Below are 144,179 nucleotides of genomic sequence, written 5' to 3'. Positions count from 1 at the left end.
TGTGCTGCAATGCATTCTGCATTCTGGGTTTTTGGGATTTAATGGTTGTTATTGTGGTTCATGTTAGTTTAAAAATGTTGTTAGTGTTGTTGATTTATTGTGTTTTTGTAGTTCAATTAGTTTAGTGAGTTAAGTGTCACCATGTTGTCATCATAAGTGAAAAGTGTATCACGTTTGATGCCGCCCCTTCACCGTCTGTGTTGGAAAAATAACCGCGCCTCCTAGCGGCAGTGTGCCAGAAAGACAAAAGCACTCACTTGTCTTTCATTATTCCATGCAGTTCACCACAAAATGAATTGTTACACAGCATGAAGATGTTTGAACATATCTCATTCACATGCCGGTTATCTATGTATTAAAAGTGTGTGTGGCTGTGTGAGTTCATTAATAAGTTCAATGTAAGTACATAATATAAATGTAAATATGTTAAAATTACATGCATGACACAAGAAAGTGAGAACACTTATTTCCATTTAAAAATCAAATGACAAAATAGATGTAATAATAAAATAAAATAATATCAATAATACTGATAATCATAACAGAAATAATGATAATATAAATGTGTGAATATAATAACAACCTGAACAATTTGAAAATACATTAAGACAATAAATTAACATAAAATAATTACGTAGATCAAGCTGGTAGCGTGTTACTGACTCACTGTCGTCCTACATACGGAGAATGTCTCTCCGTATGTAGACAAGCTGGTGGAAAAGGCTTCTTAAAAGTCCTCCTCTTACCAGTTTGGCACCTTAGGAGCTCTCTTACGGCCGAAGGTGCTTTACGGACAACGTTCTTCTTACCAAGTGAAAATTCTAATAAAGTCTAAGAAGTTGAGGAATTCTAAATTTGTTCTTAGACTAAAGTCACTATAGGAGCTGTTTTTAGAGGCTGCTTTGTGGATACCGGCCCAGGACTCTAGAGACAGGACCTTCATTCTCTTGCAAAGGTATCGGCATCTGTGGTGTGTGTGTGTGTGTGTGTGTGTGTGTGTGTGTGTGTGTGTGTGTGTGTGTGTGTGTGTGTGTGTGTGTGTGTGTGTGTGTGTGTGTGTGTGTGTGTGTGTCCTCCATCGAGACCTTTTATTTACAAATGATATTTTACAGATTTTCCTGGGTGTGTCTCTTGTTTCGAGCATGTCAATCTGTTTTATTCTGTTTCTCAGTTTAGACGATGTGTATCATTGTACATTTTTGTGACTTAATTCCTTCTACTTAATTACTGTGCTTACTGTAAATCACTATAAGTTAAAAATATTTGTCTGAAAACTGCCTGATAATTGTTTTTATTGATACTGCTGTCATTACTATTGTCCTGTGAGGACATTTACCAAACGTGTTTAACGTCACTAGATGGCGATAGAGAACAATAAGTAGACTGCAGTACCGCCATGTGCTTTTTATGCACTAATTGTAGTCTTGCAGACATACAGGAGAACACGAGAACAGCCAAAATAATAACCCACATATAACTTTCACTCCCTTCCAAATACAAAACGTTTACGTTAAATTTAAACTATTGTTGTTGATTATTTTGTTGATAGTCAAATGTTGTTACTATTTGTGTTTATTGTTGATTGTCTGAATAAACTTTCATTCTAATTTATGAGAAAAGCCAGCAGAAATCTGTCTTCTATAGACACCTATTGGAAGAAATATTTTACAGCATGACACGAACCTGGAACTGATGTGTACCCAAAACCTGACTTTGGTCAGCTCTTAACAGGACTGAACATCAGCACAATCCTCAAGGTCATTTATGTGGAACAGGCCATGGTCATAAAACCTTATTTTCTTTTAAATTGCAAGAGAACTTGTAATTTTTTTTTTTTTTACTGACAAAATATACAAATGTGAATTTGGAACAGATGAAAATCAGGAGACTATTCAGCATATTTATATTTTATGTACAATACAGCTTGCAATCTTGACATTTTGCAAAAATCTTAGGCAGTCAGATCTGTGTGTCACAGAGTGACACTAGTCTCTTTCCAGCATGCTCACTCACTGTAAGAACTGCCTACTTGACACAGATGTGTACAGTAAAATACTATTTGTATGTATTTACTGAATGATGTAAATAAAGTCCAAGATATATTTGGTGACTTGAAAATGTTCATGTATCAATCCCCTGACGTGTCTCAAAAAACTGGCTGGAAAAGTGATCATTTCATCCTTGTAAAATATATTGCCCCTTCCCCAGCTTTTACCAGGGATATACTCGTATATTAACAAAAGAAATGAAGTTGACCACATAAAACATGAAATATCTTGGGTTCATACGGTGTGCAATGAAATAGAGGTAAATGTAAGGATCAGTAGGTAAGTGGATCTGAAAAATTTCCACTGTAAATACGAGAGCGCCGCGCTCATACAGCGCAAACCTCCGCCAACATTAGTTTCCAATTCCACACATTTTTACCATGGCAAAAAATTCAAGGTCAAAGTCCAGTTAGAAGTGGCTTTTCATAAGCTAAAATATAATACAAAATATAGATAAAGGGCTTTTCAATGTTAAAATCAAATATCCTCTAAATGCACAATACAGATCAGATGTGGATCAAAATTAGTCTATTCTATGAGGGTGCCAGTTTTCACCTCATTGTCACAAATGAGAGTGATTGAGACACTTTTGTTTGAGATATAATGCAAAATGTACACCAAACAGGCTTTTCAATATTAAATTCAAATGTCCACAAAATCCACAGTCCGGATCAGATCCAGATCAAAATTTGTCAGGTGATAGTGAGTGCCAGTCTGCACCTCACTTTCAAATGTGGGAGTGATTGGGGTAGGTATAATGTAAAATATACATTAAATGGGGTTTTCAGTGTTAAATTTAAATGGCTCCAAAATCTGTAATCTGGATCAGATCTGGGTCAAACTTTGTCAGTCGATAAAGCATATCATCCTGCATAAATGTGAAACAGATTTGAGCTTTTGATAGAATTCCGAATTTTTAAAATTTCATTTAGTGTTAAAGATAGGGAATTCTCCAGTTTTCCAAGATTTTTTCCTGACTTTGCTCCTTTGACCTATGACCTTGAAAATTGAATCAGTACTCAGTACTTGCCTATCAGGATATGAATCTTTAGCAAAAATTTTCTGTGAAAAACTGTGGGCTTCAGGCTGTTCATAAACAAACGTACAAATAAACAAAAACCAGGGGCGAAAACGCAACCTCCAACAAAATTCGTTGGCGGAGGTAATAAATAATTTTTTTAGAGTTGTTTTTTTTATTTGTTTTTTAAAACCTGCTGCTCCAGACTAGTAGGTGGCGGTAATACCCTTAGAAGCTGGTTTCCCAACAGACACTCAAGCCATAAGAAAACGAAGATGAGCGAAGAAGAAGGAAGAAAGGACGGCGTTTCGGAACCAGGCCACGACCTGTTTCAGATAGCAGTTAACGGATAACCTGGAAATTGAATACTGTGATTTCATCTCCTATCAAAGAGAGGTCCAACGAGACGAGTGTCGTCAACAGCACATTCTTCGTGATATTTTGACTTTGGCACTCATTCATCCTTTTTAAACGGTAACGTCATTGTTTGCTAACGAGCTTAACTCCCTGCCGCGGAAATGTTCGCTGGGCCACTTTGGCCTTCGGATAGCGCTATTTTTAGCAGCGCGGATATTATTTGAACAGCGAACGTAGTGTTCATTTTAAACCAAGTATAGGATATCAGTTCACCTTTGTTGGCGGAAGCTGCGGTGTCGTGTTTGTTAAATGTACCATGGAATGGTCAATAACGGGTTTTTGACAAGCTACTTAGCTAAGGCAGAAATGATGGGCGGGTTGGGCCTTATTTTGCAGTTAAGTCCTATTGGATGTATGAAGCGGTGCAGTTGGTAATATTGGACGAGTGATGTTTAAACACCCGTTTTATTCGGTTAGATACAACTCGAAGTTACGTCATTTTCTACCTCGGCGCGATCTATGTACAAAATGGCAACATGCTAGTTTAGCCTCATGGTTGGCTTTTTTTTTTTTTTCTCCCTGAGAGCAGCAAATTTTACTCATGCTTCCATGTTCTGTTGTTTTAGTTTTAGTTATATTTGTTTATCTTGGTGTTGTTTCATTTAGCATTTTGTGAGCGATAATTTGTCTTTATCGGCTGATGTCAATGTTATGTTTTTGGAGGACCACGTTGAAAATACGATGTTTTTGTGTTATCCTCAGATTGTGCCATGTTTGATTGTGAATTGTGTACTTTATACACTCTAAATACATGCCTGATAGCTGCAGTGATTAATCAACTGTTTTGATAATTAAGTAGTCATTTTGTTAAAATGGAAGTCTCTGGTTTTTTATTATTATTATTTTTTTCTCCTGTCTGGCTGTTGTGCAAAAATATCTGAAGGCATCATGTTGGGCTCAGAAAAACAATGATCAACTTTTTTTTTGGGGACCAAACATCAAAGGCCCTTTAAAAAAAAAATATCATCAATTTATCATCCTTGACATCACAAAAAGGCCATGGCTATTCGCACGGCGGCCGTGTCCATAACTCTGATTTCACTATTCGCACAGCAAGACTCTGGTAGCAAAACTTGGAACTACTTGTATAAACAAACATACTGCATTCAGGATGTCATAACTCCTTTAATATTTTTCGATTTTGCTGAATTTTTTTTTTCTGGCCTTGTCCATAACTCTCGTTTAACTATTCGCACGGCAAGACTCTGGTGGCAAAAGGCCGACCCTATTCGAACGGCGGCCGTTGTCCATAACTCTCATTTAATGCAGTATGTTTATACAAGTAGTTCCAAGTTTTGCCACCAGAGTCTTGTCGTGCGAATAGTGAAATGAGAGTTATGGACACGGCGGCCGTGCGAATAGCCACTTCCTCACAAAAAAGCAGTGAGGTGCATGCAGCCTTTTTTTTTTTTTCTTTCTTAGAAACAGGTACATCTGTCATTTCAAACCTGAAGAAAGACACACACAGCACCTGCATACCAAGTGAGGAGCTGAAAATATCTTTTTAAAATAAAACTTGTTTCCATGTTGAATACAGTCAGTGTGCTACACGCTAGTCGTGTGATAAACGTACTGTGTGTGAGGGACTCAGCGCAACTGACTGTGGTAGTCAGTGACCGTCTTTGGCTAAAGCACACTCGCCACCTAGCGGACGTGCTGGTTTTTGCATCAGGTGTGCTGCCTTTAATGAAATTCGCAAAAAAAAAATTATACGGGCCAATTTTGGGCAGGGATGGTAAACTGTTTTATAGGGCCTAATCGGCTAGTGGGTTGTTACTATGAAAATGATACTTTGTTGCAGCCCTAATGCTGGTGTTACCATCTGAACGGTCTCTCTGCCTTCACTGTGCTTGCATCATTTCATAGCGTTAACAGCGATTAGACGATTATCACCTTATTTCTGCTTAAAGCTGACTTGAGAATGATTTAAGAGGTTTTTCTTTGTCATCTGATAGATAATGACATTATTCCTCTTGATCGGTTTGGGTTTAGAGAGTCAGACTCAGACGCACCAGTGTAGCAGTCTGATCGGTCCCACCCTCTGATCAGTCCTTCTGCCTGATTAGTATCCCTGCCTTCACCATCAGATGACAAAGTAAAACCGCTTAAATTATTGTATAGTCAGGTTTAAGCAGAAAGGAGGCAGTAATCAGTTAATCGATGCTGATGCTACAAAGTGAGACTTGCGCAGTGAAGGCAGGGGGTGTCACGGTCCAATTGTCCCGGGTTCACTGCACATGTGCCATTTTGGAGTAGAATGATGAGTTGACACACACAAATTAAAGCAAAATAAAGAGTATATTTGTTACAGATTGGCATAAGCTACTGATCGATAGTCTTCCAAGACTTGGTGTATTTATATTAATACCCAGTCTAAACTGTCCCCCCTTGTGTATGATGATCATTTCATCCTTTTGTGCTGTTTTCATTTCATCTCCTTCATGGCATCCATGCTCACTATATGTCTAGAGTGAGATTGCAAGCGTCTTACTACTTTGGTGTCAAAACAAGAAGTGAACTGTGGGGGGACTGATTTTACCGGAAGTAAACTGCGTGTCACCATTGTTGTGCACCTGAACACTATGTGAGAGGGGACTGATCGGGGGGGGGAGGTTCTGATCAGACTGACACTGGACTTTTCAAAATATATTTTAAATCGTCAGGTCTTGTAATTTACCTCAAGTGATGAAACAGACAAGAGAAAAAGGTATGTTGCCTGTTCTGTTAGATTAGAATAACAAAGCCCACTTTTCATTTTGATGGCTATGCATCCCAGAAGTTGGTGGTTTAAAATGTGGAATTTTCTACGCCACAAATTCGCATCCGTCACCACCATCGTCCGGTGTGTCGCTCTGCTTTCGCTGTGAAAATTCGTCTCAGTGCGTCATCAAATAGGAGGCGCTTCCATTCCGCTCCCCGGCTCCGGTTGTCAGTAAAGTTAAGACGGACCTTGATCACACGGAGCGAGTTGCTGTGCTCTTAATTGTTGTGGAAAGCTGGCAAACGTCGCCAGCAGCACCGTCCCTGAGCTCAACATCCTCATGAGACATTCCCAATTCGGGGAGTATCATTATTTGCTGCAGGAGCTGCGTCTGGATGACGGACGCTTTCAGCGGTCCTTCGGCCTCTGCAGGACCCAGTTTGAGGACCTCCTGTCCCGTTCATGCGTGCACATGTAAACAATAAAAAAAATGTGGTGCTGCTGCTCGCTCTTCCCCCAAACTCTGTCATAATTGTTTATAAACCAGTCGCCATTTGTTTTATTATACATCTGTGTATCTAATAAAAAATAATCTGCACAGACGATTCGCTCACGCGCGCACGTGAAAAAAAATGTCTGCTGCTGCTCGCTCTTCTCCAAAAACTGTCATAATTGTGAAATAAAGGACAAAAGGGACATCAGTCCTGCTCACAGGCTGGCTACCAGAGACAGGACATGTTCACATCCAACTCAGTCAAACTCCAGACATCTCCACATCACTACATATACAGTCCCTGATTGGTCATCGCGGCGCGACAAGACGAAAAAGTTCAGATTTTTCAACTTGGGAAGGAGGGCAACACGACGTGATATCGCGCCAATCGCTCAAAATCGCTACACTCGCATCGCTTCATTTGCGTCCATCGCGTTGTGTGGCTTGGCGCCACAACGCTTCCTTCCATCGGGATTACATGGCAACCTGTTGCTCGCGTTGCGCCGGTGTGAACGTGGCTTTAAAGCCTTGAGTCTGTGAGGCTGTCCATGGTGAACCCAGATATTCAATCTTTTTGATAGTGGTACAGATGTAAGCCTTGGGGCAAAGAAGAGTTGGCAAGTTTTTGAACCAGATGCCAATACAGAATAATTTTGATAGTGTCACCTGTTGATTTGTCATTTGTAACTTGGTAAAACTATGCTATGGGGGGTCGTCTTCTTTTATGATCTTTGCATTCTCATCCTCAGCTGGCACTCTTTCTGCAGATAAGCCAGAGCAGATGCCACATTCTATTTTTTCTAGAGGTGCACCGATCGATCGGGCACCGATCATTATCGGCCGATCACGCCTTGATCGGTTTGATCGGTCATCGGCAAAATGAGCCAATCAAAAGGACCGATCACAACAGTGCAGGCAGTAGCGCAGGGAGCGCTTGGTCCTGTCATGACACGCTTTCCTCTGTGACGGACATGGACTACATTAGATGATGGCGACTGCTCTCCTTGTCCATCCAGCTCATATCAGAAGTCAAAATGAGTCAAATGGCTCTGAGAGATCTAAATAGACTGCTGTGTAATGAATGGAACCACACTGCCATCTAGTGGATATCCAGTGTGCGTGAGTGTGTATTTGTGAAACAGTAGGCATTTTGATTTTTTGTTTTTTCAGATGACTGTAGAGGTACAGAGAGTACAAAGAAGCTTTGTTCATTTGATTTGCTTATATTGTGAACTGCCATGATACTGTAATTGACAACTAAGTTCGAAATAAAAACGATTGAATTGATTTGTTTGTGGATCTGTGGATTTCGCGAAAAGAATGTCTCAAAATTACATCACAGAGGAAAGCAATGAATGCGTGTAATTGGTGATCCACAAATGCTGAAACTCAATTCACAAATACAATTTCCAGTTTTTCAAATGTAATTTTTTTTTTTTTAACAAATTAAGTTTTATATTTGCAAATACAACATTATTTGCAAAGACCAATTTACAAGTTACAAATATGAAATTTGCATTTGTGGATATCTGAACACATTTGCAAATCAATGATTATTTGTAGATCACCCTGTGTGCATTTACAAATATAAATGAGACAATTTTAACCCCATGGAATGAGGGCTGTATTTTACATTCTCAATGTATTCTCTGTAGGCTGTAACCTGAACAACATGAAACGGGGGAAAAAAAGCGTGCTGGTAGAACAAAGTCAGTGTAATAAAACAAAAGTTGGCAGTTTATTCTAGTGTCTTTATTTGAATGCATGTTTTTTTGTTTTCATCATTAAGTTTTAATGCAAAAATAATCCTATACATTAGACCTATATTCTTATTTTGGGCATGATCCAAATATGTACTTGATCGGCATCGGCCTTGATCGGTATCGGCAGATCAAAATTTCAGTGATCGGCCTAAAATAATCCTGATCGGTGTACCTCTAATTTTTTCTGTTGTATATGTTATAGGAAGTCCTATAACATCAATTGTATGCACTACATAATATGCTCCTTAATTGTTAGATATCTTAAACATTTATTCATTAAGCTTCATCCTCATTAATAATGTATATATGTATGTGTACTCTACACATTTAAAAAAAATATAACAATTACCTCAAGAGCTGCAGCCCCTGCAATCAGTTTGGCATGGACGTCTAGTTGCTCCTCTTTGGTGAGGAAAGGCAGAGCTTTGAACCTGGGATCCAATGTGGAGGCAGAAGAATGTTCTTAGTCTGCACACTTGTGTATCTCTTTGCAAGATCTTCATGGATAGTCAGTTTTATTTCCTGCACAAGTGGTGTGTCATCCTCAGCAAAGCCTGCTGCGGTGTCATGAAGCAACTGGGCATGTAACGGCGCGATCACTGACAGTGTGGGGGTGGACATGATGTTTGTTGCATCCCTTAACGGTTTCAGTGCTTTGGCCATTTCCTCAGCATTGGAGATGTCAGTTTCACTGAGTGTGCAGATGTCACCTGAACTTCCACCTTTTCTCACTTGCAGAGAGAGGAGAGCAGCACAGATTGCAGGCTGCTGCTCTAAAAATCTTTCAACCATCTCGTAAGCGCTTTTCCATCTTGTTGCTACATCGGTTTTCAGCCTGTGTGCTGGTAAATGGAGAAGTTTCTGTTTCTCCTGCAGTTCATGGCTTGCGATGAGGCTTCGGTGGAAAAAGCCAGTGATTCGCCTTATCCTCCCAAGAAGTCGTGACACAGGGTTAAGCTTCAGTGCTCGCTGAGCAGCCAGGTTTAACGTGTGTGCAAAACACGTGATATGTGTTAAATTATCAAGCTGCACAGCAGCCAGCATATTTGCAGCGTTATCTGTAACTATAACCACATCTGTGATTTTTAGTTTCCATTCATCTGCCACACTGTGGAACATCAACTTCACGTTGGTGGCTGTGTGGCTTTCGTGCATCACTCGTGTTTGTAACACACGCGACTCAATCTGCCAGGTGTCGGTGATGTAATGAGCCATGAAAGTTACGAAGGAGTGCGTTGCTCTGGAAGTCCATGCATCGCAGGTAAGCGCTACTCTGTGGGCTTTGGCCAAGGCTTCCTCAACTTTAACTTTTGTCTCTTTGTAAAGTTGTGGTATGGCGTTCTCTGTGAAAAACTGACGTGACGGTATGACGTATTTAGGCTCAATCGTTTGCAGCATGAATCTAAAGCCTTCGTTCTCCACAACGCTGTAGGGGTGAAGATCTTTCGAAATGAAACATGCGATGGATTTACTTATCCGCTTTGCTCGTTCAGAGTTGGCTGGCAGTTTAGTGAAGTGATGGAGTGTGCGCTGGTCAGTCTGCTTCTTTTAGCTCCGGGTGATGGCGTAGTATATGGGCTCAAGGGTTTGAAATGTTCCCGAAGTACTTGACTTTCATTTTGCAGAGTTTGCACACTGCATAAGTCATGTCACGCTCCTTCTTGTGCGGCAAATAATAAAATCCGAAATGCACCCAAACATTTGCCTTCAGCGATGATGGTGCTGGCTGAATTAGCTTTTTGTCTGCCATGCTAATCTACAGCTCACGAATGTTTGAAACGCCGGACCCTCCCCTCGTGGGGATGCTGTAATACGGAGGCCGTTGCCTGACAAACGGTACACGCAGCGATTAAGCAAGAAAATGTTTAAAAAATGCTTTTTAAAAATCGATTCTTGGACATTTTGGATCGATTCAGAATCGTAATAAATAAAAATCGCAGTTCTGACGTGAATCAATTTTTTTTCCGGCACCCCTAGTCAGTATAGTTATTTTTTACTGTTTAAGCTGTACAATTGCCTAATTTCCGAATTCCTGTTCATTGTATAGTATTTTTCTTTGATCTTTGGAGTTTAGGGTGGGGTGGAGAGTAATGCAACACTCCCATGTTGATGGATGAGTGGAATCATGGTCTTCTGTAGGTATATGCAGTAGATGATGGCGATGCACAGGTTTTTTTGTTTTTTACACCTGTACCCACCCAACCTGTTGTGCAAGCCAACCTGACTTGCAAAAATATGAGCAGGGATGAGATTTTTCTGCGGATCTGCGGATTTGACAATCCCGGGGGTTGATTTTGTGAAACATCCAAATACGTTGAGAAAATTTGGGGGGGAGAATGCAAAAAAAAATTTTAATGCCAGGAGTACCTTTGTTTAATAAATTGTCGTCTGTTCAGAACACTGAGTGGTCTTTGTTTGTTGTTGCCGATGCAGCAACTTTGATCAGTCCGTCAGTCAGCCGAACACGGAAGTAACGCTGTGCTGATCAGTGCCCAGTATGAAGTAGGTGCACAATGAGCATGTAGTGTAAGGGAGGTAACTGTGTAGTCTTTCAACTTCCAATATTGGGTAGTTTTCCCTCCAACAAATCATAAAAACCGAGACGGTATCGAAGCGCAGTCGAAACCTGGCATTTATAGTAGCTTTTAATATCATTTTAGTGCAGTTTACATGTTTTAAAACAGCAAAAATGCTTTGGCTTCAGGGGGACTTTGTCCTGGCCAGGGCTCCCCGCCAGGGCCTGCGGCCCCTGGACCCTGGCTTATTTTCCTCTGAAAATAGAATTTGCCAATCCCATCCCTGTATGAGGAGTTTTACGACTCCAACCGAACTGCGGAAGGAGGGGAAAAAAACAAAAACGATGGGTCTAGACCAGGGGTGGGCATGCCAGAACCCATCTAAGGCCGGGTTCACACAGCAGGATAATTAGGCCGATATCGGACCCGATTTTCCCCTTCCGACAATCTTAATGACGCGCCGACAATCGTGATGACGCTAAAGATAATCTTATCAGATACTCCTCCTGTGTGTGGTTTGTTAAGAGCACTCTGATCTGCTCGGAAGGCCGTCAGGAGTGCTCCGATTGCAAATTGGGGATATTCAACATTTTGGATTTTTTTGGCCCAATATCACAGCGTGTGTTGTGTCCTCCGACCAAAACAAGCACAAAGCCTGCTGAATGTGACGTGCAGCCAATCAGAAAGCAAGGTGACGGATGCACGGAGCGGAAAATCAAATCAAAACAGCTGTTCTGCCTTACCAGAAAGTCCGGTGGTCGTGCTGTCTCCACTCCTTTAAAGAACACTTTCTTTTTGTAGCATTTTTTTTCCCTCTGTTTTAAATAGTCCACAAAGTACCTCCGTTTGTTTACTCTGAAGTCACGTTTAATCTCGAGAGATTTTGTGAGATTTCCTGTCTGAGCTGGGAAAGTTCGTGTGTGAAATCTGTTCGTATGTGGTGTTGTTGTCCTTACTGTGTGGCTGAACACCACACACTGTACGACCAAACCTGTTAGAGCTATGATTTTTTTTTTATCTTCACGTGTGTGGTCTCTCAGGTTTTGGAAACCTAAAGATAATTTTAAAATCCTGTCGTGTGAACCAGGCTTAACCCATACCAGAAATCTTACTTCTCCATCTTCCACTGTACTTGTGGGGCATATGTGCTGATGGCATTTGTCATCCTTTCAGTTTACATCTTCACATTCACAGTCTGCCAGACATTGTATTGACCGCTAACACACTCTTAAAATCCCCCTTTATACAGGGACGCGGTCTGTCCAGCTGTCCTTGTGCGGTCATGAAATCACGTTGAACGCCGCATGACGCCAAAGAGGCGCTCAGCTGCCGCCAGGACCTTATAAGGTCCTCTCTGTATCCTCTTACAAACCGGTATGATTGCAGTGGTTGCCATGAAGTATGAAGCTGCACCTGATTTCTGCAGGAGAGTCCCCAAGCCTGGAAGATGCATACATATACCACACAGGCCACGCAAAAACCCTTGATTCTCCTGGCCTTATTCCCCTTCTGTTTGGTATCTTTTACTCGCAGTGTGTCTTAATCCTTACCAGACAGCTTTCTCCCTTTACAAGTTAATGGCAGACCATTGTCTGGTCTCCTTGAGGTTTCTTCCTCAAAACCACCAGAGGAAGTTTTTCCTTACCAGTGTCACTGTGTGCTTGGGGGTTGATAAGGTTAGACCCTACCTGTGTGAAGTGCCTTGAGGCAGCTCTGTTGTGATTTTGCTCTTTATAAATAAATTGAATTGCCGTAATCATTCAGTTTTGAGTCTCGCCTCCACACCTTCTCTTAAGATGGGCCTCCAACAATCCTTTTTGTTTTTTGTAAATCAAAATAACATTAAGGTGCCACTTGGATTTAAAGTTTTGTTTTGTATTTTAAGCATTGCAGATTTCTTCAGTTGTTAAGCATATACATGGTGTTGGCTTTATAGTCTGCTTGTAGTGTGTAAGTGTAATATCAAGAAAATTTCAAGTATCTGATTAGAATTCAGTTTTGCTCGATAATCTATATGAAATGGCTAATCGGGGCAAAACGAAAACTTGATCAGGGCCTCCGTTATTAACTACAATTACTTTACAATAATCAAGTCAGGAAAAGTTATCAAGATGACAGCTTTACGTGGGGCGATTAAGCGGTTTTGAGCCTGACCCAGAAAAGGTTGGGTGTGGTTCTCCATCTTTTGCATTCTGAGAAAGCAACGTTTCTCAGCATTGAACCCACTGAGTCCAAGTTATACATAATCTTGAGAAATGTTGATGTTTCAGAATGCAAAAGATGGAGACTGAGAGCCATCTTTGTCTAGGTCAGGCTCAAAACCTCTGTTACCCCTCATGATAAGAGAGGGGAGAAAACTGACTGCTGTCCAGCTACAGATCAACTATAGAGTTCATGCAAGAAATGCGGTTTGAAGTGCTTTACAACAAGAAGTCATCTTATAAATGCAGGTGTTTGACTAGTATATCATACTGCATTTAAAATGTTGAAAAGTGTAATCGTTGAAATTGAATTTTTTTTCCCTTCAATTTGTCTAGAGACTAGCTTTTAGTGTACATGTTATTTTAGTAAATTATGTTTCTTTTCATAGGACCATGGCTGATGATTTTGATGTCGAGGCTATGCTGGAGGCTCCGTACAGAAAGGTGGGTCGCAGATACGAGTCATGTTTGATTGTTACGATTTTAGTTTTGAGTCCTTACTTGTATTTACTGCTGTTGCAAACTTAAATGTTGTGTGGTGTGATTGAGTTTTTAAAACACAGTACAGAATTATAAATAAATCCACATCTATCTCTCTTTATAGACTTCCCTAATGATATCTCACCTCTACTCCCATGAATTCATCTTTGATTCCACTGTGAACTGTGAAAAAAAGGAAGGTAGTTATTGCGCAAATATGCTGATGTATTGTGGTTCACCTTAGGACTAAAAGAGATTCAACCTAGAACATCAAGTCCCTATTCGGTTGCAACAAGGTGAATATCAGTGGTTCATAAGCCCATCTCACCTGACAGCAAAGGAGGCAGTATTCAGATTTACAACTTGCATGCAGTCACTGTTTGTAAATGTGCAGTTTTTTTTAATCAGATTTGAACACCTGAAATGGGGGTTGGGGAGGTGGGATGTCCTGCAGTGAGTGGCTGGAAGACCAGGTAAAACTGTCTGTTTTGGAATTTCATCTTTGACCAAGCTGCCATTTAATACTTAATGTGCTGTTTACAAATACAATTATCCAAATTAATGAGGATTTTAATTTGTTTGCTGTATTAAATTTATCTTTTCAGTTGGCTATATTATCAGACTGTAAATAAAGATGGATGCTGCTCTGAAGTTCTCACTTAATGTGCAAAATTGAAGCCAAACTTGAAGCCAGTACAAATGTTTATGTGGTGCATAGTGTAATTGCTGTGAGAGTTTGTGCAGAACAGATGCATCAAAAAAAGAATATTGTGGAAAATTTCAATATTTAACAACAACAACAAAAAAACCACGTTAAAATATTACAATATTCCGTTTCAAGGTTGAGAAGCTCACTTTTTATGCAGTATAAATACCATGAACCTGTCTGGTTCAGTACACAACCACAATCATGGAGAGGACTGCAGACTTGACAGTTGTCCAAATGGCACTCATTGACATTCTCCACCTTGTGCCACAGAAGGCCATTGCTGTCCAGTGTTTTATCAAAGCATGTTCATGGAAAGTTGACTGGAAAGGAGAACATTGGCAGGAAAAGATGTACAAACAGGGATGACTGCAGACTTGAAGATTGTCAAGCAAAGCAATTCGGCTACTTGGAGCGAAAACAAGACTGGAGTTATTGCATCAAGAGCCACCATGCACAGACGTGTCCAGGAAATGGGCTACAAGTGTCTCATTCCTTGAGTCAACCTTGAACTAGAGACAATGTCAGAAGTATCTTAATGGGTTTTAGAGTGATGTCTGCACACATGATGTGAAAGGCCCTGCTCAGTGGTCCAAAGTCCTTTTCAAATGAAATACAATTTGCTTTTCATTTGGAAATCAAGGTCCCAGATCCTGGAGGCATAGTGAAGAGGCTTGAAGTCCAGTGTGAAGTTTCTCCAGTCGGTGATGATTTGGGATGCCCTATCATCTGCTGGTGTTGATCCACTGTGATTTATTAAGTCCAGAGTCAACACAGCCATTTATCAGGATTTTTAGAGCACTTTATGCTTCCATCTGCTGACAAGCTTTCTGGAGATGCTTGTTCCTTTTCCAACAAGTCTTGGTACCAGCCCACAGTGCCAAAACTATTAATAACTGGTTTGCACACCATAGTATTACTGTACCTGATTGGCCAGCCATCTCACCTGACTCAAACTCCCATAGAAATTATATTGCAACCGACTGTACAGTGGCTCAAAGGGGTGCAGTAAAAAGATCTGCAAGGGTTTTGTTTGTGTTCGGCATTATTGTTGAAAGTTTTGAGTTCCCAGACTCCTCACAGAACATGACATCCTCATTTTTATGCACATTTTCTAATGGACCTGATGTAAATGGCTCAGTTGTCATTCTTTTGAGCCACTTTATTTTTGACACACATGATGGAACAAGGAAGTGATTGTTTTACCTGTAAAGGTAAAATTAAGAAACAGTGAGATTCTATTTTATTCACTTGTTTCAACTCCAAATCAATTGGAACATTTCAGAGTATTTGCTTCAAATCATTTTGTTGTTTTTAATATGGACTCCAGAATAATACTCCAGACAGCTTTGTAAATACTCAGGAACATTGTGTTGATTTAGCGTCACTAGTTTGCAGAGCTGATGAAAAGTTTTGGTACTATACTCAACCACGTGTTCTAGCCATTGTTTAATTTTCGGGGCTGTGAAAACTCCGCGGATCTGAGGAATTCCACGGATTTCATCATGCAGAGGAGTGGGGGGTGTTAGTGTTGTACTCTGTAATTGTGATTGTCCACTGAGTTTTTAAAATGCCTATTGCAAAGCTTTTCCTTTTTTTACATCGTGCAAGTTTTAGAAGTCCACGGACACTGATCTGTGTGTTACAGATACAAATCTGTGTCCTCGGATCCGCTGAACTTCGTGTAGGAAAAATGCCACTCAAAGCGTAACTGTTGAGACAGTTGTCGTAAGTGGGACTGTGGTGCTGCGGCGACGCTGTGTGTCTCCTGCAAGACACTTAAGCTAAACGTAGCATGTGGACATTGCAAACTTTTAGAGATATCAAGTTTTTAAAAGAAGAATTTTGCAGCATGGCTGTGTCATGGAGCAACATCAGACAGAGTAGAGTGAAGATGACATAATTATTGTATGGCCTTGCCTTACAATATAAAGCGCCTTGGGGCAACTGTTTGTTGTGATTTGGCGCTATATAAATTGATTGACTAATTGATTGACTATGACGAGAAAGACGGTTTGAAAAAGTTTGACAAGGACAAGAATCCGTGGAATTGTCGCTGGCTTCATGAACACACCTGAAAGATAAACGGGAGCAGCACAGTTAAGTATTTCTCTCTCCCTGAAAAATAAACATTGTGCTGTTCAAACAGGATTGTAAATAGGATTTTGACTTTTTTTTTTTTTATTATTAATCTAGACTTTCTTTCATTGGAAAAAGACATTGTGGCTTTGAATGAATTTACATGAATTTACACAAGAATGCAATGAGTTTTTATTAATGTAGACTTTTTCATGGGAAAAAGACACTGGATTTACAGGAATTTACACACAATGTGACTTTTTTACTATACGATATGATTGATATTTTACCTTGATTTTCAAAATATTCTACAAGCTTTAGCTGTGGTTTTTGAAAGCTGTAACAGTCTTTTCAGTCCATGAATTTCATGTAGTTTAACTGTTCTGAGTTGATGCATAATTTGGTTGCAATTAAAGGAACATCATTCCATAATTTGGTTTACATTAAAAGGAACATCATTCCAGGTCCTACTTCCACGTCATATTCTCTTATTTCAACATTATCATTGGACAGTTCACATGAAAGGTTGATTCTAGGATCATTTAAATATGCACTTCTTTTGGAGATTTTTTTTTTCTTCCAGGAGATACTGAAAATGTATCATTAGATAGAAAATTAAATTGGTTTCTAGACCCCAGCTCGACCCCCTGCAAATTTTCCTCGGATTTCACAATTTTCATGTTCATAGCCCTGAATATTGGTTGTAGTTTCCTGTTGTACATTTCATGTAAAATTTCTCCCTGCATAGTGGGAATCATGCATGCACAGCTGTCTTTGGCAACTTAGTCAGCATTTGCTAATTGTCCATAAGAACAGACGTTACTGAAGGTAGTTGCTTATACTATCCATTAAACAGGTACCGTTGTATCTGCAGGTGATTGGGATTGGCAAGACAAGTGTGCTCTTTCAGTCTGTTGCATCGCAGTTCAGAGACTGCAGTAGTGTTTAATTATGTTCTTTTAAATTGGTGAGTTTCAAGTTAATATCATCTATTGTCTTGTAGTTACTGTCTGTACACCCTGGCACAAAAGCAAATATGAAAGTGGACTCGCGATTGTCAAAACTGAGGAAAAATGTTAAGGTGTTCTAAGTGGGAGTTAAAGTTCTGCTGACAGTTACAGCATGATAGTGCGTGCGTGTGTGTGTGTGTGTAAATCCTGCAGGCTCCATTGTGTGAATGAAGATTGTAGAAACTAAGCTGCATTGAAGACACAGCCAAGCAATTAACAAGGGGAAATGCAAACTTCCCACCCTGCCCTTCACAATAAAAACTGCACACATGCACTGCTAAAACATTTGTATTGCACTTGGATTCTCATATACGTGTTTCCTTAGTCTAGTAATGCACAAGGAGAACACACTCCTTAGGTTCATGCTGCCATTTCGCAATAAAAACTCAGCATACACTCACAGAGCCCAATATGAGAACTGGAGTCTACTAAACGCGAATGTCTCTTCATGGACCAGGCATAATATTGATGAAGTGCCTGGATATTAAATGTTTCATGTGTATTTTCACTATGGATATGCACGAGTGAACACACAAGGGGAAAAAAAAGGCTTGCACAATACGTGTTAAAATACTGTTCTGACCTGGATATCGAGCCATTAAAATTTATTTACATTAAATTATGTAAGGAAAGTATTAAACTTACCCTGACACCCACACATCTCAAATATTAGTGTTGAAACTTACACGGATCTGATCTATTCCAGTTGCGATATATCAGCTGAGCTGAGATGTCCTGCAGCTGCTGTGTTCACCACAGCACGACTCATCACTCCATTTCTCTCTCTTTCTCTCTCTCTCTCTCTCTCCTCTCTTTTATTTATATTTATATATACATATATATATATATTATATATATATGTATGTAAAAAAAAAAAAATAGACTGCATTAATTGATTCCATTTTTTATAGTACTGAATAAATTCAGCTTTAAGTAAAATTTCATTCAATGTGGTTTCTAAATCCTCAGATTCAAGTCACGAAAAAGTAACAAGAACAGCCAAAACTGCTTAATTACGGAAGGAAATGTCTCCCTTCTTACTCCATTTGTGTTTCCCAGCATTTTGCACCTGGTTCTTTGAGCATCAGTGTGCACTGCCCACTGAGTTGCCCTGATCCAAAAATGGCGGCCATGCCCACTTGCTGGGTCACGTTCAGTGCGACTCCGGACTCCAGTTCTCATATTGGGCTCTCTGCATGCACTCTACTGCCGCAGCAATAATTCAGGGCTGTGAAAACTCTGCGGATCCGCAGGATTCTGCAGATTTTATCATGGGGAGGGGGGGTGGGGTGTTAGTGATGTACTCTTTAATCGTGAACATCACTGAGTTTTTAAAATGCTTATCGCAAAGCGTTCTTTTTTTTTATGACATCGTGTAAGTTTTATAAGTCTGCGGACACTGATCTGTGTGTTACAGATACAAATCAGTTTCCTCGGATCCGTGGAGTTTCGCGAAGAAAAACTGCCACTCAAAGTGTAGCTGTTACGACAGTTGTCGTAAAGCAGGACTGGTTGGTTGCTGCGGTGACGCTGTGTTGCTCCTGTGTGGCGCTTAAGCTAAACTTAGCATGTGAACATCCCAAACTTTTAGAGCTTTCAAGTTTTTAAAATAAGATTTGTGCAGCATGTCTGTGTCACGGACCGACGTTGCACAGAGAGAAGATGGCGAGAAAGACTGTTTGAAAAAGTCTTATAAGGACAAGAATCCGTGGAATCGTCGCTGGCTTCATCAACATACCTGAAAGATAAAAGAAACGGGAAAAGTGAACTGTGTTCTCTCAGGAAACACGGTAAGAATTTTTATCTCCCTGGAAAATAAACATTCTGCTGTTCAAACAGGATTTTAGACAAGATTATGTGACTTTTTTTCACTAATCTAGACTTTCTTTCATTGTAAAAAAAGACATTGTGGCTTTGAATGGATTTAGGCTACATGAATTTACCCAAGAATATAAGTGACTTTTTACTTTAGGTATGTTATTGATATTTTACCAAGATTTTCCAAATATTCTACAAGCTTTTTTTATTCTTTTCAGTCTTCATGAATTTTATGTAGTTTAATTGTTCTGAGTTAATGCATAATTTGGTTTACAATTAAAAGGAAAATCATATCCAGGTCCTACTTCCACGTCATGTTCTGTTATTTCAACATCATCATTGACAGGTCCAAATAAAAGGTTGAATGTAGGATCATTTAAAATATCCACTAATTTTGAGATTTGTTCTTCCAGGAGATGCTGAAAAAGTATCATTAGATAAAAAATTATTTCTGGGGGCTCCACAGGGCCCTACACCCCAGCTCCTGGGGAGCTGTAACCCCCCCCCCCCCCCCCCCCCCCCCCCCGCAAATTTTCGTCGGATTTCACAATTTTCCTTTCACAGCCCCTGATAATTGTATTGTGTGTGCACTGTTTTAACTGTGCATATGAGGTGCTTTCAAAATTAAAATACAGCAAAAGTCAAAAGCTAATGGTTTTTAAAAGCTAAAATGTTCCTGCAGTTTAAACATATGGTCACAATTGCGAATTTTTGTATATTTCTGAAATAGTTATAGTTTAATCTCCACTTTTAACAAACATAAATTTCAGGTTTTTGTTCAGTTAACGATTCCCACACACAGATTTTGGCTTCACTTTTGGTGTGGCCGTTGTGCTGTCAATCTGTATTTACAGTCTGAATTATTCTTCATTAGCAATGACTTAAAACTGATTATAGTTGCAGAGCTTCATTGTGCAGGAGCCCTGTCAAGAGTTTATGGTAAGGTACAGTTGAATGTGTTTTTCTCTTGCTGCTAAATATGAATACTGCCTCTTTGCCCTAGTCCACTGTAAAGTGAATCAGCATCTTGATTTTTGCATGCTACACAGTAATATTGATTTTTACAAGGATGACTGTAAAACAGCTTTGTGTATGTAACCTCATTGATGGTGTCATATTATGAATTGAATTACTCAGCAGTTTAAAAATCCCTTAACTCGAATACTGAAAACATTAATTTATTGAAACAGCAGGCATGGGTAGTGTAACACGTGGCTGAATTATAGATTTATTATTATTTTATTTTCTTGGGCGTCAATATTACTAAGAAGTGTGAATCCCTGTTTGCTTCAGGGCAAGATGTGTGACAGAGGTGGCATCGAGCTCTTACAGTCCCAAGAACGAAAATGGGTGAAGATCTCTGGACTGACACCAACCACACAGGATCTCTTTAGTGGCTGTGGGCCATGCGTGGTCTCATGATTAGGCTCAAATAGTGGCATTGGTACGACTTATTAGAAGGGGAAGGGGTGGAGATGACCTCACTATGTCAAAGCTTCCTGAACTCAGCTAATTTGTTGGACAGTCCCTTAATTTTGCTTCATAGCTTGATACTGAGCAGTTTTGGATTGGGATGGTAAGCTATTGGGTTTGTGGAAGGACATTGTCCAGACATGGCAGTAGAAGATTGTAGTATTTTTAATTAATTAAATATATTTTGCATTTTCTCTTGTCCCATCCCCGTTCCCTTTACCTCGACTTGAAATGTTTCATCTACGTCCTCATGATGTTCTTCTATCAACCTGTGCTTAGGATGAGAACAAGTCCTCTCATGCAAACGGACATGAAGAACAGAGCAAGAAGTAGTTTTAATCTATGCCTACTGGACATTGGCTGCAGAAGTGGTTTTATGTAATGTTTGCTTTGTGCTACGATAGCAGTGTTGTAACTTTTTCCAGGAAACGAAAAGAGCAGGAGTCGGGAGGCCGAAGCCCAGGCTCTCGAAGAGAAGGAGCAGAAGCAAAGACCGAAAGAAGAGCAGGAAGAGGAGCAAAAGTAGAGAAAGAAAGCGAGCCGTAGCAAAGAGCGCCATCGCAGCCGCTCCCGAAGCAAAGAACGCACCGGGCGGTACAAAGCACGCAGGAGCCCCTTGTATGTTCAGTTCATCTATAGTTACCAAATATCGGTGTTTGCTTTATTTGCCAAGATCGAATGTTGTTTGCCTAGCTCTGTAATTGTAACTCTGTAGTTGGTCCAAGCTGTTCCAAATGACCTTAAGGTAACTTAATGGTTATAAAATCAATGTGTGCTCTTCCCTGATTTTATAATACATGATAATAAGGAGCTAAATGGAGCTTCAGTCAAGGAGAATTGTTCTCATTATTTGATTGGCATTAGTCAGCGTTTATGATGCGGTCCAGAATTCTCCTTAGTCACTTGTTGGACCAATGAAAGAGCTTCATATACTGTTATTATTAGCCTATAGCATTAGGCATTGATTTTATAACCAATATGTGCACTTAAACTTCAGTGTTGACTTCTTTCTTTTTCTAGCCGGAAGCGTTCCAAAAGTCGAAGCCCTTTTAAAAAAGAGAAAAGTCCCATCAGGTGAGATATGTTGATGCTGCCTTTGTGTTGAAATGCTCTTAGCTTTTACTGTGGAGCCCCTAAATTCCAGGAGTACAGGTCGCATTGACATAAACAGATTCTGGGAGGAACATTTGGAGTATGAGGATGTTTGTTTAAAGGGCTCTGTGCATTTCTGTGTCACATTAACAAGTCATATGAACACTGCTTCGTGTGAAGGGTTTCACAGATGCTTATGTTGTCATTTTCACTCTTTAAGGCAACCGATTGACAATCTGACACCAGAGGAGAGGGACGCACGCACAGTCTTCTGCATGCAGCTGGCTGCTAGAATCCGAGCTCGAGACCTGGAGGATTTCTTTTCAGCTGTTGGAAAAGTCTGTCAAGTCCTATTTTTAATCAGTTTGTTCAATGCCTCCACGTGGAAATGTGATCTTGATGTGTTTTTGTTTATCTTCGTAGGTAAGAGATGTGAGAATGATCTCTGACAGAAATTCCAGGAGGTCGAAGGGCATTGCATACATTGAGTTGTGGAGGCTGCTTCTGTACCGCTGGCGATCGGGCTGACTGGCCAGAGGCTTCTGGGGGTGCCCATCATTGTCCAGGCTTCTCAGGTGGGTGTCCGAAGTTAGTGTTTCCTGCAGGTGACAGTTTCTCCTCATCTGGAGTTGGGAAAAGAGAACTGCTGATCCTCAGCTGAAAACTGCACAGAAGGTTTTGTAGTAACATTTAAAAAAAAAAAAAAAAACTCCAATTTGAAAGTAGCGACGTTAGCTTGTGAGCCGTGTGTTCTTCATTATGGCTGAATCATTTGTGTTTCTACAGGCAGAGAAAAACAGAGCTGCTGCAGCTGCCAATAATCTGCAGAAGGGCAGTTCAGGCCCAATGCGACTCTACGTGGGCTCGCTGCACTTCAACATTACAGAAGAATGCTCAGAGGAATCTTTGAGCCTTTTGGAAAGGGTGAGCATCACAAACACCTTGGACAAGTGGAAGAGGACTGCTGTGTGGTTGTGCAGATTTGTATTAACAATCATGATGTCTGGTGTGTTTTACCACAGATCGAGGGCATCCAGCTGATGATGGACAGTGAAACCGGGCGCTCCAAAGGTTATGGCTTCATATCGGTAATTATCTCTTTAGTGTTTTGTGTGTGTGTGTCATGTGTTAAAGTTCTCCATCACCACGATGGATTTCCGTCATTTGGAAAATTTAACCACACATACGCACGTGGTGTCATGCGTGTTTTGGGGCCGAAATATGATACTCTCACTGTCAAAGCAACATCCCATTCTGCGCTAATCAAAGTTGCAGCAATGTCCACGTGGATGGCGCCGCACCACGGAGGAAGGGACTGTGTGAATTTTCACTCCTCTCCGCTCAGTTTACTGCTTGCCATGAGCCACGGTCCTTCTCCTCCCTGTCTTCATGGGAACATTGGCAGACCTTCCCCAAGTAGAGCAGGTGACCCTTTTACTGTTTGTGTTTTGGCGATGGTGAATCTGATTAAAACTAATCCACTAAGTCAGCGCGTTGTCTAGGGGTGCCGGGGAAAAAAAAGATTCACGTCCGAATTGCAATTCTTATTTATTAAGATTCTGAATCGATCCAAAATGTCCAAGAATCGATTTTTTTTAAAAAGCAATTTTTTTTTTTAACATTTTCATGCTTACTTGCTGCGTGTACTGTTTGTCAGGGAATGCCTCCGTACTACAGCGTCCCCACGAGGAGAGGGTCCGGCATGCTTCAAACATTTGTGAGCTGCAGCTTAACATGGTGGACGAAGAGCTAATTCAGCCAGCACTGTCTTTGCTGAAGCAAATGTTTGGGCGCATATTGGGTTTTATTATTTGCTGCGTAAGAAGGAGCGTGACATGACTTATGCAGTGTGCAAAATCTGCAAAATGAAAGTCACGTACTTCGGAAACACTTCAAATCTGCAAGCCCACATGCAATGCCATCACCCGGAGCTAAAGTAAAACTACTGACCAGTGCACACTCTATCACTTCGCTAAACTGCCAGCCAGCTCTGAACAAGCAAAGCAGATAAGTAAATTTACATCTTTAGAATCACTTGACTAACCTTGTAAAGCTGCATTTTCTTAAACATAACATTTTTTAAGTAATATAACTATTTCTGAGCTCTTTCAATCGAAAATCGAGTCTGAATCGAATCATCACCCCAAGAATTGGAATCGAATTGAATTGTGAGTTGTAAAATTCACATCCCTAGTGTTGTCATTGTTTTATAATTGCCATGGCATGGACATTCGGAACCGAGCAGAAAGAGCAGTGGGAGCAAGTCCAGTGGAGGGGGGGTGGTGTTTTTCAATCGGACCTGCGGCCCGGAGGACGAATGTCCAGATGGTGGCAGCAGCAGAGTCACTTGGAAAAAAGCGCTTAATCGTTGAAGTTCCACAAAAGCCACACATGAAGGATATATTTTTTTTCTTTCCTCTTTTACACGAGGGGTCGTAACATCAGCTTGTCGGTGAGCCCACGTGACACCGGTAACACCGCACATTTGAAGGAACGAGTCAGGTATCGCATAACGGAGGACATTATTTTTAATTTCAGTTGATGAACTGGCGAAGTGGCAGATATTATGATCCAGTCCTGGTCTGAGAGTTCGCTAACCTCAGAAAAGCCACGTTAATGAGGAGCGAATAAAACTCCGGTGGGACATGGCGGGCAAGCCCCGTTTCTTGATTGCACCAAATGTCCTGGTTAGAGACTTTAATCCACAAAAAAGTGAGTCATGATTGATATCTTTAAATGGCTTTGAAGTTTAACTTGGGGTACGCTACATTTGTTGGACGAGTGAGAGCATTACCAATTAAATGTGAATAAGCCAGTTTCGAGTTTCTCAGTGCACATGCAAAATTTGACTTGCTCTTTTAAAGAGCACCCCCCAGACCCAATACTGTTTTTACTTCACAGTTTGAAGTGACTTTTGTTTCAGAGGGCTTCATACCCATTAAAATTCACCAGAATACGAGGTCTGTCCATAAAGTATCGTACCTTTTTATTTTTTTTTCAAAAACTATATGGATTTCATTCATATGTTTTTACGTCAGACATGCTTGAACCCTCATGCGCATGCGTGAGTTTTCCACGCCTGTCGGTGACGTCATTCGCCTGTGAGCACACCTTGTGGAAGGAGTGGTCCCGCCCCGTCGTCGGATTTCATTGTCTGGAAATGGCGGAATGAAAAGGACTTTTTTTCCATCAGAATTTTTTCAGAAGCTGTTAGAGACTGGCACCTGGAAACCATTCGAAAAATTTATCTGGCTTTCAGTGAAAATGTTACGGGCTTCACAGAGAATAAGGACTTTAACTACAGGTTTTAAGGACCCCTTTAAGGACGGTCGAGCGCCGCGCTGCGAGCTGCGACGATGCGGCACAAACCACTGGATCATTTCTAAGCTGATGGCTCTGGGGATACGAGACCGTCGTGTGCTCTTTCTCTGGTTATCACAAGAGCTGGACATCAGCCATTTTCCGGCAGATTTCACTTTTAACAAGAGATTTTGTCATGGAAAGCCGAGCGGAGGCTTTGCGCGTAAAGACCGATTCGCTGATGGAGCAAGACAAAGGAACACCTCCGTTTCGGAGTGTTAGAGGACAAGTTGGGACATGTCTATCTCGGCTTTCAGTGCTTACCAGTCGAGTGAGTATAAAATAACTTGTGGAGAGCTGGACATGTCCCAACTTGTCCTCTAACACTCCGAAACGGAGGTGTTCCTTTGTCTCGCTTCATCAGCGAATCGGTCATGACGCGCGAAGCCTCTGCGCGGCTTTCCATGACAAAATCTCGTGTTAAAAGTGAAATCTGCCGGAAAATGGCTGATGTCCAGCTCTTGTGATAACCAGAGAAAGAGCACACGACGGTCTCGTATCCACAGAGCCATCAGCTTAGAAATGATCCAGTGGTTTGTGCCACATCGTTGCAGCACGGCGCACCGACCGTCCTTAAAGGGGTCCTTAAACCTAGTTAAAGTCCTTATTCTCTGTGAAGCCCGTAAAATTTTCACTGAAAGCCAGATAAATTTTTCGAATGGTTTCCTGGTGCCAGTCTCTAACAGCTTCTGAAAAAATTCTGATGGAAAAAAAGTCCTTTTCATTCCGCCATTTCCAGACAATGAAAATCCGACGAGGGGGCGGGACCACTCCTACCACAAGGCGTGCTCACAGGCGAATGACGTCACCGACAGGCGTGGAAAAACTCACGCATGCGCCACGAGGGTTCAAGCATGTCTGACGTAAAAACATGAATGAAATCCATATAGTTTTGAAAAAAAATAAAAAGGTACGATACTTGACGGACAGACCTCGTATATAAAATTTGATTTGCTCTTTTAAAAATTTTCTGAGGGAGCACCCACAGAAAAAAAATCAAGACTATACCTCACTACTTAACACTCAGTAGCATGATGGCGCTTTATTTATGTTATTAAATGTTTTTATGCATATTTTATTTAATTGTTTTTGTAATGGTTTACTGCTGGATATTTGTTTTTATCATGTTTTGTTTTTAAATTTGTTGTAAAGCACTTTGGTCACTTTGAGTGTTGTAAAGGGCTCTAGAAATAACTTGATTGATTGATACCCCGCCACCATTTTATTTACCTTTATGTTCAGGTTTTACAGTCTTTTTATGCTTTCGCTCTGTCCTTGGAGGCTATTAGAATAGATTTGTATACTGTATTTATTGAAGAAAAGAGTGTATGCCCCCACTACTCCATATTTTAGAGGATTGTTGGCATTGATTTTTGCCAGGAAAAAATTTCAGTCAGATGAAAACTTATTGCTTTAACCCATGTTTTGTGCAGTTTTATTTAGTGATATATACATATTTTTTTTAAGTTTGCAGATGCAGAGTGTGCAAAGAAGGCCCTGGAACAGCTCAACGGCTTTGAGCTTGCTGGACGTCCGATGAAGGTGGGGCACGTCACTGAGCGGTCAGACTCGTCCACAGCCAGCTCCTTCCTGGACAACGATGAGCTGGAGAGGACTGGCATTGACCTTGGCACCACAGGGCGCCTGCAGCTCATGGCAAGACTAGCGGAAGGTTTGTTTGGTTATCCTGTTTCGTTGAATGTTTGACGCATCTTTATGCTGTGCTCCTGTTGCCTTGGAAGTCAAGAGTGGGAGTGACATCACACCCAAGTTAACTATGGGGTGTGACAAGCCTTTCTTGTGCTGGCTCTTGGGAGTGTAGAACGATACAAAATGAATAATGTGCTCCACCATACTGTTAATTTTGTCACCTGTTTTTTAATTTAGTCTTTTGTCAAATCTCCTTTTTAATTTTAGTCATATTTGGTCATTCACATACCATTTGTTTTTTTTTATTTAGTCATGTTTTAGTCAACTAAAAGTCTCTTCATTTTAGTCAAGGGAACTGAATGTATTTTAGTCTAGTTTCAGTTGACATATTTTAGTCTTTTTGATTTATTAAACGCATTTAATTATTTCTGATTACCATTTCAGTCAGTGTAATGTTTCACACATCCCACATACTGAATATTATCATTACCTGACAAAATACACTTGTTGAATCTATGCCAGTGTGCTAGCCATGCGAAAGGAAAAATAAGTGTCTTAAGTCTGGACTTGAAAGTCTCTACAGAATCTGACTGTTGGCGCAGGGAGATCATTCCACAGAACAGGGGCACAATAAGTGAAAGCTCTGTGACCCACAGACTTTTTATTCACCCTAGGGACACTAAGTCCCTAGGGTGAATAAATTTTGTCCAAAGACACAAAATTGCCGCTTTAAATAAAATGACACCTCTTTCCAAACGCTGTAATACAGAAAATAAACTACAATCGACTAAAACTTTTTTTCCCTTCCTAAAATGACACATCCTGTGTTCTTTATGAATTAAACTGATGCTGACATACAGCACAGCCAGCTGTAAGAGCTCAGCTCAGATATATGGAAAGACACTCATGCCAAAATGTCTGAAAGGAAATGCTTTTGACAAAAACTACAGATTTTGTTTATTTCTATTTATGTCCAGAGATCAAGGATCCACCATGTAGAGTTTATGTCCAAAGTTTAAGGATCCAGTGCCAAATTTCATATATATTTACTTTAAGACTCAATAAAATGTTGTTCAATTCAATTTCAATTTAATCGGCTTATAAAGCGCCAAATCACAACAAAAGCCATCTCAAGGCACCTCACATAGAACAGTTCAACATAAAAATTAAAATAATAAAATTTAAATACATAATTAAAACAGAAGTAAAAGACTAAAACAGATAAAAATAAAAACTATTCATAAGAAAGAGAATAAAATAGGCTTTAAGGCTTGACTTAAAAATGTCCACAGACTTCGCCGTGAATATAGTCTTTTAATTTTCCAAGACTTTGGATTGCTGTCTTTTTTTTTTTTTCCATCCTAAGCATCCATGGGTTCCTCACTTTGTCAGTATGATGTATGACACACCCACACCTAGGCTAAGTGTTAGCTGGTAAAATTGATGCAGATATCTCACTGGACCAAGAACCATCATTTCAGTATTATCAGAGTTTAAAAGTAGGAAGTTACTAGACATCCAGCTTCTCACTGATGTAAGGCAATCTTCTAAGGATTTTATGTGGATGAGATTACCAATAGTTATCGGCATAAACAATTATCAGTATAGCAGTGAAAGGTAATCTCAAAATGTTGTATTATATGCCTGAGGAGTGGTATATAAGGGAGAAAAGCAGGGGGCCTAGACTGATGCCTGTGGAACCCCAAATTTCATGTCACTAAGGTTAGAGGTACTGTTATTATACAAACCTCAAGGAGAACGACTGGCCAGGTATGTTTGTTAACCACACAAGGGCACTTCCAGTAAACTCAAAATGATTGTCCAGCCTATCGAGTAGAATATGATGATCCACGGTATCAAACGCAGCACTGAGATCTAATAGCACCAGAACTGTAGCGGTGTCCGAATCCATTGCAAGCAGAAGGTCATTCACCACTTTAGTGAGAACAGTCTCTGTGGAATGATATGGTCTAAATGCAGACTGCAGTGGCTCAAAACGATTATTCTCAGTAAGGTGGTCCACGAGCTGCCGTGAAACCACTTTCCAGATTTTAGAGCAAAATGATAGATTTGCCTATCAGTGGTGCATTGCCTGGCAGGGGTTCTGATGGGGAAACAGATGTGCTTATCATGCTTAAAGCATGGAGACACAGTGGTACTATGGTATTCTATTGATTCTACTAGAGGCAGAGAATTTGTTATTCCTTATAAGCAGCAAGTTTACCAGATCAACATTAAGGAACAGGAATCAGTATGCATTCATTGTGCGTTGGCTAAAAGTGATGCAAGCACACAGCGACCGATCCATCGTGTTTTCTTCTGTCAATTGAATCGATGCACACCTGAAAGAATCGGTACATTCGCATTGCACACTTTTGTATCTCGATACCGATTCGTATCGATTAATCTCCATGTTGGGTATTTTCTCCTCCAAACATTCTTAAAACCTTGATAAGACAAACAGAGTCAAGAAACACCAGTGAGACAGAAAGTCAAATTTATCACGCGCGGAGTGCAGTCAGGCTGTACACCAAGGCTACACTAAAGTCTGGCTTGCTCTCCCGCTCTTTTATTAGAGAGGCCCTCATCACATAAAAAAACTTGTCCTAAGGGTGGGGGGGATGACGCAAGACAAGTTTCTTCCCGTAACATAAACACATACGTCAATAAGTGCAGCTGTAAGGAAAAACAGTTTCTTTCTTTTACTCTTATCGTCGAAGGTCAGCACATCTCATTCGTCTGTTGCAGTTATCAGCTGTTCTGCATCTGCCTGGAACACTAAGCATCACATCACAACAGTCAAAACAACCTTCAGTTCTTTTACTCCCAGTTCAGCCTGACCCCGTCATGCTTCACTCCCAGTCGTTAGCGGCTACAAAAACAAGTTGTATAATAATATAAGTACATCCAGCTCTCATTCCCAGTTCAGATTGACCCCAGCATGCTAAAACAAGGTTGAATAACACGTACATTCTCAGGGTTAGGTGCAAAACAGCACAACACCGTTCTCATGAGAAAGAAGACAAAGGTACAAATGTTTAACAGTGATAACATATATACAAAATCTTTAACATTCCCCTCCTGTTTATCGCCTGTTAAACATACAGTAGGCATCACCCAGCTTAGCACTTCTTTTTGAGATTTTCACTAAGAGGTTCATCATGGTATGTTCTATAGGCTTACACCCCAGAGGTGATGTCATCATTGTCACCATCATCGGTGTCTGGGTCATCATACTTCCATTGGTCTGGGTACAGGTCATGGGAGTCATCGTCCTCCTCGGTGTTGTCTTGCCCCAGGAGTGGATATGATGCTGGTCCCCCTCCTGGTCCTGGACTTATTGCTGCGGTTATCATTCTATTTACAAGGCCTCGGAGACATGGAATACAACAACATCCACACAATGTTAGAATTGCAGCAAATACTGCTATAGACACTAATAGTGAAGAAATCAAAGACCTCCATTTTCCATCCCTTCCAGCCACCAATCCCAGCCTTCGGTGTTTACTCCACTGTGCTCTTTCATCTTCCTGTTCAACGTCCTCAGCCCGTCAATGGCTTGAGTGAGACTGCCATCTGCAGCTGTGTTGTTGGGAATGAATGTGCAGCATTGTTCTCCGAACATGGCACAAACACCTCCTTTCTCCGCCAACAACATATCCAGAGCAATACAATTCTGGAAGGCCATAAGGGACGTGGCTTCTAACTGTGAATGGACAGCCTTAAGTCCTTCCTCAGTCCAATTTCCTAATTTCTGTACATTGTAGTGGATGTAGTTTATTCTGTCCACATTTTTATTAATTGAACACCACAACAGATGGAAGATCGAATCCAGCTGCTATTTGATCAACCAGTTTATACTCGTCAGGCACTCCTCTGGGGACTCCTATTGTGTCAATATATGTTGGATTTCCTACTCCTTTCCACTCTCTTTTTACTCTATGTCTGGCTATGCCTTTCTGCCAATCTTCAGGAATAAGAGAGGCTGCATATGTCGTAACGTCTTCAGGGGTCATGGGTATAGCTTTAACTGGTAACAATAAGATATTAATGCACAATAACCTGACACATTTCGTGGCAGTCTGTCAAAGATTCTGTTATCACCACACCACCACCATACGTCACTCCTACCGACAGGTTTGAATTGTGGGAGTACTATGGACCACATTCTTACACCAGGCAGTGTGGTTTAAGCTACCCAAAGTCTTACTTGTCCCTGTCAAGTGTACACATGTATGGTTAGCATGCCCAACTTTGCTTGAAAATAAAGGTTTGATCTTAGTCAATTTGGTCAATGGATAGATCTTGTCCCACTTAGAACAATTGTTGGTTTGCCCGCAATGTATGTCTGTGTCTAACAGTCAGCAGACAGTCTTGGGTAATGCTGCCGGTATTACCTGTAATATAGGTCTGGGTCCCATACATACAAAACACAGTCCTTCTTTGCTGCTAGTCCTGCTTGTTCTGCCCTTAAAAGCCAATTGTTATTTTGTCCACTAATTCCTGTAGTTACTAGGAACCAGTCATCTGCCCTTCATGTCTTTTGTGCCTTGTACGGACATCCCCTTTGCTTGTATGGACACCCCCCTTTGACGTACTTAATTCTGTCATATTGGTTGCTGTACTCTATCTGTTTCACAGAGGAAAAAATGGAAATACGGATCTTTTCCTGGTTTGTATACCCAAAGGAGGAACAACCAACAGGCTCCCTCTATATCAGGTGGGAATATGGTTCCTTTTTCTGTGGTATTCACCACTATAAACAGCTTATCTGTTTGATGCATTTTGAGAATTTGACTCTGGTACTTAGCCCACTCGGTTTTGTGCCCATCTTGGTGTCCATCTACTCCATTCATCGGCTACCAACGTTCCCATCTCTTATCTTGTTGATCATTAGTCATATACCATGAGAAACTATTTCCGTAATTAGTCCCTCTGTCACCATCCCTTATTCCATGGGTAAGAGCACTATATGGTACAGAGATACCACAGAAGCATTTCTAGGAATGCAGGCTTGTACACCAAATCGGTACGCATTGTTCCTATCACAGCTATGTACTGTGGCATTTATTATCGGACTGGGGTCTTCATTACTTCTTTTGGTCTCTGCAATCTGCGGAGGTGATCCTTATCATCATGTCCCGTGCTCATGGCTTTTAACAATAAGCCCAATCCGAAAAGGAAAAGTAGCATAACAAGGACTGTCCATGGGGTCCAGAAACCCTCGTTCTTTTGTTTTTTTCTTTCGCCATTTCTGCACACTACAGCACACCTATGTTCAGACAGTGCTTCTTATGTCTTCTGCTAGCTTTCCGTGTCTAACCTGGATCTTAACACCAAGCTCACAACACTATTACTAGTCTTGTCCTACTGTTTTTACTGTTTGTCTGTGTCTGCAGAAATGACTTTCTTACAGTGAGTTAAATGAATGCCATGTACTTCTTTCCCCAATTTTCAAGGCTGTGGGTGTTGTGAGTAGTACTTGATGGGCCCTTCCCATTTAGGTGCAATGCCAGTGTTTTCTCTTGATGCTTCTTATCAACACCCAGTCTCCAGGTACCACTTTAGGGTCCTCCTGTGGAGAAATGGGATCATCAGTGTTTGGAACTCTCCCTCGTTGTCCTTCTAACATTTTTCTCATGTAATCCGCCAAATTGGCTTCCTCAGGTACATCCCAATTTGCCCATAATATGGCAATCGATATTTTCTTGCCGAACAATGTTTCATACGGTGTCAACCCCATGGTACTAGTTATGTTTATTACATTTTACCAATCTACACAATGTGTCCATGGTCTGCCTGTTTCCTCCATTGTCTTTCTAAGTCTGTTTTTTACTGTTCCATTCATCCTTTCCACTATCCGGCACTTTGTGGATGATAAGCACAATGATTTTTGAGATTGACCTGTAGCCGTCTCCTACGTATTGCACTATTGTATTAACAAAATGCGCTCCATTATCTGAAATAAACTGTTTCTGGTATTCCAAATCGTGGAATGATGTCTTTGCACAATGCCTTAGCCACTGTAAGTGCATCTGCATGTTTTGTAGGGAACAATTCTACCCATTTTGAGAAAGGCATCAATTATGACTAAACAAAATTCCTTCCCTTCATGTTTACTCAGCTGTATATATCCATATGAATCACTTGAAAGGGATATTGTGGTGTTGGAAATCTTGCCTCTTTGGGGTCTCAAATTGCCTTGTGAGTTGTGTTTGCACATGTCATGCATGCTCTACAATGCTGTTTTGCATATGCATCGAACCCATAAAGACAAAAAATAGATTGCAATTGCGAATATCATACCCCTGATGAGACATGCGTCACGCCATGGCTCATAATAGCCGCCCATTTAAACATATTTCTTGGCAATATGGGTTTCTTCTGTGGTCACACGTACAAATCATTTGCATATGTAGCTCCTTTAGTTATCCACATTTGTTTTTCTCTTTCAGTTGCCTGCTGTTGCATGTCAGCAAGCAGTGTACGACCTAAATGCAAATCTGGAGTGGTTCCTGTACAACAAAAATAGAAGAAGCTGCTGCTGCCTCTTTTGCTGCTCTGTCAGCAAAAATCATTTCCTTTTGAAACACTGTCAGAGCCTTTGGTGTGAGCCGCACATTTGCATATAGCAGTATGTTGAGGCAATTTCACAGCTTGCAGTAGTGCAGTTAGGAGAGTGGCATGAGTCACCGGCCTTCCAGATGATGTCACCATTCCACGCTCTTCCCACAGTTTTGCAAACACATGCACTGTGCTGAAAGCGTACTGGGTGTCTGTATAATTGATACAGCCGTACCTTTAAACAGATAGCAAGCTGCAGTTAAAGCAACTATTCAGCTGCTTTGCTGAAAATGCGATGGCAATGAAGCAGAATCCAATACTTCTGAATTTGTGACAACAGCATATCCAGATTGTGGTTGTCCATAAGCATTTTTAGTGGAAGAACCATCACATACACAATTGTACTGTTTGGGATGAGTGTGTCCCGGAGGTCGGGCGTGCTTTCGTACAGACTGTAGCTACATCAAGACAATTGTGCGGCTCACCATCCTCAGGTAAAGGTATCAATGTGGACGGGTTCAATGTTGTACATCGCTCTAAAACCGTAAGGTGTGGTTGTGATAATAGCAAGGACATGCACGAAAGAGGTCTTGCTGGGGACAAAAGGCTCATGTTTGTCTGCAACCGAAGTGCAGAAACTGCATTGTGGAACTTTCAGTGTCAACTGATGGAATAGAACAACATTACTGCTCTTGAACAGCCATAGAGGCTGCAACAACAGCCTGTACGCATGGTGGTAAAGACTTGCTACTGCATCCAATTTAGATGAGTAGTAGGCAACTGGCCTCAATTTTGAGCCATACACTTGAACCAAAACACTAGTCATGAACTTATCTTACAATCAACTGTTTGAATGAATGGTTTACTATAATCTGGTAGTGCCAAAACTGTGGATGACACTAATGTTTGTTTTACTTTTACAAAAGCTTCCTCAGCATCTTTGTTCCATTCCAACACGGTTGACATTGAAATATCATCCTTGTACATCAAATCAGAAAGTGGACTAGTCAATTCTGCATAGCAGGGAATCCATGCCCTGCAGTAATTAGTCAGTCCAAGAAATTACATCATCTGCTTTTTGGTTTGTGGTTTTGGAGCGTGCAAAATTGCTTCCTTCCTGTCAGACAGGATCGTGCGCCCAGTGGCTGGTAATTCATGTCCTAAATATTTTACTTTATCCCTACACAACTGAACTTTGTTTTTACTCACTTTGTGGCCATTATCAAATAAGAAACATAATAATGCTACTGTGTCAGTTATGCAGTTTTCTCGTGTGTCAGAGGCAATCAAAATGTCATCAACATACACTAATAGTTGGCTATCTGCCGGTGGAACGAAATTGGCTAAACATGCTGACATGACTTGAGAATAAATAGTTGGACTTTCTGCGTAACCCTGCGGTAATCTGGTGAATGTATATCGTTGTCCTTTAAAGGTAAAAGCAAACCAGAATTGACTATCTGGGTGTACTGGCACAGAGAAAAATGCATTACTTATGTCAATTACTGAGAAACTATTAGAATTTGGTCTCAGCGAATTTAACAGGGTGTGGATCTGGAACGCATGGTGCTCTTTTAATCACAGCAGCATTTACTGCCTGCAGATCTTGAATCATTCTCCACCCCACTGAGGGCGGAGCCTTTTTCACAGGAAATATGGGTGTGTTACATGGTGAATCTGGACATGGCACTATTACTCCTGCTGCTAATAAATCCTCTATTACTGGCCTGATTCCTTCAATTGCATCAGGTTTCAATGGATACTGTCTTACACATGGTCTGTATTCTGTTTTTGGTCGTATAACTACAGGTTGTGCATTTTTTATCAGTCCTACGTCTGAAGGACCTGTTGTCCACAATCCTGATGGTACCGAAGAGAGAAAATCATCTTCAGGACTCAACTGAAACACTCAGGACTGTGAAGTGGACACATCAATGTGTGTTCCAGCTGTCAGCACCAATGAGACATTAACTGGCACTTTATACAATTTAGTTGATGGGCTGAACTCCGTTCGTGGTCCAACTTTGCTCCAATCAGTGGCTGACAAAGCTGTTATGACTGTCAGTCCCAATTCTTGCCATTCTGTCAAATATGGCTTACAAAGTGACACATGTAATGGCATACCTGTGAATCTCAATGTTAACACATCTTCAGTGGCACCTGTTACTGTTATGACAGCTGTTGAGTTGCCATCATGAATCAAATCGGTCATTGTCAGCTTCACAGGTGAAACGTTTTTCAATTTGTTTCATAGTCACCATCGGACCTGGAGGATCTTTATGCCACATTGTGACATGCAGGTCAGGTGGTGACATCTTTTGTTCAGGATTTTTAGTAGGGCTGTCGCTTGCAAGACGACATCTTTACCCCATCCTGCAGCATCTTCTTCTGAAATGTCAAATGTATAGTAATAGTGGAATGTGGGGTCATCGCTTTCTTCTCTTACCATGTTAACGCCTCCTGTGCGTTCAACAACTAATTTCCCTTGTTCCACAATTATGGACAAGCCCAATGCAGTCAATCCGTCTCGTCCTAAAAGGTTAACTGGACATTGTGGCATGTTCAACACTGACATAGTACATGTCAGGCCAAATGGATCTGTCAACGTTATGGGTTTAGTGATAGGGACGTCTGATGTTTGTCCATTTGCAGAGCGAACCCTAAAAATTTCGTTGCTTAATTGATGGACAGGTATGTTGTCATTACATGTGGTTCTACATGCTCCTGTATCACAAAGGAATGTCACTGGTCGTCTATTTACCAACAAAGTCACTTCTGGTTTTGGTACCGGATTTCCCAGTAAGGCACACAGATCCATATCACAATCAGACTGCCTATCTGATGTGGAATCATAGATTATGGATTCTAGTCATTGTGGATACTGTGGCTGCGGAGGATTATTCCGTTGTGGAATTCCTCCTGCTGCTCCATCAGTAGGTGGATTCGGACAATTTCTATACATATGTCCCTCTCTTCCACAGTTCCAACAAATCAGGGGACCACGCCCTCCTGTCTGTGCTGCTGTTGTGGTTGCCATGGTCCTTGACGTTGTGGCTGTCCACCTTGTCTATTTTGCCATGGCTTTTGGGGGCGTTTGCACTGCTTCTGCTGTCTTAAGTTACCCTGTTGGTAATATATTTCATCATCTCCGTGTGCTACATACACTCCTTTGTTGCTGTTTCCTGTCTTTTTCCTGCTTTAAGACTTCTTCTGCATGACAACAGTGGGTGTGTGTTTCTTCCAATGTGCCTATTGGCAGTCCAATCCAATGTTTCTGTATCCAAGCTTTTATCCTTGTTGGAATGTTGGATCAGAGCGTTTTTCAATTGTTGTTCATACACAGGTGTTCCTGGCAATATGCCACTGTGGACCCTAAATACACTCTCAAATCTGCATCTAAACTCTGTCCATGGTTCTCCTTCTTTCTGTGTTGTCCTGGTAATTTCAGTGTAATTTATTTTTGGTCCTAACACACCTTTTGCTCGTGTAATCATAGCTTTCACTCGTGTTTGCAAGACTGGATCATCATGTGGCAACGGTACGCCATCCTGGTCTGCAGGATTCCAGTCTCCGCGTATCTGACTCCATTTAGGGCCACATGCTTTCATCCACACCTGTTGGACTTCAGGTCCACTAAGGTGGTAAGAACTTGTAATGTTTTCTATATCCTGCATAAATCCCTCAATATCGACATGTGGCGATGGTATCATGTCGACTGCTGCTTTGATATCATCAGCATTCCATGTTCGATATACGAGCATGGTTGATCGATGTCCTGCTCCTGCACGAGGATTTGGTACTTCTATCATAGGATAGGCACCTCCCTGGTCACTGTGTTCCACCATGGGAGGGGCTGTAGGCACTTTCGCTTGACTGTGTGTTGTGGTTTTTCTGGTTTTTCACTTTTTACCTTTAGGTTTTACTGCTAAATCATACTGTGGGGCGGTACATCGTCATCCTCTGGTAGAGGAGATAAAGGTGTTGTTGTCACCGACGATCCAGCCGGCGGTGGTTGTTGAGGCTGTTCTGATTCTCTGTGCTGAATTATCACATCTTCTTCTGCCTTACCTACAGCTTTCTTTTTCCTTGCTTTCTCTAATCGTCGCTTCTCTGCTCCCCGTCTGTTCTCTTTCCTCCTCCCAAAATGCCATTAAATCTGCCCCTACTTCTGCATCTTTTTCTCATCACCTTTATGTTCCTGTTCTAACTCCTTCTTTAGCTTCTGTATACTGATCAGGTTCAGTCGTCCGTCAAAGTCATGTTTATTTATCCAGGTCTCCAATTTCTTTGTTGCTTTTGGATTTTTTGCTTCCATAAATTTCCAGTCGTCAGTTGATAAATTTCCTTATTTTTAGACGTCTTACCCCCCATTTTTATTATCCCTTGTTATAATTTGGACTTCAGACGGGGGCACACCTAGGGTGTTCTAAATCTGAAGTTTTCACACTTTCTTTGGACGTGACAATTTGCCGTCGTGTGGTTGATTCCTTTCACCTCCCTGTAGGAAGCGGAATCACTTGCCTCCGCATCCACACACGGTTGTCACTAACGTCCAAAGTATTACACTTTCACACAGTTATTCTATTTACACTTACACAAAACACTATTTACACATAAAAACACTTTTTAATAACCGTACGCGTATTCTTAGGCCAGGGGAGCTCGCCCTCCCGTGAAATTTAACTAATGTCCTGCATTAGGGGACTCCGCCATCCCTGCCAGATTTAACTGCCTTTTTACAGTGCACGTATTTCTACCCGGGATTTCCTTTACGTATTAAAACAGAGGAGTCCGTACCCTCCTTCGGAATTTAACTACATGCGTCCTCGCAACCGTAGAGGAGTCCGCCCTCCTCGCGGATTTTAACTGCTTTACATTAACAGACGATTCCACGCCATCGCTTATGGAGTTTAACTGTTCTATGTGATCTGATCACCACTCACTCAGTACTGTTACAAAGAAATTCTACTCACTGACTCGACCTCCTGTCTGTCTTCTTCGGGAAAATCTCGTCAACCAGACGATGCCAACGGTGGTCGACAATTGCAGACACGATCAATCGATCGGACCTTGGCCAAGGATTTACGTCTGGACTTGACGACCTCCGCCGGACACCTCCGGTATTGTTGAGATCCCGGACGTAGCCCCCAGTCAATGTTGGGTATTTTCTCCTCCAAACATTCTTAAAACCTTGATAAGACAGAGTCAAGAAACACCAGTGAGACAGAAAGTCAAATTTATCACACGCGGAGTGCAGTCAGGCTGTACACCAAGGCTACACTAAAGTCTGGCTTGCTCTCCCACTTTTTTAGAGAGGCCCTCATCACATAAAAAAACTTGTCCTAAGGGTGGGGGAAGGATGACGCAAGACAAGTTTTCCCGTAACCTAAACACATACGTCAATAAGTGCAGCTGTAAGGAAAAACAGTTTCTTTCTTTTACTCTTATCGTCGAAGGTCAGCACATCTCGTTCGTCTGTTGCAGTTATCAGCTGTTCTGCATCTGCCTGGAACACTAAGCATCACATCACAACAGTCAAAACAACCTTCAGTTCTTTTACTCCCAGTTCAGCCTGACCCCGTCATGCTTCACTCCCAGTCGTTAGCGGCTACAAAAACAAGTTGTATAATAATAATAAGTACATCCAGCTCTTCATTCCCAGTTCAGATTGACCCCAGCATGCTAAAACAAGGTTGAATAACACGTACATTCTCAGGGTTAGGTGCAAAACAGCACAACACCGTTCTCATGAGAAAGAAGACAAAGGTACAAATGTTTAACAGTGATAACATATATACAAAATCTTTAACACTCCACATCCCAAGTGCACTCTGCCATGCAGGAGAGTAAACTCGTCTCAAACTCGTACACTGTGCGCGGCTTCGTGCACGTGCGCGAAATGTTCAAAATCTCCATCACGCATTAATTACATGAACTTCAAGTGAATATTGTGCACACAGTTCAAAAACACAACATGCGAGTGATTATGTTAGCGCACCACAACAAAGCGCAGCTTGTCTGAATGATTATAACGAGATGTTAAATCTGTCATAAACATACTTCTACAGCTGCACACAAGAAGGAAAGAACATGCAACTGTTTTACCAAGCTATTAGATGGTTCCAAATGCCTTCTCCACCTCATTAAGCGCATGAGAGAGGGGGGGAAAAAAGTGGTAGCTGGAGCAGTCCTCCGTGATTCCGGAAGCAATTAGAGGCGCTTTCAACAGCCAACTCTGAGAGAAAATGATTAATCAGCTATAAAATAATTATTTTATACAACCCCTGGCAAAAATTATGGAATCACCGGCCTCGGAGGATGTTCATTCAGTTATTTAACTTTGTACAAAAAAAGCAGATCACAGACATGATACAAAACTAAAGTAATTTCAAATGGCAACTTTCTGGCTTTAAGAAACACTGTAAGAAATCAGGAAAAAAAATTGTGGCAGTCAGTAACGGTTACTTTTTAGACCAAGCAGAGGGAAAAAAATATGGAATCACTCAATTCTGAGGAAAAAATTATGGAATCATGAAAAACAACGCTCCAACACATCACTAGTATTTTGTTGCACCACCTCTGGCTTTTATAACAGCTTGGACATGGGCATGGACTTAATGAGTGACAAACAGTACTCTTCATCAATATGGCTCCAACTTTCTCTGATTGCTGTTGCCAGATCAGCTTTGCAGGTTGGAGCCTTGTCATGGACCATTTTCTTCAACTTCCACCAAGATTTTCAATATTAAGATCCAGACTATTTGCAGGCCATGACATTGACCCTATGTGTCTTTTTGCAAGGAATATTTTCACAGTTTTGCTCTATGGCAAGATGCATTATCATCTTGAGAAATGATTTCATCATCCCCAAACATCCTTTCAATTGATGGGATAAGAAAAGTGTCCAAAATATCAACGTAAACTTGTGCATTTATTGATGATGTAATGACAGCCATAGTGCCTTTACCTGACATGCAGCCCCATATCATCAATGACTGTGGAAATTTACATGTTTTTTCAGACAGTCATCTTTATAAATCTCATTGGAACGGCACCAAACAAAAGTTCCAGCATCATCACCTTGCCCAATGCAGATTCGAGATTCATCACTGAATATGACTTTCATCCAGTCATCCACAGTCCACGATTGCTTTTCCTTAGCCCATTGTAACCTTGTTTTTTTCTGTTTAGGTGTTAATGATGCCTTTCGTTTAGCTTTTCTGTATGTAAATCCCATTTCCTTTAGGCAGTTTCTTACAGTTTGGTCACAGATGTTGACTCCAGATTCCTCCCATTCGTTCCTCATTTGTTGTGCATTTTCGATTTTTGAGACATATTGCTTTAAGTTTTCTGTCTTGACGCTTTGATGTCTTCCTTGGTCTACCAGTATGTTTGCCTTTAACAACCTTCCCATGTTTGTATTTGGTCCAGAGTTTAGACACAACTGACTGTGAACAACCAACATCTTTTGCAACATTGCGTGATTTATCCTCTTTTAAGAGTTTGATCATCCTCTCCTTTGTTTCAATTGATATCTCTCGTGTTGGAGCCATGATTCATGTCAGTCCACTTGGTGCAACAGCTCTCCAAGGTGTGATCACTCCTTTTTAGATGCAGACTAATGAGCAGATCTGATTTGATGCAGGTGTTAGTTTTGGGGATGAAAATTTACAGGGTGATTCCATAATTTATTCCTCAGAATTGAGTGGGTCCATATTTTTTTCCCTCTGCTTGGTCTAAAGTAACGTTACTGACTGCCACAATTTTTTTTTTCCTGATTTCTTATAGTGTTTCTTAAAGCCAGATAGTTGCCATTTGAAATGACTTTAGTTTTGTGTCATGTCTGTGATTTTTTTCTACAAAATTAAACAACTGAATGAACATCCTCCGAGGCCGGTGATTCCATAATTTTTGCCAGGGGTTGTGTATATACAGCATCCAGCTGGTAACACAGCGGTGGGATTGTCACGATGAAGTGCGTGCAAGTACACGGAACAAAGTTGTGCAACTTAAATTACCTTTCTGGAGGCTGTCTGTGCCTTTACAGATCTATGCTCAAACACACGATAGGTTGACCCCTCGCCCCCTCCTACAGACAGAAGCAACAAAACGTTTTGAATGCTCAAGTTGAAAATGGAGAAAGATTTTATCATTCAAAAGATTTTAGTCTAGTCTTTTTAGAACACTGGCATAGCGTCATTGTCTCGTTTTCATCATAGGAAAAAAATTATAGTTGATGAATGTATTTCGTCTTCTCGTCTGACGAAATTAACACTCCATTAGAAACCTTATGTCAGATGACACAGAAGGTGTTAGTGTGTTTCTGCTTTGATTGTAGCAGTGTGTCGCCAGTTGTTGGCCAATCAGCGGTGAAAGCAGTTGATACACAATAGACGTGCTTAAATCTGTAAAAGCTGCAGCTTTCAGGACTGATTGTGTGGTGTTTGCGCAAGTTGGAATTAGCATTTCAGGTGATGTTGTGGTTTAAACTTCCTACTTGTACTTCAGATGCACCATTCCCAGTCCTTAAATGTCCTTCCATAAATTAGTTCACTCAGTCATGGAGCAACCTGTGAAATGTGTGATTTACTGTTGGCAGGAACGGGCCTGAAGATTCCCCCCGCTGCCCAGCAGGCTCTACAGATGACTGGTTCCATATCGTTTGGAAATATGGCAGCTCCAAGTGAGATTTTGGACAATTTTCAGGTTTCCTCAGGATGTTGGGCAGTTTAATAACATGTTGTTCTTTCCAGGTGTTCCAACTCCAGCTCCAAGTCAAGCCCTGAACCTGCCGTCACAGCCGCTGGCTACACACTGTCTTCAGCTGTCCAACCTTTTCAACCCACAATCGTAAGAAGCTGCTAATCATTTTGTTAGTGAAGGCGGTATTTGTTGTTGGACCCACACTTTATTTAATGATGCTTTTAATGCGGATTACCTGTTTAATGACATATAACGAAGCTGTAAAAGCACTGGCAGTAAGATTGAGCATGTTTTCCAGGGAAAACGATCCATCCTGGGCTATTGAGATCCAAGATGATGTCATTGAAGAGTGCAACAAGCACGGGGGAGTTGTGCACATTTACGTCGACAAGAATTCCACTCAAGTAAAGCATCTGTTCAGATACATCGATTATGTCAGTATTTGAGTGGAAATTTATTTGTGATGAGAATGTCTTCACTGTCCCGTATCATTGCTCATGCAGGGTAACGTGTACGTCAAGTGTCCCTCCATACCAGCAGCTATGGCAACCGTAAATGCACTGCATGGACGCTGGTTTGCAGGTATGCACAGGTGTCATTTCAGAATAGATTTGTGAGGAAATGTGGAGAATTTGCAGTGAACATTTTTGTTTCTCTTCTAGGCAAAATGATAACGGCTGCCTATGTTCCTTTACCAACCTACCACAACCTCTTCCCAGATTCGGTAACAGCAAAGCACCTCCTGATGCCGTCACGTCGATAGTCTGACACCTGCTCAATATGAAAAGAATCTGTGTACATACATTTTGTTTGAATTGTCATTGGAAAATGATACATTGAGGTTAGTTACCTGTGTGTAATAAAAGTTGATTGAGTTCATGTGTTCAGCCACAAGTAAAGCAGTTTTTTTTTTTTTTTTTTTTTTTTTCCTCCCCATTTTTGGGAGGGTGGGGTGGGTGGGATGGATTTGTTGTAAACTACCATGTAATCTGCAGGTATCTATGGTCTGTTTTAAAGTGTCTTACTTGCTTGTTGAATCAGAAGTCAGATCCAGAAAGAATACATTAAAATTACAAAATGATCTGGTACATCTTCAGTGCCAGAAATGTTCAATGTTCCTTTAAACAGTTAGAGCTGTAGTTTCATTTTGTATGAAGGGTCATAATAAAACTTTAGTGAATAAGTTTCAGAATTGTCTGTCTATTGGTTCACTTCTCAAATTAAGCTTGAATGTCGTTGGCCTCTGTTAGTCCAAGTCGATTAAAATTTGAAGCCAAATTGGTTTAAGTGCACTTGTGGCCCATGTTCAGGGAAGTTGTAATTCTAACATGTTTTTCTGCAGCTGGATACACTTTCTGACTTTACACCTCTTACCCTACAAGAACTGATGAGGTTATGGAATAAAGGTTATGTAACTTCAAGACATATGTCTTGAAGTTTTATACCCTGGACACCAGAAATACTAAACATGGCGTGGCAGGTTTAGAAATCCAAAAACAAGTTTGAAATGCCTCACCCCGGGGAGGAGTAATAATGAGGTGTTTAACAGGCTCACATCGTTAAATGGGTGGTTGGCGCAATTTTGTAGACAGTAAGGCTTTAGCTTTAACTGGCCTTCGTTCTAGGGCTGCCATGGCTTGCGGATGTCGGACGGCCTCCACCCTACTGGGGGAGGCGCCACCATCTTGTCTGCGAGCATAGAGCTCTACAGGGAGGGTAACATTAGGAATTTACAGCAGGCCACGGAGGTGATTACAGACCCCACAAGGCTTATGACAAATGTGGGTGTGGAATCCATTAGCTTAGCGGGGAAATTAGTGCAGAAAATCCACTATGGTGATAGTGCCAGGGAGGGAAATTCAAGTTGAGCCTGTGGCCTGCTTCCATAGACATACCGATAAAAATCATACAGGGATATGCTTTGCAAACTTAATACCTGTTACTACACTGGATGAAGTTGAAATTGAGATGGCCCAATGGTTGTTCAGCAATATCTAAGATTTTGTCTGCAACCTACAACTCGTGTGGAATGTCTCAAAAGTAAACCTACTTCTAGGCATCTTATACAGTAGTGTTCAGAATAATAGTAGTGCTATGTGACTAGAAAGATTAATCCAGGTTTTGAGTATATTTTTTATTGTTACATGGGGAACAAGGTACCAGTAGATTCAGTCTCACAAATCCAGCAAGACCAAGCATTCATGATACGCACTCTTAAGGCTGTGAAATTGGGCTATTAGTATAAAATAAATAAAAGTGGGTGTTCACAATACAACCCCTGCAATAATTATGGAATCACTGGCCTCGGAGGATGTTCATTCGTTGTTTAATTTTGTAGTGGAAAATTTCAATATTTAACAACAACAACAAAAAAACCACGTTAAAATATTACAATATTCCGTTTCAAGGTTGAGAAGCTCACTTTTTATGCAGTATAAATACCATGAACCTGTCTGGTTCAGTACACAACCACAATCATGGAGAGGACTGCAGACTTGACAGTTGTCCAAATGGCACTCATTGACATTCTCCACCTTGTGCCACAGAAGGCCATTGCTGTCCAGTGTTTTATCAAAGCATGTTCATGGAAAGTTGACTGGAAAGGAGAACATTGGCAGGAAAAGATGTACAAACAGGGATGACTGCAGACTTGAAGATTGTCAAGCAAAAGCAATTCGGCTACTTGGAGCGAAACAAGACTGGAGTTATTGCATCAAGAGCCACCATGCACAGACGTGTCCAGGAAATGGGCTACAAGTGTCTCATTCCTTGAGTCAACCTTGAACTAGAGACAATGTCAGAAGTATCTTAATGGGTTTTAGAGTGATGTCTGCACACATGATGTGAAAGGCCCTGCTCAGTGGTCCAAAGTCCTTTTCAAATGAAATACAATTTGCTTTTCATTTGGAAATCAAGGTCCCAGATCCTGGAGGCATAGTGAAGAGGCTTGAAGTCCAGTGTGAAGTTTCTCCAGTCGGTGATGATTTGGGATGCCCTATCATCTGCTGGTGTTGATCCACTGTGATTTATTAAGTCCAGAGTCAACACAGCCATTTATCAGGATTTTTAGAGCACTTTATGCTTCCATCTGCTGACAAGCTTTCTGGAGATGCTTGTTTCCTTTTCCAACAAGTCTTGGTACCAGCCCACAGTGCCAAAACTATTAATAACTGGTTTGCACACCATAGTATTACTGTACCTGATTGGCCAGCCATCTCACCTGACTCAAACTCCCATAGAAATTATATTGCAACCGACTGTACAGTGGCTCAAAGGGGTGCAGTAAAAAGATCTGCAAGGGTTTTGTTTGTGTTCGGCATTATTGTTGAAAGTTTTGAGTTCCCAGACTCCTCACAGAACATGACATCCTCATTTTTATGCACATTTTCTAATGGACCTGATGTAAATGGCTCAGTTGTCATTCTTTTGAGCCACTTTATTTTTGACACACATGATGGAACAAGGAAGTGATTGTTTACCTGTAAAGGTAAAATTAAGAAACAGTGAGATTCTATTTTATTCACTTGTTTCAACTCCAAATCAATTGGAACATTTCAGAGTATTTGCTTCAAATCATTTTGTTGTTTTTAATATGGACTCCAGAATAATACTCCAGACAGCTTTGTAAATACTCAGGAACATTGTGTTGATTTAGCGTCACTAGTTTGCAGAGCTGATGAAAAGTTTTGGTACTATACTCAACCACGTGTTCTAGCCATTGTTTAATTTTCGGGGCTGTGAAAACTCCGCGGATCTGAGGAATTCCACGGATTTCATCATGCAGAGGAGTGGGGGGTGTTAGTGTTGTACTCTGTAATTGTGATTGTCACTGAGTTTTTAAAATGCCTATTGCAAAGCTTTTCCTTTTTTTTACATCGTGCAAGTTTTAGAAGTCCACGGACACTGATCTGTGTGTTACAGATACAAATCTGTGTCCTCGGATCCGCTGAACTTCGTGTAGGAAAAATGCCACTCAAAGCGTAACTGTTGAGACAGTTGTCGTAAAGTGGGACTGTGGTTGCTGCGGCGACGCTGTGTGTCTCCTGCAAGACACTTAAGCTAAACGTAGCATGTGGACATTGCAAACTTTTAGAGATATCAAGTTTTTAAAAGAAGAATTTTGCAGCATGGCTGTGTCATGGAGCAACATCAGACAGAGTAGAGTGAAGATGACATAATTATTGTATGGCCTTGCCTTACAATATAAAGCGCCTTGGGGCAACTGTTTGTTATTTGGCGCTATATAAATTGATTGACTAAATTGATTGACTATGACGAGAAAGACGGTTTGAAAAAGTTTGACAAGGACAAGAATCCGTGGAATTGTCGCTGGCTTCATGAACACACCTGAAAGATAAACGGGAGCAGCACAGTTAAGTATTTCTCTCTCCCTGAAAAATAAACATTGTGCTGTTCAAACAGGATTGTAAATAGGATTTTGACTTTTTTTTTTTTATTATTAATCTAGACTTTCTTTCATTGGAAAAAGACATTGTGGCTTTGAATGAATTTACATGAATTTACACAAGAATGCAAATGAGTTTTTATTAATGTAGACTTTTTTCATGGGAAAAAGACACTGGATTTACAGGAATTTACACACAATGTGACTTTTTTACTATACGATATGATTGATATTTTACCTTGATTTTCAAAATATTCTACAAGCTTTAGCTGTGGTTTTTGAAATGCTGTAACAGTCTTTTCAGTCCATGAATTTCATGTAGTTTAACTGTTCTGAGTTGATGCATAATTTGGTTTGCAATTAAAAGGAACATCATTCCATAATTTGGTTTACAATTAAAAGGAACATCATTCCAGGTCCTACTTCCACGTCATATTCTCTTATTTCAACATTATCATTGACAGTTCACATGAAAGGTTGATTCTAGGATCATTTAAATATGCACTTCTTTTGAGATTTTTTTTTTCTTCCAGGAGATACTGAAAATGTATCATTAGATAGAAAATTAAATTGGTTTCTAGACCCCAGCTCGACCCCCTGCAAATTTTCCTCGGATTTCACAATTTTCATTTCATAGCCCTGAATATTGGTTGTAGTTTCCTGTTGTACATTTCATGTAAAATTTCCCTGCATAGTGGGAATCATGCATGCACAGCTGTCTTTTGGCAACTTAGTCAGCATTTGCTAATTGTCCATAAGAACAGACGTTACTGAAGGTAGTTGCTTATACTATCCATTAAACAGGTACCGTTGTATCTGCAGGTGATTGGATTGGCAAGACAAAGTTGCTCTTTCAGTCTGTTGCATCGCAGTTCAGAGACTGCAGTAGTGTTTAATTATGTTCTTTTAAATTGGTGAGTTTCAAGTTAATATCATCTATTGTCTTGTAGTTACTGTCTGTACACCCTGGCACAAAAGCAAATATGAAAGTGACTCGCGATTGTCAAAACTGAGGAAAAATGTTAAGGGTGTTCTAATTGGGGAGTTAAAGTTCTGCTGACAGTTACAGCATGATAGTGCGTGCGTGTGTGTGTGTGTGTAAATCCTGCAGGCTCCATTGTGGTGAATGAAGATTGTAGAAACTAAGCTGCATTGAAGACACAGCCAAGCAATTAACAAGGGGAAAGCAAACTTCCCACCCTGCCCTTTCACAATAAAAACTGCACACATGCACTGCTAAAAACATTTGTATTGCACTGGATTCTCATATACGTGTTTCCTTAGTCTAGTAAGGCACAAGGAGACACCTCCTTAGGTTCATGCTGCCATTATCGCAATAAAAACTCAGCATACACCACAGAGCCCAATATGGAACTGGAGTCTACTAAACGCGAATGTCTCTTCATGGACCAGGCATAATATGATGAAGTGCCTGGATATAAATGTTTCAGTGTATTTTCACTATGGATATGCACGAGTGAACACACAAGGGGAAAAAAAAGGCTTGCACAATACGTGTTAAAATACTGTTCTGACCTGGATATCGAGCCATTAAAATTTATTTACATTAAATTATGTAAGGAAAGTATTAAACTTACCCTGACACCCACACATCTCAAAATATTAGTGTTGAAACTTACACGGATCTGATCTATTCCAGTTGCGATATATCAGCTGAGCTGAGATGTCCTGCAGCTGCTGTGTTCACCACAGCACGACTCATCACTCCATTTCTCTCTCTTTCTCTCTCTCTCTCTCTCTCCTCTCTTTTATTTATATTTATATATACATATATATATATATTATATATATATGTATGTAAAAAAAAAAAATAGACTGCATTAATTGATTCCATTTTTTATAGTACTGAATAAATTCAGCTTTAAGTAAAATTTCATTCAATGTGGTTTCTAAATCCTCAGATTCAAGTCACGAAAAAGTAACAAGAACAGCCAAAACTGCTTAATTACGGAAGGAAATGTCTCCCCTTCTTACTCCATTTGTGTTTCCCAGCATTTTGCACCTGGTTCTTTGAGCATCAGTGTGCACTGCCCACTGAGTTGCCCTGATCCAAAAATGGCGGCCATGCCCACTTGCTGGTCACGGTTCAGTGCGACTCCGACTCCAGTTCTCATATTGGGCTCTCTGCATGCACTCTACTGCCGCAGCAATAATTCAGGGCTGTGAAACTCTGCGGATCCGCAGGATTCTGCAGATTTTATCATGGGGAGGGGGGGTGGGGTGTTAGTGATGTACTCTTTATCGTGAACATCACTTGAGTTTTAAAATGCTTATCGCAAAGCGTTCTTTTTTTTTATGACATCGTGTAAGTTTTATAAGTCTGCGGACACTGATCTGTGTGTTACAGATACAAATCAGTTTCCTCGGATCCGTGGAGTTCGCGAAGAAAAACTGCCACTCAAAGTGTAGCTGTTACGACAGTTGTCGTAAGCAGGACTGGTTGGTTGCTGCGGTGACGCTGTGTTTGCTCCTGTGTGGCGCTTAAGCTAAACTTAGCATGTGAACATCCCAACTTTTAGAGCTTTCAAGTTTTTAAAATAAGATTTGTGCAGCAGTCTGTGTCACGGACCGACGTTGCACAGAGAGAAGATGGCGAGAAAGACTGTTTGAAAAAGTCTTATAAGGACAAGAATCCGTGGAATCGTCGCTGGCTTCATCAACATACCTGAAAGATAAAAGAAACGGGAAAAGTGAACTGTGTTCTCTCAGGAAACACGGTAAGAATTTTATCTCCCTGGAAAATAAACATTCTGCTGTTCAAACAGGATTTTAGACAAGATTATGTGACTTTTTTTCACTAATCTAGACTTTCTTTCATTGTAAAAAAAGACATTGTGGCTTTGAATGGATTTAGGCTACATGAATTTACCCAAGAATATAAGTGACTTTTTACTTTAGGTATGTTATTGATATTTTACCAAGATTTTCCAAATATTCTACAAGCTTTTTTTATTCTTTTCAGTCTTCATGAATTTTATGTAGTTTAATTGTTCTGAGTTAATGCATAATTTGGTTTACAATTAAAAGGAAAATCATTCCAGGTCCTACTTCCACGTCATGTTCTGTTATTTCAACATCATCATTGACAGGTCAAATAAAAGGTTGAATGTAGGATCATTTAAATATCCACTAATTTTGAGATTTGTTCTTCCAGGAGATGCTGAAAAAGTATCATTAGATAAAAAATTATTTCTGGGGCTCCACAGGGCCCTACACCCCAGCTCCTGGGGAGCTGTAACCCCCCCCCCCCCCCCCCCCCCCCCCCCCCGCAAATTTTCGTCGGATTTCACAATTTTCCTTTCACAGCCCTGATAATTGTATTGTGTGGCACTTTTTAACTGTGCATATGAGGTGCTTTCAAAATTAAAATACAGCAAAAGTCAAAAGCTAATGGTTTTTAAAGCTAAATGTTCCTGCAGTTTAAACATATGGTCACAATTGCGAATTTTTGTATATTTCTGAAATGTTATAGTTTAATCTCCACTTTTAACAAACATAAATTTCAGGTTTTTGTTCAGTTAACGATTCCCACACACAGATTTTGGCTTCACTTTTGGTGTGGCCGTTGTGCTGTCAATCTGTATTTACAGTCTGAATTATTCTTCATTAGCAATGACTTAAAACTGATTATAGTTGCAGAGCTTCATTGTGCAGGAGCCCTGTCAAGAGTTTATGGTAAGGTACAGTTGAATGTGTTTTTCTCTTGCTGCTAAATATGAATACTGCCTCTTTGCCCTAGTCCACTGTAAAGTGAATCAGCATCTTGATTTTTGCATGCTACACAGTAGATATTGATATTTTACAAGGATGACTGTAAAACAGCTTTGTGTATGTAACCTCATTGATGGTGTCATATTATGAATTGAATACTCAGCAGTTTTAAAAATCCCTTAACTCGAAATACTGAAAACATTAATTTATTGAAACAGCAGGCAATGGTAGTGTAACACGTGGCTGAATTAATAGATTTATTATTATTTTATTTTCTTGGGCGTCAATATTACTAAGAAGTGTGAATCCCTGTTTGCTTCAGGGCAAGATGTGTGACAGAGGTGGCATCGAGCTCTTACAGTCCAAGAACGAAAATGGGTGAAGATCTCTGGACTGACACCAACCACACAGGATCTCTTTTAGTGGCTGTGGGCCATGCGTGGTCTCATGATTAGGCTCAAATAGTGGCATTGGTACGACTTATTAGAAGGGGAAGGGGTGGAGATGACCTCACTATGTCAAAGCTTCCTGAACTCAGCTAATTTGTTGGACAGTCCCTTAATTTTGCTTCATAGCTTGAGTACTGAGCAGTTTTGGATTGGGATGGTAAGCTATTGGGTTTGTGGAAGGACATTGTCCAGACATGGCAGTAGAAGATTGTAGTATTTTTAATTAATTAAATATATTTTGCATTTTCTCTTGTCCCATCCCCGTTCCCTTTACCTCGACTTGAAATGTTTCATCTACGTCCTCATGATGTTCTTCTATCAACCTTGCTTAGGATGAGAACAAGTCCTCTCATGCAAACGGACATGAAGAACAGAGCAAGAAGTAAGTTTTAATCTATGGCCTACTGGACATTGGCTGCAGAAGTGGTTTTATGTAATGTTTGCTTTGTGCTACGATAGCAGTGTTGTAACTTTTTCCAGGAAACGAAAGAGCAGGAGTCGGAGCCGAAGCCCAGGCTCTCGGAAGAGAAGGAGCAGAAGCAAAGACCGAAAGAAGAGCAGGAAGAGGAGCAAAAGTAGAGAAAGAAAGCGAAGCCGTAGCAAAGAGCGCCATCGCAGCCGCTCCCGAAGCAAAGAACGCACCGGGCGGTACAAAGCACGCAGGAGCCCCTTGTATGTTCAGTTCATCTATAGTTACCAAATATCGGTGTTTGCTTTATTTGCCAAGATCGAATGTTGTTTGCCTAGGCTCTGTAATTGTAACTCTGTAGTTGGTCCAAGCTGTTCCAAATGACCTTAAGGTAACTTAATGGTTATAAAATCAATGTGTGCTCTTCCCTGATTTTATAATACATGATAATAAGGAGCTAAATGGAGCTTCAGTCAAGGAGAATTGTTCTCATTATTTGATTGGCATTAGTCAGCGTTTATGATGCGGTCCAGAATTCTCCTTAGTCACTTGTTGGACCAATGAAAGAGCTTCATATACTGTTATTATTAGCCTATAGCATTAGGCATTGATTTTTTAACCAATATGTGCACTTAAACTTCAGTGTTGACTTCTTTCTTTTTCTAGCCGGAAGCGTTCCAAAAGTCGAAGCCCTTTTAAAAAAGAGAAAAGTCCCATCAGGTGAGATATGTTGATGCTGCCTTGTGTTGAAATGCTCTTAGCTTTTACTGTGGAGCCCCTAAATTCCAGGAGTACAGGTCGCATTGACATAAACAGATTCTGGGAGGAACATTTGGAGTATGAGGATGTTTGTTTAAAGGGCTCTGTGCATTTCTGTGTCACATTAACAAGTCATATGAACACTGCTTCGTGTGAAGGGTTTCACAGATGCTTATGTTGTCATTTTCACTCTTTAAGGCAACCGATTGACAATCTGACACCAGAGGAGAGGGACGCACGCACAGTCTTCTGCATGCAGCTGGCTGCTAGAATCCGAGCTCGAGACCTGGAGGATTTCTTTTCAGCTGTTGGAAAAGTCTGTCAAGTCCTATTTTTAATCAGTTTGTTCAATGCCTCCACGTGGAAATGTGATCTTGATGTGTTTTTGTTTATCTTCGTAGGTAAGAGATGTGAGAATGATCTCTGACAGAAATTCCAGGAGGTCGAAGGGCATTGCATACATTGAGTTTGTGGAGGCTGCTTCTGTACCGCTGGCGATCGGGCTGACTGGCCAGAGGCTTCTGGGGGTGCCCATCATTGTCCAGGCTTCTCAGGTGGGTGTCCGAAGTTAGTGTTTCCTGCAGGTGACAGTTTCTCCTCATCTGGAGTTGGGAAAAGAGAACTGCTGATCCTCAGCTGAAAACTGCACAGAAGGTTTTGTAGTAACATTTAAAAAAAAAAAAAAAAAACTCCAATTTGAAAGTAGCGACGTTAGCTTGTGAGCCGTGTGTTCTTCATTATGGCTGAATCATTTGTGTTTCTACAGGCAGAGAAAAACAGAGCTGCTGCAGCTGCCAATAATCTGCAGAAGGGCAGTTCAGGCCCAATGCGACTCTACGTGGGCTCGCTGCACTTCAACATTACAGAAGAAATGCTCAGAGGAATCTTTGAGCCTTTTGGAAAGGTGAGCATCACAAACACCTTGGACAAGTGGAAGAGGACTGCTGTGTGGTTGTGCAGATTTGTATTAACAATCATGATGTCTGGTGTGTTTTACCACAGATCGAGGGCATCCAGCTGATGATGGACAGTGAAACCGGGCGCTCCAAAGGTTATGGCTTCATATCGGTAATTATCTCTTAGTGTTTTGTGTGTGTGTGTCATGTGTTAAAGTTCTCCATCACCACGATGGATTTCCGTCATTTGGAAAATTTAACCACACATACGCACGTGGTGTCATGCGTGTTTTGGGGCCGAAATATGATACTCTCACTGTCAAAGCAACATCCCATTCTGCGCTAATCAAAGTTGCAGCAATGTCCACGTGGATGGCGCCGCACCACGGAGGAAGGGACTGTGTGAATTTTCACTCCTCTCCGCTCAGTTTACTGCTTGCCATGAGCCACGGTCCTTCTCCTCCCTGTCTTCATGGGAACATTGGCAGACCTTCCCCAAGTAGAGCAGGTGACCCTTTTACTGTTTGTGTTTTGGCGATGGTGAATCTGATTAAAACTAATCCACTAAGTCAGCGCGTTGTCTAGGGGTGCCGGGGAAAAAAAAGATTCACGTCCGAATTGCAATTCTTATTTATTAAGATTCTGAATCGATCCAAAATGTCCAAGAATCGATTTTTTTTAAAAAGCAATTTTTTTTTTTTAAACATTTTCATGCTTACTTGCTGCGTGTACTGTTTGTCAGGGAATGCCTCCGTACTACAGCGTCCCCACGAGGAGAGGGTCCGGCATGCTTCAAACATTTGTGAGCTGCAGCTTAACATGGTGGACGAAGAGCTAATTCAGCCAGCACTGTCTTTGCTGAAGCAAATGTTTTGGGCGCATATTGGGTTTATTATTTGCTGCGTAAGAAGGAGCGTGACATGACTTATGCAGTGTGCAAAATCTGCAAAATGAAAGTCACGTACTTCGGAAACACTTCAAATCTGCAAGCCCACATGCAATGCCATCACCCGGAGCTAAAGTAAAACTACTGACCAGTGCACACTCTATCACTTCGCTAAACTGCCAGCCAGCTCTGAACAAGCAAAGCAGATAAGTAAATTTACATCTTTAGAATCACTTGACTAACCTTGTAAAGCTGCATTTTCTTAAACATAAACATTTTTTAAGTAATATAACTATTTCTGAGCTCTTTCAATCGAAAATCGAGTCTGAATCGAATCATCACCCCAAGAATTGGAATCGAATTGAATTGTGAGTTGTAAAATTCACATCCCTAGTGTTGTCATTGTTTTATAATTGCCATGGCATGGACATTCGGAACCGAGCAGAAAGAGCAGTGGGAGCAAGTCCAGTGGAGGGGGGGTGGTGTTTTTCAATCGGACCTGCGGCCCGGAGGACGAATGTCCAGATGGTGGCAGCAGCAGAGTCACTTGGAAAAAAGCGCTTAATCGTTGAAGTTCCACAAAAGCCACACATGAAGGATATATTTTTTTTTCTTTCCTCTTTTACACGAGGGGTCGTAACATCAGCTTGTCGGTGAGCCCACGTGACACCGGTAACACCGCACATTTGAAGGAACGAGTCAGGTATCGCATAACGGAGGACATTATTTTTAATTTCAGTTGATGAACTGGCGAAGTGGCAGATATTAATGATCCAGTCCTGGTCTGAGAGTTCGCTAACCCTCAGAAAAGCCACGTTAATGAGGAGCGAATAAAAACTCCGGTGGGACATGGCGGGCAAGCCCCGTTTCTTGATTGCACCAAATGTCCTGGTTAGAGACTTTAATCCACAAAAAAGTGAGTCATGATTGATATCTTTAAATGGCTTTGAAGTTTAACTTGGGGTACGCTACATTTGTTGGACGAGTGAGAGCATTTACCAATTAAATGTGAATAAGCCAGTTTCGAGTTTCTCAGTGCACATGCAAAATTTGACTTGCTCTTTTAAAGAGCACCCCCCAGACCCAATACTGTTTTTACTTCACAGTTTGAAGTGACTTTTGTTTCAGAGGGCTTCATACCCATTAAAATTCACCAGAATACGAGGTCTGTCCATAAAGTATCGTACCTTTTTATTTTTTTTTCAAAACTATATGGATTTCATTCATATGTTTTTACGTCAGACATGCTTGAACCCTCATGCGCATGCGTGAGTTTTTCCACGCCTGTCGGTGACGTCATTCGCCTGTGAGCACACCTTGTGGAAGGAGTGGTCCCGCCCCGTCGTCGGATTTTCATTGTCTGGAAATGGCGGAATGAAAAGGACTTTTTTTCCATCAGAATTTTTTCAGAAGCTGTTAGAGACTGGCACCTGGAAACCATTCGAAAAATTTATCTGGCTTTCAGTGAAAATGTTACGGGCTTCACAGAGAATAAGGACTTTAACTACAGGTTTAAGGACCCCTTTAAGGACGGTCGGAGCGCCGCGCTGCGAGCTGCGACGATGCGGCACAAACCACTGGATCATTTCTAAGCTGATGGCTCTGTGGATACGAGACCGTCGTGTGCTCTTTCTCTGGTTATCACAAGAGCTGGACATCAGCCATTTTCCGGCAGATTTCACTTTTAACAAGAGATTTTGTCATGGAAAGCCGAGCGGAGGCTTTGCGCGTAAAGACCGATTCGCTGATGGAGCAAGACAAAGGAACACCTCCGTTTCGGAGTGTTAGAGGACAAGTTGGGACATGTCTATCTCGGCTTTCAGTGCTTACCAGTCGAGTGAGTATAAAATAACTTGTGGAGAGCTGGACATGTCCCAACTTGTCCTCTAACACTCCGAAACGGAGGTGTTCCTTTGTCTCGCTTCATCAGCGAATCGGTCATGACGCGCGAAGCCTCTGCGCGGCTTTCCATGACAAAATCTCGTGTTAAAAGTGAAATCTGCCGGAAAATGGCTGATGTCCAGCTCTTGTGATAACCAGAGAAAGAGCACACGACGGTCTCGTATCCACAGAGCCATCAGCTTAGAAATGATCCAGTGGTTTGTGCCACATCGTTGCAGCACGGCGCACCGACCGTCCTTAAAGGGGTCCTTAAACCTAGTTAAAGTCCTTATTCTCTGTGAAGCCCGTAAAATTTTCACTGAAAGCCAGATAAATTTTTCGAATGGTTTCCTGGTGCCAGTCTCTAACAGCTTCTGAAAAAATTCTGATGGAAAAAAAGTCCTTTTCATTCCGCCATTTCCAGACAATGAAAATCCGACGAGGGGGCGGGACCACTCCTACCACAAGGCGTGCTCACAGGCGAATGACGTCACCGACAGGCGTGGAAAAACTCACGCATGCGCACGAGGGTTCAAGCATGTCTGACGTAAAAACATGAATGAAATCCATATAGTTTTTGAAAAAAAATAAAAAGGTACGATACTTGACGGACAGACCTCGTATATAAAATTTGATTTGCTCTTTTAAAAATTTTCTGAGGGAGCACCCACAGAAAAAAAATCAAGACTATACCTCACTAACTTAACACTCAGTAGCATGATGGCGCTTTATTTTATGTTATTAAATGTTTTTATGCATATTTTATTTAATTGTTTTTGTAATGGTTTTACTGCTGGATATTTGTTTTTATCATGTTTTGTTTTTAAATTTTGTTGTAAAGCACTTTGGTCACTTTGAGTGTTGTAAAGGGCTCTAGAAATAAACTTGATTGATTGATACCCCGCCACCATTTTATTTACCTTTTATGTTCAGGTTTTACATTCTTTTTATGCTTTCGCTCTGTCCTTGGAGGCTATTTAGAATAGATTTGTATACTGTATTTATTGAAGAAAAGAGTGTATGCCCCCACTACTCCATATTTTAGAGGATTGTTGGCATTGATTTTTGCCAGGAAAAAATTTCAGTCAGATGAAAACTTATTGCTTTAACCCATGTTTTGTGCAGTTTTATTTAGTGATATATACATATTTTTTTTTAAGTTTGCAGATGCAGAGTGTGCAAAGAAGGCCCTGGAACAGCTCAACGGCTTTGAGCTTGCTGGACGTCCGATGAAGGTGGGGCACGTCACTGAGCGGTCAGACTCGTCCACAGCCAGCTCCTTCCTGGACAACGATGAGCTGGAGAGGACTGGCATTGACCTTGGCACCACAGGGCGCCTGCAGCTCATGGCAAGACTAGCGGAAGGTTTGTTTGGTTATCCTGTTTCGTTGAATGTTTGACGCATCTTTATGCTGTGCTCCTGTTGCCTTGGAAGTCAAGAGTGGGAGTGACATCACACCCAAGTTAACTATGGGGTGTGACAAGCCTTTCTTGTGCTGGCTCTTTGGGAGTGTAGAACGATACAAAATGAATAATGTGCTCCACCATACTGTTAATTTTGTCACCTGTTTTTTAATTTAGTCTTTTGTCAAATCTCCTTTTTAATTTTAGTCATATTTGGTCATTCACATACCATTTGTTTTTTTTTATTTAGTCATGTTTTAGTCAACTAAAAGTCTCTTCATTTTAGTCAAGGGAACTGAATGTATTTTAGTCTAGTTTCAGTTGACATATTTTAGTCTTTTTGATTTATTAAACGCATTTAATTATTTCTGATTACCATTTCAGTCAGTGTAATGTTTCACACATCCCACATACTGAATATTATCATTACCTGACAAAATACACTTGTTGAATCTATGCCAGTGTGCTAGCCATGCAAAAGGAAAAATAAGTGTCTTAAGTCTGGACTTGAAAGTCTCTACAGAATCTGACTGTTGGCGCAGGGAGATCATTCCACAGAACAGGGGCACAATAAGTGAAAGCTCTGTGACCCACAGACTTTTTATTCACCCTAGGGACACTAAGTCCCTAGGGTGAATAAATTTTGTCCAAAGACACAAAATTGCCGCTTTTAAATAAAATGACACCTCTTTCCAAACGCTGTAATACAGAAAATAAACTACAATCGACTAAAACTTTTTTTCCCTTCCTAAAATGACACATCCTGTGTTCTTTATGAATTAAACTGATGCTGACATACAGCACAGCCAGCTGTAAGAGCTCAGCTCAGATATATGGAAAGACACTCATGCCAAAATGTCTGAAAGGAAATGCTTTTGACAAAACTACAGATTTTGTTTATTTCTATTTATGTCCAGAGATCAAGGATCCACCATGTAGAGTTTATGTCCAAGTTTAAGGATCCAGTGCAAATTTCATATATATTTACTTTAAGACTCAATAAAATGTTGTTCAATTCAATTTCAATTTAATCGGCTTATAAAGCGCCAAATCACAACAAAAGCCATCTCAAGGCACCTCACATAGAACAGTTCAACATAAAAATTAAAATAATAAAATTTAAATACATAATTAAAAACAGAAGTAAAAGACTAAAACAGATAAAAAATAAAAACTATTCATAAGAAAGAGAATAAAATAGGCTTTAAGGCTTGACTTAAAAATGTCCACAGACTTCGCCGTGAATAGTTAGTCTTTTAATTTTCCAAGACTTTGGATTGCTGTCTTTTTTTTTTTTTCCATCCTAAGCATCCATGGGTTCCTCACTTTGTCAGTATGATGTATGACACACCCACACCTAGGCTAAGTGTTAGCTGGTAAAATTGATGCAGATATCTCACTGGACCAAGAACCATCATTTCAGTATTATCAGAGTTTAAAAGTAGGAAGTTACTAGACATCCAGCTTCTCACTGATGTAAGGCAATCTTCTAAGGATTTTATGTGGATGAGATTACCAATAGTTATCGGCATAAACAATTATCAGTATAGCAGTGAAAGGTAATCTCAAAATGTTGTATTATATGCCTGAGGAGTGGTATATAAAGGGAGAAAAGCAGGGGGCCTAAGACTGATGCCTGTGGAACCCCAAATTTCATGTCACTAAGGTTAGAGGTACTGTTATTATACAAACCTCAAGGAGAACGACTGGCCAGGTATGTTGTTAACCACACAAGGGCACTTCCAGTAAACTCAAAATGATTGTCCAGCCTATCGAGTAGAATATGATGATCCACGGTATCAAACGCAGCACTGAGATCTAATAGCACCAGAACTGTAGCGGTGTCCGAATCCATTGCAAGCAGAAGGTCATTCACCACTTTAGTGAGAACAGTCTCTGTGGAATGATATGGTCTAAATGCAGACTGCAGTGGCTCAAAACGATTATTCTCAGTAAGGTGGTCCACGAGCTGCCGTGAAACCACTTTCCAGATTTTTAGAGCAAAATGATAGATTTGCCTATCAGTGGTGCATTGCCTGGCAGGGGTTCTGATGGGGAAACAGATGTGCTTATCATGCTTAAAGCATGGAGACACAGTGGTACTATGGTATTCTATTGATTCTACTAGAGGCAGAGAATTTGTTATTCCTTATAAGCAGCAAGTTTACCAGATCAACATTAAGGAACAGGAATCAGTATGCATTCATTGTGCGTTGGCTAAAAGTGATGCAAGCACACAGCGACCGATCCATCGTGTTTTCTTCTGTCAATTGAATCGATGCACACCTGAAAGAATCGGTACATTCGCATTGCACACTTTTGTATCTCGATACCGATTCGTATCGATTAATCTCCATGTTGGGTATTTTCTCCTCCAAACATTCTTAAAACCTTGATAAGACAAACAGAGTCAAGAAACACCAGTGAGACAGAAAGTCAAATTTATCACGCGCGGAGTGCAGTCAGGCTGTACACCAAGGCTACACTAAAGTCTGGCTTGCTCTCCCGCTCTTTTTATTAGAGAGGCCCTCATCACATAAAAAAACTTGTCCTAAGGGTGGGGGAAGGATGACGCAAGACAAGTTTCTTCCCGTAACCTAAACACATACGTCAATAAGTGCAGCTGTAAGGAAAAACAGTTTCTTTCTTTTACTCTTATCGTCGAAGGTCAGCACATCTCATTCGTCTGTTGCAGTTATCAGCTGTTCTGCATCTGCCTGGAACACTAAGCATCACATCACAACAGTCAAAACAACCTTCAGTTCTTTTACTCCCAGTTCAGCCTGACCCCGTCATGCTTCACTCCCAGTCGTTAGCGGCTACAAAAACAAGTTGTATAATAATAATAAGTACATCCAGCTCTTCATTCCCAGTTCAGATTGACCCCAGCATGCTAAAACAAGGTTGAATAACACGTACATTCTCAGGGTTAGGTGCAAAACAGCACAACACCGTTCTCATGAGAAAGAAGACAAAGGTACAAATGTTTAACAGTGATAACATATATACAAAATCTTTAACATTCCCCTCCTGTTTATCGCCTGTTAAACATACAGTAGGCATCACCCAGCTTAGCACTTCTTTTTGAGATTTTCACTAAGAGGTTCATCATGGTATGTTCTATAGGCTTACACCCCAGAGGTGATGTCATCATTGTCACCATCATCGGTGTCTGGGTCATCATACTTCCATTGGTCTGGGTACAGGTCATGGGAGTCATCGTCCTCCTCGGTGTTGTCTTGCCCCAGGAGTGGATATGATGCTGGTCCCCCTCCTGGTCCTGGACTTATTGCTGCGGTTATCATTCTATTTACAAGGCCTCGGAGACATGGAATACAACAACATCCACACAATGTTAGAATTGCAGCAAATACTGCTATAGACACTAATAGTGAAGAAATCAAAGACCTCCATTTTCCCATCCCTTCCAGCCACCAATCCCAGCCTTCGGTGTTTACTCCACTGTGCTCTTTCATCTTCCTGTTCAACGTCCTCAGCCCGTCAATGGCTTGAGTGAGACTGCCATCTGCAGCTGTGTTGTTGGGAATGAATGTGCAGCATTGTTCTCCGAACATGGCACAAACACCTCCTTTCTCCGCCAACAACATATCCAGAGCAATACAATTCTGGAAGGCCATAAGGGACGTGGCTTCTAACTGTGAATGGACAGCCTTAAGTCCTTCCTCAGTCCAATTTCCTAATTTCTGTACATTGTAGTGGATGTAGTTTATTCTGTCCACATTTTTATTAATTGAACACCACCAACAGATGGAAGATTCGAATCCAGCTGCTATTTGATCAACCAGTTTATACTCGTCAGGCACTCCTCTGGGGACTCCTATTGTGTCAATATATGTTGGATTTCCTACTCCTTTCCACTCTCTTTTTACTCTATGTCTGGCTATGCCTTTCTGCCAATCTTCAGGAATAAGAGAGGCTGCATATGTCGTAACGTCTTCAGGGGTCATGGGTATAGCTTTAACTGGTAACAATAATGATATTAATGCACAATAACCTGACACATTTCGTGGCAGTCTGTCAAAGATTCTGTTATCACCACACCACCACCATACGTCACTCCTACCGACAGGTTTGAATGTGGGAGTACTATGGACCACATTCTTACACCAGGCAGTGTGGTTTAAGCTACCCAAAGTCTTACTTGTCCCTGTCAAGTGTACACATGTATGGTTAGCATGCCCAACTTTGCTTGAAAATAAAGGTTTGATCTTAGTCAATTTGGTCAATGGATAGATCTTGTCCCACTTAGAACAATTGTTGTTTGCCGCAATGTATGTCTGTGTCATAACAGTCAGCAGACAGTCTTTGGGTAATGCTGCCGGTATTACCTGTAATATAGGTCTGGGTCCCATACATACAACACAGTCCTTCTTTGCTGCTAGTCCTGCTTGTTCTGCCATTAAAAGCCAATTGTTATTTTGTCCACTAATTCCTGTAGTTACTAGGAACCAGTCATCTGCCTTCATGTCTTTTGTGCCTTGTACGGACATCCCCTTTGCTTGTATGGACACCCCCTTTGACGTACTTAATTCTGTCAATATTGGTTGCTGTACTCTATCTGTTTCACAGAGGAAAAAATGGAAATACAGATCTTTTCCTGGTTTGTATACCCAAAGGAGGAACAACCAACAGTCTCCCTCTATATCAGATGGGAATATGGTTCCTTTTTCTGTGGTATTCACCACTATAAACAGCTTATCTGTTTGATGCATTTTGAGAATTTGACTCTGGTACTTAGCCCACTCGGTTTGTGCCCATCTTGGTGTCCATCTACTCCATTCATCGGCTACCAACGTTTCCCATCTCTTATCTTGTTGATCATTAGTCATATACCATGAGAAACTATTTCCGTAATTAGTCCCTCTGTCACCATCCCTTATTCCATGGGTAAGAGCACTATATGGTACAGAGATGACCACAGAAGCATTTCTAGGAATGCAGGCTTGTACACCAAATCGGTACGCATTGTTCCTATCACAGCTATGTACTGTGGCATTTATTATCGGACTGGGGTCTTCATTACTTCTTTTTGGTCTCTGCAATCTGCGGAGGTGATCCTTATCATCATGTCCCGTGCTCATGGCTTTTAACAATAAGCCCAATCCGAAAAGGAAAAGTAGCATAACAAGGACTGTCCATGGGGTCCAGAAACCCTCGTTCTTTTGTTTTTTTTTCTTTCGCCATTTCTGCACACTACAGCACACCTATGTTCAGAACAGTGGCTTCTTAATGTCTTCTGCTAGCTTTCGTGTCTAACCTGGATCTTAACACCAAGCTCACACACTATTACTAGTCTTGTCCTACTGTTTTTACTGTTTGTCTGTGTCTGCAGAAATGACTTTCTTACAGTGAGTTAAATGAATCCATGTACTTCTTTCCCCAATTTTCAAGGCTGTGGGTGTTGTGAGTAGTACTTGATGGGGCCCTTCCCATTTAGGTGAATGCCAGTGTTTTCTCTTGATGCTTCTTATCAACACCCAGTCTCCAGGTACCACTTTAGGGTCCTCCTGTGGAGAAATGGGATCATCAGTGTTTGGAACTCTCCCTCGTTGTCCTTCTAACATTTTTCTCATGTAATCCGCCAAATTGGCTTCCTCAGGTACATCCCAAATTTGCCCATAATATGGCAATCGATATTTTCTGCCGAACAATGTTTCATACGGTGTCAACCCCATGGTACTAGTTATGTTTATATACATTTTTACCAAATCTACACAATGTGTCCATGGTCTGCCTGTTTCCTCCATTGTCTTTCTAAGTCTGTTTTTTACTGTTCCATTCATCCTTTCCACTAATCCGGCACTTTGTGGATGATAAGCACAATGATTTTTGAGATTGACCTGTAGCGCTTCTCCTACGTATTGCACTATTGTATTAACAAAATGCGCTCCATTATCTGAATAAACTGTTTCTGGTATTCCAAATCGTGGAATGATGTCTTTGCACAATGCCTTAGCCACTGTAAGTGCATCTGCATGTTTTGTAGGGAACAATTCTACCCATTTTGAGAAGGCATCAATTATGACTAAACAAAATTCCTTCCCTTCATGTTTACTCAGCTGTATATAATCCATATGAATCACTTGAAAGGGATATTGTGGTGTTGGAAATCTGCCTCTTTGGGGTCTCAAATTGCCTTGTGAGTTGTGTTTTGCACATGTCATGCATGCTCTACAATGCTGTTTTGCATATGCATCGAACCCATAAAGACAAAAAATAGATTGCAATTGCGATATCATACCCCCTGATGAGACATGCGTCACGCCATGGCTCATAATAGCCGCCCATTTAAACATATTTCTTGGCAATATGGGTTTCTTCTGTGGTCACACGTACAAATCATTTGCATATGTAGCTCCTTTAGTTATCCACATTTGTTTTTCTCTTTCAGTTGCCTGCTGTTGCATGTCAGCAAGCAGTGTACGACCTAAATGCAAATCTGGAGTGGTTTCCTGTACAACAAAAATAGAAGAAGCTGCTGCTGCCTCTTTTGCTGCTCTGTCAGCAAAATCATTTCCTTTTGAAACACTGTCAGAGCCTTTGGTGTGAGCCGCACATTTGCATATAGCAGTATGTTGAGGCAATTTCACAGCTTGCAGTAGTGCAGTTAGGAGAGTGGCATGAGTCACCGGCCTTCCAGATGATGTCACCATTCCACGCTCTTCCCACAGTTTTGCAAACACATGCACTGTGCTGAAAGCGTACTGGGTGTCTGTATAAATTGATACAGCCGTACCTTTAAACAGATAGCAAGCTGCAGTTAAAGCAACTAATTCAGCTGCTTGTGCTGAAAATGACGATGGCAATGAAGCAGAATCCAATACTTCTGAATTTGTGACAACAGCATATCCAGATTGTGGTTGTCCATAAGCATTTTTAGTGGAAGAACCATCCACATACACAATTGTACTGTTTGGGATGAGTGTGTCCCGGAGGTCCGGGCGTGCTTTCGTACAGACTGTAGCTACATCAAGACAATTGTGCGGCTCACCATCCTCAGGTAAAGGTATCAATGTGGACGGGTTCAATGTTGTACATCGCTCTACCGTAAGGTGTGGTTGTGATAATAGCAAGGACATGCACGAAAGATGTCTTGCTGGGGACAAAAGGCTCATGTTTGTCTGCAACAGAAGTGCAGAAACTGCATGTGGAACTTTCAGTGTCAACTGATGGAATAGAACAACATTACTGCTACTTTGAACAGCCATAGAGGCTGCAACAACAGCCTGTACGCATGGTGGTAAAGCACTTGCTACTGCATCCAATTTAGATGAGTAGTAGGCAACTGGCCTCAATTTTGAGCCATACACTTGAACCAAAACACTAGTCATGAACTTATTCTTACAATCAACTGTTTGAATGAATGGTTTACTATAATCTGGTAGTGCCAAAACTGTGGATGACACTAATGTTTGTTTTACTTTTACAAAAGCTTCCTCAGCATCTTTGTTCCATTCCAACACGGTTGACATTGAAATATCATCCTTGTACATCAAATCAGAAAGTGGACTAGTCAATTCTGCATAGCAGGGAATCCATGCCCTGCAGTAATTAGTCAGTCCAAGAAATTACATCATCTGCTTTTTGGTTTGTGGTTTTGGAGCGTGCAAAATTGCTTCCTTCCTGTCAGACAGGATCGTGCGCCCAGTGGCTGGTAATTCATGTCCTAAATATTTTACTTTATCCCTACACAACTGAACTTTGTTTTTACTCACTTTGTGGCCATTATCAAATAAGAAACATAATAATGCTACTGTGTCAGTTATGCAGTTTTCTCGTGTGTCAGAGGCAATCAAAATGTCATCAACATACACTAATAGTTGGCTATCTGCCGGTGGAACGAAATTGGCTAAACATGCTGACATGACTTGAGAATAAATAGTTGGACTTTCTGCGTAACCCTGCGGTAATCTGGTGAATGTATATCGTTGTCCTTTAAAGGTAAAAGCAAACCAGAATTGACTATCTGGGTGTACTGGCACAGAGAAAAATGCATTACTTATGTCAATTACTGAGAAACTATTAGAATTTGGTCTCAGCGAATTTAACAGGGTGTGTGGATCTGGAACGCATGGTGCTCTTTTAATCACAGCAGCATTTACTGCCTGCAGATCTTGAATCATTCTCCACCCCACTGAGGGCGGAGCCTTTTTCACAGGAAATATGGGTGTGTTACATGGTGAATCTGGACATGGCACTATTACTCCTGCTGCTAATAAATCCTCTATTACTGGCCTGATTCCTTCAATTGCATCAGGTTTCAATGGATACTGTCTTACACATGGTCTGTATTCTGTTTTTGGTCGTATAACTACAGGTTGTGCATTTTTTATCAGTCCTACGTCTGAAGGACCTGTTGTCCACAATCCTGATGGTACCGAAGAGAGAAAATCATCTTCAGGACTCAACTGAAACACTCAGGACTGTGAAGTGGACACATCAATGTGTGTTCCAGCTGTCAGCACCAATGAGACATTAACTGGCACTTTATACAATTTAGTTGATGGGCTGAACTCCGTTCGTGGTCCAACTTTGCTCCAATCAGTGGCTGACAAAGCTGTTATGACTGTCAGTCCCAATTCTTGCCATTCTGTCAAATATGGCTTACAAAGTGACACATGTAATGGCATACCTGTGAATCTCAATGTTAACACATCTTCAGTGGCACCTGTTACTGTTATGACAGCTGTTGAGTTGCCATCATGAATCAAATCGGTCATTGTCAGCTTCACAGGTGAAACGTTTTTCAATTTGTTTTCATAGTCACCATCTGGACCTGGAGGATCTTTATGCCACATTGTGACATGCAGGTCAGGTGGTGACATCTTTTGTTCAGGATTTTTTAGTAGGGCTGTCGCTTGCAAGACGACATCTTTACCCCATCCTGCAGCATCTTCTTCTGAAATGTCAAATGTATAGTAATAGTGGAATGTGGGGTCATCGCTTTCTTCTCTTACCATGTTAACGCCTCCTGTGCGTTCAACAACTAATTTCCCTTGTTCCACAATTATGGACAAGCCCAATGCAGTCAATCCGTCTCGTCCTAAAAGGTTAACTGGACATTGTGGCATGTTCAACACTGACATAGTACATGTCAGGCCAAATGGATCTGTCAACGTTATGGGTTTAGTGATAGGGACGTCTGATGTTTGTCCATTTGCAGAGCGAACCCTAAAAATTTCGTTGCTTAATTGATGGACAGGTATGTTGTCATTACATGTGGTTCTACATGCTCCTGTATCACAAAGGAATGTCACTGGTCGTCTATTTACCAACAAAGTCACTTCTGGTTTTGGTACCGGATTTCCCAGTAAGGCACACAGATCCATATCACAATCAGACTGCCTATCTGATGTGGAATCATAGATTATGGATTCTAGTCATTGTGGATACTGTGGCTGCGGAGGATTATTCCGTTGTGGAATTCCTCCTGCTGCTCCATCAGTAGGTGGATTCGGACAATTTCTATACATATGTCCCTCTCTTCCACAGTTCCAACAAATCAGGGGACCACGCCCTCCCTGTCTGTGCTGCTGTTGTGGTTGCCATGGTCCTTGACGTTGTGGCTGTCCACCTTGTCTATTTTGCCATGGCTTTTGGGGGCGTTTGCACTGCTTCTGCTGTCTTAAGTTACCCTGTTGGTAATATATTTCATCATCTCCGTGTGCTACATACACTCCTTTGTTGCTGTTTCCTGTCTTTTTCCTGCTTTAAGACTTCTTCTGCATGACAACAGTGGGTGTGTGTTTCTTCCAATGTGCCTATTGGCAGTCCAATCCAATGTTTCTGTATCCAAGCTTTTATATCCTTGTTGGAATGTTGGATCAGAGCGTTTTTCAATTGTTGTTCATACACAGGTGTTCCTGGCAATATGCCACTGTGGACCCTAAATACACTCTCAAATCTGCATCTAAACTCTGTCCATGGTTCTCCTTCTTTCTGTGTTGTCCTGGTAATTTCAGTGTAATTTATTTTTGGTCCTAACACACCTTTTGCTCGTGTAATCATAGCTTTCACTCGTGTTTGCAAGACTGGATCATCATGTGGCAACGGTACGCCATCCTGGTCTGCAGGATTCCAGTCTCCGCGTATCTGACTCCATTTAGGGCCACATGCTTTCATCCACACCTGTTGGACTTCAGGTCCACTAAGGTGGTAAGAACTTGTAATGTTTTCTATATCCTGCATAAATCCCTCAATATCGACATGTGGCGATGGTATCATGTCGACTGCTGCTTTGATATCATCAGCATTCCATGTTCGATATACGAGCATGGTTGATCGATGTCCTGCTGTTCCTGCACGAGGATTTGGTACTTCTATCATAGGATAGGCACCTCCCTGGTCACTGTGTTCCACCATGGGAGGGGCTGTAGGCACTTTCGCTTGACTGCGTGTTTGTGGTTTTTCTGGTTTTTCACTTTTTACCTTTAGGTTTTACTGCTAAATCATACTGTGGTGGCGGTACATCGTCATCCTCTGGTAGAGGAGATAAAGGTGTTGTTGTCACCGACGATCCAGCCGGCGGTGGTTGTTGAGGCTGTTCTGATTCTCTGTGCTGAATTATCACATCTTCTTCTGCCTTACCTACAGCTTTCTTTTTCCTTGCTTTCTCTAATCGTCGCTTCTCTGCTCCCTTCCGTCTGTTCTCTGCTTCCTCCTCCCAAAATGCCATTAAATCTGCCCCTACTTTCTGCATCTTTTTCTCATCACCTTTATGTTCCTGTTCTAACTCCTTCTTTAGCTTCTGTATACTGATCAGGTTCAGTCGTCCGTCAAAGTCATGTTTATTTATCCAGGTCTCCAATTTCTTTGTTGCTTTTGGATTTTTTGCTTCCATAAATTTCCAGTCGTCAGTTGATAAATTTTCCTTATTTTTAGACGTCTTACCCCCCATTTTTATTATCCCTTGTTATAATTTGGACTTCAGACGGGGGCACACCTAGGGTGTTCTAAATCTGAAGTTTTCACACTTTCTTTGGACGTGACAATTTGCCGTCGTGTGGTTGATTCCTTTCACCTCCCTGTAGGAAGCGGAATCACTTGCCTCCGCATCCACACACGGTTGTCACTAACGTCCAAAGTATTACACTTTCACACAGTTATTCTATTTACACTTACACAAAACACTATTTACACATAAAAACACTTTTTAATAACCGTACGCGTATTCTTAGGCCAGGGGAGCTCGCCCTCCCGTGAAATTTAACTAATGTCCTGCATTAGGGGACTCCGCCATCCCTGCCAGATTTAACTGCCTTTTTACAGTGCACGTATTTCTACCCGGGATTTCCTTTACGTATTAAAACAGAGGAGTCCGTACCCTCCTTCGGAATTTAACTACATGCGTCCCTCGCAACCGTAGAGGAGTCCGCCCTCCTCGCGGATTTTAACTGCTTTACATTAACAGACGATTCCACGCCATCGCTTATGGAGTTTAACTGTTCTATGTGATCTGATCACCACTCACTCAGTACTGTTACAAAGAAATTCTACTCACTGACTCGACCTCCTGTCTGTCTTCTTCGGGAAAATCTCGTCAACCAGACGATGCCAACGGTGGTCGACAATTGCAGACACGATCAATCGATCGGACCTTGGCCAAGGATTTACGTCTGGACTTGACGACCTCCGCCGGACACCTCCGGTATTGTTGAGATCCCGGACGTAGCCCCCAGTCAATGTTGGGTATTTTCTCCTCCAAACATTCTTAAAACCTTGATAAGACAGAGTCAAGAAACACCAGTGAGACAGAAAGTCAAATTTATCACGCGCGGAGTGCAGTCAGGCTGTACACCAAGGCTACACTAAAGTCTGGCTTGCTCTCCCACTCTTTTTATTAGAGAGGCCCTCATCACATAAAAAAACTTGTCCTAAGGGTGGGGGAAGGATGACGCAAGACAAGTTTCTTCCCGTAACCTAAACACATACGTCAATAAGTGCAGCTGTAAGGAAAAACAGTTTCTTTCTTTTACTCTTATCGTCGAAGGTCAGCACATCTCGTTCGTCTGTTGCAGTTATCAGCTGTTCTGCATCTGCCTGGAACACTAAGCATCACATCACAACAGTCAAAACAACCTTCAGTTCTTTTACTCCCAGTTCAGCCTGACCCCGTCATGCTTCACTCCCAGTCGTTAGCGGCTACAAAAACAAGTTGTATAATAATAATAATAAGTACATCCAGCTCTTCATTCCCAGTTCAGATTGACCCCAGCATGCTAAAACAAGGTTGAATAACACGTACATTCTCAGGGTTAGGTGCAAAACAGCACAACACCGTTCTCATGAGAAAGAAGACAAAGGTACAAATGTTTAACAGTGATAACATATATACAAAATCTTTAACACTCCACATCCCAAGTGCACTCTGCCATGCAGGAGAGTAAACTCGTCTCAAACTCGTACACTGTGCGCGGCTTCGTGCACGTGCGCGAAATGTTCAAAATCTCCATCACGCATTAATTACATGAACTTCAAGTGAATATTGTGCACACAGTTCAAAAACACAACATGCGAGTGATTATGTTAGCGCACCACAACAAAGCGCAGCTTGTCTGAATGATTATAACGAGATGTTAAATCTGTCATAAACATACTTCTACAGCTGCACACAAGAAGGAAAGAACATGCAACTGTTTTACCAAGCTATTAGATGGTTCCAAATGCCTTCTCCACCTCATTAAGCGCATGAGAGAGGGGGGGAAAAAAGTGGTAGCTGGAGCAGTCCTCCGTGATTCCGGAAGCAATTAGAGGCGCTTTCAACAGCCAACTCTGAGAGAAAATGATTAATCAGCTATAAAATAATTATTTTATACAACCCCTGGCAAAAATTATGGAATCACCGGCCTCGGAGGATGTTCATTCAGTTATTTAACTTTGTACAAAAAAAGCAGATCACAGACATGATACAAAACTAAAGTAATTTCAAATGGCAACTTTCTGGCTTTAAGAAACACTGTAAGAAATCAGGAAAAAAAATTGTGGCAGTCAGTAACGGTTACTTTTTTAGACCAAGCAGAGGGAAAAAAATATGGAATCACTCAATTCTGAGGAAAAAATTATGGAATCATGAAAAACAACGCTCCAACACATCACTAGTATTTTGTTGCACCACCTCTGGCTTTTATAACAGCTTGGACATGGGCATGGACTTAATGAGTGACAAACAGTACTCTTCATCAATATGGCTCCAACTTTCTCTGATTGCTGTTGCCAGATCAGCTTTGCAGGTTGGAGCCTTGTCATGGACCATTTTCTTCAACTTCCACCAAGATTTTCAATATTAAGATCCAGACTATTTGCAGGCCATGACATTGACCCTATGTGTCTTTTTGCAAGGAATATTTTCACAGTTTTTGCTCTATGGCAAGATGCATTATCATCTTGAGAAATGATTTCATCATCCCCAAACATCCTTTCAATTGATGGGATAAGAAAAGTGTCCAAAATATCAACGTAAACTTGTGCATTTATTGATGATGTAATGACAGCCATAGTGCCTTTACCTGACATGCAGCCCCATATCATCAATGACTGTGGAAATTTACATGTTCTTTTCAGACAGTCATCTTTATAAATCTCATTGGAACGGCACCAAACAAAAGTTCCAGCATCATCACCTTGCCCAATGCAGATTCGAGATTCATCACTGAATATGACTTTCATCCAGTCATCCACAGTCCACGATTGCTTTTCCTTAGCCCATTGTAACCTTGTTTTTTTCTGTTTAGGTGTTAATGATGCCTTTCGTTTAGCTTTTCTGTATGTAAATCCCATTTCCTTTAGGCAGTTTCTTACAGTTTGGTCACAGATGTTGACTCCAGATTCCTCCCATTCGTTCCTCATTTGTTGTGCATTTTCGATTTTTGAGACATATTGCTTTAAGTTTTCTGTCTTGACGCTTTGATGTCTTCCTTGGTCTACCAGTATGTTTGCCTTTAACAACCTTCCCATGTTTGTATTTGGTCCAGAGTTTAGACACAACTGACTGTGAACAACCAACATCTTTTGCAACATTGCGTGATTTATCCTCTTTTAAGAGTTTGATAATCCTCTCCTTTGTTTCAATTGATATCTCTCGTGTTGGAGCCATGATTCATGTCAGTCCACTTGGTGCAACAGCTCTCCAAGGTGTGATCACTCCTTTTTAGATGCAGACTAATGAGCAGATCTGATTTGATGCAGGTGTTAGTTTTGGGGATGAAAATTTACAGGGTGATTCCATAATTTATTCCTCAGAATTGAGTGGGTCCATATTTTTTTCCCTCTGCTTGGTCTAAAGTAACGTTACTGACTGCCACAATTTTTTTTTTTCCTGATTTCTTATAGTGTTTCTTAAAGCCAGATAGTTGCCATTTGAAATGACTTTAGTTTTGTGTCATGTCTGTGATCTTTTTTTCTACAAAATTAAACAACTGAATGAACATCCTCCGAGGCCGGTGATTCCATAATTTTTGCCAGGGGTTGTGTATATACAGCATCCAGCTGGTAACACAGCGGTGGGATTGTCACGATGAAGTGCGTGCAAGTACACGGAACAAAGTTGTGCAACTTAAATTACCTTTCTGGAGGCTGTCTGTGCCTTTACAGATCTATGCTCAAACACACGATAGGTTGACCCCTCGCCCCCTCCTACAGACAGAAGCAACAAAACGTTTTGAATGCTCAAGTTGAAAATGGAGAAAGATTTTATCATTCAAAAGATTTTAGTCTAGTCTTTTTAGAACACTGGCATAGCGTCATTGTCTCGTTTTCATCATAGGAAAAAAATTATAGTTGATGAATGTATTTCGTCTTCTCGTCTGACGAAATTAACACTACTCCATTAGAAACCTTATGTCAGATGACACAGAAGGTGTTAGTGTGTTTCTGCTTTGATTGTAGCAGTGTGTCGCCAGTTGTTGGCCAATCAGCTGGTGAAAGCAGTTGATACACAATAGACGTGCTTAAATCTGTAAAAGCTGCAGCTTTCAGGACTGATTGTGTGGTGTTTGCGCAAGTTGGAATTAGCATTTCAGGTGATGTTGTGGTTTAAACTTCCTACTTGTACTTCAGATGCACCATTCCCAGTCCTTAAATGTCCTTCCATAAATTAGTTCACTCAGTCATGGAGCAACCTGTGAAATGTGTGATTTACTGTTGGCAGGAACGGGCCTGAAGATTCCCCCCGCTGCCCAGCAGGCTCTACAGATGACTGGTTCCATATCGTTTGGAAATATGGCAGCTCCAAGTGAGATTTTGGACAATTTTCAGGTTTCCTCAGGATGTTGGGCAGTTTAATAACATGTTGTTCTTTCCAGGTGTTCCAACTCCAGCTCCAAGTCAAGCCCTGAACCTGCCGTCACAGCCGCTGGCTACACACTGTCTTCAGCTGTCCAACCTTTTCAACCCACAATCGTAAGAAGCTGCTAATCATTTTGTTAGTGAAGGCGGTATTTGTTGTTGGACCCACACTTTATTTAATGATGCTTTTAATGCGGATTACCTGTTTAATGACATATAACGAAGCTGTAAAAGCACTGGCAGTAAGATTGAGCATGTTTTCCAGGGAAAACGATCCATCCTGGGCTATTGAGATCCAAGATGATGTCATTGAAGAGTGCAACAAGCACGGGGGAGTTGTGCACATTTACGTCGACAAGAATTCCACTCAAGTAAAGCATCTGTTCAGATACATCGATTATGTCAGTATTTGAGTGGAAATTTATTTGTGATGAGAATGTCTTCACTGTCCCGTATCATTGCTCATGCAGGGTAACGTGTACGTCAAGTGTCCCTCCATACCAGCAGCTATGGCAACCGTAAATGCACTGCATGGACGCTGGTTTGCAGGTATGCACAGGTGTCATTTCAGAATAGATTTGTGAGGAAATGTGGAGAATTTGCAGTGAACATTTTTGTTTCTCTTCTAGGCAAAATGATAACGGCTGCCTATGTTCCTTTACCAACCTACCACAACCTCTTCCCAGATTCGGTAACAGCAAAGCACCTCCTGATGCCGTCACGTCGATAGTCTGACACCTGCTCAATATGAAAAGAATCTGTGTACATACATTTTGTTTGAATTGTCATTGGAAAATGATACATTGAGGTTAGTTACCTGTGTGTAATAAAAGTTGATTGAGTTCATGTGTTCAGCCACAAGTAAAGCAGTTTTTTTTTTTTTTTTTTTTTTCCTCCCCATTTTTGGGGGGGGGGGGGGGGGGGGATGGATTTGTTGTAAACTACCATGTAATCTGCAGGTATCTATGGTCTGTTTTAAAGTGTCTTACTTGCTTGTTGAATCAGAAGTCAGATCCAGAAAGAATACATTAAAATTACAAAATGATCTGGTACATCTTCAGTGCCAGAAATGTTCAATGTTCCTTTAAACAGTTAGAGCTGTAGTTTCATTTTGTATGAAGGGTCATAATAAAACTTTAGTGAATAAGTTTCAGAATTGTCTGTCTATTGGTTCACTTCTCAAATTAAGCTTGAATGTCGTTGGCCTCTGTTAGTCCAAGTCGATTAAAATTTGAAGCCAAATTGGTTTAAGTGCACTTGTGGCCCATGTTCAGGGAAGTTGTAATTCTAACATGTTTTTCTGCAGCTGGATACACTTTCTGACTTTACACCTCTTACCCTACAAGAACTGATGAGGTTATGGAATAAAGGTTATGTAACTTCAAGACATATGTCTTGAAGTTTTATACCCTGGACACCAGAAATACTAAACATGGCGTGGCAGGTTTAGAAATCCAAAAACAAGTTTGAAATGCCTCACCCCGGGGAGGAGTAATAATGAGGTGTTTAACAGGCTCACATCGTTAAATGGGTGGTTGGCGCAATTTTGTAGACAGTAAGGCTTTAGCTTTAACTGGCCTTCGTTCTAGGGCTGCCATGGCTTGCGGATGTCGGACGGCCTCCACCCTACTGGGGGAGGCGCCACCATCTTGTCTGCGAGCATAGAGCTCTACAGGGAGGGTAACATTAGGAATTTACAGCAGGCCACGGAGGTGATTACAGACCCCACAAGGCTAATGACAAATGTGGGTGTGGAATCCATTAGCTTAGCGGGGAAATTAGTGCAGAAAATCCACTATGGTGATAGTGCCGGTTATCTGCCAGGGAGGGAAATTCAAGTTGAGCCTGTGGCCTGCTTCCATAGACATACCGATAAAAATCATACAGGGATATGCTTTGCAAACTTAATACCTGTTACTACACTGGATGAAGTTGAAATTGAGATGGCCCAATGGTTGTTCAGCAATATCTAAGATTTTGTCTGCAACCTACAACTCGTGTGGAATGTCTCAAAAGTAAACCTACTTCTAGGCATCTTATACAGTAGTGTTCAGAATAATAGTAGTGCTATGTGACTAGAAAGATTAATCCAGGTTTTGAGTATATTTTTTTATTGTTACATGGGGAACAAGGTACCAGTAGATTCAGTCTCACAAATCCAGCAAGACCAAGCATTCATGATACGCACACTCTTAAGGCTGTGAAATTGGGCTATTAGTATAAATAAATAAAAGTGGGTGTTCACAATAATACAACCCCTGGCAATAATTATGGAATCACTGGCCTCGGAGGATGTTCATTCAGTTGTTTAATTTTGTAGAAAAAAAGCAGATCACAGACATGACACAAAACTAAAGTCATTTCAAATGGCAACTTTCTGGCTTTAAGAAACACTATAAGAAATCAGGAAAAATAATTGTGGCAGTCAGTAAGGGTTACTTTTTTAGACCAAGCAGAGGGAAACAAATATGGACTCATTCAATTCTGAGAAATAAATTATGGAATCGCCCTGTAAATTTTCATCCCCAAAAGTAACACCTGCCTCAAATCAGATCTGCTTGTTAGTCTGCATCTAAAAAGGAGTGATCACACCTTGGAGAGCTGTTGCACCAAGTGGACTGACATGAATCACAGCTCCAACACAAGAGATGTCAATTGAAACAAAGGAGAAGATTATCAAACTCTTAAGAGGGTAAATCATCATGCAATGTTGCAAAAGATGTTGGTTGTTCACAGTCAAACAAGGGAAGGTTGTTAAAGGCAAACATACTGGTAGACCAAGGAAGACATCAAAGCGTCAAGACAGAAAACTTAAAGCAGTATGTCTCAAAAATCGAAAATGCACAACAAAACAAATGAACAAATGGGAGGAAACTGGAGTCAACGTCTGTGACCGAACTGTAAGAAACCGCCTAAAGGAAATGGGATTTACATACAGAAAAGCTCAACGAAAGCCATCAATACCTAAACAGAAAAAAAACAAGGTTACAATGGGCTAAGGAAAAGCAATCGTGGACTGTGGATGACTGGATGAAAGTCATATTCAGTGATGAATCTCGAATCTGCATTGGGCAAGGTGATGATGCTGGAACTTTTGTTTGGTGCCATTCCAATGAGATAAAGATGACTGAAGAGAACATGTAAATTTCCACAGTCATTGATAATATGGGGCTGCATGTCAGGTAAAGGCACTGGGGAGATGGCTGTCATTACATCATCAATAAATGTACAAGTTTACGTTGATATTTGACACTTTTCTTATCCCATCAATTGAAAGGATGTTTGGGGATGATGAAATCATTTTTCAAGATGATAATGCATCTTGCCATAGAGCAAAAACTGAAAACATTCCTTGCAAAAAGACACATAGGGTCAATGTCATGGCCTGCAAATAGTCCGGATCTTAATCCAATTAAAAATCTTTGGTGGAAGTTGAAGAAAATGGTCCATGACAAGGCTCCAACCTCCAAAGCTGATCTGGCAACAGCAATCAGAGAAAGTTGGAGCCAGATTGATGAAGAGTACTGTTTGTCACTCATTAAGTCCATGCCTCAGAGACTGCAAGCTGTTATAAAAGCCAGAGGTGGTGCAACAAAATACTAGTGATGTGTTGGAGCGTTGTTTTTCATGATTCCATAATTTTTTCCTCAGAATTGTTTCCCTATTTTTTCCCCTCTGCTTGGTCTAAAAAAGTACCGTTACTGACTGCCACAATTTTTTTTTTCCTCCTGATTTCTTACAGTGTTTCTTAAAGCCAGAAAGTTGCCATTTGAAATGACTTTAGTTTTGTGTCATGTCTGTGATCTGCTTTTTTTTCTACAAAATTAAACAACTGAATGAACATCCTCCGAGGCCAGTGATTCCATAATTTTTGCCAGGGGTTGTATGTGATGCACAAATGTGCATCAGGCTGGTTGGTGGCTGGCATGATGCATGATGGCTAGGTGCTTGCTGTGCAAATAGTGTGTTCGTGTAATTGATCCGCGCGTAAACCAGCGCGGCCACATTTGGGCATGTGCATATTCAAATATGTTTTATTATTGTTAAGGTTTTTTTTTTTTTTGCTTGATGGTGAGAGCTGCAGTTTCTTAACAGGCTTCCTGTGTTCAGTATTTGTCAATAAACGTGTGTCACACTGATAGTGGAGGCACGCCTCACCTTTGTAGACTCACAGCTGCTGGGCTCATACACATGCTCTGTAGCTTTCACGAACATTTTTCCAATTTCATGATTAATCCATTTAACAGCATAATGAATCAACTGTCCCTGCATGTCTCCACGTAATTTCCAATCTATAGTATTATTTCTTTTCTGTGTTCATGTCGTCTGTGACGTTGTGGGGAATCCCTGCTCAAAGGGCTTATTTACATGAAATTGCATTTTTACATGGGGCATGGCTGGGAGGAGTTTGGTTCCACACTCAAATCCACATTCAGTGGGATGTACAAACATAACGTGCGTGGATCCATGCCTACACACTTTGATACATCTGAATATTTTGTGCTCATGCCAGTTTCTGGGTTTTGGCGTACGGCATGTTTCAGTAGGAAATCCATGCTGCTGTGGTCCCAAATGACGCATGCGCAGTGACGGCAGGGCGGACCCATTTTTTTGCGGGGGGGGGGGGGGGGGTTCGGTCTGTAATCGACAACATGAAAAGAAATGACAAGGTTCATTTCTTAAGCTCTTTTAACGATTGTCAGTGAGTGCATCACTGATATTTAAAGGTGTTTGCTGATCTCTCCAATGCCTCAATTAATTTCCTCTTGCAAATGCATGTGAACCCGATCTATCAGGTGGACCCCAAGCACTGGGGGGTGGAACGGCTTCAACGGAAAGTTCCGGAGACACCAGATTGGAGTGGGTGCTGGATGTTGCACTGTTTTAAAATATATAAATCAATCAAATCACATTAACAAAAACAAGCTAAAGCAGTGTTCCAATCGATTTCTCTTTAATCCACTAGATGGCGGATGCAGCCTGTGAGCTGTTGCCAGCAGTCGCCATATTACTTAGCGTGATTCTGCATCCTCAGACATTAAATGGAAATCTCATTCACTGACTTAAACTTGGGTTAAAGTGATCTGAAAATGCTGTTTTGTGCAGCATTCAGATGCTGCAACAAACTGACAAAGCTGGATAATTCAGCTGGTTAATTCAAGGTAAAATAAATTAAAAATTAATAAATTGTGAAGTGAGCTCTCGTAATATATGTGATGTGAGGAAATGACTAACATTGCTGAATAAAGGTTAGAAAATTATTTATTTTTTGTCAATCTGTGTTCTGCAGTGACTTCAATTTTACTGCCTGAATGCTTTGTCGTGATAAATCTCACCATTCATTTAGCGATTCAATTAGAAGTCTCACTTTCTATTCAATTTCAAGTCTCAATTTATCCCTTTTTAATTAGCCTCTGGGTATTTCTTCACATCAGGTTTTCCATCCTGAGATATTCTGTGAGAGCAAAATCATAGAATGGAAATGTTTTTTTCTCTCATTTTGGCGGGTGACGACAGTCGCTTCGACATTGTATATATGCTACTAACATAAGAATATACAAGAATAAGCGCTCCGTAAAACCAGCACAGAAGGTGGGTTAAGAGCAGTCTTAATATCCATGTCTTTAATTTGATGCAAGCATGCGAAGCTCTTACTTTCACCTCTGATTATTTCCCATCTTTAACTTAACTTCATAATGAAATTATTTAAGGATCAGACCAGTATCTTGGCAGACATAGTGTGTTTGACAAACTGATGGTATTATTTTCTATCTGGACTGGGACAAACAAATTAATTTAAGTCAAAAATAGTATTTGTATTTGTTTTGACAAATATGGGACTGAGTTTGAATAAATGTAACAGCACAGCAATAGCACGGAAAATGCAGATTTATAGTGAAACTCTCTTGAAAACACTGATCATGTCCACATTGATTTCTATTGATGTCTACTTGTCAGAGGCTAAACCAAGATGGCGGCGCTCTGGCAACAGCCAGCAAATGAGCGGATCAACCCGGTCCTCCATCTAGTGAATAAACAGAAATTGACAGTTCTTACAAACTGGCCCAAGTGTCTTCAAGTGCAAAATTAAACACTTTTTAAGGCAAATGTACTCTGTACAGGAAAGTTCTGTGAATAAATAACAGTGTTTACCTTCATTTCAATCCTCAGTTGTGTCAAAATCCCCCACACTTGATGGGACCATGCCGAAGAGGACAGTGTCCCACACAACAGCTATCACTCGCTCTTCCACCTCGGTTCTACCCGTTTGACCCACATTTTTTCAATGGGCAGAAACCTTCCTTTTTATGTCGACCTTCACATCTGACCATTATTATTTTTTAAATCATCAAGGATACAATTTTCTGAGTGAACCCTAACCTTGGTCACACATTCCCACTCCAATTTTTTAGTTTTTGTACTGATTCTGGTGGACACAGACCCGAAAAAAAAAAAGGTTTTAATATACGCCTAATAAATGCCTGGCCTTTTAATCACAGAAATACGGGACCTACTTTCCTCGGATCGGCGAGTGTCAGTGCTGAACTTCATTTCATACTTCTGTTACTGGGCACATCCAGACTGCACTGTCTGGTACAACCCCAATTCCAATGAAGTTGGAACGTTGTGTGAAATGTAAATAAAACAGAATACAATGATTTGCAAATTCTCTTCAACCTATATTCAACTGAATACACCACAAAGACAAGGTAATTAATGTTCAAACTGATACTGTTTTGTGCAAATATTTGCTCATTTTGAAGTGGATGCCTGCAACACGTTTCAAAAAAGCTGGGACAGGGGCAACAAAAGACTGGGAAAGTTGATGAATGCTCAAATAACATGTTTGGAACATTCCACAGGTGAACAGGTTAACTGGAAACAGGTGAGTGTCATGATTGTGTATAAAAGGAGCATCCCAAAAGGCTCAGTCGTTCACAAAGATGGGGCGAGGATGTGAATAATTGTATGAAAAAAAATAGTCCAGCAATTTAACATTTCAAACATTCAATTGCAAGGAATTTAGGGATTCCATCATCTACAGTCCATAATATAATCAGAAGATTCAGAGAATCTGGAGAACTTCCTACACATAAGCGGCAAGGCCAAAAACCAACACTGAATGCCCGTGACCTTCAATCCCACAGGTGGCACAGCATTAAAAATTGACACCATTGTGTGAAGGATCTTACCGCATGGACTCAAGAACACTTCAGAAAACCATTGTCAGTTAACACAGTTCGTCGCTACATCTACAAGTGCAAGTTAAAACTCTACCATGCAACGTAAAAGCCATACATCAACAACATCCACAAATGTCGCCGCCTTCTCTAGGCCCAAGCTCAACTGAAATGGCCAGACGCAAAGTGGAAAAGTGTGCTGTGGTCTGTTGAGTCCACGTTTTAGATTGTTTTTGTAAATCATGGACGTCATGTCCTCCTGACAAAAGAGGAAAAAGTCCATCCAGATTGTTACAAGAAAGGGTAGTTGTAAAACAGCTAACTGATCATCTGCAGAGGAATGGTCTATTTGAAGAGTTTCAGTCAGGTTTTAGAATTCATCATAGTACAGAAACAGCATTAGTGAAGGTTACAAATGATCTTCTTATGGCCTCGGACAGTGGACTCATCTCTGTGCTTGTTCTGTTAGACCTCAGTGCTGCTTTTGATACTGTTGACCATAAAATTTTATTACAGAGATTAGAGCATGCCATAGGTATTAAAGGCACTGCGCTGCGGTGGTTTGAATCATATTTGTCTAATAGATTACAATTTGTTCATGTAAATGGGGAATCTTCTTCACAGACTAAGGTTAATTATGGAGTTCCACAAGGTTCTGTGCTAGGACCAATTTATTCACTTTATACATGCTTCCCTTAGGCAGTATTATTAGACGGTATTGTTTAAATTTTCATTGTTACGCAGATGATACCCAGCTTTATCTATCCATGAAGCCAGAGGACACACACCAATTAGCTAAACTGCAGGATTGTCTTACAGACATAAAGACATGGATGACCTCTAATTTCCTGCTTTTAAACTCAGATAAAACTGAAGTTATTGTACTTGGCCCCACAAATCTTAGAAACATGGTGTCTAATCAGATCCTTACTCTGGATGGCATTACCCTGACCTCTAGTAATACTGTGAGGACATCTTGGAGTCATTTTTTGATCAGGATATGTCATTCAAAGCGCATATTAAACAAATATGTAGGACTGCTTTTTTGCATTTACGCAATATCTCTAAATTAGAAAGGTCTGTCTCAGAGTGATGCTGAAAAACTAATTCATGCATTTATTTCCTCTAGGCTGGACTATTGTAATTCATTATTATCAGGTTGTCCTAAAAGTTCCCTAAAAAGCATTCAGTTAATTCAAAATGCTGCAGCTAGAGTACTAACGGAAGGAGAGAGCATATCTCACCCATATTGGCCTCTCTTCATTGGCTTCCTGTTAACTCTAGAATAGAATTTAAAATTCTTCTTCTTACTTATAAGGTTTTGAATAATCAGGTCCCATCTTATCTTAGGGACCTCGTAGTACCATATCACCCCAATAGAGCGCTTCGCTCTCAGACTGCAGGCTTACTTGTAGTTCCTAGGGTTTGTAAGAGTAGAATGGGAGGCAGAGCCTTCAGCTTTCAGGCTCCTCTCCTGTGGAACCAGCTCCCAATTCAGATCAGGGAGACAGGACACCCTCTCTACTTTTAAGATTAGGCTTAAAACTTTCCTTTTTGCTAAAGCTTATAGTTAGGGCTGGATCAGGTGACCCTGAACCATCCCTTAGTTATGCTGCTATAGACGTAGACTGCTGGGGGGTTCCCACGATGCACTGTTTCTTTCTCTTTTGCTCTGTATGCACCACTCTGCATTTAATCATTAGTGATCGATCTCTGCTCCCCTCCACAGCATGTCTTTTTCCTGGTTCTCTCCCTCAGCCCCAACCAGTCCCAGCAGAAGACTGCCCCTCCCTGAGCCTGGTTCTGCTGGAGGTTTCTTCCTGTTAAAGGGAGTTTTTCCTTCCCACTGTAGCCAAGTGCTTGCTCACAGGGGGTCGTTTTGACCGTTGGGGTTTTACATAATTATTGTATGGCCTTGCCTTACAATATAAAGCGCCTTGGGGCAACTGTTTGTTGTGATTTGGCGCTATATAAAAAAATTGATTGATTGATTGATTCACTCTACCCATTGCCACATGTACAGAAAGATTGGATTATCATTCCTACACACCCATTGTTATATTTAATAAAAAATAATAAGCGCACGCATCAGCTGCTGCTAATGCTGCATTCAAGTACCGTCGGAAATTACACAACTTTTTTGTTGTTTCAAATTCAGCAGTTGCTTGTGGCAAAATAATTAATTATATCAATCAATCAATCAATCAATTTTTTTATATAGAATGGGAGGCAGAGCCACACAATATCCACACAAAAGATTCATTCTGGCCTATATACGGGCCTGAGCCCACTGAAGCTGACCCCCCACCCAGATAAAAAAAAATCCAAGCAAGCAGGCTGAGTTTGCCCTGTAATTTCCAACGGTACATGAAGCAGCAGCAGCCTCAGCACTCACAAACTGGCTTCTGCACTGTGTGAAAACACTCAGCGGTCGAACAAAGTCAAATTAATAATGTTACAAAAACTAAACAAACAATTAAAAAACGCCAACAACGACAGCAAACAGAAACACAGACGAATTGAGGATTTCGTTGCCCTTCGTTCAAATTTTTCAACAGTTTAAAAATCCTGACTAAGCGCCAGCTGCAGAAACGAAGCTGCACGAAGGTTAAACGATGCCAACGAAAGTCTAGATTCTTGTTTCATCAGGGCTTCATGCCCTTCGTTAAGTGCCGTGTGACTGGGCCATAAAGGATCTTACCATGTGGGCTCAGGAACACTTCAGAAAATCATTGTCAGTTAACACAGTTTGCTGCTACATCTACAAGTGCAAGTTAAAACTCTACCATGCAAAGCGAAAGCCATACATCAACAACATCCACAATGCTGCCGCCTTCTCTGAGCCTGAGCTCATTTGAAATGTGCACACGCAAAGTGGAAAGTGTTCTGTTGTCTGATAAGTCCACATTTCAAATTGTTTTTGGAAATCATGGCCGTCGTGTCCTCCGGACAAAAGAGGAAAAGGACCATCCAGATTGTTACCAGCACAAAGTTCAAAAGCCAGCATCTGTGAGGGTATGGGGGTGTGTAAGTGCCCATGAACCATCCCTTAGTTATGCTGCTATAGACGTAGACTGCTGGGGGGTTCCCACGATGCACTGTTTCTTTCTCTTTTGCTCTGTATGCACCACTCTGCATTTAATCATTAGTGATCGATCTCTGCTCCCCTCCACAGCATGTCTTTTTCCTGGTTCTCTCCCTCAGCCCCAACCAGTCCCAGCAGAAGACTGCCCCTCCCTGAGCCTGGTTCTGCTGGAGGTTTCTTCCTGTTAAAAGGGAGTTTTTCCTTCCCACTGTAGCCAGTGCTTGCTCACAGGGGGTCGTTTTGACCGTTGGGGTTTTACATAATTATTGTATGGCCTTGCCTTGCAGTATAAGGCACCTTGGGGCAACTGTTTGTTGTGATTTGGCGCTATATAAAAAAAAAATTGATTGATTGATTGATAAAGCTTCAACAATTAGCGTCCTCAGTTCCCAAACGCTTACTGAGTGTTGTTAGAAGGAAAGGTGAACACAGTGGTAAACAAACCATTGTCCCAGTTTTTTAGAAATGTGTTGCAGGCATCCATTTCAAAATGAGCAAATATTTGCACAAAAACAATAAAGATTATCAGTTTGAACATTAAATATCTTGTCTTTGTGGTGTATTCAATTGAATATAGGTTTAAGAGGATTTGCAAATCACTGTATTCTGTTTTTATTTACATTTTACACAATGTCCCAACTTCATTGGAATTGGGGTTGTAATATGCAAAGGGCTTTTAATGAAAATGCATCAAGATCGGACAGAATGATTTGTCAGATGTCAGCGAAAATCCGTTATACAAAATGTTATACAAAATCCCTTATATTAGAGAATTATTTAATTGCCCTAAAAGCATAAAAAACAAAGCACCTGGGGAAGACAACATTCCTGTTGAGGTCTTTTAAAGAAGACTTCTTCTCTACAAGAGTCAGACAGAAGTCAGACTTCCAGACCAAGAATTTTAGCTGAGGAAGCTTCTACGATTTGAAGCGAGACGTCCTCGCTTCAAGCAACCCAGTCCAGTCGAAGATTCAAGCTTCTCTACTGTCTTTTAAAGAAGGTCCCTTTCTTCAACTGCACCAACTCATCAAAATCTGGACTTGATTTACTTGACAAAAGCTTTTGACAGCATGTCACCCCCACTTCTGTGGAATATCCTGTGCAATATGGGAGGTCCAGAGAAATTCATCAAGATCCTGAGGTGTCTCCACAATGACATGTCCACCACAGTTCTGGTAAATGGCACAAAAACCAAAGCCTTCAAAGTTCAATCAGGACTAAAGCAGGGCTGTGTCATCACACATTTGTGGCAAAAATCCTCCACCTGATCAAGGACAAGGTGCCACCATTAACTGACATGTACAGAACAGATGGAAAGCTCTTCTACCAGAGCCAACTGCGAGCCAACAAGAAAATAAACAAGGGCTGAGCCTGCTGGCGAGCAATGATCCATGTGGGCGTAGGTCTTTGTAAAAATCTAGACACAGAGGAGAAGAGGAAAGAGAGCAGCAACCACGTGCAGTGTCTGTTACAACCAATGCGTGTCATGACTGGGGCTTTTCAGTCATCTCCACGTCCATCATCCTGTCCAGAAATTGATCAATCTTCCTCACCACAAACATTGCCATGACACTTCATTTGAACAGTACCCAAGGATACGCATAAGAGACCGAAGGCATCCAGCCATCACAGGTGCTGGATAGCATCCAAGTTTCACAACTGCACAGTGAGGCAATAAACAGCAGAATACCAAAAACCTGAACCTTCTTTCTACACTGGTGTCGACATAGCGAGACACCTCTGTTAATCACATAAGCTGTTGTTCTCAAAGGCCTTGGGACCCAGAGACATTAACATCAGTGTCAAGATAAGTACCATGCAGATACACTTTTGATGGTTGAATCCAGGAAGTGTTCTCCATAAACACACCCAATGCCCAGTCCAGCACTGAGTAGGAACCCCAAACTCATTTTTGGTAAAACTTCAGAACTCACTAGGAAGTTTGGAAAGCCTCGTATAAGCCACCTATGATGTCCAGCAACTTGCTGGTGATCCCACAAATCTTATTCATGTACATTGACTAAATTGAGAGACTTGCGTATGCATATGATTTGATGTATAAACAGCACTTTACACAGGCAGGGACACAGAACTCTCGATATAGGTACAGGCAGGGGTTCTATGGGTCCATCTCAACTCCAAACGTTTGGTCCCAGGAAAACTTCCAACCCAAAAATAAACTTACTGCATTTACTGACTGTGCTTAATAAAATGACAAAACAGGTTTAATGCACATATTCTGAACTTTATTCTCTAACACAAAGTATTTTCAACAACAAAATAGATTCAACTTCACAAATTTCTTAACTGTCTAATGCACACAAACTTTTTTTTTCAATTTTGTCATTTTACTCTTTTTGTCATTTTTCCTCCTCCAGAACATTGTCAATATCTGCATGGGGAGAAAAAAAAAATTAGTCTTTTTGTAAAAAAAAACAAAAAAAACGAAGGGAGGGGGAATTGTCTATTTGTAAGACGTGCTAAGTAGGTGTGACCACTGACAACTTCCCTTTGTTAAAGTATCAAATGCTCACATTGGAATTTTCAAATGAATGAAAACCATAATACAGCCAAATGCTGTGCAGCATAGAGAGGTTATGAACCAGTAGGACAAAGTACTTTACTCTCAGTTTACACACCACTTAAAATCACTTAAATTTAGGAGCATGCCATATGGGACTTTCTACTGGTGAGAACCAAAACAAAAGGAAACTCTGACACAGACCTGAAAGGGTTTTTCACTTTTTAGGAGAGTGTTCCTTTGCCTGGTGAGCTTGTAGGACAGCAATCGCCTCCTCCACCTGATTAGAGACCAAAACAAACAAACAAAGACTGCAACCCTGAGGTCAGTGATCTAAAAACACCATTTTAATGATGTGCAGTGACTTTTGTATAAATTAAGTTTTAGCTACATTGCTTCATGTAAGCCTGATTAGTAAAGAATTGTGTTACACAAAATGACAACACTTGTTAAGGCCAAGGGATAGCTAAGCACCAGCGTCTCAATTTGGATCTCAGGTGTCGCAGGTAAATCAAATGTCAAATGAGCTGACTATACTAAACAAAGAGCTATGAAAATATTAGGGCTGAAACGATTAGTCGAGTAATGCAAATAATTTGATTACAAAAAATGTTCAAGGCAAACTCTGTGCCTCGAAGCTCCATTTAACATTGTAGTACATATGCTAGGCCTGTGTGTGGTGCTGTAATGTCCCCTGAAAAAAACAGAAGACTAGAGCATGCACATAAGCCATGTAAGAGCTAATCAATTAAGCACCAAAAGCTACAGCTTTTGAACTCAACACAGAGTAAAATAAAACCTTTTAAGAGAAAGAGGGTCCATGCTTATCATCTGAAATAGCTTACTGCGCATTTAAAGCAAAGCAGTGTGTTTATCTATTTTTACAAAATGCACACTTTGGTCCGCGGGTTGCGCTCTGTTCTATGTGCACTTTAAGTCAAGTTTTCATCGACAGGGTGCAGAGCAGATTTATCAGTGTGGTTTTGTGGACAAGCTGCACCCCAGAGGGGGTGCAACGATTTACCCAAACTGACCCCAAATATGACTAAATGAAGTATTTTTATTTATTTTCATAAATGCACTCTGTTCTCAAAATGGTACATGTAGCGCTCTCACTCCCTCCCTCCCATTGTCTCTTTAGAATGCTGAAACAATATACAAGGAATGTTTAAGTATGTTTGCGAGCAGTGATGCCGATTAGTGAACTTTACTGAACTTCTGTGTAACGGTAGTGTAACGCGTTACTAATCTGACCACTTTTTTTTAGTAACGAGTAATCTAACGCGTTAATGTTTCCAAATCAGTAATCAGATTAAAGTTACTTCTCCAAGTCACTGTGCGTTACTATTATTTTACACTGTGGGTTGATAGCAGCATTAAACTTGGTCAGTGGGCAGGGGGTCGGGGTTCAACTGAACTGCCCACTTTAAGCGAGCTGTGAGCTTTTCATCCGCGGTTTTTTGCACCAGGTCGACTCGTTCTCACCTCTTAAAGCGCGGTGACAACAGCACACCTGCACTGAGCTTTACAAAGACATTTTTATGCTTTTTTTCTCCGAGCCGCTCCGTATCTGCTGCTAAAAACAGCTGATCCTCCGCGACGCGTCAACGACTAACATTATTTTCCACTCAAATGCACCTAAACTCTCTTTCTGAGGACCACATGATGTGAAAACGCAATAAAACTTTTTTACCTGTAAATCTGGTCATGTTTTCTGCATAAATAAATGTTATCCATTCTTTGTGCTCAAATGCCAAAGCAAGGGCGAATCCAGATGGAATGGGGCGTGGGGCAGGGATGTCCCCCCCCCCCCCCCCCACATTAAAGGTCCAGTTTTGAAGCCTTTTTTTTTTTTTTAACTACAACTACTAATACTACTTAAAATAATAATAATTTCGACAAGTAAAATGTTTAGAGAGAATTTAAATGTTAGAAAAATGTTAGAATGAATTTAATAGTTACATTTATAAACAATGTAGGTTAGAAATTGCAAGTTTTACTGTTACAGTGCTGTCAACAGTTAAATATGAGGTCAAGAAAGAGGTCTTTATTTTACTTTTTATAAAACAAGTATTTATTTTCATTGAAGTCAAGAAAGAGGTCTTTATTTTACTTTTTATAAAACAAGTATTTATTTTCATTGAAGTCAAGAAAGGGTGACTATAAAGTGAGTTTTGGCAAAACAGGTATCATTGTCATTGTCATTGTCATGTTGAGGTGTCGGCAGCTGGGGAAAGTAACTAAAAAAGTAACTAATAATCTTAGTTACTTTTCCGAGTGAGTAATCAGTAAAATAACTAAGTTACTTTTTCAAGGAGTAATCAGTAATCAGTAATTGGATTACTTTTTCAAAGTAACTGTGGCAACACTGTTTGCGAGTACTGGCAATTTTTTCTTTGGGGGGGGGGGGGGGGGGGAGCAATACAATGGACTCTGAACTTTAAGATCTGATGTTACGAGCCCTGACGAGGCAGCAGTGTGTCCTGCTGTACGTCTGCAAAGGCGAGTGCTGTTTGCTTTCATGTACCATTTTGGGAATGGAGCTCATTTCCGAAAATAAATCAAAGTACTTCATTTAGTCATATTTGGAGTCAGTTTTGGTCAGTTTGGGTAAATCATCGCACCCCAGAGAGCCCAGTTTTTCCACAGGCTGTGCTCACGTTCAGGTGCAGCCTGACTAACTGAGGATTACACCAACTGCCTCCGGTGTCAGGGGAGTGCTGAGCTCCTGACACCGGGAAAGCCATTGTTTAGGGAGAGCCCTGGACTATTGATGTTGTTTAAATAACGCAAAAGTACGTTTTATCCGATTACTTGATTAACTGCAGGGTTCTAGCTAGCGCAAACTTGCGGTACAGCCCGTTACGCTATAATTTTGGACCGTTATGCTTATTTTGGACCATTACGATTTTCAATACAGTGTCTGTAATCAACCGTTTCTGCAGCGCGACTCCAGTTTGAAGCGTGAATCGAAGCAATGCTTCAATTCAATGGCTCGTGGCTCTTTGATTCGCTGCTCTTCAGAAGCAGCAAGTCCGCTTCTTAACCCCTCTGAAAGCCATTAAAATATCATGAGTCACTTTTGTGTGGATTAAAGTCACTAACTGTGACTCTTGTCTTGTTGCAGTCGAGAAACGAGAATCGTCCTCCGTTCCATTGTCACAGCTTCAAACGCTGCACGGCTCTTTGCTGAGACAGAGTCCGCTTGGAATGAATAACTTAAAAACAAATCGCCGCTTTAAATAAAATGACACCTCTTACAAACGTTGCAATACAGACAATAAACTACAATCAACTAAAATGTTTTTTCCTCCCAAAATGAGACGTCTTGCATTCTTTATAAACCTGACCAGCAGCACAGCTGCAAGAGCTGCAGCTCATAGGTATGGAAAGACATTCATGCCAATAATAATGTCTGAAAGGAAATGCTTTTGACAAAAACTAACATTTTATTTCTGTTTATGTCCAGAGATCAAGGATCCACCATGTAGAGTTTATTATGTCCAGAGTTTAAGGATCCAGTAACCAATTTCATATTTATTTACTCTAAGACTCAATAAAATGTTGTTCAATTTCAACTTAATCAGCTTATAAAGCACCAAATTACAACAAAAGCCATCTCAAGGTGCCTCACACAGAACAGTTCAACATAAAAAAAAAAAAAAATTCAAATACCTAATTAAAAACAGAAGTAAAAGAATAAAACATAAAATAAAAACTACTCAGAAGAAAGAGAATAAAAATAGGTTTTAAGTCTTGACTTAAAAATGTCCATGGACTCCAACTGCCTCACTGAGGGCCATGTACTGGCTAACCCAGCATGAGATTGCCCACTCAACAAACTTCCCCAGCCGTCTTGACATGATGAAGGGATTTGGGCTGTCGTACCTTGCTTTTCCCCTTTGGATACCCCTAGAATGGCCAATTTTTAGCTTGAATTTTCAAAAGCCTTCCCCCTTCTGCACCATACCCCCCCGGTCGCTTCACTCCCTCGACATTACCACTACGCTAAAATTTTATCCTAGCTAGAACCCTGAATTGCCAGAATAATCAATAGAATACTCAATTACTGAAACAATCGATAGCTGCAGCCCTAGAAAACATTGATGAATTGTGTTTTATTTTTGATGTCATATGCCCCGAGAATTTAAGTCATACACATTTAGAAATTAGCTTGATTTCATCTGCCACTGATAAACGCTCAGAAACGTGAGCCTGCCAGTAAAATTGACTTCGGCGTCCCCCTCTGAGACATTACTGAAACGAATGAGAAAATCTGAATTTTCCTGTAGCTCAATATCTGTTTTTTATGGACTTTGATAGTGAATACGTTGAAATGGTGAACAGGTGTATTTTGGAAGGGTCCATCATAACCAGTCCTGGTGTTTATTAGTTGTGTGGTTTTCCCACAGATAAGATTTTTGAGGGAGAAGTGAAAGTGTTCTGGAGATGCCTCCGGTAAAGACTGGAGAAATACAACAGAGCAAAGCGTGAGAAATGTGCTTCAAAAACTACTTTGAGCTGGAGTCACAGAGAAAGAAAGATTTTATGTGTGTGTTTAAAAGGTGAGAAACATGAAGACTTAGAGATAAAGTGACTGCTTTTGCACGAAACACCTGACCCGCCCCAAAATGTTTAACAGCCTTACCTGCTTACCACATCAATGACTGTGGATGGACAAATGACAGATGAAAGCAACACAAACACAACGATCAGCAACTGCATCTCATCTTTGAGAACCCTCATGTGTTCCCATAAATTTGATCATTTTCAAAGACAGAAAACAACTTTGGAACCAGAGCAGGTGTGATTCTACACGACCGTGTGCAAACATAGGAGGAGAACTCAGCTGGATCCATCTCTATTAATCTGTGCTTTTCAGTCTTATTTAGATGCACTTAATGTAGGTTTTTTCTGAATACAAAAAAAAAAAAAACAACCCAAACTGACGTGCTGTCATAAGTCTGAGCATGAAACTAAGTGGCCACAGATGCAGCGGCGTGACCTTGAGCTAGCTTAAAGTAGGTCCCCAAGAATATGTAATGATTGTGGATAAAAATGGCTATTAACCTGTCATGTATTTTCCTGACACACGCTGGCTAAATTTACTTTTAATCAGCTATATCAGTGTCCGCAAAAGGTAAAGACTTGGAATAAATGGTTTACATGCTCCACATGCTTATTATACCTTAGAATGCAAAGACTCTGGTGATTCCAGCATGTGTAGCAGCTCTGCGTTGTCGATCTCCAGCAGCATCCCTGTGATCTTTCCAGCCAGTGTGGGGTGAAGGGCATGGATCAGTGGGTACAATCGCTCACCTGGTGTCACAGCACAGACAGCACATTGACAGTTGTAAGGAAGCAGTTTGCTTTCAGATACAAGGATGGAAGAGAAAGAATGGCATCACACCCAGAAGCTGTTTCTGATCCATGAGGGGTGCTGCAGCCAGCACAGAGGCGGTGAGGGGCTCGGGGCCTTGAACGTGCACTGTTGGCTCCATCACATGCGCAGGAGCAACCTAACATATGTAGTACAACAATTACAGTGATAAAGAAGAAGAACCATTGTCACTGAACATGTACAATGAAATTTCTCCTCTTCATTTAACCCATCCATTGGTTATCAAATTTTCTAAAGTATAAGTTGCACCTTTTCCCTGTATGTATGTAACCAAGTGCTTCCCCAGGAGGGAGTTTAGCGACAGACAAGAACTCAAGATCTGCACATGTAAATCCCAAAAATAATCAAGATGGACAGACAAACGTGTGATCGACAACATACTGGATGTTATTCGACAGAGTTTGGATAAAAGTAACCATCAGATGAACATAGACTGCTGGCCCACAGCGTTTGGAAACAAGACAATAAAAATGTGAGTCTGTTTTTTAATCAGCTCTTTAATTTGGGATTTTTTTTGTGTGTGTTTGCCTGATCTTGCCAAATCTCAGAAGCTAAGCAGAGTCTGTCCTGATCCGCACTTGAATAGAAGACCTTTTACGAAGAGCAGCAGCAAAGGTAAAACTGGAGTTGCATCAGATAGAGCATCTGGCTAAAACTTGTGCCAAATCCCAATACAGATTTGTACTGGACTGGCTGTGGTGACCCTGAACAAAACAGGGATATCCGAAGGACAAACTACATGGACAGAACATACCAACAAGAAACCCAAAAGGGAAAGATAAACATCTTCCATCCTGACCTTTCACAATAAAAATCCTAGATATACAGTGCATTCAGAAAGTATTTAAAGCCTTTGCTCAATACTTTGTTGATGCACCTTTGGCAGCAATTACAGCCTCAGTCTTCTTGAATATCTTTGGGCAGTTTTGCCCATTACTCTTTGCAGCACCTCTCAAGCTCCATCAGGTTGGATGGGGAGTGTCGGTGCACAGCCATTTTCAGATCTCTCCAGAGATGTTCAATCAGATTCAGGTCTGGGCTCTGGCTGGGCCACTCAAAGACATTCATAGAGCATGATGCGGCCACCACCATGCTTCACTGTAGGATGGTGCCTGGCATTCATGCCAGAGTTCAATCTTTTTGTCTCATCAGACCAGAGAATTTTGTTTCTCATGGTCAGAGTCCTTCAGGTGCCTTTTGGCCAACTCCAGGCAGGGCCACTCGACCAAAGAAAACTGATTGGTGGACTGCTGCACAGATGGTTGTCCTTCTGGAAGGTTCTCCTCTTGCCACATAGGGATACTGGAGCTCTTCTTACAGGGTGACCATCGGGTTCTTGGTCATCCCCCTGACTAAGGCCCTTCTCTCCTGACTGCTGTTTAGACAGACGGCCAGCTCAAGGAATAGTCCTGGTGGATCTGAACTTCTTCCATGTACAGATGATGGATTCCAATGTGCTCACTGGGCCCTTCATAGCAGCAGAAGTGTTTCTGTACCCTTCACAAGATTTGTGCCTCAAGACAATCCTGTCTAGAAGGTCTACAGACAATTCCTTTAACTTCATGCCCGGTTTGTGCTCTGACCTGCACTGCCAATTGTGGGACCTTATATGTAGACAGGTGTGTGTCTTTCCAAATCATGTTCAATCAACTGAATTTACCCCGGGTGGACTCCAATTAAGCTGCAGAAACATCTGATGGATGATCAGTGGAAACAGGATGCACTTGAGCTCAATTTTAAGCTTCACGGCAAAGCCTGTAAATAATTATGTACATGTGATGCCTTACATTTTTATTTATAATAAATTTGCAAAAAAAAAAAAAACTTTTTTCAGTCATAATGGGGTATTGTGTGTAGAATTATGAGGGGGAAAAAGTGAATATATCATTTTGTAATCAATTTTGGAATAAGGCTGTAACATAAAATGTGGACGAAGTGCAGTGCTGTGAATACTTTCCGGATGCACTGTACAACGCTGCTACCGCGGGGCACTTACATTAACTCAAAATATTTTTCTAATAGGCAACTCAACTACAGATCTGTGATCAAAACAAAATGATACACACCTACTCTGCTGTACTAGTTGTTGCGTGCGTGTGTGTGTGTGTGCATGTCAGCTACCACATTTAATGAAATCAAACGGTTGAGCTTGCTGCACTTCACAGAAAAAATAATATATCACTTTTCACATATATATTATTTTTCTAAGTGACAAAGGCAAGCTAACCTATTTTTGTTCTTCTAAAACCGAAAACACAGTTTTTGGAACCTAATAACACTTCTGAACTTATTTTGTGGCCGTTCACACGGTGATGTCACAGGCTGGTAGCGAGCTGCAAAACTCTGTTTCATTTGTGTGTAAATATTTCCTCTTTGTCATATATTATGTAAAAGATAGCGAGAAGTAAACACTTCTAAAACTGAAAACGCTCTTTTTGTAACCTGATAACATATGCTAACTCAAAGCTAACTTCCGATGGAGTTTAATTTGACTCATTAATAACAGCAAATGTACAGAGGGTGATCTACAAATATTCCTTGATTTGCATAACTTCTGCTTTTGTCAAAAGCTCATGTACACACACACAAAGCCTCCTGCAGACGCTGTTAAAACGTATTCCATGTTGTTTTTGAGTGACTGATTAATAGAGGGGCTTTATTGAACATGTACAAATTGTATGTAAGACAACAGGATCTTAATAACTAAACAACTGCAAATTATGAGCACAAGGCTCATACGGCCGAGGATATTTTACCATTGCGTTATATTTATATGAGGTCTGTTAGAAAAGTATCCGACCTTTTTATTTTTTTCCAAAAACCATATGGATTTGATTCACGTGATTGCATCAGACAAGCTTGAACCTTCGTGCGCATGCGTGAGTTTTTTCACGCCTGTCGGTTGTGTCATTCGCCTGTGAGCAGGCTTTGTGTGAGCACTGGTCCACCCTCTCATCATTTTTTTATTGCAAATAAATGTCTGAAAGATTTGGAGCTTTGCTGCATCAATTTTTTTCCAGAAACTGTGAGAGACCTCCAGGTGGACACCGTTCGGAAAATTAATATGGCTTTCAGGGACACTTTTATGGGGATTATACAGATTAAGGAGTGTTACTGCTGCTTTAAGGACGGCCCACAACTGCTGAGAGCGAGGTGCGCTCCCAGCGCCGGTCGACATGCTCAGACCCCGCTGAAACAACCAGATCATTTCCAACGTGAAGGCTTTGTTGATCCGGGACCTCGTCTGACTTTCACAAAAAGGCAGAAGTCGTGGACATCAGCACTTTTTCGGCACATTCCACCGTTACAGGAGTTTTTTTTCATGGAAAGAAAAGCGGAGGGACGCGCCACGGAGCCGTTCATTACGCGGGACAAAACCACCTCGGTGTTGGTCTCACAGGACGGCTTAAAGGTGGCTTTCAGATGGATTCCGGTTGCTTTTCAGTCGTGTGATTATCCGATTGTGATTGTGCATGAGCTGGACTTGCCTCAACATGTCCTGGAAGGCTTCATCACGGCGTTGCTTTGCGCCATGCAGCTCCACCGCGACGCGCGGTGGAGCTGCTCCTCTTTCCATGACAAAAACTCCTGTAACAGTGGAATGTGCCGTTCATTTCTAAATTGGACGCTGTCTTGTCGTCTGACTAGCACAGGAATTGTGAAAAGACGTGGACATCAGCATTTTTTCGGCACATTGAGACAGACGTGCGGAGGAGTTCCGCGCGTCGCGGTGGAGCTGCATGGCGCAAAGCAACGCCGTGATGAAGCCTTCCAGGACATGTTGGGGCAGGTCCAGCTCATGCACAATCACAATCGGATAATCACATGACTGAAAAGCAACCGGAATCCATGTGAAATCCACCTGAAAGCCGTCTTGTGAGACCAACACCGAGGTGGTTTTGTCCCGCGTAATGAACGGCTCCGTGGCGCGTCCCTCCGCTTTTCTTTCCATGAAAAAAACTCCTGTAACAGTGGAATGTGCCGAAAAAGTGCTGATGTCCACGACTTCTGCCTTTTTGTGAAAGTCAGACGAGGTCCCGGATCAACAAAGCCTTCACGTTGGAAATGATCTGGTTGTTTCAGCGGGGTCTGAGCATGTCGACCGGCGCTGGGAGTGTGCCGCGCTTTCAGCAGTTGTGGGCCGTCCTTAAAGCGGCAGTAACACTCCTTAATCTGTATAATCCCCATAAAATCGTCCCTGAAAGCCATATTAATTTTCCGAACGGTGTCCACCTGGAGGTCTCTCACAGTTTCTGGAAAAAAATTGATGCAGCAAAGCTCCAAATCGTTCAGACATTTATTCGCAATAAAAAAAACATGAGAGGGATGGACCACTGCTCACACAAAGCCTGCTCACAGGCGAATGACGCAACCGACAGGCGTGAAAAAACTCACGCATGCACACGAAGGTTCAAGCTTGTCTGATGCAATCACACGTGATTCAAATCCATATGGTTTTTGAAAAAAATAAAAAGGTCGGATACTTTTCTAACAGACCTCGTATTTTATAAACATGTTAATTGCAGTTTTTTTTTTACTATACCTGTACTCTGGTCATCGGAGCAGGTATAGCAATGACCTGCTGAGGGTTTCTCACTGCAAATGAGTACTTGTACTGGTTGCTTCTGGCCACACCAGACACATCAGTGCGTCCACCCACCGTCTGGGTCCCAATGTTTACTAAACAAGGAAATTACATTTGTCAGATACCAACAACACATTTAGTTTTTGGAGTATGCAGTCCAGAACACACTTCAGTAGCAGCACTTACTCGTCTTTTGTGTAGAATTTACAACGCGTGGCGCTTGGGTGGAAGCTTGCCTGACTGTAGCAATGGAAGTTGAAGCACGTCGAGAACTTGTACTGCCAGCATACTGAGCCGAATAGGGACCTAAACACATTGAAGATGGCATCTGTATGATGCACATAAAACATGCATTTATTTTATGTGCACACAAAATAACCACTCACTCTGGAATCGTGATGCTTGACCTGTCCAGCGAGGCACAGTTCTCAGGTTGCCACCAGCATTATGGTTGTAGAAGGAACGAGTGGGAGGCTGCAGAAAGAAAATTTGTTGAACTTGCAAGGCAACATAGTAAAAGCCATTCTCTGACGCACAATTCTCTTTTGTGAATACTGGATTATATTCTGTGTTTCCAGATCTGACAACAAATGGAAATGAGCAAAAAATGGCACCACTGCAAAAGCAACAAAAACTGTACAAATCAGGGTGCACATTAGGATTTATTTTACCCTCTCCCTGTACCAAAAACTGGGATACCTACTGACACCAAGGCACACCATTGTTTTAAAACATAAAATTTAATAGGCATTTTCAATGTGTGGACGAAAATACCATTCATATGCATGGGAACACCCAGGGAGCAAAAGTCTGTCTGGAGAGGGGTTACCTGGTTGCACAAGCAGGCAGTCAATTACTACATGTGTTGGAACACCCACCCCTCCATATATTTCAACAGAATGTCTGATTTAATCACAAATGACTCAACCGTTTAGTGCCACGTGTGGCCAGACGGTGCCGCTATATGCACAACTCTCGTACTGTAAACTATCAAATTGACATTGTTGTACAAATACAAAAGATTAAAAAACAGTTGTTTCCTGCTTGGTCCTTTCTGTGCGTGTGTGTGTGTGTGTGTGTGTTTATCTATATGTGGCCCTGTGACAGACTAGTGTCCTGTCCATAGTGTACCCTGCCTCACACCCTATGAATGCTGGGACATGCCCCAGCTCCCCTGTGACCCTTGATTGGCGTAAGCAAGTATAGAAAATGAATCAATCACTGTATGTGCATCAAACACTTTAAAAACAGACAAACCTTTTCTTTCATGAGCATTACTTTTAACACATTATGACCCTCCCCTGATCTTTAGGGAGAAAGAGACAGAAAATCATTCATACCTGTGGTACAGTCATGTAGTATCCAGCCTGCTGGTACGAGTCAATGATCGGACTTGTCATGGTCCTCAAGGTAGCAAGTCTCTGCATGTACTTATTGGTGAGAATAGCTTTTCGTTCCTCTCTGCGCTGAGCCAGAGCCACATATAATGGTTTGGTTGCAACAATTCTGCCATTCATTTCAGTAACAGCTTTAGTTGCTTCCTCCGGTGAAGAGAAGCAGACAAAGCCAAAGCCTTTGCTTTGGGGGCCGTCTGTCATGACCTGCATTTAAAAAGGGAAAAAAGCCTTAGTTTTATATTCTCCTTTGATAATGGGGTAGTTTTGTCATCCAGAATTCTGTTTGTGTCAGCAGACCCAAAGAAAGTTTTTCCATCTGCAACCATATTATGTTGACGCCAACAAAGATTTACACATACAGAAAATGGCAATTTGTATGAAACTGATTGAATGCTGGTCTTTGAATAAAAGAATGATTTGTTCACTATTGTTTGAGAATTGTGATAGAATAAATTATATCAATCAATCAATCAATCAATCAAGTTTATTTCTAGAGCTCTTTACAACACTCAAAGTGACCAAAGTGCTTTACAACAAAACTTAAAAACAAAACATGGTAAAAACAAATATCCAGCAGTAAAACCATTACAAAAACAATTAAATAAAATATGCATAAAAACATTTAATAACAAAATAAAGCGCCATCATGCTACTGAGTGTTAAAAGCCAGCCTGAACAAATACGTCTTGAGCCTGGACTTAAAAAGCTCCAAGTCAGAGATGATTCTCATTTCAGGGGGCAATTTATTCCAAAGTTTGGGCCCAGCAACAGAGAAGGCCCGATCACCCCAGCGTTTAGACCTGGACCTGGGCACCTCCAGTAAAAGCTGATTTACAGACCTCAAAGACCTGTTTGAGACACGAGGATGCAAAAGCTCAGTCAAATAAGGAGGGGCCAGGCCATTAAGGGCTTTAAAGACAAACATCAAAATTTTAAAATCAACCCTAAAAGAGACTGGAAGCCAGTGCAAATTAAAAAGGACTGGGGTGATGTGCTGACGTCTTGATATGTTTGTTAAAAATCGGGCTGCAGCATTTTGCACCAGCTGGAGATGACTCAGAGATGTCTGAGGAACTCCAACATAAAGGGCATTACAATAGTCAATTCTAGAGCTGATAAAAGCGTGGATAGTTTTTTCAAGGTCAGTGTGGTTTAAAAATGGCTTAACCTTAGATAATTATAACTAACCTTAGATATAATGTCAGTGTGTTGAGTAAGCCTTCTTCACTTTTTATTGCTTAATCATTGTCTCAACTTGTCAAAATAATACAATTTACAGCTTTTTATAGTGATAAAATGATTATGGAACAACTGAGTTCAATATATTGAGCCGAACCACCACAATATTTTCAGTTATTAATCTGTGGCGCCATGGTTAAACCAATTGCCCACCCCTGTATTACACAAAGGCTTTAACTTACACATAATTAAATACTTTTTTAATTTTAATTTTTAAGGTGACAGCTTTTCTAAAGCTTTTACTTAATTCAATACCAGGGGCAGTGATGGTCTAGTGCAGGGGTGGGCAATCATGTGCCATGAAGGGCCGAGACACTGCAGGTTTTCCTTGCAACCAATCACCTCAGCAGGTGATTTCATTGACGATCAAGTGTTTATGTTCGGGGGAGAAGCTCATCAGCAACCCACATGCTGAGGTTGTGATAAAATTGATATCACAACCTACCGTAATTTCCGGACTATAAACTGCTATTTTTTTCCCCACATGCTTTGAACACTGCGGTTTCAACAATGATATGGCTAATTTATGGATTTTTACAGGCTACTGAGTGGTTCAAGTCGGTACTGCACGGTATTATATGGGTCGGATTGGTTAAGTCTGGCTTGGTTTGTGTTTCCACCGCAGGCACAACCTTTAGTTATGCAGGTAAACACTTAAATATTGACGAGCATGACATCGAGCGTGCACACGGTGTCGCATGCACACAATGGATTACACCTGTAGCAGACCGTGCCGGCCCCGGATTGGCCCAACCACATCAGGACCTGCAGTTCACCAATATTGGTGTACGACCCCCAGAGCAGAAAAAAAAGAAAAAATAATATAGCACCTTCAACTGCACCACAGACTAAAACAGTTAAATGTGGTCTATTAAACATTAGGTCTCTCTCTTCTAAGTCCCTGTTAGTAAATGATATAATAATTGATCAACATATTGATTTATTCTGCCTTACAGAAACCTGGTTACAGCAGGATGAATATGTTAGTTTAAATGAGTCAACACCCCCGAGTCACACTAACTGCCAGAACGCTCGTAGCACGGGCCAAGGCGGAGGATTAGCAGCAATCTTCCATTCCAGCTTATTAATTAATCAAAAACCCAGACAGAGCTTTAATTCATTTGAAAGCTTGACTCTTAGTCTTGTCCATCCAAATTGGAAGTCCCAAAAACCAGTTTTATTTGTTATTATCTATCATCCACCTGGTCGTTACTGTGAGTTTCTCTGTGAATTTTCAGACCTTTTGTCTGACTTAGTGCTTAGCTCAGATAATTATAGTGGGCGATTTTAACATCCACACAGATGCTGAGAATGACAGCCTCAACACTGCATTTAATCTATTATTAGACTCAATTGGCTTTGCTCAAAATGTAAATGAGTCCACCCACCACTTTAATCATATCTTGGATCTTGTTCTGAATTATGGTATGGAAATTGAAGACTTAACAGTATTCCCTGAAAACTCCCTTCTGTCTGATCATTTCTTAATAACATTTACATTTACTCTGATGGACTACCCAGCAGTGGGGAATAAGATTCATTTCACTAGAAGTCTTTCAGAAAGCACTGTAACTAGGTTTAAGGATATGATTCCTTCTTTATGTTCTCTAATGCCATATACCAACACAGTGCAGAGTAGCTACCTAAACTCTGTAAGTGAGATAGAGTATCTCGTCAATAGTTTTACATCCTCATTGAAGACAACTTTGGATGCTGTAGCTCCTCTGAAAAAGAGAGCTTTAAATCAGAAGTGCCTGACTCCGTGGTATAACTCACAAACTCGCAGCTTAAAGCAGATAACCTGTAAGTTGGAGAAGAAATGGCGTCTCACTAATTTAGAAGATCTTCACTTAGCCTGGAAAAAGAGTCTGTTGCTCTATAACAAAAGACCTCTGTAAAGCTAGGACATCTTATTACTCATCACTAATTGAAGAAAATAAGAACAACCCCAGGTTTCTTTTCAGCACTGTAGCCAGGCTGACAAAGAGTCAGAGCTCTATTGAGCCGAGTATTCCTTTCTGAGTTATTTTCATTAGTTACTTCATCCAAACCATCAACATGTCTATTAGACCCCATTCCTACCAGGCTGCTCAAGGAAGCCCTACCATTATTTAATGCTTCGATCTTAAATATGATCAATCTATCTTTATTAGTTGGCTATGTACCACAGGCTTTTAAGGTGGCAGTAATTAAACCATTACTTAAAAAGCCATCACTTGACCTAGCTATCTTAGCTAATTATAGGCCAATCTCCAACCTTCCTTTTCTCTCAAAAATTCTTGAAAGGGTAGTTGTAAAACAGCTAACTGATCATCTGCAGAGGAATGGTCTATTTGAAGAGTTTCAGTCAGGTTTTAGAATTCATCATAGTACAGAAACAGCATTAGTGAAGGTTACAAATGATCTTCTTATGGCCTCAGACAGTGGACTCATCTCCGTGCTTGTTCTGTTAGACCTCAGTGCTGCTTTTGATACTGTTGACCATAAAATTTTATTACAGAGATTAGAGCATGCCATAGGTATTAAAGGCACTGCGCTGCGGTGGTTTGAATCATATTTATCTAATAGATTACAATTTGTTCATGTAAATAGGGAATCTTCTTCACAGAGTAAGGTTAATTATGGAGTTCCACAAGGTTCTGTGCTAGGACCAATTTTATTCACTTTATACATGCTTCCCTTAGGCAGTATTATTAGACGGCATTGCTTAAATTTTCATTGTTACGCAGATGATACCCAGCTTTATCTATCCATGAAGCTAGAGGACACACACCAATTAGCTAAACTGCAGGATTGTCTTACAGACATAAAGACATGGATGACCTCTAATTTCCTGCTTTTAAACTCAGATAAAACTGAAGTTATTGTACTTGGCCCCACAAATCTTAGAAACATGGTGTCTAACCAGATCCTTACTCTGGATGGCATTACCCTGACCTCTAGTAATACTGTGAGAAATCTTGGAGTCATTTTTGATCAGGTTATGTCATTCAATGCGCATATTAAACAAATACGTAGGACTGCTTTTTTGCATTTACGCAATATCTCTAAAATTAGAAAGGTCTTGTCTCAGAGTGATGCTGAAAAACTAATTCATGCATTTATTTCCTCTAGGCTGGACTATTGTAATTCATTATTATCAGGTTGTCCTAAAAGTTCCCTGAAAAGCCTTCAGTTAATTCAAAATGCTGCAGCTAGAGTACTAACGGGGACTAGAAGGAGAGAGCATATCTCACCCATATTGGCCTCTCTTCATTGGCTTCCTGTTAATTCTAGAATAGAATTTAAAATTCTTCTTCTTACTTATAAGGTTTTGAATAATCAGGTCCCATCTTATCTTAGGGACCTCTTAGTACCATATCACCCCAATAGAGCGCTTCGCTCTCAGACTGCAGGCTTACTTGTAATTCCTAGGGTTTGTAAGAGTAGAATGGGAGGCAGAGCCTTCAGCTTTCAGGCTCCTCTCCTGTGGAACCAGCTCCCAATTCAGATCAGGGAGACAGACACCCTCTCTACTTTTAAGATTAGGCTTAAAACTTTCCTTTTTGCTAAAGATTATAGTTAGGGCTGGATCAGGTGACCCTGAACCATCCCTTAGTTATGCTGCTATAGACTTAGACCGCTGGGGGGTTCCCATGATGCATTGTTTCTTTCTCTTTTTGCTCTGTATGCACCACTCTGCATTTAATCATTAGTGATTGATCTCTGCTCCCCTCCACAGCATGTCTTTTTCCTGGTTCCCTCCCTCAGCCCCAACCAGTCCCAGCAGAAGACTGCCCCTCCCTGAGCCTGGTTCTGCTGGAGGTTTCTTCCTGTTAAAAGGGAGTTTTTCCTTCCCACTGTCGCCAAGTGCTTGCTCACAGGGGGTCGTTTTGACCGTTGGGGTTTTTACGTAATTATTGTATGGCCTTGCCTTACAATATAAAGCGCCTTGGGGCAACTGTTTGTTGTGATTTGGCGCTATATAAATAAAATTGATTGATTGAAACCATGATCTGACGGAGCAACTGTGGTGCAAAGTGCCGGTGTCACAGAGGGACTTTTCTTCAGCCGCGACAAAAAATTAAAGTATTGATGATGTGATGATGAATCTTGTAAAACTCTGCTGATGATGAATCTTGTAAAACTCTGCTCTCTCTTTGCTTGCTGTGTCATCACCGCACTGAGACAACTACATTCAAACACCAATTCTTTTCAAATTCGAATTATGTTGTGTTGTGTGTGATATATGTGGCCACCATGACATGGATGTGACAGTTGTAATGTGTTCCCGGGGTCTCTCTTTCTCTCACACAAAGTATAGGTGATAAAAATGTACTTGCACTAACATTGTAGCTCTTGTCTAGCATTCTAGCTTGAACCCAGGTCTGCACGAGGTTGAAATCAGTGTCAAACACTCGGGCCAACTTCAGGTCCTGGTGCAATGTGTTTCTCCCAAAGTTCATTCAATAAAGAATGGAAAAGATCATTCTGTAGCAGCAGTTAGGGTGGTTAAATAAAACAAAGGTGATTTAAAGATAACTTTGTGTCAGTGGGAGACTATGTGCGATAATGGCAAACAAAAGCTTGAGAAGTTTGTTTGCATCCAGCAGCTTAAATTGCATCCCTATTGTTGGGTCTGGTGTCTCATCTTATTCTTGACAATATTCCACAGAATCTGTGGGGTTCATATCAGGTGAGATAGTTGGCCAATAAGGTACAGTCATACCATGGTCAGCAAACTGACACCATGTTCAGACCGTGGCGAACCCTGCCCAAATAGAAAACAATGTCTTAAATCCAAATTGCGCCATTCCAATTCAGAAAAACCCTATCTGGCTCAAGCAGGATTTGAGCGGATTGCAAACCCCAGTCTGAATGGGGTCTTCGAGAAGTCTTATCTTACCTTGGCACTTGTGATGGTCCCATATGGTGCGAACTCCTTCCGTAGCCTCTCATCATCAATGGTATCGTCCAGGTTCTTCACATACAGATTCACACCCTTGAATTGGACAGAGTAAGACACTTAATGGTACTCTTTGATAGTCTTTCAAGAGTAAATCCATATCTCAAAACAGTATGAAGCAGAGGAAAATTTCTAACAAATAAAAAGTGAAAATATTAACCTTTAATTACTATATATTTTATTAACCTTGGAACAGCACATTACACTTCCACAGCACATAGATTATAGTAGCTATTCAGATTCCCAGGCATCACTAATGTACCTGTGTTCTCTAAAGAAAACTGGTGGCAAAAGTAATTGTAAAATCAATGGGTGCCAATAATGATAGAGTACATTTTGTAGTTGTATATTTTTAGTTTTTGATTCTATGAAATAATGGTTATTGTTCAATAACAGCCGAAGATGAAGATGGCAGAGCTGAAGATGTTGTGATTCTCTTTGGTAGTGATGAGGAGGGACAGGATTAGGATCAGACAGATAGCTCAGGTGGGACAGTTTAGAGATAAAGTCAGAGAGGCAAGCTTGAGATGTTTGGACATAAGCAAAGGAGGGACCCAGGGTATATAGGGAGAGGGATGCTGAGGATGGAGCCACCAGGCAGGAGAAGAAGTGGGAGGCCAAAGAGGTTTATGGATGTGTTGTGGGAGGACATGGTGGACAGAGGAAGTTACAGAGGACAGGGTGAGATGGAAACAATTGATCTGCTGTGGCGACCCCTAACAGGAGCAGCTGAATGAAGAAGTGCAGCCATTTTATTCATGTATAAAACTGATTTTTTATTTGTAACATTTTAATTTCTGTGCTTAAAATATGGCTTTCAACAATTTTGACAGACACAAAGACAAAATTAAATTACTAGTAGTGCTGACATAGCAAAACTAACACAGCAGGTTTTAAGGTCTTCATTGCATCACAACCTTTTAATTAATTTCCAATCATTCAACAAAATGCACCAAATCAAAAGACAATTTGCAATTTTTCATTAATCCACAACACCTGATAGCGCTGAATGCGGTCCTGTTTGATCTGGTCAAACTTGCGCTTTAGCTCTCCCTGGCGTTCCAGCCGCTTCTGAGCCCGTCCTACGTAGATTGTTTTCCCATCTACCTCCTTTCCATTCATTTCCTCAACTGCCTAAGAAAAAAAAGAACAAAAAATGAGATGATAATATAATTACAAAATAAATTTATGAAAAACCTAATTGTTTTTCGTTACCCCACCCTGGATTGCCACCTTATCACAGTGGAGGGGGTCATGTGCTCCAGTGATCCTGGAAGCTATACTGTCTGGAGCATTTGCTGCTGGTAGGGCCACCCTTGTCACATTAGTCCCAGGTGAGGAGACGGACAAAGAGCGCTTCAATAGACCCTTTCTGATGGACAAATGTAGGGATGAAGTCACCTTGCCAGGATTAGGGAAACCAAGGCCTCCTTCTGGAGCCTGGTGGCCAGGTCTACAACTGTGAGACTCAGTCCGGTACAGCTCCCCCAAAAAACCAACACTACCACCTCCATGTGGGTCACCACCCACAGGGAGAGTGTAAAGGGTCTGGTGCACTGTTTTTCAGGAAGAGGATGAGCACATACCCACTGAGACTGCCACTTTCATGGTACTTGACTCTTGGAATGTCACCTTTCTGGTGGGGAAGGAGCTTGAGCTTGTGCAAGAGGTTGAGCAATACAAACTACAAATAGTTGGGCTCACATCCATGTACAACATGATCTCTGGAACAAAAGTCCGGGAGAGGGCCTGATCTCTCTCTCTTTCTCTAGAGTTGTCCAGGTTGAGAGGCACCAGGTGGATAAGGAGATACTCACAAGTCTCAGACTGCTGGTAGGTATTCTGGAGTTTTCCCCAGTGTTTGTGCATATGCACCAAACCGTAACTCAGAGTACCCAGCCTTCTTGGAGACTCTTCGTGGAATCTTGGAAAAGTTTCCTGCTGAGGGCTCCTTAGTAGTGAGTGCCTTGTATGGCAGCACCCTGACATTGCGGTGAATGTAAGGCATTATTGGAAAGCGCTTTGAGCATCTGAAGCAGATGGAAAAGCGCTATATAAATGCAGTCTATTTACAATTTTTACCATTTAGTTCTATCGAGGGACTTCAATGCTCACATGGGCAATAATGAAGAAACTTGGAGAGGAGTAAGTGGGAGGAACGACCCCCCTGATCTGAATCAGAGTGGTGTATTTTTGGTGGACGTACGAGCACAAGGGTCCTCATAAGTACACTTGGTACCAGAACTCCTGAGGTCATAGTTCGATGATCAATTTTGTAATCGTGTCAGCAGACCTGCAACCATGTGTCTTGGACAGTTGAGTGAAGAGGGGGAAGAGCTGTCAACTGATCAATGCCTGGTGATTAGTAGGCTCAGATGGCAGAGTAAGCCACCAAACCGATCTGGAAGGCCTAAACACATGGTGAGGGTTTTCTGGGAACATTTGTTAGAAGACGCTGTCCAGATGGCATTCAACTCTCACCTCTGAAGAAACTTCTCCCACATCCCGAGGGAGGCCAGGACATGGAAGTGGAGTGGTCCATGTTGAAGGCCTCCACTGCTTAGATGGCTGCTATGAGACGTGGCCAGACTGTTGTCAGAGCTGGTCATGGCAGCAACCCAAGAGAACCCGCTGGTGGAGACTAGGGGCCAACCGATTATCGGCCTGGCCGAATATCAGCGTCGATATTCAGCATTTTTCTGGATAATGGCATCGGCCATTTATTGCAGCCGATATGAGTTTATTTTTGCAGTGCTGAATGTAGCAAGTTCCTCCTTCATGTACTATGTGTTGCAGAGAGACAAAGAGTGCACTGCAAGCAGCGCCTCTGTTCATCATAGTGTCTGAGTAAAAGAAAAAACTTCATCAAAATCAGAATGATTTTGGTTCAGAAAGTTTTCATCCAGGTTTTAATGTTTAAAGAGCAGGTTTATAATGAAATTAGTCCAGGTTCAGCTCCTTTAAATAAGACAATTATTAAAGGGGTTATATTGCTAAAAAAAGTATAACCCCACTCACAAATCTGGAAAGAAAAAAGCTGAAACAGGGCTGCTTCACTGGATTAGAGCCACTGTCCCAGTTTACATTTACACTCTGTCTCAGTGTTAAGGCCCTGTCACACTTTGACGATTTGGCCAGCATATGCTGACAGTCCCGTTTCAACTGAGCGATTCTGGTCAGTACTGCACCTGGTACTGCGGGTCAGAACGGTTCAGTCTGGCTTACCCTTTTGTTTGGCAAGTGGAACACACATCTCTGCTCCACATGGAGGCAAAACTGAGTAATTTAACATGATTTTATTTTATTTTTGTCTTTGTGGATCAGGAGATTTATTTTCATCGCGTGCAGAATGCTGAGTCGATTGATGGCTGTGGTAAACGCTGCCGTGAATGAATGAAGCGCTGTGACTCTTTAAACTTTTAAGTGCCGGTCACAGCCTGATCGGCACCCCCTTGCGATCTGATCATGCCTACCCACCCCCATATCGGTTCCCCGTCTGACTGATCAGATGGGGTGGGCCGATCAGACCGCACGGGGGGACCAATAAGACCGTGACACTGGCATCATCAAGCTTAGAAACGCACCTGGAGCAGAAAACCACAGAGGGACTTGCTTTAAAACACTGTTTCGAGCCATGACAAGTAACTAAAGTATTTTCAGACGTTTTCCAAAATCAGGACAGTTTATATGGATGAGCTTTCATCAGGATGTGATGATGAATCTGACTGAAACGAACAGGTAAGATTAATGCCGCATTCACACCGGACGGCACGCGAGTGACGGCGACGACAGGTTGCCATGTAATCCCTATGGAAGGACGCGCTGTGGCGCTACAAAACTTCAAGCCACGCAATGCGACGTGATGGATGCAAATTAAGCAATTTTGAGCGATTGGCGAGTTTGTGGCGCGATATCGTGTCACGTTGCCCTCCTCCCCAAGTTGAAAAATCTGAACTTTTCCGTACTGTCGCATCGCGATGACCAATCAGGGACTGGATATGTAGTGATGTGGAGATGTCTGGAGTTTATACTTGATGTGGACATGTCCCGTCTCTGGCAGCCAGCCTGTGAGCAGGACTTATGTCCCTTTTGTCCTTTATTTCACAATTATGACAGAGTTTGAGGGGACAGTGAGCAGCAGCACCGCAGCAGCAGTGGCAGCAGCCGGGTTTTTTTTTTTTCACGTGCGCATGCGAACGAATCGTCCGTGAAGATTATTTTATTCATTAACTACACAGATGTATAATAAAACAAATGGTGGCTGGTTTATAATACAATTATGACAGAGTTTGGGGGGGAGAGCAAGCAGCAGCTGTTTTTTTTTTTATGTGCGCACAAACAAATCGTTCATGAAGATTATTTATTAACTACACAGATGTATAATAAAAACAAATGTGACTGGTTTATAACACAATTATGAGAGAGTTCGAGGGGAGAGCAAGCAGTAGCACCGCAGCAGCAGCCAGTTTTTTTTTTTTTTTTTATTGTTCACATGTGCGCACGTGAATGGGACAAGAGGTCCTCAAACTCGGTCCTGGAAAGGCGGAAGTACCGTTGAAAGCGGTCATTATCCAGACGCAGCTCCTGCAGCAAATGATGAATTTGTGGCGTCCAGTGTGAACGCGGCTCAAGCAGAGCGACACACCGGGTGATGGGGGCGTGTCCATCGCCAGGCGAGGGATGCGAATTTGTGGCGTAACGTGGCGTGCGGTGTGAACGCAGCACAAGACTTTATATTTTCTCTGCATGGTTTTAATATTTGAAACAAAGTCTGTTTGCAGGAGGAGTTTGCAGTTTTCAGCCAATCAATGGACAGCATTAATGGATGTATTTCGACTTATGAGTAAATTACAAGTCTCCAGCAAAAATCTCCAATCTGAATTGATCAACAAACTTAGAATAGATGTACCTTTTGAGCATCCTCGTGGTTAGCATAATTTACAAAGCCAAATCCACGTGAATGGCCCATCTCATCCTTCATCACCCGCACGCTGAGAGTTCTTCCTAAATGATTAAGCACAAAACATCAGTTAGGCACATGTTGATTTGGACTTTAGGGCTGGATACTGGCAAGGATGTCACAATACAATGCATATGATATATGGGCCATAATATAATTGGATTGCAATACTTTATAAGCCCAAATCAGTAAAGGTTTTCAATTTAATTTGACCTTTACTTAACAAGATTAGTCCCACTGAGATCAAGATTTTTTTTGCAAGGCAGACCTGGGCAATTATAAAATTGGGATGATATGGAAAATTAAAAAAACTGCACTGATCCTTGGATTTATTTTTACCTCTATTTCATTGAAGACCATATGAACCCAAAACCCATATGAACTCATATGAACCTGTTACTATACATATGCATTTCAGACCTGCAACACATTCCAAAAAAGTTGGAACGGGGCAATTTATTCTAAAAATAAGGATTAAATCACCATTTTTACGGTTAGCTTTCTTGAGATAACTCCGGCTAGATACTTTAACATTTCCATGTCACCAAATATCTTGGACTTCATTTTCAACAATCATTAAGAAATACGTACAAACAGTATGATACTGTATGGCAAATGTGTGGCAAGTTGGCAGTTCTCAAAATATACAATATTGTATGGAAACAAGATTCCTCACTGTGCTAATCTGCAGTTGTTCATCTTCTGTACACTTGTTACTTGACTGGTATATTGAGTTTTACAGTATCAGTACTTTTTGAACATTTTTAGCAATTCGGATAATATGACAATACTGACATGATTGCATAATTGTGATATTAACCCTCTGGGACCCGCTGATGTGGCAGTACTAGGAATACAAGCTTTTAATTTTTCTCCTCAAAAACTATTTCCTGTATCATATTTAAATGAGCTTTTATGCATAAGTAACAAAACGTGTAGACACGTTTGAGCTATCCTTAAAAAAGGTCCTCCATGAACCCATGTTTGTACTCTTATGCTAAACTTGTTTGAATATGGGCAAACTTGCATAGCACTCTCGGCTTTCAATAAATTCTTAGCATTTGTAAGACTTCAATGGTGATTAGAATGTATTGTCATCATACTTTTTCCCCTTTTTATTAATTCAACCAGGGTTCTATTTTTTGGAAATCCACCGAAATGCAACAGAATATAAAAATGTCAAAGTTAGTCATGGGTGAACTTTTTTGATCAAATACAAAAAAACAAAAACAAAATAAAACATTGATTTCATTGTTTTCTAGCAAAGGTTCATTAGAATGATACAGGACTATGGAATTGCAAAACGTATCCCTAGCCGGCACGTCCAAATCAACACCGTGATATTTCTATTAATAAATCAGAGAAGGGAATGCCACAGGCTTTGTTGGAGCACTTCCTGAAACTACAATTCCTCAGCTGTAGCTTCCATCTTGTCAAGACGATCTGTCACTAATCTAGAGGTCAGAGATTATGTCATTGTACTGCAACATCAAGTGTGTCCCCCTACAAGTTGGCTACAAGCTGCGGCATCTGTCAGTGTGGGATTCTCACTGAAACATGGCAAATGCTCAGAACATCTAAACACAGACATCACATGGCCTCTAACAGTCAAAATGTGAGTTATAATTAATTCTGTCAGACATGTCCTTTAAGTGCTGCCAAAATTACTTAATTTCACAGAATGGCAACAATCTTGAAAATCACATATTCAGACCTTTAATGTCAAGCATTGCTTTATAATATCCACCTTACATTTAAGTATATATATATATAAAATGTAAGTAAAACAAACCTTTGAAAAATGTCAATTTTCAGGCAGCCATTTTGAAAAACAAAAAACAAACAAACAAAAAAAAAACATTTTTGACAAGGTTAGAGTGCCCGGGTTAAGTGTTTCATCATCATTTTATAAAAAGAAAAGAAAAAAAAAAACACCCCAAATTTTACTAGAAACAAAGTTTTGGTAATTTGCTCTAAAAGTGCACAATTTTTTTTTTGTCTACTAGAATATGGGCAGGTGTGTAAACAAACCAGGAACAACACCACCAAAATAAGAGAATAAAAGTTGTTTTCTTACCAAATGCAGAAAACATTTCCTTAAGTTTTTCATCAGTGTAGTCATCACCAAAGTTTTTAATGTACACATTGGTGAATGCCATAGCCTTTGTGCCAAACTCCAACTCTCTCTCCTTGCGAGATTTGAAGTGGCCAACAAAACTGTTGATAGAAATGAGTCATTGTAAACATAAAGAAAATTATGTTAATAGTTACAATTTTAGAAGTTGAAGCAAACAGAACCATTAGACAAGTTACTGTACTGCAGATCACATGCAAAGACAAATCTAAATGCTTATTTCCAATAATAAATAGGACATTTGTGGGGGTCAAACTGTATGAGATAGCCCGTTGGGATTGAATTATTTTGTTTTTGCAACACTATTGCCTATGCAATCCCTAAAATACATACACAGAACACCGAGACACAAATCCTAACAATCCACTGACCTACACAGGGAGAACTGACATTTTTCCCACAGGAAAGGGGCCTTTGGCTTGTCAATGCCAGATTCCAACTGAAAACCTGTTTCCCGACTAAACAAACAAAAAAACAACACATGGAAAAGTCTTCTGCAGTAATCAGCATTTTTGTAAAGTAAGTTTAAATGCGTGTCACCCAGGATGCTTAATACTGATCACTGCCTCAAAGTCTTTAGACTGCATTTTGGCAAACATTTCCAAAACAATAAATGGTAAAACCAAAGCATTTCTTTTACTCACACTTTCCTGTCATTCAGCAGCATCCCATTCATGGTTTCAATAGCACGATTTGCAGCCTCGTTTGTCTCAAAGTGAACAAATCCATAACCTTTGGAACCCTTTTCATCACATACAACCTACAATGGAATCAGAGGAAATTGACTTAAATCTGTGTTTTCATTGATCATTTAATTAAAAACATTAACTTGCATTTGATCATTTAAACAAACAATGCTTTGTGCAGAGCTGTTAGACAATTTCATTGCTCTTTCACAATGCATTATTTTGTGTAATGACTTTGTTCATGTTATACATTTCAGTAAAAATAAATGAGTCAATACTTGCCCAATGCAAAGCATAAGAACAATGAATTTATTGGGATCACTCATCTTATGTGGGAGACATATGAATTGCCCTTTTAGGGATGAATAAAGTTGTTTGAATCTTTGAATTTACACCAATATCAGTTGTATTGTGATTTATTTGGGGATTATCTTATGGTTTATATACAATTCAATGTTCAGTTTATTTAAATTTATATAGCGTCAAATCGCAACAAAGCTGCCTCAAGGCACTTCACACAAGTAAGGTCTAACCTTACCAACCCCTAGAGCAGGGGTTTTCAAAGTGTGGGAGAGTGAGCCCCCCCTCAGAGAACAAATAAATAGCTGCGCCCCCACTGACACACATACACACAATTTCAACATCTTCCTATATTTCTTTTTATTCTTTTACACATGTTCAAGATTCAAACAAATTTATTGATCCCTAAAAGGGCAATTCATTCTTCACACCCGATTACCTCAGCATGTTAAACACATTTTAAATATATTTATGCTTTTAAGGAACGGTCTATGCATTTACATATTTTCCAGCGTTTATAAACATTTTAAACATGTTTTTAAAGAACTTTCTATTCTTTCACACATTTTACACCCTTTTCAAACATTTTTAATGTGTTTTTAAAAAACTTCCTACTCTTCTATTTTTTAGCATTTGTCATATTTTAAATATTTTTGTAACATTTAAGCATTTCTGTGTGTTTTTAAACATCTTTGGCTTAACTAACACATTTTAACAGAAATAATATGAATTAAACTTTTATACATAATTAGTCTCTCATGTAATCTCACCTCTTGTTTAGTGTGAGCAATAAGTCTAGTTCTTTGACACGCACAGGCGGCTGATGTGAGGATGCTCTGTGGAGAGAAGCAAACGAAGATCGTCCTCTACTTTCTTCTTTTTTTGGTTGCCCCAAACTGTCTTCTAACTGGTAGATTTACATATTAAAAATGTATCCATTTTGCTCCTGGCATGTTAGCTAACAATGTTTTCTTTTTCCTATTTCCCCTTCTTCTTTTGTTGGATAACAGTGTTTACAGTTATTTTTTTGCACCCCCCGAAGAACTCTGGTGCTCCCCTGGGGTGCACACCTCACAGTTTGAAAACCACTGCCCTAGAGCAAGCACACAGGTGAAAGTGGTGAGGAAAAACTCCCTCAGATGATTTTGAGGAGGAAACCTCAAGCAGACCAGACTCAGAGCGGTGACCCACTGCTTAAGCCATTCTAACAGTTACAAGGTTTTTACAGGAAATCAAAACATATGCTGCATCAGCTTAAGGCATGCCATCTCACGGTCAATCCAGCATCCCATTGTCCACAGACGTTACTCCCGCTCATTGCCCTCCACACCTCAGACAGAGCAAAAAAGAGCAGAATCAGTCGGCTGGAAAAAAAACCACACACCTAAGGTATGATTCATCAGCATTAAATTGACAGGAAAGCAGAGAAACTACTAAGGTGATTGCCTGCCCCTAGCCCCAAGCTTCACTAACAGACCCAGAATTTAGTTAAAGTTGAGGCTGAGACCTGCTGCATTACTAATAATAAAATTAATTTAAAAGGACAGAATGCATAGTTCCATATGTCAGTATGCTAGCTATACAAAAGGGAGAATAAATGCATCTTAAGTCTGAACTTGAATGTCTCTACAGAATCTGACTGTTTTATCTCCACAGGGAGATCATTCCACAAAACAGGTGCACCATAAGAGAAGGCTCTGTGGCCAGCAGACTTTGTATTTACTCTAGGGACACAAAGAACTCCTGATCCTTCTGAGAACACAGAGCCCGGGCCGGTACATAGAGTTTAATTAGGTCAGCTAAGTAGGCCATGAATAATTTTATAGGTTAATAGCAGAAACTTCAAATCTGATCTCACAGAGACAGGAAGCTGGTAAAGAGATGCCAAAACGGGTGTAATGTGGTCAAACTTTCTGCTTCCTGTCAAGAGTCTGGCAGCAGCATTTTGAACCAATTGGAGACCCCTAATGCTGGACTGTGGTAAACCAGAAAATAGAACATTGCAGTTGTCCAGCCTAGAAGAGACAAATGCATGAACTGGGGTCTCTGCATCAGTCATAGACAGGATGGGACGAATCTTCCCTATATTCCACAGGCGGAAGAAAGCAGTCCTCCTAATATCTCTGTGTAAATCAAAGGACAATGTAGGATCAAAAATTACCCCAAGGAATTTAGGGATTCCATCATGAACAGTCCATAATATAATCAGAAGATTCAGAGCATCTGGAGAACTTTCTACACGTAAGCGGAAAGGCCGAAAACCAACATTGAATGCACGTGACCTTTGATCCCTCAGGCGGCACTGCATTAAAAACCAACATCATTGTGTAATGGCCCAGTCACACAGCACACGACGATTCCTGAATGAAGGGAAAAGGTAAAAAAAAGTCACAATTCATTGAGAAAAGGTGGACGAAAGAGCTTTATCACAGAACAGCCTGCGAAGCAAGAGAGCAAAAGGGGCGAAAGAGGAACTTAACAAAATTGAAGCTAATGATCTTGACGCTTTAAATGAAACATGCCTGGAGCCACAGCTGGAGCAGTGTGTGTCTGCATCTCTGAGTTCCAGGACTCGGCGCTAGGACAGAGCTCATAGTGCCTGAGTCCTGGAGAAACTGCAAACAGAAGCTGTGGAGATCTGTGCGCATGGTGGACCACCTGCTCTGGTTCCTCGTCCAGAACAAAAGAGGGATCAACTCCATCATCATCAGAATTCTCACCGTCTGACGACACGCTGCGCGCTCCGTCTTGCTCCAATTGAAAAAAAAAAAGTGTGCTGTGGTCACTGCTGTATCACTGTATTATGTTACTAAGCCATATATATTGATTTATAACAGAAAACTGTCAAAAGGGGGAATAAATATAAATATAAGTGTAAAGATGATTGAATATGTCAGAGCAGTAAATTAATCAGTGCGTGTGAACGCGTGCATTGACTCACATCTGCGGTTATTCCACCAGTTGATCACTGATCCACAACGTGAATTCTGCCTTCCAGAACAGCTCTTTATTGCTTTATTGCTGCTATAGACGTAGACTGCTGGGGGGTTCCCATGATGCACTGTTTCTTTCTCATTTTGCTCTGTATGCACCACTCTGCATTTAATCATTAGTGATCGATCTCTGCTCCCCTCCACAGCATGTCTTTTTCCTGGTTCTCTCCCTCAGCCCCAACCAGTCCCAGCAGAAGACTGCCCCTCCCTGAGCCTGGTTCTGCTGGAGGTTTCTTCCTGTTAAAAGGGAGTTTTTCCTTCCCACTGTAGCCAAGTGCTTGCTCACAGGGGGTCGTTTTGACCGTTGGGGTTTTACATAATTATTGTATGGCCTTGCCTTACAATATAAAGCGCCTTGGGGCAACTGTTTGTTGTGATTTGGCGCTATATAAAAAAATTGATTGATTGATTGATTCATCTACCCATTGCCACATGTACAGAAAGATTGGATTATCATTCCTACACACCCATTGTTATATTTAATAAAAAATAATAAGCGCACGCATCAGCTGCTGCTAATGCTGCATTCAAGTACCGTCGGAAATTACACAACTTTTTTGTTGTTTCAAATTCAGCAGTTGCTTGTGGCAAAATAATTAATTATATCAATCAATCAATCAATCAATTTTTTTATATAGAATGGGAGGCAGAGCCACACAATATCCACACAAAAGATTCATTCTGGCCTATATACGGTGCCTGAGCCCACTGAAGCTGACCCCCCACCCAGATAAAAAAAAATCCAAGCAAGCAGGCTGAGTTTGCCCTGTAATTTCCAACGGTACATGAAGCAGCAGCAGCCTCAGCACTCACAAACTGGCTTCTGCACTGTGTGAAAACACTCAGCCGGTCGAACAAAGTCAAATTAATAATGTTACAAAAACTAAACAAACAATTAAAAAACGCCAACAACGACAGCAAACAGAAACACAGACGAATTGAGGATTTCGTTGCCCTTCGTTCAAATTTTTCAACAGTTTAAAAATCCTGACTAAGCGCCAGCTGCAGAAACGAAGCTGCACGAAGGTTAAACGATGCCAACGAAAGTCTAGATTTCTTGTTTCATCAGGGCTTCATTGCCCTTCGTTAAGTGCCGTGTGACTGGGCCATAAAGGATCTTACCATGTGGGCTCAGGAACACTTCAGAAAATCATTGTCAGTTAACACAGTTTGCTGCTACATCTACAAGTGCAAGTTAAAACTCTACCATGCAAAGCGAAAGCCATACATCAACAACATCCACAAATGCTGCCGCCTTCTCTGAGCCTGAGCTCATTTGAAATGTGCACACGCAAAGTGGAAAAGTGTTCTGTTGTCTGATAAGTCCACATTTCAAATTGTTTTTGGAAATCATGGCCGTCGTGTCCTCCGGACAAAAGAGGAAAAGGACCATCCAGATTGTTACCAGCACAAAGTTCAAAAGCCAGCATCTGTGAGGGTATGGGGGTGTGTAAGTGCCCATGGCATAGGCACTTACACATCTGTGATGGTAGCAACAATAATGAAAGGTACATCCAGGTTTTGGAGCAACACATGCTGCCATCCAAGCAACGTCTTTTTCAGGGACATCCCATCTTATTTCAGCAAGACAATGCCAAGATACATTCTGCACGTGTTAAAACAGCGCGACTTCGTAGTAAAAGAGGGCGGATACTAGACTGGCCTCTCGGCAGTCCAGACCTGTCGCCCACTGAAAATGTGTGGCACATTATGAAGCGCAAAATATGACAACGGAGACCCCGGACTGTTGAACAACTGAAGTCGTACATCAAGCAAGAATGAGAAAAAATGCCACCTACAAAGCTTTAACAATTAGTGTTCTCAGTTCCCAAACGCTTATTCAATCAGTCAATCAATTTTATTTATATAGCGCCAAATCACAACAAACAGTTGCCCCAAGGCGCTTTATATTGTAAGGCAAGGCCATAGTCCAGCCTAGAGGAAATAAATGCATGAATTAGTTTTTCAGCATCACTCTGAGACAAGACCTTTCTAATTTTAGACATATTGCACAAATGCAAAAAAGCAGTCCTACATATTTGTTTAATATGCGCATTGAATGACATATCCTGATCAAAAATGACTCCAAGATTTCTCACAGTATTACTAGAGGTCAGGGTAATGCCATCCAGAGTAAGGATCTGGTTAGACACCATGTTTCTAAGATTTGTGGGGCCAAGTACAATAACTTCAGTTTTATCTGAGTTTAAAAGCAGGAAATTAGAGGTCATCCATGTCTTTATGTCTGTAAGACAATCCTGCAGTTTAGCTAATTGGTGTGTGTCCTCTGGCTTCATGGATAGATAAAGCTGGGTATCATCTGCGTAACAATGAAAATTTAAGCAATGCCATCTAATAATACTGCCTAAGGGAAGCATGTATAAAGTGAATAAAATTGGTCCTAGCACAGAACCTTGTGGAACTCCATAATTAACCTTATTCTGTGAAGAAGATTCCCCATTTACATGAACAAATTGTAATCTATTAGATAAATATGATTCAAACCACTGCAGTCCCTTTAATACCTATGGCATGCTCTAATCTCTGTAATAAAATGTTATGGTCAACAGTATCAAAAGCAGCACTGAGGTCTAACAGAACAAGCACAGAGATGAGTCCACTGTCTGAGGCCATAAGAAGATCATTTGTAACCTTCACTAATGCTGTTTCTGTACTATGATGAATTCTAAAACCTGTCTGAAACTCTTCAAATAGACCATTCCTCTGCAGATGATCAGTTAGCTGTTTTACAACTACCCTTTCAAGAATTTTTGAGAGAAAAGGAAGGTTGGAGATTGGCCTATAATTAGCTAAGATAGCTGGGACAAGTGATGGCTTTTTAAGTAATGGTTTAATTACTGCCACCTTAAAAGCCTGCGGTACATAGCCAACTAATAAAGATAGATTGATCATATTTAAGATCGAAGCATTAAATAATGGTAGGGCTTCCTTGAGCAGCCTGGTAGGAATGGGGTCTAATAGACATGTTGATGTTTTGGATGAAGTAACTAATGAAAATAACTCAGACAGAACAATCGGAGAGAAAGAGTCTAACCAAATACCGGCATCACTGAAAGCAGCTAAAGATAACGATACCTCTTTGGGATGGTTATGAGTAATTTTTTCTCTAATAGTTAAAATTTTATTAGCAAAGAAAGTCATGAAGTCATTACTAGTTAAAGTTAAAGGAATACTCGGCTCAATAGAGCTCTGACTCTTTGTCAGCCTGGCTACAGTGCTGAAAAGAAACCTGGGGTTGTTCTTATTTTCTTCAATTAGTGATGAGTAGTAAGATGTCCTAGCTTTACGGAGGGCTTTTTTATAGAGCAACAGACTCTTTTTCCAGGCTAAGTGAAGATCTTCTAAATTAGTGAGACGCCATTTCCTCTCCAACTTACGGGTTATCTGCTTTAAGCTAACAATGGTAAACTTACCACTGTCCCAGCTTTTTTGAAACGTGTTGCAGGCATCCATTTCAAAATGAGCAAATATTTGCACAAAATCAATAAAGTTTATCAGTTTGAACATTAAATATTTTGTCTGTGTGGTGTATTCAATTGAATATGGGTTGAAGAGGATTTGCAAATCATTGTATTCTGTTTTGATTTACATTTTACACAACATCCCAACTTCATTGGAATTGGGGTTGTATGTGCAGGCAGCCTAAGATGGACCCCTGTGGAACCCCAAATTTCATGTCACCAAGGTTAGAGGTAGTGCTGTTGTACAAGACACAATGACAATGGTTTGGTATGATGTCAACCATGCAACCATATTCCCAGTAATCCCAAAGTGATTCTCCAGCCTATCAAGTAGAATATGGTGATCCACCATATCAAACGCAAACCTAAGATCTAATAGCACACATACACACACATGTACTGTGTGTGTATATTATATATATATATATATATATATACTCAACAAAAATATAAACGTAACACTTTTGGTTTGCTCCCATTTTGTATGAGATGAACTCAAAGATCTAAAACTTTTTCCACATACACAATATCACCATTTCCCTCAAATATTGTTCACAAACCAGTCTAAATCTGAGATAGTGAAGCACTTCTCCTTTGCTGAGATAATCCATCCCACCTCACAGGTGTGCCATATCAAGATGCTGATTAGACACCATGATTAGTGCACAGGTGTGCCTTAGACTGCCCACAATAAAAGGCCACTCTGAAAGGTGCAGTTTTGTTTTATTGGGGGGGATACCAGTCAGTATCTGGTGTGACCACCATTTGCCTCATGCAGTGCAACACATCTCTTTCGCATAGAGTTGATCAGGTTGTCAATTGTGGCCTGTGGAATGTTGGTCTACTCCTCTTCAATGGCTGTGCGAAGTTGCGACGCCAAACTGGAGTCAGGTCGAGACCCCGATGAAGACGACGAGCATGCAGATGAGCTTCCCTGAGACGGTTTCTGACAGTTTGTGCAGACATTCTTTGGTTATGCAAACCGATTGTTTCAGCAGCTGTCCGAGTGGCTGGTCTCAGACGATCTTGGAGGTGAACATGCTGGATGTGGAGGTCCTGGGCTGGTGTGGTTACACGTGGTCTGCGGTTGTGAGGCTGGTTGGATGTACTGCCAAATTCTCTGAAACGCCTTTGGAGACGGCTTATGGTAGAGAAATGAACATTCAATACACGAGCAACAGCTCTGGTTGACATTCCTGCTGTCAGCATGCCAACTGCACGCTCCCTCAAATCTTGCGACATCTGTGGCATTGTGCTGTGTGATTTTCTTTTCCTTCCAATTCCTTCATGCAGACAAATTGCAGGAGGAAGTGTGTGCGCCTGCGTGCGTGAAGTTTGGGGTTACCTGTGAGCTGACCCACTTGCTTGATGCACATTCCTGGGACGTGCACGACAGCATCTGTAATATGTCTTATAAATCACTTCAGAGGTTATCTGGTTTCAAATGCTGCGTTTTTAGATTTATAAGTGTTTATTCCTAAGATTTTGAAAATATGAGACACATACAACTCCTGGCAAAAATTATGGAATCACCGGCCTCGGAGGATGTTCATTCAGTTGTTTAATTTTGTAGAAAAAAAGCAGATCACAGACATGACACAAAACTAAAGTCATTTCAAATGGCAACTTTCTGGCTTTAAGAAACACTATAAGAAATCAGGAAAAAAAATTGTGGCAGTCAGTAACGGTTACTTTTTTAGACCAAGCAGAGGGAAAAAAAAATATGGAATCACTCAATTCTGAGGAAAAAATTATGGAATCATGGAAAAACAAAAGAACGCTCCAACACATCACTAGTATTTTGTTGCACCACCTCTGGCTTTTATAACAGCTTGCAGTCTCTGAGGCATGGACTTAATGAGTGACAAACAGTACTCTTCATCAATCTGGCTCCAACTTTCTCTGATTGCTGTTGCCAGATCAGCTTTGCAGGTTGGAGCCTTGTCATGGACTATTTTCTTCAACTTCCACCAAAGATTTTCAATTGGATTAAGATCCGGACTATTTGCAGGCCATGACATTGACCCTATGTGTCTTTTTACAAGGAATGTTTTCACAGTTTTTGCTCTATGGCAAGATGCATTATCATCTTGAAAAATGATTTCATCAACCCCAAACATCCTTTCAATTGATGGGATAAGAAAAGTGTCCAAAATATCAATGTAAACTTGTGCATTTATTGATGATGTAATGACAGCCATCGCCCCAGTGCCTTTACCTGACATGCAGCCCCATATCATCAATGACTGTGGAAATTTACATGTTCTCTTCAGGCAGTCATCTTTATAAATCTCATTGGAACGGCACCAAACAAAAGTTCCAGCATCATCACCTTGCCTAATGCAGATTCGAGATTCATCACTGAATATGACTTTCATCCAGTCATCCACAGTCCACAATTGCTTTTCATTAGCCCATTGTAACCTTGTTTTTTTTCTGTTTAGGTGTTAATGATGGCTTTCGTTTAGCTTTTCTGTATGTAAATCCCATTTCCTTTAGGCAGTTTCTTACAGTTTGGTCACAGACATTGACTCCAGTTTCCTCCCATTTGTTCCTCATTTGTTTTGTTGTGCATTTTCGATTTTTGAGACATATTGCTTTAAGTTTTCTGTCTTGACGCTTTGATGTCTTCCTTGGTCTACCAGTATGTTTGCCTTTAACAACCTTCCCATGTTTGTATTTGGTCCAGAGTTTAGACACAGCTGACTGTGAACAACCAACATCTTTTGCAACATTGCGTGATGATTTACCCTCTTAAGAATTTGATAATCCTCTCCTTTGTTTCAATTGACATCTCTCGTGTTGGAGCCATGATTCATGTCAGTCCACTTGGTGCAACAGCTCTCCAAGGTGTGATCACTCCTTTTTAGATGCAGACTAACGAGCAGATCTGATTTGATGCAGGTGTTAGTTTTGGGGATGAAAATTTACAGGGTGATTCCATAATTTTTTCCTCAGAATTGAGTGATTCCATATTTTTTTCCCTCTGCTTGGTCTAAAAAATTACCGTTACTGACTGCCACAATTTTTTTCCTATTTTCTTATAGTGTTTCTTAAAGCCAGAAAGTTGCCATTTGAAATGACTTTAGTTTTGTGTCATGTCTGTGATCTGCTTTTTTTCTACAAAATTAAACAACTGAATGAACATCCTCTGAGGACGGTGATTCCATAATTTTTGCCAGGGGTTGTAGAATAGAATAAAATAAGAAATATGTAAATATATAAACCATGTCAGTGGAATAGCTTTAAAAATGTGGAATAGGTGTAAACGGTATAAATATTGCACATGGTTGGGTTATACTGCACTTGCTTAGATCATTCTTTGGTTCTGGAACCCACTGGGGTCACACCTGTGCATTCAAGAGTCTGATCGCCCACAAGTAAAAAAACATCTTTGAGGTGATTTGTCTGGTGATGCGACTGATCAGAGCAGATTTTCTGTGCTCTGCTGAGGCCACGGGAAGTGGCAAAGTCTTCCAGGGATGGCAGGGGGCAGCTGATGATATTCTGGGCTGCTTTAATCACTTGTTGCAGTGCTCTCTGGTCCCCAAATGTGCAGCTTGCAAACCACACCGTGATGCAGTATGACAAGATGCTTTCCACCGTGGTTTGGTAGAAGGTCCTCAGCAGGCCGGCCTCCAGATGGCCCTTCTTCAAGCAGTTGTAAATAGTGCAGCCACTGCTGGGCTTTTTGACCACTGCTGACATGTTGGTGGACCATGATAGGTCGTCGGAAAGGTGCACCTCCAGGAACCTGAAGAAGGAGACCCTCTCCACGCAGCAGCCGCTGAGCTGAAGCGGGATGTGGTTTCCTTCCTCCCTCCCTCCTGAAGTCTATGACCATCTTCTTGGTTTTGATGGTGTTTAGCATGAGGCTGTTTGTGGAACACCATGCCTCAAACCTCTGGACCTCCTCTCTGTATGCCGTTTCATCTCCTCCTGTGATCAAGCCCACAACTGTTGTGTTGTCAGCAAATTTTACAATGTTTGAGTGGTGGGAGAGGACATAGTCATATGTATATAGGGTATACAGGAAGTGGCTTAGCACACAGCTCTGGGGGGAGCCTATGCAGCGTGTCGGGGTGGAGAAACTGAGGGGTCCTACCCTTATGGTTTGTGGAGGCTCGGTCAGGAAGTCCTTTATCCAGTCACAGGTCCGGGGTAGAAAGTCCAGGTCAGTTAGCTTTTTGACTAACAGGTCCGGCAGGATGGTATTAAAAGGTGAGTTGTAAACCACAAAAAGCATCCTGATGTAGGTCCCAGAATCCTTCAGGTGGCTCAGGATGGTGTGCAGGGCAGTGGTGATGGTATCAGCTGATGACCTGTTTGCCCAATAAGTAAACTAGTGTGTTTCTGTGTAGGCTCTCAGTTATCCAGGTGGTTTCCATAGTAGAGAAGCTTGAATCTTCGACTGGACTGGGTTGCTTGACACGAGGACGTTTCACTTCAAATCGCAGATGCTTCCTCCGCTAATTCTTGCTCTGGTAGTCTGACTTCTGTCTTGACTCTTGTATAGAAGAATAAACAGAAGCCACAAAAGCTGCAGTTTTAAACCTAACCAGACCCCTCCTACCGAGAGGCAGACTGCTATAGGCTAGTGACTAAACAATAGCTCTAATTAGCAACTATTGTGCTCTAGTTAGCACCCTCCTAATGACAGGGCAGCTGTCCCTCCTAATGATGGGACGGACGCCTCTCCTGATGGCTCCCTTGACGACTTTCCTGATGACGTGAATGACTCATTACCATGAACAAAAGACTGAAACTGCTTTGACCTGAGTACCCCATTGTAAACAGGGGACAAAGCGTGTCTCAGACCCCCTCCCCGGTTAAGGCTGGGTTTCAACTGTTTAGAATGCCGCAGAGAGGGCGCCAGTGGACCTCAGTCTGCAGTTCATCTCCACCTTAAAGACACTAATCACACCTTTGAGGACAAGGAAGTTAAAATCTTAGCCAGAGAGAAGAAATGGTTTGAGAGAGGGGTCAAGGAAGCATTCTACATGAAACAGTTGAAACCCAGCCTTAACCGGGGAGGGGGTCTGAGACACGCTTTGTCCCGTTTACAATGGGGTACTCGGGTCAAAGCAGTTTCAGTCTTTTGTTTATGGCAATGACTCATTCACGTCATCAGGAGAGTCATCCAGGGAGCCATCAGGAGAGGCGTCTGTCCCATCATTAGGAGGGACAGCTGCCCTGTCATTAGGAGGGTGCTAACTAGAGCACAATAGTTGTTAATTAGAGCTATTGTTTAGTCACTAGCCTATAGCAGTCTGCCTCTCGGTAGGAGGGGTCTGGTTAGGTTTAAAACTCCAGCTTTTGTGGCTTCTGTTTATTCTTCTCTGCAAGAGTCAAGACAGAAGTCAGACTACCAGAGCAAGAATTTTAGCTGAGGAAGCTTCTGCGATTTGAAGCGAAACGTCTTCGCGTCAAACAACCCAGTCCAGTCTAAGATTCAAGCTTCTCTACTACAACCCTTGGCAATAATTATGGAATCACCGGCCTCGGAGGATGTTCAGTCAGTTGTTCAATTTTGTAGAAAAAAAGCAGATCACAGACATGACACAAAACTAAGAAATCCGGAAAAAATTGTGGCAGTCAGTAACGGTTACTTTTTTAGACCAAGCAGAGGGAAAAAAATATGGAATCACTCAATTCTGAGGAAAAAATTATGGAATCATGAAAAACAAAAGAACGCTCCAACACATCACTAATATTTTGTTGCACCACCTCTGGCTTTTATAAGAGCTTGCAGTCACTGAGGCATGTACTTAATGAGTGACAAACAGTACGCTTCATCAATCTGGCTCCAACTTTCTCTGATTGCTGTTGCCAGATCAGCTTTGCAGGTTGGAGCCTTGTCATGGACCATTTTCTTCAACTTCCACCAAAGATTTTCAATTGGATTAAGATCCGGACTATTTGCAGGCCATGACATTGACCCTGTGTGTCTTTTTGCAAGGAATGTTTTCACAGTTTTTGCTCAATGGCAAGATCAATCAATCAATCAATCAACTTTTTTCTTGTATAGCGCCAAATCACAACAAACAGTTGCCCCAAGGTGCTCCACATTGCAAGGCAAGGCCATACAATAATTATGAAACACAGTCTACGTCTAAAGCAACATAACCAAGGGATGGTCCAGGGTCACCCGATCCAGCCCTAACTATAAGCCTTAGCGAAAAGGAAAGTTTTAAGCCTAATCTTAAAAGTAGAGAGGGTATCTGTCTCCCTGATCTGAATTGGGAGCTGGTTCCACAGGAGAGGAGCCTGAAAGCTGAAGGCTCTGCCTCCCATTCTACTCTTACAAACCCTAGGAACTACAAGTAAGCCCGCAGTCTGAGAGCGAAGCGCTCTAATGGGGTAATATGGTACTACGAGGTCCCTAAGATAAGATGGGACCTGATTATTCCAAACCTTATAAGTAAGAAGAAGAATTTTAAATTCTATTCTAGCAGATGCATTATCTTCTTGAAAAATGATATCATCCCCAAACATCCTTTCAATTGATGGGATAAGAAAAGTGTCTAAAATATCAACGTAAACTTTTGCATTTATTGATGATGTAATGACAGCCATCTCCCCAGTGCCTTTACCTGACATGCAGCCCCATATCATCAATGACTGTGGAAATTTACATGTTCTCTTCAGGCAGTCATCTTTATAAATCTCATTGGAACGGCACCAAACAAAAGTTCCAGCATCATCACCTTGCCCAATGCAGATTCGAGATTCATCACTGAATATGACTTTCATTCAGTCATCCACAGTCCACAATTGCTTTTCCTTAGCCCATTGTAACCTTGTTTTTTTCTGTTTAGGTGTTAATGGTGGCTTTCGTTTAGCTTTTCTGTATGTAAATCCCATTTCCTTTAGGTGGTTTCTTACAGTTCGGTCACAGACATTGACTCCAGTTTCCTCCCATTTGTTCCTCTTTTGTTTTGTTGTGCATTTTTGATTTTTGAGACATATTGCTTTAAGTTTTCTGTCTTGACGCTTTGATGTCTTCCTTGGTCTACCAGTATGTTTGCCTTTAACAACCTTCCCATGTTGTTTGTATTTGGTCCAGAGTTTAGACACAGCTGACTGTGAACAACCAACATCTTTTGCAACACTGCATGATGATTTACCCTCTTTTAAGATTTTGATAATCCTCTCCTTTGTTTCAAATGACATCTCTCGTGTTGGAGCCATTATTCATGTCAGTCCACTTGGTGCAACAGCTCTCCAAGGTGTGATGACTCCTTTTTAGATGCAGACTAACGAGCAGATCTGATTTGATGCAGGTGTTAGTTTTGGGGATGAAAATTTACAGGGTGATTCCATAATTTATTCCTCAGAATTGAGTGAGTCCATATTTTTTTCCCTCTGCTTGGTCTAACAAGTAACCGTTACTGACTGCCACAATTTTTTTTCTTGATTTCTTACAGTGTTTCTTAAAGCCAGAAAGTTGCCATTTGAAATGACTTTAGTTTTGTGTCATGTCTGTGATCTGCTTTTTTACTACAAAATTAAACATCTGAATGAACATCCTCCGAGGCCGGTGATTCCATAATTTTTGCCAAGGGTTGTATAAACTGGTGTGGGTAAAACTTAGGAGGGAGGCAGGACTTGAGGTCACAGAGGACCAGATGCTCAAAGCACTTCATGACTTCTGATATTGGTGCCACTGGCCTGAAGTTCTTAAGGCAGGTTATGGCTGAGTTCTTGGGGACGGGAATGATGGTGGCAGCCTTTAGGCAGGCTGGAACAGTAGCCAGCTCCAGGGAGGTGTTAAAAGATCCCCTGACAACTGGTCTGCACATACCTTTAGCACCTTTCCCAGTACCCCATTTGGTCCTGTTGCTTTGCAGCTTTTAGTGCTCTCCTTGTATGTTAAGCACTATTTTATTGTAATTAATTATTTGCAAAACACATACAATACTTAAAATTAAAATCTACTTAATTTGTTTTGAGCATGTGAATTTGGTGATGTAATATAACTGACACATTTTAAAAGGTGCAATTAATTGCAGTTAGAGAATGTGCTTTAAAACAAACACACACACACACACACACACACACACACACACAATGTTGCAAAAGTGCCCAAATAAAGAACTATCCAAGATCAGACACTTGTAGCAACTCAACACTCAACACAACTCAACACATTATCATGCAAAAGCAGGTATACAGTAACTAACTTACCTTGCAGGATAAGATATTTCCAAAGGCTGAGAAGGTGTCATACAATGCCTTGTTGTCAATAGACTCGTCCATGTTCTTAATAAAGATGTTACCCACACCAGACTTCCTGAGTCCTGGGTCACGCTGAGACCACATTATCCGAATAGGACGGCCTTTGATGACGTCATAGTTCATTGTATCCAGGGCACACTCAGCTGGGGAAGACACCAATAGATCAAGCAACACTTCCTCTTTATTTCAGTAAATACCAAGTACCTCAAGAAGAGTTACTGTTCTAACAAATTGAATACAGTCTTCAGGAATTTTGATGTACTGTATTTTGAACAGTTATCATGAAAGAATACTAACCATACATCAAAAATATATTTCAGAGGCTCCAGTAATGCCTGCTGTAAGTTTCAAATTTTTAAGACAGCCGAACATAGGTGGATAATCATTCAGAATGCACCATCCCCTGATGTATGAGGACATAGTCAGGAACATTCTCTTTGGTCAAGCTCACATGCCATCACTTTCACTTTCACTTTTGATACTGTTGACCATAAAATTTTATTACAGAGATTAGAGCATGTCATAGGTATTAAAGGCATTGCGCTGCGGTGGTTTGAATCATATTTGTCTAATAGATTACAGTTTGTTCATGTAAATGGGGAATCTTCTTCACAGACTAAAGTTAATTATGGAGTTCCACAAGGTTCTGTGCTAGGACCAATTTTATTCACTTTATACATGCTTCCCTTGGGCAGTATTATTAGACGGTATTGCTTAAATTTTCATTGTTACGCAGATGATACCCAGCTTTATCTATCCATGAAGCCAGAGGATACACACCAATTAGCTAAACTGCAGGATTGTCTTACAGACATAAAGACATGGATGACCTCTAATTTCCTGCTTTTAAACTCAGATAAAACTGAAGTTATTGTACTTGGCCCCACAAATCTTAGAAGCATGGTGTCTAACCAGATCGTTACTCTGGATGGCATTTCCCTGATCTCTAGTAATACTGTGAGAAATCTTGGAGTTATTTTTGATCAGGATATGTCATTCAAAGCGCATATTAAACAAATATGTAGGACTGCCTTTTTGCATTTACGCAATATTTCTAAAATCAGAAAGGTCTTGTCTCAGAGTGATGCTGAAAAACTAATTCATGCATTTATTTCCTCTAGGCTGGACTATTGTAATTCATTATTATCAGGTTGTCCTAAAAGTTCCCTAAAAAGCCTTCAGTTGGTTCAGAATGCTGCAGCTAGAGTACTGACGGGGACTAGCAGGAGAGAGCATATCTCACCCGTGTTGGCCTCTCTTCATTGGCTCCTGTTAATTCTAGAATAGAATTTAAAATTCTTCTTCTTACTTATAAGGTTTTGAATAATCAGGTCCCATCTTATCTTAGGGACCTCGTAGTACCATATTACCCCATTAGAGCGCTTCGCTCTCAGACTGCGGGCTTACTTGTGGTTCCTAGGGTTTGTAAGAGTAGAATGGGAGGCAGAGCCTTCAGCTTTCAGGCTCCTCTCCTGTGGAACCAGCTCCCAATTCAGATCAGGGAGACAGATACCCTCTCTACTTTTAAGATTAGGCTTAAAACTTTCCTTTTCGCTAAGGCTTATAGTTAGGGCTGGATCGGGTGACCCTGGACCATCCCTTGGTTATGTTGCTTTAGACGTAGACTGTGGGGGGTTCCCATGATGCACTGTTTCTTTCTTTTTTTGCTCCGTATGCATCACTCTGCATTTAATCATTAGTGATCGATCTCTGCCCCCCTTCTCGGCATGTCTTTTTCCTGGTTCTTTCCCTCAGCCCCAACCAGTCTCAGCAGAAGACTGCCCCTCCCTGAGCCTGGTTCTGCTGGAGGTTTCTTCCTGTTAAAAGGGAGTTTTTCCTTCCCACTGTGGCCAGGTGCTTGCTCATAGGGGGTCGTTTTGACCGTTGGGGTTTTTCATGGTTGTTGTATGGCCTTGCCTTGCAGTGTGGAGCGCCTTGGGGCAACTGTTTGTTGTGATTTGGCGCTATATAAGAAAAAAGTTGATTGATTGATTTCTACAAACAATTGTGAGCACAATCTGAGATGGCACCATTTCAAAAACACAGAGTACTTGTTCAACGGACTGAGGCACATGTACTGTGCTGAAAACACATGTATTTCCTTGATTAAAAAAAAGAAAAAAAATAAGTGTCTCAACCAAATGTAATGCTTTTAATGTACATAATGCTCAACACTTATTTAAGGCAGGCGTATTTTTTCCAGACGAAGGTTTGACGCGGCCATTAAATGAGCCAGGCCTGATTCAAAGTCAGGCGTTTAATCAAAGAAATACGGTATATATACGAGGTCTGTTAGAAAAGTATCCGACCTTATTATTTTTTTCAAAAACCATATGGATTTGAATCACGTGTGATTGCGTCAGCCAAGTTTGAACCCTCGTGTGCATGCGTGTGTTTTTCATGCCTGTCGGTTGCTTCATTCGCCTGTGAGCAGGCTTTGAGTGAGGTGTGGTCTACCCCTCTCGTCTATTTTTTATTGCGAATAAATGTCTGAACGATTTGGATCTTTGCTGCATCAATTCTTTTCCAGAAACTGTAAGAGACCTCCAGGTAGACACCATTCGAAAAATTAATATGGCTTTCAGGGACAATTTTATGGGGATTAAACAGATTAAGGAGTGTTACTGCCCCTTTAAGGACGGCCCACAACTGCTGAGAGCGCAGCGCGCTCCCAGCGCCGATGGACAGGCTGACACCCCGCACAAACAACCAGATCATTTCCAACGTGAAGGCTTTGTTGATCCGGGACCTCGTCTGATTTTCACAAAAAGGCAGAAGATGTGGACATCAGCACTTTTTCCAGCACATTCCACCGTTACAGGAGTTTTTTTTCATGGAAAAAGAAGCCAAGGGACGCGCCACGGAGCCGTTCATTACGCGGGACAAAACCACCTCGGTGTTGGTCTCACAGGACGACTTAAAGGTGGATTTCAGACGGATTCCAGTTGCTTTCCAGTCGTGTGAATATCCGATTGTGATTGTGCATGAGCTGGACATGCCAGAACATGTCCTGTGAGGCGTTTCTTTTCGCCATGCAGCTCCGCCGCGACGCACGGAATTCCTCCGCCTTTGTTCCTCTTTCCATGACAAAAACTCCTGTAACAGTGAAATGTGCCGTTCATTTCTAAACTGGACGCTGTCTTGATCCGGTATGTCCTCTGACTAGCACAGGAATTGTGAAAAGACGTGGACATCAGCACTTTTTCGGCACATTAAGACAGACGTGCGGAGGAGTTCGGCGCGTCGTGGTGCAGCCGCTCTGCGCAAAGAAACGCCGTGATGAAGCCTCACAGGACATGTTGGGGCTTGTCCAGCTCAAGCTCAATTTCTCGGATATTCACACGACAGAAAAGCAACCGGAATCCGTCTGAAAGCCACCTGAAAGCCGTCCTGAGAGACCAACACCGAGGTGGTTTTGTGCTGCGTCAAGAGCGGCACGGTGGCACGTCCCTCAGCTTCTTTTTCCATAAAAAAAAACTCCTGTAACGGTGGAATGTGCCGGAAAAAGTGCTGATGTCCACGTCTTTTCACAATTCCTGTGCTAGTCAGAGGACATACCGGATCAAGACAGCGTCCAGTTTAGAAATGAACGGCACATTTCACTGTTACAGGAATTTTTGTCATGGAAAGCGGAACAAAGGTGGAGGAATTCCGCGCGTCGCGGTGGAGCTGCATGGCGAAAAGAAACGCCGTGATGAAGCCTCACAGGATATGTTCTGGCATGTCGAGCTCATGCACAATCACAATCGGATATTCACACGACTGGAAAGCAACCGAATTCGTCTGAAATCCACCTTTAAGCCATCCTGTGAGACCAACACCGAGGTGGTTTTGTCCCACGTAATGAACGGCTCTGTGGCGCGTCCCCCGGCTTCTTTTTCCATGAAAAAAAAAAAAAACTCCTGTAACGGTGGAATGTGCCGGAAAAAGTGCTGATGTCCACGTCTTTTCACAATTCCTGTGCTAGTCAGAGGACATACCGGATCAAGACAGCGTCCAGTTTAGAAATGAACGGCACATTTCAATGTTACAGGAATTTTTGTCATGGAAAGAGGAACAAAGGCGGAGGAATTCCGTGAGTCGCGGCGGAGCTGCATGGCGAAAAGAAACGCCTCACAGGACATGTTCTGGCATGTCCAGCTCATGCACAATCACAATCGGATATTCACACGCCTGAAAAGCAACCGAATTCATCTGAAATCCACCTTTAAGCCATCCTGTGAGACCAACACCGAGGTGGTTTTGTCCCGCGTAATGAACGGCTCTGTGGCGCGTCCCTCGGCTTCTTTTTCCATGAAAAAAAAAAAAAACTCCTGTAACGGTGGAATGTGCCGGAAAAAGTGCTGATGTCCACATCTCTGCCTTTTTGTGAAAGTCAGACGAGGTCCCGGAACAACAAAGCTTTCATGTTGGAAATGATCTGGTTGTTTGTGCGGGGTGTCAGCCTGTCCATCGGCGCCGGGAGCGCGCTGCGCTCTCAGCAGTTGTGGGCTGTCCTTAAAGGGGCAGTAACACTCCTTAATCTGTTTAATCCCCATAAAATCGTCCCTGAAAGCCATATTAATTTTTCGAACGGTGTCCACCTGGAGGTCTCTTACAGTTTCTGGGAAAAAAATTGATGCAGCAAAGATCCAAATCATTCAGACATTTATTCGCAATAAAAAATAGACGAGAGGGGTAGACCACACCTCACTCAAAGCCTGCTCACAGGCGAATGAAGCAACCGACAGGCATGAAAAAACTCACGCATGCGCACGAGGGTTCAAGTTTGGCTGACGCAATCACACGTGATTCAAATCCATATGGTTTTTGAAAAAAATAATAAGGTCGGATACTTTTCTAACAGACCTCGTATATATATATATATATATATAGAGAGAGAGAGAGAGAGAGAGAGAGAAAACACCTGGAAAGTATTCACACAGCTTCACGTTTTCCACATTTTGTTGTTACAGCCATACTCCAAAATCATTTTTTTCCCTCAAAATTCTACTCACAACACCAGATAATGACAACATGAAAAGTTAGTTTTTTCTTTTTAATTTTGCACATTTATTAAAAATAAAAAACTAAGAAATCATATGTACATAAGTATTCACACCCTTTCTTCAATACTTTGCTGATACACCTTTGGCAGCAATTACAGCCTCATGTCTTCCTGAATATGCCGCCACAAGCTTGGTGCACCTATCTTTGGGCAGTTGTGCCAATTCCTCTTTGCAGCACCTCTCAAGCTCCATCAGGTTGGATGGGGAGCATCGGTGCACAACCACTTTCAGATCTCTTCAAAGATGTTCAATCAGATTCACATATGGGCCACTCAATTGTCCTGAAGCCACTCCTTTAATACACTCAACAAAAATATAAACGCAACACTTTTGGTTTTCCTCCCATTTTGTATAAGATGAACTCAAAGATCTAAAACTTTTTCCACATACACAATATCACCATTTCCCTCAAATATTGTTCACAAACCAGTCTAAATCTGTGATAGTCAGCACTTCTCCTTTGCTGAGATAATCCATCCCACCTCACAGGTGTGCCATACCAAGATGCTGATTCAACACCATGATTAGTGCACAGGTGTGCCTTAGACTGTCCACAATAAAAGGCCACTCTGAAAGGTGCAGTTTTATCACACAGCACAATGCCACAGATGTCGCAAGATTTGAGGGAGCGTGCAATTGGCATGCTGACAGCAGGAATGTCAACCAGAGCTGTTGCTCGTGTATTGAATGTTCATTTCTCTACCATAAGCAGTCTCCAAAGGCGTTTCAGAGAATTTAACCACACCAGCCCAGGACCTCCACATCCAGCATGTTCACCTCCAAGATCATCTGAGACCAGCCACTCGGACAGCTGCTGAAACAATCGGTTTGCATAACCAAAGAATTTCTGCACAAACTGTCAGAAACCGTCTCAGGGAAGCTCATCTGCATGCTCGTCGTCCTCATCGGGGTCTTGACCTGACTCCAGTTCGTCGTCGTAACCGACTTGAGTGGGCAAATGCTCACATTCGCTGGCGTTTGGCACGTTGGAGAGGTGTTCTCTTCACGGATGAATCCCGGTTCACACTGTCCAGGGCAGATGGCAGACAGTGTGTGGCGTCGTGTGGGTGAGTGGTTTTCTGATGTCAATGTTGTGAATCGAGTGGCCCATGGTGGCGCTGGGGTTATGGTATGGGCAGGCGTCTGTTATGGACGAAGAACACAGGTGCATTTTATTGATGGCATTTTGAATGCACAGAGATACCGTGACAAGATCCTGAGGCCCACTGTTGTGCCATCCAAGAACATCACCTCATGTTGCAGCAGGATAATGCACGGCCCCATGTTGCAAGGATCTGTACACAATTCTTGGAAGCTGAAAATGTCCCAGTTCTTGCATGGCCAGCATACTCACCGGACATGTCACCCATTGAGCATGTTTGGGATGCTCTGGACCGGCGTATACAACAGCGTGTACCAGTTCCTGCCAATATCCAGCAACTTCACACAGCCATTGAAGAGGAGTGGACCAACATTCCACAGGCCACAATTGACAACCTGATCAACTCTATGCGAAGGAGATGTGTTGCACTGCATGAGGCAAATGGTGGTCACACCAGATACTGACTGGTATCCCCCCCAATAAAACAAAACTGTACCTTTCAGAGTGGCCTTTTATTGTGGACAGTCTAAGGCACACCTGTGCACTAATCATGGTGTCTAATCAGCATCTTGGTATGGCACACCTGTGAGGTGGGATGGATTATCTCAGCAAAGGAGAAGTGCTGACTATCACAGATTTAGACTGGTTTGTGAACAATATTTGAGGGAAATGGTGATATTGTGTATGTGGAAAAAGTTTTAGATCTTTGAGTTCATTTCATACAAAATGGGAGCAAAACCAAAAGTGTTGCATTTATATTTTTGTTGAGTGTAGCTTGGCTGTGTGCTTAGGGTCACTGTCCTGCTGAAAGATGAACCGTCACGTCAGTCTGAGGTCAGGAGCACTCTGGAGCAGGTTTTCATCCAGGATGTCTCTATACATTGCTGCATTAATCTTTCCCTCAATCCTGACTAGTCTCACAGTTCAAGCTGCTGAAAAACATCCCCACAGTATGATGCTGTCACCACCATGCTTCACTTTAGGGATGTTGCCTGGTTTTCTCCAAACACGACACCTGGCATACACTCCAAAGAATTCAATCTTTGTCTTGTCAGTCCAGAGAATTTTGTTTCGCATGATCTGAGAGTCCTTCGGGTGCCTTTTGGTAAACTCCAGGCAGGCTGCCATGTGCCTTTTACAAAGGAGTGGCTTCTGTCTGGCCACTCTAGCATACAGACCCAATTGGTGGATTGCTGCAGAGATGTTGTTCTTCTGGAAGGTTCTTTCGCCACAGAGGAATGCTGGAGCTCTGACAGAGTGACCATAGAGTTCTTGGTCACCTCCCGGACTAAGGCCCTTCTCCCCTGATCACTCAGTATATGGGCGGCCAGCTCTAGGAAGAGTCCTGATGGATCCGAACTTCTTTCATTTATGGATGGAAACAGGATGCACCAGATTTTCATTCTGAGCTTCATAGCAAAGGCTGTGAATACATATGTACATGTGATTCCTTAGTTTTGTTTTTGTTTTTTATAAATTTACAAAAACGTCACATCATTATGGGGTATTGTGTGTAGGTCAGGTTGAAATTAACATGGATTTACCAGTATTTTATTACGTGATCACTAGCAACTGTATGTGGTGTTAGTAGGAAGCACATCTATCACAATATAATTCAGAATTTATTTTTACTCCCATAAATTTGAAAATGAATAATGGAAATTGACAGCTATTAGGTTTCTTTAACAAACCTAAAAAAAAGATCAAGTTCACACAATGATATCCTCCACTCTGCCATACTAGTTGATGGGATGCATTACACGTTGTTGCTATTGAATGTTTTGTGATGAAACACCTGAATTAAATAGGCAACCTCCATACATGTAAAATATGATTCATCAAATTAGAATAATTTATTCTCACTGCACATTTTCATATAATGCACTACCATTGTGTAAAGTGTCAGTGAAATCCAGAAAGGCTTATGAACTTGATACTGTACACTATGATGCAACAGTTGCAATATGTCAGACCAGAATGATTTCGCTTCATTGCACTTGTTCATGTTGTGCTACCACTGTGTGAAGCGCAACTGAAATAGGATTCAGATGGACAGGGTTGTTCCAATATACCCTGCCAAGCTTTTATTTGTGGAGGAAAAATTTCTATATATTTTTAAAGAGTAACACAGAGAACAAATCTGATTTTCCGTTCATCTAATGGGCAAAGAGGAGGGGTGATTTCAGCATGCAAGAAAGTCATTTCATTTGTGTCTTGACAAGGGATGGGTATTGAGAACCGGTTCCTTTCAGGTATCGTTAAGAAATTCGATCCACCGACATCAATAACCTTTTTACTTAACGATTTCCTTATCGGTCCTTCAGAGTGGCCGTTGTTTTTGGGGGTGTTCGTCTGGAAAATTATAATTTTTCTACAATGACTACAGACCTTGGAGCGGGTCTGTAATCAACTTTTCTGCAGCGCGGCTTTGCTTTGAACCTTGAACCAATGGAAGCAGTGATTCGCAGATCGAAGCAGTGCTTCGATAATTGCTTCATTGATTAATTTTTTCTTTCCCTTTTCCCCGCTAAAACCCTAAAGAGCATATGGCTGTGAGTATTATTTACCTTTTTTATGTTAAACCGACCTGTTATGGTCTCCTGAAACAGTTGATAGATGTATTTTATAACTTAAAAACGGGACTGATGCTAACACCTTAGCATGTCTATGACATTTTCAATGTTTTTCAAAGTTAGCATTAAGCAGTTGCAGCTGTCAAGAGTTTGTTGTCACAAAAGAGTCAAATGTATTACAAATTGTAATATTTTTAATTTATTTTTGTTTATATATTAATAATAGCAAGCACAACAATAATAGTAATACTGTAATAACTAATCTAATGATTATATACACAATTTTAGAGAAAGACACAAAAAGAACCTGAATAAAAACACAACAGAAAATATAAAACCAACTAACAATGAACATACATAAATAAATACATACATACATACAGAAATAAATAAGTGTTTCCTGTGAACACCTAGTGACTCTTACACCTCCATTTCATCCCTGTCTTATTTAAGTTTAATGACAATTTGTTTCGGTCAAACCATATTTTCAATGTGTTAATTTCATCAGTGATTTCCTCCAGAACTATCTGCCAAGTTAGAAAACTGATGCATCCTAGTACGAGCAGAATACTACTTGAATGAATTTGAATAAGGAAAGTTGGGTTTTTTTCCTCACTAAATGAATGCTGCACTCACTGCACTTTATTGTCTGGAACAGTCCCAGATTGAATTTCAGAGCTTCCAGAATTCAAACATTTTCGTGCAGGTGGTGTTGGGGGGTAATTTTGGGTTCCAGCTTTTTTTGTTTTTCACCACTTTCATCCCTGAATATGTGAATCGTGAGTCACTTTTCTGCGGATTAATGTTACTACCTGGGACTCCTGTCTTGTTGCGAGAAAGAAATGAGAATCGCCCTCCGTACTGTTCACACAGCTCCAAACGCTGCGCGGCTCTCTGCCGAGTCAAGTTAGAATGATAGAATCCAATCGGAATTAATAAATTCAAAGCGAAACGCCATTTTGTTTATTTTTATTTATGTCCAGAGATCAAGGATACAGTGACCAATTTCATATTTATTTACTTTAAAACTCAATGAAATACATAGAAATCCTGTAAAGCCTACTTTTAGTACAAAATTCACAAGAGGTACCGATAAGGGAATTGATAAGGACTCGGATCGATAAGCAGAATCAATAATGGCATCAATACTGATAAAATCTTATCAATACCCATCCCTAGTCTAATTATAGTGGGCGATTTTAACATCCACACAGATGCTGAGAATGACAGCCTCAACACTGCATTTAATCTATTATTAGACTCTATCGGCTTTGCTCAAAAAGTAAATGAGTCCACCCACCACTTTAATCATATTTTAGATCTTGTTCTGACTTATGGTATGGAAATAGAAGACTTAACAGTATTCCCTGAAAACTCCCTTCTGTCTGATCATTTTTTAATAACATTTACATTTACCCTGATGGACTACCCTGCAGTGGGGAATAAGTTTCATTACACTAGAAGTCTTTCAGAAAGCGCTGTAACTAGGTTTAAGGATATGATTCCTTCTTTATGTTCTCTAATGTCATATACCAACACAGAGCAGAGTAGCTACCTAAACTCTGTAAGGGAGCTAGAGTATCTCGTCAATAGTTTTACATCCTCATTGAAGACAACTTTGGATGCTGTAGCTCCTCTGAAAAAGAGAGCTTTAAATCAGAAGTGTCTGACTCCGTGGTATAACTCACAAACTCGTAGCTTAAAGCAGATAACCCGTAAGTTGGAGAGGAAATGGCGTCTCACTAATTTAGAAGATCTTCACTTAGCCTGGAAAAAGAGTTTGTTGCTCTATAAGAAAGCCCTCCGTGAAGCTAGGACATCTTTCTACTCATCACTAATTGAAGAAAATAAGAACAACCCCAGGTTTCTTTTCAGCACTGTAGCCAGGCTGACAAAGAGTCAGAGCTCTATTGAGCTGAGTATTCCATTAACTTTAACTAGTGATGACTTCATGACTTTCTTTGCTAACAAAATTTTGACTATTAGAGAAAAAAATACTCATAACCATCCCAAAGATGTATCGTTATCTTTGGCTGCTTTCAGTGATGCCGGTATTTGGTTAGACTCTTTCTCTCCGATTGTTCTGCCTGAGTTATTTTCATTAGTTACTTCATCCAAACCATCAACATGCTTATTAGACCCCATTCCTGCCAGGCTGCTCAAGGAAGTCCTACCATTATTTAATGCTAATCTTAAATATGATCAATCTATCTTTGTTAGTTGGTTATGTACCACAGGCCTTTAAGGTGGCAGTAATTAAACCATTACTTAAAAAGCCATCACTTGACCCAGCTATCTTAGCTAATTATAGGCCAATCTCCAACCTTCCTTTTCTCTCAAAGATTCTTGAGAGGGTAGTTGTAAAACAGCTAACTGATCACCTGCAGAGGAATGGTCTATTTTGAAGAGTTTCAGTCAGGTTTTAGAATTCATCATAGTACAGAAACAGCATTAGTGAAGGTTACAAATGATCTTCTTATGGCTTCGGACAGTGGACTTATCTCTGTGCTTGTTCTGTTGGACCTCAGTGCTGCTTTTGATACTGTTGACCATAAAATTTTATTACAGAGATTAGAGCATGTCATAGGTATTAAAGGCATTGCGCTGCGGTGGTTTGAATCATATTTGTCTAATAGATTACAGTTTGTTCATGTAAATGGGGAATCTTCTTCACAGACTAAAGTTAATTATGGAGTTCCACAAGGTTCTGTGCTAGGACCAATTTTATTCACTTTATACATGCTTCCCTTGGGCAGTATTATTAGACGGTATTGCTTAAATTTTCATTGTTACGCAGATGATACCCAGCTTTATCTATCCATGAAGCCAGAGGATACACACCAATTAGCTAAACTGCAGGATTGTCTTACAGTAACTGTTACTGACTGCCACAATTATTTTTCCTGATTTCTTATAGTGTTTCTTAAAGCCAGAAAGTTGCCATTTGAAATGACTTCAGTTTTGTGTCATGTCTGTGATCTGCTTTTTTTCTACAAAATTAAACAACTGAATGAACATCCTCCGAGGCCGGTGATTCCATAATTATTGCCAGGGGTTGTAGTCCAGTGTCTGTAGGAAGTTTGTGTTCCTATAGAAAATTGGGAGCTTAAGTAGATTTTTCATGGACGGTCGTATGAGGCTGTGTTTGAAGGTGGGACATACACAGAGGTGTACTTACTCTTACATAGTTTTTACAGACAAAGTGTATGTTTGTTAAAACATGGTCGACATTGAGATACAAAGAGATGAGCAAATACAGCTATTTTATGGCCCAGTCACACGGCACACGACAATTCCTGAACGAAGGGAAAAAGTAAAAAACGTCACAATTCGTTGAGAAAATGTGGACGAAAGAGCTTTTATCACCGAACAGTCTCCGAAGCAAGAACGCAAAAGGGACGAAAGAGGAAATTAACAAAACCGAAGCTCACGATCTCGACGAAATGCACCTGGAGCCACAGCTGGAGCAGTGTGTGTCTGCGTCTCTGCGTTCCAGGACTCGGCGCTGGGACGGCGCTCATAGCACCTGAGTCCTGGAGAAACTGCAAACAGAATCTGTGGAGAGCTGTGCGCACGTCGTGGACCACCTGCTCTGGTTCCTCGTCCAGAACAAAAGAGGGATCATGTCCATCATTATCAGAATCCACACTGTCTGTTGACACACTGCGCACTCCATCTTCCTCCAATTAAGAAAAAAAAAAAAAGTGCCCCGTGGTCACTCCTGTATCACAGTATTATGTTCTAAGCCATATATATTTATTTATTTATAACAGAAAACTGTCAAAAGGGAGAATAAATATAAGTGTAAAGATGTTTGAATATGTCAGAGCAGTAAATTAATCAGTGCGTGTGAACGCGCGCATTGACTCACATGTGCGGTTATGCCACCAGCTGATCACTGATCCACAACGTGAATTCTGCCTTCCAGAACAGCTCTTTATATAATCATTTTGATTCATCTACCTGTTGCCACATGTACAGAAGGACTGGACTGTCATTCCTACACTCAGATTGTTATATTTAATAAAAATAATAAGCGCACGCAGGAGCTCCTGCTGCTGCTGCATTCAAGTACCGTCGGAAATTACACAACAGTTGATTGTGGCAAAATAATTAATTATATCCACACAAAAGATTAATTTTGGCCTATGTAAGGTGCCTGAGCCCATTGAAGCTGCCCCCCACACAGATCAAAAAAATCTAAGCAAGCAGGCTGAGTTTGCCCTGTAATTTCTGATGTACATGAACACAGCAGTAGCCTCAGCACTCATAAACCGGCTTCTGCGCTGTGTGAAAACGTTCAGCTGCTCCAACGAAGTCAAATTAAACAATAACGTTACAAAAACTACACAAACACTTAAAAAACGTCAAGAACGACAGCAAAACGAGACACAGATGAATTTAGGTTTTCGTTGCCCTTCGTTCAAAATTTTCAACAGTTTAAAAATCCTGACGAAGCGCCCTGCTGCAGGAACGAGGCTGTGCGAAGGTTAAACGATGCCAACGACAGTCAACGTAGGTCCAGATTTCTTGTTTCATCAGGTCTTCGTCACCCTTCGTTAAGTGCCGTGTGACTGGGCCTTTAAGAAAAAGATTGACATTCATCCAATAAGGTCAGACGTATATACACACACAGAGATATAGGAAGGAATAAACAGTTTGTACACATGAAGCACAAACCTATGGATGTGAATACAGTAGTTATTGATAATGTGAGTCAGGGACATTTAGGTTTGTTGTGAAGTGTGTATTGATATGTGAGCCACATGCGAGCCGAGAACTTACATTCTAACATTTGAGATAGAAATAATATAAATTTTGATCCAATACAAACATTCAAAAGCCACAAATTAAAGATATGTGGTCCACAAGTGGAGTTGTTAATAAGCACTTTTTACATCATTTGGGTCTATGTTTTGATTGATATGTTACATTATTATCACTTTACCGGGGCGTTGCTAGGCCGGTAGCGTAGATTTACGTCAACGCTATCTGGCTATACCCGCCCACTGTGCGTAAACAAATGACGTCATAGCGCGCAGCCCAAGAACTGTCCGCAGAGGAAAAGATGAAAAGGCGAGAAGTGTGTTTTGGTCCCTAGGGTGGTCCAAAAATTACATGAAAAATTTTTTCTTCAATTTTCTTTTCTCTCACCCTCTAAATGTGTGATGCCTCATGAGAAAATATTGCTTGCAAAATATCTTTTAAATATTAGCATTTTTAGTGGTGGCACAACAGTGGCAAATTATTTATTAAAATCGTGGATTAGGCGAATGCTAGGTAATAGCCTAGGAGTATTGAAAACATTGCATTTCAGTTTTCCACAAAACTATTTTATTATAATGTTGAAATTTACAATATAATATCATGAAATGTAGTTACAGTGTTTACTTAAATAATTAATTATACAGTATGTGTTAATTGTGTTCCGAATATCAGAAAAGTGTAGATTATAATGTATACTGTGTACAGGACTACAGGTGTACAACTGTACATACGACTAAGTACTACTGTCTGACACTGAATGACTGAAATATATAATGAATTCTTAATTAAGCTTAAATACTACTTCATTATAATATATTATACCATTTACAGACTTATGGTATTGGTATTGTTAATTGTTCCTTTTAATGTGCAAGTGCTGTGCTTTTTCGGGAATCTGGGAATTTACATCTGTGTTCAGAAACCACTTGGAGAAGAAACTGAAACTGATCTTCATTCTTTGTCAGGAGCCTGTTGAAGTCATGCACAAGGGCAACTCCACGTTCTGCATGGTCATTGACGACTTTCAGAGCGAACACTATTGATTGAGCTCTTGCAAAATTGGCATCACTTTCCCATTCTTCAGGATCCAAAGCCAGATATTCATTAGATATTCCCAATTTTGTGACGAAATTGTGTGTCTTCTTTGAGACAAATGCATCCAAATCCAAATTCTGAAGTGAGGCATCATCAAAGGTCAAAGTTTCAGGAGCTTCCTTTTTAAGTGCCAGTACCATCTTGCATTTGGTTGACAATGGAACAGTGTTGTCAAAAAATGCCAAGGCCACAAGTTCTTCTGAGAGATATGACATATGTCTTCTGAACTTGTCAGCTGCTGCTTTTGAGATGGCAGGGTTGGTGTCCTGGTATTGGATGAGATCTTTCATGAACAAGAGATCATTCTGTGGTGCTGATACTGATACTGGGCATGTCATCCATGCTTTGACATATAACATGGATGAGAACAGGCACATTTCCATCAGGGCCTTCTCCTCTCTCTTTGTTAACCTGAACTGGCTCCGGAAAAGCCAAATCTTGAAACTATATATCACCTTCAACATCCACCTTGCATGGTGAAAAGCTCCTGGATATTTAAAGTTCACACCTTTGGGGGGAACATAACCCAGGAAAATCAGGACTAGCTCCAGCAGTTCATGATAGTCATCACGAGGCCAGGAAAGAGAAACCTGTTCTTCCATGAAGCTTGTGATATCATTTTGCTTAGAAGTTATGTGGGTTTTCACATAATCATCAGACAGACCATCTTCATAGGCACTTTGGTCAATACTTGGCCATGCATCTTGAAATCGTTTGAAAAGACGCACATCTGTACCACTACTTTTCCCCATGACTGTTTCAAAAGCACTGCGTAGAACCAGCTCCATAATATGGTGCCTGCATGGCAGTTAGAGCAGCTCTTTATTCAGCTTGTTTTGGAGTAGAACACAAGCACCTCAATATTGGCCAGTGTTGGAAGCTGTTGTGTCAAAGCACATAGCTTTCACCTGATCTACAATGTTCCATTCTTGCAGGGCACTTGCAACAGCTTCAGCTGTTTTTTCTCCTGTCCCAGATGTCAACTTTGCCACACTAAGCAGTTGACTTATCCCTTCTCCAGAAACAACAATTGGTAGACGGTCAACATGTTCCTTTCCTGTGAGGTCTTCCAACAACTTTCCATCCCAGTGCACTACTAATGGTGTATCAGTAGAAAATTTCTCTTGAATCTCCTTTGAGAAATCTGATCTCATCTTCATACGCTTACGACGGACAGTAGAATGACTGATATTGTATTCTGTGCCATCATGACCTAAACTTGCTGTTGTTTCAGCAAGTAGAAAGACTGCATTTCTGTCAGACACTTTAGTACGATCAAATGCAGCAGCCAGTCCTGGAGTCATTATGTTTTTGTCTTTCTTTTCTTTGATGCACTAGACACAGGAGTACTTTCAGCTACAAATTCTTCTTCTGAATCAGACAGACCTGACCCATCAGAATCATCACTCAAGTCGCTAAAGTTAGCATCTGATGGACCTGGTTCTTCCATTTTTCTTTTATAATTTTCTGCAGCTGCTACTCTCTTTTCTCTTTTCTCATCTAATAGTTTCTGTCGCATATCAATACCAGCCATACATCCCTTTCCACCTTTTTCCCTTTGAGAAATTAGAAACTGGCAATCTTCTTCTATCTTTATGATTTGCAGAGCATCCTGATGTGCCATGTCGAAAAGGTCATCTAAATTTTCTGTGAAGTCTGTTTCATCTAGTTCTTGTTTCTTGTTTTTTCTATTCTTTGTCTTCTTGAGTGTTTTCCATTTTCTGAACAGTTTCTCTACCTTTGTTATGAGGTGATGCTTTGCCCTGACTGGAATACATGCTCTTTCCCAGAATGGAAGAGCTGTTTCAATTGCTGCAGTGCATGCATCTCGTACTGTTTTCTTCATTTCTCTATGATGGAAGAAAAATACTTTCAAAACCTGTCCATTAGATGGAAGCTTGTTGCCTCTTATTTCCTGGTCACAAGAGCCAATCAGATACAACTGCTTTTTCTTTCTGGTGGCAGATGCAGACGACATGGTAGCTCAAGTTCAGAGAGACAAAAACCAGGAAACGTTCTCCTGATGTTCTTATAATATCCCTAAAATACTGTTATTAAAACTTTTGTATTGTGGGTTATTCTCACATATGACATTTAACAGAGCTATGAAGTAATTTTATCAAAGGATTTGTGGAATTATAACTGCACCAGAAGTCCACATGCGTTTATCAAAATATACCATTTTGGTAAATATCTAAGCTAAGTATGCTACCTCTAAATATGTTTAGATTTTGAAGAAAAAAATTGAGGTGACTTTTCACCTAAGGCATCACACATTGATGGGGTGAGAACAAGAGATTTAAAAAAAAAATTTTTTGGACCACCTTATTTGGTCCAATATGGATATTCCGGATGATTTTCTCACGGATAGTACGACAATGAACAGCAGCCAGCCAGCTTGATGAGGACACACTGCTGAATTTGGACAGCAGTGCGCGCGCCATCCAACACGACAAAAGTTAAGTGAGCCAACTTTTTATGTACGCGTTACGTGTTGTGTATCTCAGTAAAAAGTGATAATAATACAAATAACATGCTGTTGTCGTGCGGTCTGCATTTTCAGAGGCCCGACGTTCACGCCCAGTCGCCCAAAATGACAGATATTGGCCCGAGTTAGACGAGGCCTCTGGGCCTCTGAAAATGCATACTGCCCTCCAAAAGCATGTCATTGTATTATTATATTATTATTTGAATACAGTATTTCATGTTTTTAAAAATCTGTTTTATCATCAATTATATGAAAATAAAAAGGATTCCTATTAAACAGGATACTGGAAGAGACTGACAAAATGAAAGAGAACATATAGAATATTTAAAACAGTAAATCCTCAGTACCACCACCTCGTGAACAGAGTTTATTTAAACTTGAACTCTCAGAAAATATGAGATTTTATTCAGCTTGTGTACTTTCTGAAACTTTGTAGAAATTGTGGGAAATTCATTGTTTTTAGCAAAAAACGTATTTGAGCTAACGTCTCCTCAACGTTGTCAAATTGAACTCAGTCACAAGTAACAGTGACAGCATGCCTTTCACACTCAAAGTATTTGTTGGGATGCTGGCATTAAAAATTTTATTGTGAAATGGTGCAAGCAATATGAACTATCTGATGTTGTTTACTTTTGCTACCAGTAATGTCAGCGAGCCACAATTGATACTGTTTTGCAAACAAACATGAAAAGAACACATTTAACTGACTGCTCTTCTCAAAAGTCATTCTCCTGCAGTGTGTTTGTTTTCTCACTTTACCCAGACATTGACGTTGCAACTCTTGGTCAGAGTTAGATTACACTTGCAAAATGCCACAGAGCGTGCCATCTTGGAAGTACTAATGTTACGATGTCAAAATAAAGGTTTTGAAAATTAAGCCCCAAAATTTTCATAATAAAGGATGCACATTATCGTGCCATGCACACGCCATATCCAAAAGCTGAGGCTGATCTGACAAACAATCAGATAGATATGTAAGCCACATACCCACACACAGATGTTTCTTGCTTTATAGATAGATCATTTAAAAAGTTCACTGGAAAGAATTTTTTATATATCGTAGACTGTAACTAATTACTGTAACTCAGCCAACGTTTACACGCAAGTTGATATTTAGAATAATTTAGCCAAACAAAAGTGGTACTTTACCATCAGCAGGTTGCTGAAAGTTTATGTAGGCATATCCTAAGGACCTGCGAGTGATAATGTCACGGCACACACGAATTGACATGATGGGTCCAGCAGGAGAAAACTTCTGGTAGAGCATGGCCTCCGTAACATCAGGATGTAGGTCACCCACATATAATGAAGCAAGGGGATATGCTGGTCCACTGGTGTTCATCTTGGGCCGCAACTAATTCAGGAAGGAATATTTTACTGCAGGAAAAAAATACAGAAGAAGAAATCCAGACATGTAAGTAGGGTGAGGTGAAAAAAGCCAAACTGTCAATGAATCTTTACAATGCATGCTTGAAGTGGCTACTGGCTTTCCATTTTTAATAGTATGTAACCACAGATTTTGTAAAATGTATTTTTTTTTTTTTTTAATAAAAAGTTCATTATCAACATGGGAAAGCAGACATGTCCCAAATTTTGATGATCTAGTTTGACTGAGGTACTTGGTAGTTTCATAAAGTGACCGTTGCTGATCATTTTACTGTTAGCCTTGACAGACATCTTGTTAGGGTAATACAAAGTCAATTGCCTTTTGTTTTATGAGTTTTAGTCATGCGCTTCATAAAG

General features: G+C 41.0%; 2 protein-coding genes and 1 long non-coding RNA gene across 8 annotated transcripts; 2 read left to right on the top strand and 1 right to left on the bottom strand.

The window, feature by feature from the left end:
• Positions 1 to 3,325: 3,325 nt before the first annotated feature.
• Positions 3,326 to 73,072, top strand: rbm39b (RNA binding motif protein 39b). Of its 5 annotated transcripts, none has more exons than XM_034172688.1 (15): positions 3,326 to 3,422; positions 13,547 to 13,601; positions 21,003 to 21,052; positions 51,159 to 51,350; positions 51,754 to 51,807; positions 52,045 to 52,162; positions 52,248 to 52,400; positions 52,613 to 52,750; positions 52,849 to 52,914; positions 56,670 to 56,874; positions 72,080 to 72,163; positions 72,234 to 72,330; positions 72,482 to 72,587; positions 72,687 to 72,765; positions 72,846 to 73,072. In XM_034172688.1, exons 2-15 carry the CDS (start codon positions 13,551 to 13,553, stop codon positions 72,944 to 72,946), a joined length of 1,494 nt encoding a protein of 497 aa, XP_034028579.1. In that variant the 5' UTR covers positions 3,326 to 3,422; positions 13,547 to 13,550; the 3' UTR covers positions 72,947 to 73,072. The 5 variants fall into 5 exon arrangements, with proteins under 5 accessions (XP_034028579.1, XP_034028578.1, XP_034028576.1 ...); XM_034172687.1 differs by lacking the exon at positions 21,003 to 21,052 and adding an exon at positions 51,011 to 51,060 and having other exon boundaries at positions 3,329 to 3,540; XM_034172685.1 differs by lacking the exon at positions 21,003 to 21,052 and adding an exon at positions 51,011 to 51,060 and having other exon boundaries at positions 3,329 to 3,540; positions 51,138 to 51,350.
• LOC117512572 lies at positions 22,036 to 22,700 on the top strand. The gene is made up of 3 exons (XR_004561328.1): positions 22,036 to 22,153; positions 22,239 to 22,390; positions 22,602 to 22,700. It is a non-coding gene; the product is annotated as an uncharacterized LOC117512572 (long non-coding RNA).
• An 11,634-nt stretch (positions 73,073 to 84,706) lies between the features above and the next one.
• Positions 84,707 to 143,962, bottom strand: LOC117512561 (embryonic polyadenylate-binding protein-like). Of its 2 annotated transcripts, XM_034172682.1 has the most exons (16): positions 143,586 to 143,962; positions 125,313 to 125,506; positions 110,309 to 110,424; positions 110,036 to 110,122; positions 109,608 to 109,747; positions 107,480 to 107,574; positions 103,567 to 103,704; positions 102,511 to 102,606; positions 96,330 to 96,590; positions 95,376 to 95,463; positions 95,176 to 95,295; positions 94,948 to 95,084; positions 90,414 to 90,522; positions 90,192 to 90,322; positions 85,208 to 85,283; positions 84,707 to 84,874 (listed from the first exon to the last, which is right to left on the bottom strand). In XM_034172682.1, the coding sequence occupies exons 1-15, from the start codon at positions 143,776 to 143,778 to the stop codon at positions 85,221 to 85,223; spliced, it is 1,968 nt and encodes a 655-aa protein (XP_034028573.1). In that variant the 5' UTR covers positions 143,779 to 143,962; the 3' UTR covers positions 84,707 to 84,874; positions 85,208 to 85,220. The 2 variants fall into 2 exon arrangements, with proteins under 2 accessions (XP_034028573.1, XP_034028574.1); XM_034172683.1 differs by lacking the exon at positions 110,036 to 110,122.
• Between the last annotated feature and the right edge of the window lie 217 nt (positions 143,963 to 144,179).

Source organism: Thalassophryne amazonica, chromosome 6 (genome assembly GCF_902500255.1).
Source record: "Thalassophryne amazonica chromosome 6, fThaAma1.1, whole genome shotgun sequence".
Classification (NCBI taxonomy): domain Eukaryota; kingdom Metazoa; phylum Chordata; class Actinopteri; order Batrachoidiformes; family Batrachoididae; genus Thalassophryne; species Thalassophryne amazonica.
This window is presented reverse-complemented; position numbering and strand designations above follow the sequence as displayed.

Bases quoted from the DNA above. Each gene is read 5' to 3' on its own strand.
- LOC117512561 (XM_034172682.1), bottom strand. From the start codon at position 143,778: ATGAACACCAGTGGACCAGCATATCCCCTTGCTTCATTATATGTGGGT. The intron at 109,748-110,035 runs GTCAGTGGATTG...TTCTATCAACAG, and splicing joins TGTCAGTTCTCCCTGTGTAG to TTTTGTTGGCCACTTCAAAT. The intron at 103,705-107,479 runs GTACATCTATTC...TTTTTTTCTTAG, and splicing joins ACCACGAGGATGCTCAAAAG to GCAGTTGAGGAAATGAATGG.
- rbm39b (XM_034172685.1), top strand. From the start codon at position 13,551: ATGGCTGATGATTTTGATGTCGAGGCTATGCTGGAGGCTCCGTACAGA. The intron at 52,751-52,848 runs GTGAGCATCACA...GTTTTACCACAG, and splicing joins TCTTTGAGCCTTTTGGAAAG to ATCGAGGGCATCCAGCTGAT. The intron at 52,915-56,669 runs GTAATTATCTCT...TTTTTTTTTAAG, and splicing joins AAGGTTATGGCTTCATATCG to TTTGCAGATGCAGAGTGTGC.